Genomic DNA, 144,179 nt, shown 5'->3' with positions numbered 1-144,179 from the left:
TGAACATTTATGTGTCAGCACCAGCCAAGATACTGATGGTACAACGTTAAACAAAACACACAAAATCCCTGCTGTCATGGACCCTGCATTCTAATGGGTCAGAGGAACAATCCTATCTAATAAAGAGGGAATATGCTAATTGACTGTCACACCCTCACAAGATGGCAGTGCCCACAGCTACAAGATTGTGGCACCCAGTCCCCTCAGCCCCGCCTCATCCAGCCGGAGTCCCCCAGTCCCCTCAGCCCCGCCTCATCCAGGTGGAGTCCTCCAGTCCCCGCAGCCCGCAGGGGAAGGCAGTTGGGAATGATCATGCCAGCAGGGGAGCCATTAGGTGTCAATCAGCCTGGCAGGCAGAGTGGTTAGGGGCAATCAGGCAGGCAGGCAGGTGAGTGGTTAGGAGCCAGCAGTCCCAGATTGTGAGAGGGATGTCTGACTGCTGGTTTAGGTCCGATCCACAGGTCCCAGATTGGAGAGGGTGCAGGCTGGGCTGAGGAACACCCCTTCCCCCCTACCCTTGTGCACAAATTTTGTGCATCAGGCCTCTAGTAAACAAATAAAATACATATGTCAGATGGTGATTTATCATGCAATTTGAACTTTCCAAACCCTTTCCCTTTTGAGCATGTTTTTTATAATTACTCTGGACAACAGGTATAAAGTAGGACTTTCCTGAGCAAAAGTGGACATCTGGTCACCCTAGACATGAAGAAAAATAAAGCTAATAATGTCATGGAGTATGGTGACAATAAGCAAAACCAGGGAACCTAGATTCCTTTATATATAGTTTTATTAAAGTCAGAGAGGAAGGGAGAGGGAGAGACAGATAGAAACATCAATGATGAGAATCATTGATCAGCTGCCTCCTGCATGCCCCCTACTGGGGATCGAGTGCCCTGACTGGGATCAAACCATGACCTCTTGGTTCATAGGTCAACACTCAACCACTGAGCCACACCAGCAGGGTGGGGACCTGGATTCTTAATCTAAATTGTCCTTGGAATACCCACATTACCTTTGCTTGGTCAGTTCAGTTTCTGTGGGCCATTTTTCTCCAGCCTTGAGATAGTTATCAGCAAATCATTGGGAAAATTCAAGATTCCTATCTGCAAAGCACATTGCCTCACAGAGGAATTATTCATAGCCTAGGAACCTGGATTCCACTCTTGTCTCTTCTAGAAAGTAGCTATGTGTCCTTGGGGAGTTTATCCTTGTGACTTCGTTTCATTCTCTTCACACTTCACCTTTTCATTCAACATTAACTGAGCAGCTACTACATCCTCCCAACAGGAATATGTTTCCTCATTTCTGTAGGATGGGAATAATAACACTTCCTCTACCTGCTTTTTTCATTTACTGGGGGGTAAAAACCACAGCTCTTAATGCTGAAGGATCACATGAGATATTTGATCCAGCATGGGCTTTTGGGGAGGGCAGGGGGTGGGTGGGTAGGATGGGGAGAAGTTAAAATAGTATTTCTTACATTTTAGAAATGAGGTCAAAGGCCCAGGAGTGAGAAAGGGCACATACCTCTGGGTGGCAGTGCTAAGCTTTGCCCGCTATTCCAAAACCAGGTGCAGTCGGAGGAATGCTTCCATAAATGAATAGCATGACTTAAATGAAGCCATTGTATTACTCCTTTCTCCCAGAGCTTAGGGTTGCCTTTCCCTTTCCAGGTTGGAAAAGACGAATATAGTCACCAATCTTAAGTGTAAAAATCTCTAAGGACTGGGGAAGAGGTTTTGTCTCCCTCCTGGCTGCCTCCTTTTTAAAACATGAAAACCACCGAGTTCCCTCTTCTGGTATATCTTCACTAAATCCCAAAGGCACCTGGGTCACCACACAGTCAGTGCAAAGGCAGGAAGGCATTTGCACAGCAGGAAAGGGCTCCATGCAAACGAACTGGGACTGGGAGGTGAGTCCTCCAGTGTGTACATGGTCTGCTCTCCAGGTCGGGGCCAAGCTTGCTGACCCAGCCTTCCCCTGAGGTCCTGTTTACCCAACAGGTTGATATTTTTCTCAGTTCTTGGGAGGTGATAATGTGTTCCACATATGAAATTCATAGCATTTGTGTTTGGCCTCCTTTGCCATTCGAAGGGTTGCGAGGGGCACCATTTTAAAATTAATTTGCTGGGTGTTCTGTCTATCTGTTCGGAACAGGAGGAAGCCAGCCTGGTCCGAGTATTTATCAGACACATGCCGCCCATCTGCCAGAGCTAGGTCGAGGAGGATTTGCTGTTAATCCTTCAGACCCATCTGTAGGGGTTTCAAAATGCTGACTAGGAAGCTAGACAAGATGAGGTTTATTTAATTAGAAAAACGGCTCTGGAGGTTACTGGAAAGCACACTGAAGAAGGAAGGGCTTGGAGCGCATCACTCCTGCAGGGGTGGACGTGGGCTCAGCCCGGTGGGGAGAGAGCGGAGATGGTTTTGTGTTGGGCTGGGGGTGCTTTGTTTTGATGTTAAAGTTATGTGGTCTGGACAGGGCAGCCAGCTTCCTCTCCAGTCATGCACGAGGCACACCGACCTCAGCTTGGACCATTCCGCAGGAAGTTCCTAGGTGGGATGTGATGCTGAGCCAAAGAAGACCAGCATTTGTTCTGCAGGTTTGGGTGCAGACTGCAAATGACCAAAGAGCTTGATGAGGCCAGGGCAGGGCTAGACGAGCAGCTGAACTCCTGGCACTTAGAGGCTGAGAGCAGCTTGGGGCCAACACTGTTACCTACGCTTTCGCCCTCAAAATTCGCTGGGAGATGCTTGTAACTGGGGCTTATTACCATTTGAGATACATTTTTGAGGAAAGGGAAACAACAAAATTGCATTTAAATTTCCCCCAATGGAAAAAAATGACATCTGTTCAAAACAAAATAACCAGCAATCGCACATTTTCTTTTTAGTATGAAAATATTATTAGCATAATTGGTTTCTGCAGGGCTGCCATTTGGGACAACCGGGCAGGGGAAATTGTGTGCCTTCCCCCAGCTTCTGATTGTTATTTCACGGCAATAGAAAGCATGACAATTTTCATTGAAGTGGGTCGAGATAAACGGTCCCCTCTCTGCCTGGGGCTTTTTGAAATGGTGTCCCTGTTGCTACCCAGATTCCTGGACACCAGTTTCCCAAGGATTACTTTTTGGAGGCTGCGATTTTTTTTAGGGTTATCATTCAGGGACCAGGGACCTCAAGCTCACCTGGGAGTAGGTGTCCAATCAAAGCAATTGTTTGCTGGAAAGAACAAAAACATGTACAGGGTGGGGAACAGGAGGTTTACAGCTGTTTGTATGGAAAACAATATAATAATTAATAATAATAAAGAATAAACTCTGTTTCGAATACTCATACCTGTAAACCTACTTTTTCCCCTGATTGTCCTCCGTTCAGGGGGAGCATGGAGCTCTGGCCTGCTCTCCAAGTGTGTCTGCTTCTTTCTCAGGGTGGGGGATGCAAGGTTGTCCCAGCAGAGTTGCCCCAGGGCAGTCAATCTTTCCATTTCACCTTCTGCCTTAGAATTTCCCAGAAACCCTTTCTTCTTCCCCTCTGGAAACTATGGCAGATAAGGGATGCCAGGAATCCTGGGAAGGTTAGGAGTCAAAGTCCCCTCAGCTGTCCAAACTCAATAACATCAAGATGTCCAGATTCTGGCCCAGCCAATGTGGCTCAGTAGTTGAGTGTCGACCCAGGAACCGGAAGGTCGCAGTTAGATTCCTGGTCAGGGCACATACCTGGGTTGCAGGCTCAATCCCCAGTAGGGAGCGTGCAGAAGGCAGTCAAGCAATTATTTTCTCTCATCATTGATGTTTCTATGCCTCTCTCCCTCTCCCTTCCGCTCTCTGAAATTAATAAAAACATTAAAAAAAAAGATGTCCAGAGCCTGACTGAGAGGAAAGAGGAGCCGAACAGCATTCACTGGAGGGGGAGTTTCCGAGAGTTCATTCCTCTGTAAGCAGAACTATCCCAGGCGCACTGCACCCAAGCATCTCTGTGGTTTGAGAGGGTGGACTGAACTGTCATTTCAGTGGAAAAACAGCCAGTCCAGTTTTCAGGGCCACATAGAACCCATGGCCATTTCATTGCTTGCATGTCCCACCATGCAACTGGTTCTACTGGAATGTTAAAAAAAAAAAAAAAAAGGCAGCAAAATCCAAAGATGACTCTGATTACTGAAAATAAAATGTAATTATGCTGCAAAAGAGAAACTCTTTCGTGTCAGCCTTCTACTTTTGCTATTGAAATATACTTCATTCTTTTCAGATACATAAGAAGAGATCTTATATTGGTGAACAGAAATAAAAAAGAATATTTCATCCCTAGTTGTTGATGACTTGTTTTATCTTTTAAGTAAGAACCCCAAGTGCCTTTGAACAGCTGATTTCAGGAAATGCAATATTCAGCATCAGGTGACTGCATGTTGGAAACATGATGGCTTAAACTTAATTTTTTAGATTATCATCTAAAATTATCTATCTTCTTTCATACAAGTTGAATACAGCAACTTGAGTGTGTGAAATATTTAGTACGGGCAATCCCTTGCAGAAGTAAAGACCTTGGAAGATGGATTATACCTTTTTTTTTTCAACCAGAAATTTTCTTCTGCATAGATTTTTTATTGAATACTGGACAATTCTATGCAATTCTGTTTTCTGGAGTCATTTCAAAATTTCCCTACCATTGTAATTGGGTTGAAGATGTCACCAGTAAGGTGAGAAATATCAACTCAGGCACTTCACTTGGGGCTGGCTTTAAAGATGATTAAGGAATGATCTTTTTTAACGTGTCAATTGAATCAAGAGTCTCGCAAGCTCACAAAAATCACCTGAGCTGACTTCTCTTTTTGTTCTCAGATCTGCAAGGCTTTACACTGAGCTCTCTTTACTTTGTGAAAACCTGGAGCTTAAGGCCAACACATTCTAATGCGCCTGGAGAAAGTGTGGTTTTCAAACCAGGGCTACCAGAAGGGTGGCTTTCCCTTCTCCCCCAGACTCGAGGGGTCTTGTCTCACTGCAGGGGGCGTCTGGCTCTCAGTGGGTATGGATTGGCAGGAGGGCTCCTCTTGGCATCATTTCCCTCAAATACTAATTAGTGAGCTTGGTGGGTGCCCTGAGATTGGATTTGACCTGGAGGGCTCTTAACCTGAACCCACCAGGCTTCAGAAGGTCCCAGACCCCTAGAAATGTTAACACTTGTGTGTGTTTTTCAAGAGAAGGATCACAGTTTTTACCAGATTCCCACAGTATTCCCCCCAAATTGAAACAATGACTTTTAAAGCAAGGGTGATGCTTACACCATCCCCTTATGCAAAAGACCATGAGAAAACCAGGTGTGGCCTTCCCGGCAGAGGCAGCAAGACCTTGTTTTATCTTCCCGGCCCTTATCATTCATTGCCTGTATTCCCACATTCTTTTTCTTCTAAACACATTCTTTTTCTTCACTGTCTTGTCTCTCAAGAACCTTTCACAAAGGTAATATCTTTGTATTTCCTGCCCTTGCTTAATTTTTGTTTTGCTGTTGATAACATTCAAACCTTTTGTTAACGGGTCATTCATTCATTCATTCATTCATCTAGAGTTCCCATTCGTCCTTTCTAGAGCTCTGGAATCGGGCTGTTTATGTGCGCATTTAGATCTGCCCGTTACTGGCAGTATGCCTTTGAGAAAATTAACTTTCCTAAACCTCTTCTGAAAACTGAGATGATAATTGTACTTACCTCATAGATTTATGGTGAGAATTATGAGCACACATGCAAAGAACTTAGTTCAGTGCTGAGAATATTGTACATTATCAATAAATGCTTAAACATATGTACTCATCCTGCTGGGGAGCACAAGAGACTTGGTTGGAAAGTTGTAAGGGGGAACACTCTGATAAAAGGGAAGTGTGTGGAAGGCCACCTATTGGGAGATTTACGGGAGTGTCGAAGGCGGCGCCCCTAATTATTTCTTGAACCTTTCCAAACAAGTCGGTGTATGTGCAGACCCCCAGGTGTTTACTGGAATCCTTGTGCTTAGTCCCTGGATGCCTTGCCTAGAGGACAATGCAAACACACATGTCCTCTCAAGATTACTCACCCTATTGATTGTATCTAAAGATGAAAATTCCAATAAAGGCCTAAGGAGGCAGGCAATAGAGGCTGCCCTGGCCACTAGAGCCCGGGGCCCCTGAGCCCTCTATGCACAGTCAAACTGTGAGTAGTCTGTTCATCTGTTGTTCAGGAGCTGTGGTCAGCTCTGGAATCCTCCCACAATATTTAAGGACCCACTGGTGCCAGGCACTGTGCTAGTTAAAATCAATGCTGATGAGTAGCAGGCTGAGTGCTTTGTTCTCCTGGGGCTCATGGTCTTCCCAGTAATTACCTGGTGTCCTTGGCAGGACAATAGAAAGACCATTTGCAGCATTTAATCAACACCTCTTTGCCTCTGCCCTGGTCACTCCTACCAACAACAATAGTATAACAGCCAAAAATGGCAGCAAATACATATGCAGGGTGTTCCCAAAAAATGTATACTAGTACATACTTTAACAGTTGATAGCTCAATTTTGAAAATAAAATGTATTTTAATAAACACTGCCTTTGTAATTATTCAAAGGGTGTGTATACAGTTTGTTGGGACACCCTATATAGTATTATTACATGCCAAGTACCAATCTAAGTACTTTCCACATGTGGACTGGTTCAGTCTTCACAAAGTCCCTTTGAGGTAGTTTTTCTCTTCATTTTATGGGTGAGGAAATTGAGACACAGAGAGGGAAAGTAACTTGTCCAAGATCACACAGCAATGAGGCTCTAGAGATGGTGACCAGGCTGCAACATTCTGACTAAGAATAATACTGAATAATGAATCAGAATGTGACCCTCTCCCCTTTCAGTCCTGCCTCCTTTATTTTTTTTTTTTTAATATATTTTATTGGTTTTTTTTTTACAGAGAGAAAGGAAGCGGGATAGAGAGTTAGACACATCGATGAGAGAGAAACATCGATCAGCTGCCTCCTGCACACCCCCTACTGGGGATGTGCCTGCAACCAAGGTACATGCCCTTGACCGGAATCGAACCTGGGACCTTTCAGTCCGCAGGCCGACGCTCTATCCACTGAGCCAAGCCGGTTAGGGCCCTGCCTCCTTTAAAACCTGTCTCAAAACTCTCTTCTTCCGCAAAGCCTTACCTGACATCATTTGTACCATGATTTTGCAACTGCTGATCCCTTCATTATTCTTTGTACAGCCCTGATTTATCCCCTCAATATGTTGTTTGCAAGTGCTCAACTCAAGTTCCTCAAAAGCAGAGAGAGTATCTCTTCCTTAACTGGAGAACTTCATGGTGCCTACTTGAGGACTTTGCCCTTGGGGAGAATCCAAACATTCTTGGTGACACATAGTTATTTTGGGCCTTATTTATTCAGTGAGCGTTTATATACCAGGGCCAGGCTGGCCTAGCACTGTGGATACAGCCATGGAAAAAGACAATTATGGTGCTCGGGACACCGAGAGCAGCTGGGGAAGGGGAACATGTCAACAGGCCCCAAGCAAGTGCTCCAAAGAAGGGCTCACAGTTTAGGGTGGTCTACATGGGATGGAATTTGACTCCATGGAGAAGGTCAGGGAAGGCTTCCTAGGGGAGGGGGCACTTTAGCTGAGACCTGAGGGATGAGTAGCACTGACCCAACAAGGACTGTGTTAGGAGGAGAAGCTGGGTGTGAGAAACAGGAGTGTTCTTGGCACACCAGGAACATGGTGTGAGATGAAGTGGCAGTGGGGCCGTTTTGATCAGGTCAGAGTTTGTGTTTATCCAAAAAGGAAGGGAGATTTTTAAAAGGTTTTAAGATGATGGTACCTTGGACTACGATGGTGATGTCAAAGGAGAGAAGTGAGTGTATTTGATGGATATTTGGAAATAAATGCAGAAGTACTCAGTGATTGATTTGTGGGGAGTTGGGAAGAACCATTTTTTATCAAACACTTTATGTTCCTCACACTATTCTTAGTGCTTTACAGATTGAGATTCATTCAAGGCACACCTTAGCGGTAAATATGTTATCCTCAGTTTATAATGAGAAAACAGAGGCATAGGTCAGTAAATGGCAGAGCTGGGAGTTGGGCCCAGGCAGCTGGGGTCTGAGCCCTTCCTCTTGACCACTGTGCTCAAGTGCTCTCCATGTCCAGCTGGCTCCACGGATGAAGGGTGGCTTCAGTCAGCGAGATGGAAACAGTAGTAGAGAGCCTGCTGCAGGGGTGGACAGGGAGACTGGGGGGTCATACTTGGTCATGTTGAATTTGAGTTCAACTACATTGTGAAAACCAAATTCATGGGATAGTCGCTTATACCTTCCTCTCCCTCAGGTCTTTGCTTAAATCAGGGTTGGGGAACCTTTTCTCTGCCAAGGGCCATTTGGATATTTATAACATCATTCGAGGGCCAATCAGAATTATCAACTTAAAAATTAGCCTGCCATATTTGGTCAAACATTTAATTAACTCATCCCTAATGCCTTGGCAGGGCCAGACCAAATGATTTCATGGGCCTTATAAGGCCCACAGGCCGGACCTTCCCCACCCCTGGCTTAAATGTTACCTTCTCAACAAGATTTACCCTGACCACTCTGTTTATTTTATTTAAAAAATATTTAATTTTTTTATTTTTAAAATCTTTATTGTTGAAAGTATTACATATGTCCCCCCTTTAAAAATATATATATATTTTATTGTTGTTGTTTTTTTTGTGTGTGTTTTTTACAGAGAGGACGGGAGAGGGATAGAGGGTTAGAAACATCGATCAGCTGCCTCCTGCACACCTCCTACTGGGGATGTGCCCACAACCAAGGTACATGCCCTTGACTGGAACCGAACCTGGGACTTTTCAGTCCAGAAGCCGACGCTCTATCCACTGAGCCAAACCAGTTAGGGCACATATGTCCCTTTTTAAAAAAAAAATATTCTGTATTGATTTCAGAGAGGATGGGAGAGAGAGAGAGAAACATCAATGATAAAAGAGAATCATTGATCTGCTGCCTCCTGCACACCCCCTACTGGGGATGGAGCCTGCAACCCTGCCCTGACTGAGAATGGAGCAGTGACCTCCTGGAGCAACACCACGGAACAACACTGGCTGGGCTGACCACTCTGTTTAAAATTGCAACCTGCCCTGTCACATTAACCCCCTTGCCCCAACTCCTCTTATCCTTGCTTCCCCCCAACACACAACATTTATCACCTCTTAGTATATTTTATATTTTACTTATTTGTCAAGTGTATTGTCATTGTCTGTCTCCTCTTTGAGAATGTAAGCTGCTATCAGGGAGGGGTCTGTGTTTTGTTCACTGATGTAACCCAAGAGCCTAGAACAGTGTCTGGCACGTAGTGGACACTAACTCACGCTTCCTGAGTAGATAATTAAAATTTATTTTTCAGCAGGACTGGCTATAGAATCTCAGATTTGTCTAGAAGACTAGAATTCATGTTTACATGTCAAAATCCTGGCACTGGCCAGGACCGGTTTGGCTCAGTGGATGGAGCGTCGGCCTGTGGACTGAAGGGTCCCGGGTTCGATTCCGGTCAAGGGCATGTACCTGGGTTGCGGGCACATTCCCAGTGGGAGATGTGCAAGAGGCAGCTGATCGATGTTTCTCTCTCATCGATGTTTCTAGCTCTCTATCTCTCTCCCTTCCTCTCTGTAAAAAATCAATAAAAATAAAAAAAAATCAAAAAAAAAAAATCCTGGCACTGACTAACTGGAATCACTCCATGAGCAACTTTTACTGATTTATATGTCATCTTAGTGACTACTATTACGTAAATTAGTGGATTAGATCCATAACGACCCTTTGCTTCCTAGTTTTAAAAGGAATGACTCCTGTTTTATGACAGGCAGTATTTGTCGACCTTGTAAGATGGAATAATGTGTTGTGTTTTCTCTTTTGCTCCCTGTTTATTTTTCCTTACTGGCATTGTGTTGATGTACTAACATCCTTAATACATTCAGCTAAATGAGCAAGGCAGAGCTGGTCCGTGGTGTATTTCCTTGTTCCCCTTGTATCTAAAGGCTACAGCACATGGCTCGCAGTTTAACTACCTCGACCCTCACATATTGTCACGAATATGCACTTATTGGAGGCTTCTGTCATGAATTGGCAGTATTCAACACCAGCCAGAGAATTTAGAGGGACAGCAAAAGGCATGCCTCTTACCCATTCTTCGGGATCCTCTACGTTCTCTCACTTTATTAATAGAAATCAGGAGAAAGCAAATACTTAGTACCACATTATCTCGGCTGCACTCTCTCCTCCAAAGCTGTAATTTAGCTGGGAGCATTATGACCGAAGGTGTGTAGGGGTGGGCGGAGGAGTCCTTTCTGAATATGTAAAGCCCTAGCAGAAGGTGCTATCCCGTTACCCAACGTACTATACTCAAGACATAACTTCATGCATTTCTCCTGGAAATGAGTTCCCAGAAAAGAATTTCTCTTTAGTCAAATGCTTGTGCGTGTGTGCGCGTGTGTGTGTGCGTGTGTGTGTGTGTGTGCACGCGCGCGCTCACGTGTATGCATTTGGTGAGGAAGGGCACCATGTAACCTAACACACTTTGCTACTTGCCGTAGTTACCTAGAGACTTAAAGCTAAAATCAATGCTCGGCAACACTAATTAACTCTAGAGAGTTCCTGGAAGACCCATTTCCCCGCTTCCCCAGGAGGCCTGTTCTTTTTCCATCTTTAATTGTGCTGTTTGCTATGATTTTTCATTTTGGAAGTCACCCGAAGCCTCTTTTGGAAGAGGTGAGAGAGAATCTGAATTGTGGTCAGCTCCCCTGGCCCAGGCTCACATTTCCTGGTGGGAATTTGAGACTCTCTGGCAGGAATGCTGACAGTAAAGGTGGACTTTTACTTTCTGGCTCTGGAAGGTAAAGTGCTAAACACTTTCACTCCTCCACAACAGCCCCGATTTTCTGCACATAATTAGCTGCTCACAGCAAGTAAATGCAAAGTCAGGATTCTAAGTGCAGCGGCCGGATTCCGGAGCCGGTGTCCCTTAGGACGGGGCCGGGGAGTTCGCCTGCTTCCCCTGTTCCCCAGCTTCTCTGGCTCAGGAAGGGGGGGGCCCAGGTTCTGGGTCCGGCCGGACCCTTCATAGCACCTTTCTCAGTCCCCAGTGACTCCACCTCACTCGGCCAAACACCAAGTGGTGGACAAGATGACACGACTCTGAGGCCAAGATTCAACACGGATCCTCCATTGGCCCCCTACTCTGGTCTCCTCCCCCATGTCCCCATGAAATGAAAAAATAACCCTCCCTTTCAGGTTTAGGTAAAAGACTTTTCCCATGACAACTGTCTCGCAGGCTAGGGCCAGCACAGGGATTCGCCCCTCTCTCTCCAGCCTTGCTGGGTCCCAGGGGACATGACAGTTACTATAACCATGACTCTTGCGGGTAGGGTGGGGGTTTCACTTTGAGATTTTCTATCCCCCATCTCCAAACCCTCTCCTTGTCCTCTGTGAATTACAAAAAGCACATTTCCAGGAGAGCAGGCCCTGGTTCTGGTCTCCATTCTCCTCCTGCCCTGCCCTTCCTCCCCCACAATCATCTCGTCTCCCTACTTGGTTTGAATTTTCCTCCCCCTGGATTTTAAATCTCAAGCTCCAGCCCTCCCTCACCCCCTTTATTTTTCTGTTTTCTTTTTATTTCATTTTTTTTAATTCCCCTGAATAGCACGGTATCATGTCATGCCTTCCGTCCCGTCCTTCAGCTATTAAGTTGTTGGCTGTATTGCACAGTGGATTTTGATTTGGATCAGTTAGAGCTAATAGCAATTTTCAGTAAAATATTAACCAAACACTCACAAAAATCACTCGTGTGGCTCCATCCTCTCCTTCAATAGGATTAATCAAGATAGCTATTTACTCTTTCCACCACTCCAGTGTTTTCCCACCTTCCACTCCAAACAAGAAAATGACGCTAAATTCATTTAATACAAATTTATATTATTGTCTGAGGCATTTTAAGCAATGCTTAATTTAATTTCCTTGTTTGGAATGTGGTATTGGAGAGCAGGACCAGTGTAATGTAAAAATAGGATTCGCCCCTCCACCGGGCACCCAGCTATATTCTCCAGTGATTCACAGGAGCTCTGTTGACATTCCATTGCAATTCAAATGCGCCAAATCATCTCTCTGTCCTGCAGCAAAAAAAAAAAAAGTCGGCCTCTGAAAGCAGATCATCCCACCCCCGGCGGGCTTGACCCTCCGGATGTGGTACAAGTCCTCTTATTTGATTAGATTGCTGACAGGTCAGATATGTTGACTGTGCATGTTCTCTTGGCCTGGTAATCAGTTAGCTAGAGTGCTCGTCTTTTCTGCTTTGGGAAATGGAAATAACCTTTATTGAGCATCTATAATATTGAGCACCTATAAAGCTGGTTAGAAACAAAACAAAAACAAAATAACATCAGCGTCTCATTTTTAATTCTACTCAAAAGTCCCCTGAGTAAATGGGATAACGTTCCTATTTTACATCTAAGAACAGTGAGAAGCAGAGAGGACACATAATCTGTCCGAGGCCACATGGCCAGTTGGTGGTTGCGGTGCAGAGAACCAGGTGCCCCACGGCGCTGGACTCCGCGTTATCTCTCAGGCCTAAGTGCACAGGGTCACTCCACTGTGGGACAGTTTCTCAGCCAAGGGCTGTGAATGGCGAGCCTCAGCCAGGACAGGAAGTCCCTGAAATGGTACGTGTGCCTTTTGGAGGAGGGGGCCCATAGCTTTCTTCAGTTCCGAAAAGGCTCCTTGACTTAAAAAAATAATAATAATTACTGGTACCTTTGTGAGGACCGGTGACAGGACACACATGCTCCCTATTCCACACTTGCACTTGGCCAGATTCTGGAGTAACATGAACACATCAACAGCTACCGTTTGTGGAGGACCTACTATGTGCCAGCTCTGCTGAGTCCTCTCAGCCATTGGAAGGGCCGGCGAAGGGCAGCAGCATTCCTCTTAGAAGCCTTCAAGCCAGCCTGGTAGTAATAAGAACAGAGTTGCCTGTAGCTGCTGAACATGGCAAGTCTCCAGGCAACTTAGATTTCTGAAGTGATGCTCTCCCTCCTCTTCCACCCAGGGTTCCTGACTAGTGTTCCCCCATCTGAGCTTACTGGTTCCACTGCACGCAGATCAGGGAGTAAGAGATGACTCCTTGCTCCTCTTCTGCCATCAGCTCCAAATGGCTTAAGCAGAATACCCTACTTACTATAATATAGCCACCTCTGAAATGCAATCAATACCTACCTCCTTCTTCCACTCTTAGTAAATCAGCAAATCAAAACAAAAACAAACTTAGGAAATATGTGGGTGTTACTTATGAAGATTATGAAGCTAATAAGGTCCTGATCATTTAATGCAATGCTAATCTATTTCATTGACATCTTGGAATACTGGTTTCCAAGCAGTGGTAAAATAATGAAGACACAGTCCCTGGCCTCAGGGAGATTAATATCCAGCATGTATAGAAAGGCAGGTATACAAAATAGCTGCTGGGAAAACAGAGTACACATTACAAGAAAGCTATAAATTACTTGCTGTGGGATGTCAGAAGAGGGAAACTTATCTTGCTGGGGGGATGAGATTGGGGAGGGCATCATGTAGAGGTGGGATTTGAAGTCCTGAAATAACGGAACAGGCAGAGAATGTTTCTGAAGGTGTGAGCAGCAAAGGCTATGATAAAGGGCATGCGAAGTCTGGGATTTGTTTGGACACTCATGAGCAGCCAAGGTTGCCTGGATGGTAGCCCTGCTCGGCCAGCAGAAGGTAGACTGCTAGGCTGGAGTGAGAGCCAGCTGAATTCATATGTCACCCATAGAGAGTCTGACTTAAAGGCCTCTACTGAAGTTTGGACTTTGGAATTTTTTAAATAATTGTCTCCCCCCAGTGATTCTAACTTGCAGCCAAGGTTGAGAACTACTAGGCTAGATGGTCTTCAAGGTTCCCTTCAGCCTTGGAGAGAAGAACTGTGCCCTTTTTAGAAGGAACTTGGTTTGAGAATGTGGGTGGCTGGTTATAATTGCTGAAAAGCTGGTTGAAAGCTCTTCCTCCTCAGGCAATGGGTCCCTGATAACACTGGAGGGCGATTCTAGAAAGGAGGTCCAAAGCCCACACACAGGGAGTGCAGTGGGCTTGGTAGGGGCAGGCAACCCAGTAGTCCTGCTTCATCAGAGGGGACAGCCTCTACTCAGCTCTTGCCAATCACTGCAAAGTGGGAATGTGAGCCTCGGGTTGCCAAGTCTTCGGACTTTTCAAGAGAAATGAGGAATCTGGTAAAATATACTGATTTTATTATGTTAGTAAAAAAAATTCAAATGTTTGATAAAACACTACACAAGCCAAATAAAACCCAATGGCCAGCTGGATTCACTGAGCATGTCTTTAGTTTGATACTTATAATTTAGAGTTTTGATTATTAAAAAGAATTGGGGAGAGGAGGGAGGGAGCTGGAGCTGGAAGAGGGTATGGGGGGATAAATTGTGATGGGGAAAAAATAAAATCAAATAAATAATTGGTTTTTCTTTTTATTAACCAGTTGCTACCTGACATGTAATCTTTAGAGAGACAATGTTTATGTTGACTCTGTGGTTTCCTTTTTTTTTTTTTTTTACTGTAATATCTGGTTGAGGAGATATAAAAAAAACCCCTCCCATATATGTTTATCCACTAATGGCTAGTAGGGTTTGCCTATACTCTCACTCCCATATTGTTTTGAAGCAAATCTCAGATATTATCTCATCCTCTCCATAAATATTTCAACATAACCACAATACAACAATCACATCTAAAAATGAATAAACATTTCTTAATAATATCCAAAGTTTAATTTCCAGTCATCTCAAAATTTCAACATTTAAAAAGAAAATTAGTTTGTTTGACTCAGAATCCAGATTCAGTCCACACATTACAATTGGTTGACATGCTTATGTTTCCTTTTGATATTGTTGTTCGCACATTGATTTTGCTGAATTGGCTATTATGAATATGTTTGTATGTAACCCTCCACTAAAGGATTTGTAAAAATGTACTGAAGGTTTGCAAGGTCAAGGTCTGTGATTATATTAGAAGTTCGCTTGATAAAGTCCGTCTTATAAACAGCTAAATTCTGTCAAAGAAAAATCCATTTTTAATGCATGATTGAATATTGATAATTAATGGGAACTATGAGGAAGTCATATGCAAAGATTAATTACCAGCTGAGCTCTGAGAATGCTTTTCTTCCTTTGTAATCTCACCTCCTGAGAGAAGTAGTCTATATTGGTCCTAGAGCGAATTGACAGATATATCCAGAAAGAAAAGCTACAGACTTTAATCTTTATTGGTCATGCTTAATTGGATGTACTATTATTTTTTATTTGCAGAGAGAATATTTGTTAGTTAATTCTTTCTGTAATGCTGGATGGGGAGGCGGGGTCCTGAGGCCTTTTCACTGTACTGGATGGCTGAGGCTATGAGTTCTGTGATGCTAAATATTTCTCCTTATTGGACATGTTTGAAATCAACTCCTTACAATAGAAAATCAAATTGTCTGAATCCAGATCATCCTCTACAGCAAGCATGTCAAACTCAAAGGCTAACACGGACCAAATAAGCAAGGTTTAAGTTTATGTGGGCCGCATAGAAACGTAGGTTTATTTCAATAGAGACATGCTGAATACAAAGGGCTGAAATAAATGAGTAATCATTAACATAAAATAATAGAACACTTTGATAAAAATTAATATTATTTCTTGAACATTAACTTACCAGACACTGAATAACTGCACAAATTAATAAGCGTAATGCAAATAAACCTATTTTTCTTGTTCTCTGAAAGTGAAGTATTTCCTGTTGTACACACCAAACAAGTCAGTACAAGACTAATGATGTGGCAATCAGCTGCTAAAATATTCACTGCTAGTATTAGTGGAGAGAAATGGTGCGCCTGTGTGTAAGGCATAAAGGGAAATGAATGCAACATGATTATAGTAATCAGGCATTAGCGAGCATTGTGGTTCGTTATTAATAACTAGGGGTCTGGTGCATGAAATTCGTGCACTGGGGGAGGGGGTGGTCCCTCAGCCCAGCCTGCCCCCTCTCACATACTGCGAGCCCTCAGGGGATGTCCTACTGACGGCTTAGGCCTGCTCCCTGCTCCCCTTGGGGAGTGAGCCTAAGCCGCAGTCTGGCTTCCCTTTGTGGGAGGCGACCAGGCTGATCAGGGGAAGGCACCAGCCCCATCACCCTGCTGCTGCAGCTACTGCCAGTCACCGCAGCCAGCAAGGTGTTTTCATCAACACGGACTCCAGTCCCTTCACCATGAAAAAATGACAACTTTCTTTAGGCATTTTCAAGATGTGTCTTTCATAGGATATGACATTTCTTTATTATTTTTTCTAATCCTTACCTGAGGATATGTTTCCATTGATTTTTAGAGAATGTGGAAGAGAAAGGGAAAGACAGAGAGAAACATCAAAGTGAGAGGAACACTTTGATTGGTTGCCTCCTGCATGAGCCCTGACCTGGGCCCCAGCCAGGGAAGAGCCTGCAACCTAGGTACATGCCCTTGGTCAGAATTGAACCCAGACCCTGTGGTGGGCAGGCCGAGGCATTATCTGCTGAGCCAAACCGGCTAGGGAAGGATATGATATTTCTTAGCCTCTCCAGCAGCAGACCTTCATTTTTTTCTCCAGGAGTGAGGTGGAAAAACCCTACATCACCTTCTTGGATTCTTATTACCCAAGTTACTAAGAATATTACCAGTGGCATACAGGGAGCTTAGCCAATGAGCAGTCAGAAAAGGTGTTTCCTCTGTAGTTCACACCGATTCCTGGTTCAGCCCCTGCCCAGGCCTCAGGCCTCTGGCTGGGGCATTAGGCCTGGGCAGGGGACCCCCAGCCCGCTCAGATGGCTCCACCCCTTCCCAGGCCTCAGGCTTCTGGAAGGGCATTAGGCCTGGGCAGGGGACCCCCAGCCCTGGGTGATTGTCGGCTCTGCCCCTACCCAGGCCTCAGGCCTCTGGCCATGGCATTAGGCTTGAGCAGGGGACCCCCAGCCCACTCCAAAGGCCCACTCCGCTCCTGCCCAGGCCTCAGGCCTCTGGCTGGGGCATTAGTCTTAGGCAGGGGACCCCCAGCCCTGCGCGATCGCCGGCTCCACCCCTGCCAAGGCCTCAGGCTTCTGGCCAGGGCAATCGCTGGCTCCACCTCCCCGGGTGGTGTCTGGTGCTGCCCCCCCCACCTACAGCATACAAATTTAACAGCCATCTTTGTTGGGTTAATTTGCATACTCTTCTGATTGGCTGGTGGGTGTAGCAAAGGTATGGTCAATTAGCATCTTTGTCTTTTATTAGTGTAGATTATGTATAACAGGATATTGTAAAAATTAAGTTATAAAATTTTTATTAAAACGTTTCTTACATACCGTTATATTGGCTGGGCTGCAAAAATATTTGTTGTGGGCTGCATGTAGCCTGCGGGCTGCGAGTTTGACATGCTTGCTCTACTGGCCAACTGTCTTCATGGCTGTTGCTAAACTCTGACAAGAAGTGACGCCCTCCCTGCTTCCTGCTTACTTGAGTGAAATTGACCTCAGAATGAGGAAAACTACAAGGTGTCCCCCAAAAATGGATACATACTTTGAATGATTATAGTCAGTGTTTATTAACATACAGTTCATTTTCAAAATTTAAAAAAAATCTACAAAAATCATTTTTTTTGTCAATGCCTGTTTTTCATGCTGATGATCATTCTGGTCCAGGCACTGCTGATAATGTGAAGCGAAGGAATCACAAACATCAAGAATCATTTCCTTTGGTATTTGTGCGCCCTCAAGTCATCAACTGTTGCCAATTTTGTACCATAAACTTTATCTTTTATTGTTATTTTTAAAATATATTTTTATTGATTTCAGAAAGGGAGGGAGAGGGAGAGAGATACAGAAACATCAATGAGAGAGAATCATTGATCAGCTGCCTCCTGCACACCGGACAGCAACCCAGGCATGTGCCCTGACTGGGAATCAAACCATGACCTCCCAGTTCATAGAGAGATGCTCAACCACTGAGCCACGCCAGCTGGGCAAAACTTTTATCTTTTATGCATCCCCATAATAAAAAGCCTAGTGGCACTTCAGGATAAATTTTCTTTGTTCAAAGCTTAGTCTGGCTTCACCAATTATTTCAAATCAGTTAAAGCTGAAAAAGAGTGAAAATTGAGTTATCGGCTATTAAAGTGTGTATACATTTTTTGGGGGGGAGACACCCTGTATTGTGAATCCATCAAATAAGAAGCCAGACAGGCACGGCTGTTTGCACCTCTTGGCACGCATTGCATTTGCACACCTGCCTGGGCTTCTGAGAGACATCCGCAGGCCAGTCTGTGACCGGCAGCAGCTCCGAGTCCGTGTGCAAAGGTGGCTGGTGGCTAATTACACGTTTGATGCACTTGTTGTTAAGACAATGCCGCATGTGTCCTCCCTCAGCTGCAAATTGCCAGGTTACTGGAGAGTTTCCTGTATGGCTACCAATTACACCTAATTTGGTCCTGAGATTGCCGCATTTGCTTTTCTGTCACCAAGTTTGTGATTACGAGTCGCTCGTGTTGATCGGGAGTGGGCCTAAATTTCTGATGGTTGACACATGTAAGAAAGCCATTCAGGAAACCAGCAGTGTTTAGTCATCTTTACCAGACAGAACATCCACGGGTGTTTGCATCCCTGAGGAAAGTTTGCTTTCTCTAGGTATTTGTTTTCACAAGGAATTCGTACCTGAAAAACATAGACAGGCTTCCAAATGGGCCGCTGTGCGGAAGGGACAGCCACATGCTACCTGGGCAGGGACAGCCATCACATTCCTGAGGGGTGTGTATTCAACCCACACAGGTGGGGGTTGGGTGGGGAGAATGAGACAACCTCAGTCCCCAGAGGGGGTGCTGGGTAGGTGTCACCCCTGCCTGGAGAAGAGGGCTTTCCTTGATTACGGGAATGGCAGGCAGCCCCTTGACATTAGCAGCTTCCTTAACCAGGGGGTTCTCTGGGCAGGAGCCCCAGTGCTGGCCAGGCTCCTGACTGTGGATGAAAGGAACACAGTAAGAGCTGAGGCCCTCGGTGGGGCTGGGGCCCTCTTGCTCCTCTTCACATTTGCCTAAAGGTTTTTGCAAGGAGCCTGATTAAGACACCAATTCTCTCACATATTCTCCTAAGATTCCTCTAACACTTCTTCCCTCTTCCCCTCCCCCTCTAAAAAAAGAGCCTGGGGAGGATCCCTGTATCCCTGCTGCTGCCCAGAGAAGACAGGGCCTGGTTGGAAGCCTGAGGCCAAGAATGGTGTGTGGTGAAGGAGGTGAGGGAGGGAGGGAGGTGAGCAAGCAGAAGGAGAGGGCAGAAGCGAAGATGGATGTCTGTGCTGGTGGGGCTTTGGGGACAGGGAACAGGTGGACATGAGGTGAGGAGGTCCTGCTGGAGCTGGCTGGCTGTGGGGCGTGTGACAGATTTGAGCAGGTTCTGCAGTCTCACCCAGGGAGAAAGCGGGCAGTTGAGGGCTGCTCCATCTGAGTCCAGGGGCCGGATCTCTTGCTTTGCCCTTGCCAGGTCTCTGAGCTGGGCCTGGGGTCTGCGGTGTTGACCCAGCTTTAATGCACTGCAAGCATCTGGAAACAGAGCCACGGACTGGAGATCTACCTCTGAGAGGAGCCTTGTGTGCTACCTTCCCATCAACTGAACCCCTACGTGCTTTTCGAGATACTTTTAATCAGTAAAGGACTAACTGTTAAGTTGCTCTGAACTGGTTTTGTTGGACTTATGGGGTGGTCTGCTCACCCAGGAGATGGAGGTCGCCTCTGGGGCTCTGTCAAAAAAGCCTTCCATGTGACTACAAAAATCCGAAATGAGAGGGGTTTAAGGCTTCCCTGTGTGAGCATAACCAGAAAAGACAGCTCATTTGCTCTATAGAGGTAGTCTCTCTTCCAATACATGCTCATAGATCCATACAGAGCAACCAAAAGCATCCATGTGACCCTAGAAATGAGAAAACCATTTCTGTTCATGAAGAACCCAGAGAAGGTCAACATCCTACTAAGATTAGTAGGCCAAGTGGCTACTCACAAAACCATGGAGAAAAGCAAAGATAACCTTGTTTTCCCTTAAGAATGGGAAGGGCCAGGTGACTTTAAGGTCTGTAATTGTGTCCCTCTCAGGCCCTTGTCTGACACCACTAGGGTTAAGTATAAATCATATCAACATCACACAAGTTCAAGCCACAGTGGCCTTCTCAACCACTGGGCTGGAAACTCCATAAGGACAGAGACTTGTTTTGTTTACCATTATAACTTTAATAGAGGCCCGGTGCATGAAATTCATGCAAGGCTCGGCCCTCACAGCCCAGGCTTCATCCAGAAGGTTGTTCGGCTGTCCGGTCTAATTAGCATGTTATGCTTTTATTATTATAGATTGCCTGGAACAGTGCCTAGTAAAGAGTAGGTGCTCAATAAAATTATGCATCGATGAAATGGATGATGTGCTGAAAAAACAGTAAGGGTTAGTGATGCCAGTACTTACAAGTTACTTGACTTTGTACAGGTTTTATTATTTCTCTTAGCCTAAGTTTTTTAAACTACAAAATGGAAATCTATTCCACGGCTTGTGAGAATTAAAATTAAATGGGATATTTTGTAAAGCCTTTGGTCTATAATGGATATGCAAGAAAAGTTCCTCGCTACATGCCCTCCACTTTGATCCTACGAGAGTCAAGGCAGAGTTCCAACTCTGATCTTAGTGATTCAAACTAGTTTCCAGCCTGGTGGTTCCAGCTAGCTTCCTATGGAGGAAAAAGTTGTAAATGTCAGAGAATGAGCAGAGAATGAGTTTTCACGGTAAGAACTGCATTTCATAAAATGCTTTGACAATACAAAATAACAAGATTACTCAGGACAACCTCAGAAAAGAACTATTTAACATTTTCTAAATGAGAATTTAAGACATAGTAGACTTTAAAAATATTTGAATGGATAAATGAATAAATGAATGGACGGTGTGATAAATTTAGCCTAAAAGCCTTTACTAAATCTTGCCTTGATTATCAGTAAATTTCATTTTAATCAAAGCAGCCTATCCTGTTTTCAAGGGCTGTCATTTCGTCAGCAGGCTTCCTTTGATCAAGCTGAAATGCAAAATTTCTGCATGGAAAAAAAATCCCGTTCTAAATTTCTTTAATTTTCCCAGCAAACATGTTAAGTCCTTAGTAACTATACATGAGGTTTAAGCACTTTAAACATCCTTCATTCTCTCTCGTGTGTGTGTGTGTGTGTGTGTGTGTGTGCGCGCGCGCGCGTGTGTGTGTGTGCTTTTATTGTACAGAAGGTGTTTCTCTCTACTTGCAAGATTCTCACTAATGCCCAGGGAAGTTCTGGGCATGGAATAAGTAAAAGGAAATGATGCCAAGGGAAGGTTGTGCTGTTTGCCATCGATGAGAGAATAACAGCGTGCTCAAGGGAGGCTGCCGGAGAGGCTTCCCAAGGCTCAATTCCAGAAGGAAAAGTTGAAGACTTCTTGGAAAAGCTGTTTTTGGCACAAGAAAGGTTGGGGGTGAGTGGGTAGGGCTCTACTTTGAGATTACTTTCCTGGGGCAAATTGCCTAGTTGACTGTGATGCAGAATCTGTCGAAAGGGGGGAAAAGAAAAAGGAAAGCTTCTCCGTGGCTTGAGACGTCCCATGCCAAATATCTGCCTGCAGCACATTTCCACGGCACAGCCAGGAGACGATGAACCTAAGGCTGTGCTGTTGAAAATGGCAGCCCATGGAATATAGCACTACAAAAGCAGCTTCGACTGGGAGAGGATGGGAGGTTATCCAGATGCTGTGCCCACCTTGACCATTCTCCCTCCAACCCCACCGCCCTTCACCTGCACCCCATGCATACTTATCCCTGTCCACACCTAAGTCTTCCAGTCTGCTCTTCATCCAGGCTCTCCAGGAAAGATGGTAACCTGCTCCCCGAGAACCACTGCAGCTGCGGGCCTTGCCTCTTTCACTCAGGAGAACTTGAAAACGCCTGGAAATGGAGAGACAACAGTAATATTGTCTTTAAGGAGCACCCATTTTTACAGGCAATGCGCTTGATTCTCTCTTCTGCAGTAGCACAAGGAACCAGGGCATCTCTGAGACTTGTCAATGGGCAGCACCAATCTGAGTGTCTCCCCAAGGGGTCTCCTGGGAAGCAGGGCTAGAGCATTCTGCCCAGCTCATTCACTAAATTCCGGTGGCCTCTGCTTTATTATACAGTGGGGCCTTGACTTAGGAGCTCCTTAAGGAGCTCGTTAAGGAGCTCGTTAACTCAAATCACTCTATCAACTCAATGCAAAAAATCGGCCGAGAGATAGCTGGTATCTCAAAAAACTCGTTAGTCGGGACACTCGTAAATCAAGGCTCCACTGTACTCTTTACCATGTAATCTGCACAAGTCTCTGAGGCAAGAATGCACTTTTACCTGGATTAGGAAATCAAAGGCATAGAGACTTTTGGATGCTTGTCCCAGGTCAAATAGCTAGTAAGTGTTAGAAGATCTGGACTCAAAACACGATGCCCAATTCAGGCTCCCAGCACATATTCTGGGCCATAAGGTAGGTTTTTCTCTCCCTATCGAGCAGATGAGGAAACAACAGAGGAAGCCTTGCTAGATCACCCAGTAACCCCTGCGCCCTCCGCCCCACCAGATGAATTAAATCCAAAGGAAAACACAACAGCAACTTTGAGTCATACTTTTTTTTAAAATTCTCACTTGAGGATATTTTGTTTTTCATTGATTTTTAGAGAGAATGGAAGAGAGGGAGGAGGGGGCAAGAGATAGAGAAAAGAAAGAGAGACATGAGAGAGAGAGAGATAGAGAGAGAGAGAGAGAGAGAGAGAGATTTGATTGTTTGCCTCCCACAGTATGTGCCCTTGACCACGAATCTAACCAGCCACCCTTCAATCCCCACGCTGATGCTCTAACCACTGAACACAAGGCCAGGGCTGGGTGGTGCTTTTTAAAGAAAGCAAACTTGATCCTTGCTGATTTAATTCCAATTCCAAGATAAGTGGTTGTTCTCAGCAACATTAACCTGGAGAAAACGCATGGCACCATAGAGCCCTGACGTTGGGCAGAGCTGAGGAGATGAAGAAAAATAAAGCAGGGTGAAGGGATGGAGGATGAGGGGGAGGTGGCGGTCACTCTCAGAGCCAGGCATCTCCAGCCGAGGGCACTGCGTTACCAATCTCTTTCTTGGACGAGAAGAGGGAGAATGTGTGGGAGTGCCTGTGGGCACACACATGGGCGCCTGCCCTGCGTGGAAGGAAGGCTGTATGAAGCCGGAGAAGAACTGTGTCTGTTGAAATAGACGTCTCATGGTTAAACGGGCCCAAATTCGTAACCAGAGTCTAGCGCTGGTGCTGCCGGAGGCCTCTTCATGAAAAGCACAGACGAAGCTTTCGACCTCCTCCTGTACTGTGCATGCTCCTGCCTTCTGAGTCCACCACTGTAAGGGAGTTCACGGTTTTGTGTTTCAGTCAATGGACTGAGAGCTGCCCCTCCAATCAGAACTGCCTAACTGTACCCTCATTTGCATTTATACTGACCAATCAGAATGCATGATGGCCACCAATCAGGACTGCGTGATTTGGATCAATTAGAACTGTCATTTGCATTAAGTGGACCTAATTGCAAACCTGGGCAGGAACTTTCTCTATAAAAGGCAGCCTCCCCCCGCCCCCCCACTCGCTCTGTCTTGGTGGAGTGTACTTGCCGTTTCTGCCAGAAGTGTTGCTTTTCTCTGGTTTGCAATCTCTTTCGCCTGAAGGAAGTCCCTCTGTTTTCTAATATTCTTTGGGGGAATTTCTGTTGACAGCTGGGAGTGAGGGCGGTGAAGAGTGGGGAGGAACAAGGGGATTAAGCAAAATTTGCAACGAGTTGTTCCTTGGGCTTCCCTTTCTGTTTTCTTTCAACTCTTTAATGATCTCCCAGCGCACCCCGTCTTTCTCGTCCGCACCTGTGACCTCTGCTGCATCCTCTGCTCCCTGCAATCTTGCTGTGAAGACGAGTCATTACCTCTTTCCCCATCAACTCCTCCGATGTCACATTTCCCAGAGACCTTGCATGTCGCCTTCATAATGTACACAGCCTGTGTTCCAGTCCTCCAGGGCCCTTGAAGTGACCAGATAGCTATTTTTTTCTGTACCCACTTAGCTCATTTTGCATTTGAATTACACTTTGATAGGCGGCAAATATGCCTCATGTTGAAGTGCCCCAGGACCTCTCCTTATCGTTACCCTGACTTCCTTGGTGCTCTCATCCAGTTTCAAGGCTTTAAATACACCTATAATTTGATGACTCTCTGATTTATATTCCATGCAGACCGCTCTCTCTACCTATCTGACTTTTCCACTGGGAAGTCTAATATATCTACCTAAACGAAGACGGTGTGACCAAATCCTGGCTCCGTCCGCAGCCTCCTCCATTGAGTAAATGGCACTTTATTTTTCCAGCTGCTCAGGATAACATATTTGGGGGCATCCTTTACTCTCACACCCTGCAAGGACTAGTTCACCTTCAAATAAACCCAGAATTCAACCTGTTCGCACACCTCTGCTCACACTTTGGCCTGGCCCGTGGTCAGCAAGCCACGGCTCGCGAGCCACATGCGGCTCTTTGGCCCATTGAGTGTGGCTCTTCCACAAAATACCACGTGCGGGCGCGCACGTACAGTGCGATTGAAACTTCGTGGCCCATGCGCAGAAGTCGGTATTTTGTGGAAGAGCCACACGGAAGGGGCCAAAGAGCCGCAGTTTGCCGACCCCTGGCCTAGACCACCACCGTGTCTTGCTTTGGCTCTTCCAACAGCCTCCTAACCGTTTCTTCTTGGGCCGCTCTTAGCTCAGCAGCCAGACTGATGTTGTTAAAAGGCAGTTCAGGACGCCTGGCTCCTGGCTGACACCTGCCAGTGGCTCTCACCTCACTCTGAGGAGTCAAGCTGCAAACTGCTCTCTGCCCCTCTGCTTCTTTGGAAAAACAAACAAACAAACAAACAAACACAAAGCCAGCCCGCTCTACCCCCTTTCCGTTTGCTCTCCCTCCTTCTCTTGTGGAGTGTCAGGGCCACACCTCGGCTGTAGACTTCTCATGTGCCAGTCAGCCAGTCACTTTAAAGCTGGTCAAGGTTAGATGTGCCCAGAAATGTTCTCCCCCTGATCTGAGAACTCTCCCCAGAAGCTCTGGAAGAAAAGACCTTCAAGGGCCCTTATCCAAGGAAAGACTGTCCCTTGTGTCCCCACCCATACAGGAATCACCATTCTGTCACCAGCTCAGAGCCCACACCTCTGGGGAAACGCCTGTTTCCAGTAACATTTTTTTAAAATATATTTTTTTATTGATTTTTTTTACAGAGAGGAAGGGAGAGGGATAGAGAGTTAGAAACATCAACCAGCTGCCTCCTGCACACCCCCCACTGGGGATGTGCCCGAAACCAAGGTACATGCCCTTGACCGGAATCGAACCCGGGACCCTTCAGTCCGCAGGCTGACGCTCTATCCACTGAGCCAAACCGGTTAGGGCTCCAGTAACATTTAACCCAGCAGCTTTCTTCTACCTGGGCCTTCAACTACTTCTCTCTCTCTTTTTCCCTTTAAGAAAACCAAGTCTGTTTTAATTTTATGGGCTTGACAGAACTAGGACAATAGGACAATGTTTGCTGGGATCAAATTTTTTTGTGCAAATTTTTTCTGGCAGAATCAGTGTTTGCAAGAAGCAGATAAAACTTGACTGTGGGAGAACCTCGCTGGAGCAGGCAGCTGCCTGCCAGCAAATCTCCGGTTAGCAACAGAGCCGGAGTCATTGTTAGCCAGGTAGGAGAGACGGGAGGGAAGAGAAAACCCCAGCGCTTCCTTGTTAGGCTTGAAATGAAATGAATCGCCGCTCAGCAATTACTGTAAGACAGCAGACCTGGTACATGACTCTCTGAAGATAACATCTCAACTTGGTTTACCTTCCTTCCACAGCACAGGTGCATATGCATCAAGGAAGCCCCACAGCCCCGGGATATTTTATTCACCTCACACTCGGAGGAGTTCACTGACTGGAATTCAATAGAAATGGTTCTCTGTGTGAAAGTAATTTCAGAAAGTAATCTAGTTTATGGAAATGAAAGGCATCAAAACACAAAAAAACACTGTTTCTCTACAAGTGCTTTGCCTCAAATATTTGACATGGAAATTTGTATAATCCCTCTGGGGGCACGTGGGTTTCACCAGTGTTAACATCTTTTGAAATGAATTTCACAAATGTTTATTTGCCGCACCAGGCTGACAAATAATTTAGAATATCGAGGCAGCTTACCGGAATCAAACTTAATGATATGGATCTCAGAAGATTGTGGAGGTTAAGTGTGAATTTTAATTGGGTGTTGGGGGGGTGACTTCACTTTCAAATACTGCCTCTGGAGAGCAAAGGTGTCACTTAGCTGCTCTGGGCCCCCCCAAATCGCCTTGCTATGTAATGCACCACAGAAATGACAGCAGATGCCTACTGCCACATCCACTTCATTTCTCACATGGGAAACAGGGCTTACTGCACCTGCCTAGAGGGAGAGGGGGAGGGGAAGGAGAGGGCAATGAAGCAATGAGCAGGCTCAGGTGGGATGTGAGCACCTAGTGAAATGGGGTGTCTGGCTTCTCACCAGTCCTTAAGGCAGTGGTTCTCAACCTGTGGGTCGCGACCCCTTTGGCGTTCGAACGACCCTTTCACAGGGGTCACCTAAGACCATCCTGCATATCAGATATTTATATTACGATTCATAACAGTAGCAACATTACAGTTATGAAGTAGCAACGAAAATAATTTTATGGTTGGGTCACAACATGAGGAACTGTATTTAAAGGGCCAGAAGGTTGAGAACCACTGGCTTAAGAGAAGAGTAGGCACAACATAAGCCCTTACAAAGACAGGCTTTAGGTCAGAGTAGAATCAAGGAAGAGCGAGAGGGGGAAGCTTATGTCTTCCATCATCTGAATGTGAGTGCTCATGGAACCCCTCTTTTCTTCCTGGAGGGGGCTGCTTTAGAGAATCCCTGTGGTCTGTGGGAACACTTTCCCCCCATGCAGGAGGACCCTCATGATGAGGGTCCTTCCCTGGGGCCATGATCGCCAATGAAAGAGTTAGAGTTAGCACAATCCTTAGGGCTCATCCAGTCCTCTTCAAACATCCTGTTTTACACAGGCCAGCAGTTTGGATGAGTCTGCCTGGGGAGTGAGGAGCAGAGCCAGTTGCAGACCAGGGTGTGCTGCTCCTTGGTCCAACATCCTCCCTGCCCCTCAATCACCCTTTTTGGCCTCAATGATCACTAAATGCTGGTGGCTGTACCCAGGCCAGAGGGAGGTCTTCTGGAGCAGGGAGCCATGAACCTTATATATGACCTAAAGTGGGGATACTCAGACCCTGCAGATTGGTGGAAACCATGGGTGGGATAGTGAGCTTTTCAACACCCCCATCCCATCGCCTGTCTTCTGAGTGTGCCCTGACCGCCATCCTGCTGTCTGTGAGACGCCTCCATCTGGAAGCCTCAGGAGCACCTCAAACTCTTCAGCTTCCACCCAAGCCTGTTCCCCTTCCTGGATTTCCTCTGCTATTTATGATGCCAGTCATCAAATCTAGAAACCACCCTAACCGGTTTGGCTCAGTGGATAGAGCATCGGCCTGCGGACTGAAAGGTCCCAGGTTTGATTCCGGTCAGGGGCATATACCTTGGTTGTGGGCACATCCCCAGTAGGGGGGGTGCAGGAGGCAGCTGATTGAGGTTTCTCTCTCTTTGATGTTTCTCATTCTCTATCCCTCTTCCTTCCACTCTGTAAAAAAAAATCAATAAAATATATTTTTTTAAAAAATCTAGAAACCTTTTATCTCCCTTTTTGCTCATCCTCCATGCAATCACTTGCTGGGTTCTATTGTGGAGTCTTCTATCTACTAGGACTATTCAACAGGGCATAACAGATAGGACAGTTCTTCATTGTGTGGGACTGTCCTATGCATTGCAGGTTATTTCACATTCCTGACCCCTGCCCACCAAATGCCAGTAATGCCCTCCAGGCACTGTGACAATCAGAAACAGCTCTAGACATCCCCAAATGTCCCCCGAGCTCAGTGTCATCCCCGTGGAGAAACACAGGAACTTTTCTTCTGGTTTTCTGTCACTCGCCTGGATTCTGACAATTTACTTTTCATCTGAGATGTTGAATTTGGGATCATTAAATTGGCCTTCTCACCCCTAATCTCGCCTTCCTCCAATCCACTTTGCACAAAGCTGTTCAATGATGTTTTTAAAGCACAGCTCCGATTGCGTTACTCCCTGTTCAAAAAACTCAGTGGCTCTCTACTGCCTCTAGTAAAATCTCACTCCTTAGCCTTGAATTCAAGACTTTGCAAATTGACTTAATATTCAAATCAGTGACTTTCCTGCTTCGAAGACTTTACTGCTTCCTTTTCTTTTGTCCCCAAAGGAATGATGAGAGGATGTTTGGCCTGTGTGCTGGTGTCTTCCTACAAATGGAACCAACAGCAGGGCGCCTGGTTAACTAATGCTGCAACATAAACCACTCAAAACTTAGTGGCTGAAAACATCAACAATTTTTTTTAATCCCCATCTGAGTATATATTTTTTTAAAAATTTATTTGAGAGAGGGGGAGAGAGAGAGAGAGAGAGAGAGAAGGGAGAAAGAAAAACATCTGTTGGTTGGTTGCCTCCTGTACACACCCAGACTGGGAATCAAACCTGTAACCTTCTGGTGCACGGATCACCGCTCCAACCAATTGGGCCACCGGGCCAGGGCCAACCATTTTCATGTTTATTATAAATCCTTGGGTCAGGTATTTGGGCAGGGCTCCACTGGGAGGTTCTTTTGTTCCATGTGGTGTCAGCTGGGGTACCTGGTGTATCAGCCGGTGCCTAGAATGGCCTGGAGGACCCAAGGCGACTTTACCTGCATGTCCTGCACCTCAGCGCAAACAGTTGGCAGGTTGGGCTCCGCGGGTTTCCTTTCCTTGGTGTGGTCTCCAGGCTTCCCCAGGAAGGGAGTGGGAGTTCTTTCATGATGGCTCAAGGCTCTGGAAGAAGGAAGCAGAAATGGCCAATCTTCCTAATGCTGGGCCTGGAAGTGGCGGAGCAGTCACAGAGCTGCCCACCTTCTGCTCAAGGGCATGGGGGACACAGACCTCCTGGTGACAGCTGATTCTAATCTCCACAACAGCGCAGATTCAACTGTGAGGGTGATATAATAGTGTGGCCATGGATCTGCTGCTTCTACCTGTACAATTCTATGAGTTTCTGTCAGACATAGCCCGAAGTGGAAAACAACATCACTTCTGCCCTTACTTTACCTCTGTCCTCTACCTAGTCTCCCTTAGTCTGAGCTACTCTCACCTTCTGCTTCGGAAAATCTTTAATCAATGGGTCATCGTGGCCACACCCAGGACCAGCGCTAGACAACGGGGTCTAGAGCGGCTCCCTCTAATAGAAACATAGTAAGCCACAGGAGTTACTCGGCATTTCCTTGTTACATGAGAAAGTAAAAAGAAACAGGTGAAACCAGTAATAGATCTTATTTAACCCCATGGATGAAGAAGCTGTCATTTCAATATATAGTCAATAAACAATGTTATTGAGATACTTTACATGTTTTCATGTGACGTCTTCAAAATGCCATGTGTAACTTACACGTGCAGCCTGTCTCAGTCAGCCCAGCCTCCTCTCCAGTGCTCAGCAGCCACACGTGACTGTGGCCACTGCCCTGGACGTTCTGGTCTAAAGCTGTTCCTGTCACTCCCCACCCCTCTGCCACCCAAATGAAAACCTGCTCTACAAGTGGACTTGTGCTAGAATAATCACGCAGGCATCCTCGGGGGGGACAAGCCACCAAGAACGTACCAGTGAAGCGAATACCCCCTGTCATTTGGGTGGGTGTGGAGTAGATCGAGGTGCCTGGTACATTTCTAAAGCTGCAGACTCCCCACCCTCTTCCTCAGTGACTGTCTTTCCAAGTCCGAACCCTCAGTCTCTCCACCAGGAGAAAAGCTCTCTCTGAAAATGCGGCGTTGCGAAGGAGCTAAGTGACATTCAGTTTAAGTTAAGAGTCTGCTTCACCAAAGGGTGCGCTTCAGCATTGCTGGAGCCAGAGCATTTCTCTGGCGTGTTTCAAAGACATCCATTTATTTTTTAAAGATTTCATCACATTTTACAAACACCTATTGAGTGAATAAATTATCCCTGAAAGTTGAGTTTTGGGGATGAGCATGAGCACAGAGAGGAAATACTGGTAGGAGGCTAGGATTGTAAGAAAACGTTGAGCTCACAGAATCTAGGCCAGGGATGGCAAATGCAGGCACCTGCACCATCGCGCCTCATGGCAGACCGTGTGGTGGCCTGCCCCCAAGGCGGTCCAGTGTGGCCCCAGACATCTCCACACTCCACTGAGGCAGCTGCTTCCAAAACACCTGCAGCAGCGAGATGGAATCTGCTATCCCTGTTCTTACAACATGCAGGGCAGCTGGGGGAGTATCTGCTGCCCCCACCCCCAAATATTCTGAAATTCGCCCAGGCCCCCATCCAGGGCTGGTTGGTATAAAGTTGGTACCTGACCTAATTGAGCCAGGGAGGCCCTTTCCAAGCGTTGGCATTTGGGAGACCAAGAGCATGTCCGACTGCGAGTCTCCCTGGTGGCTGAAGCTTAAGATGGAAAATGCAGGAGCTGTAGGTTCTGTTTTACCATCAGGACAGGTCTGAGGGAAAGGACGGAGCTGCTACCCTGAGGAGAGCAGAGATGAGAGAACAGAGCCGGAGGCATCTCTTGGGCCCTCGGGTTTTCAACTCTCCCTTGGTTTCCTCGATACCACAGTGACTGTTCACTAAATTATCTTCAACATAAAGAGTGTGGCTTGGCTTCTCTCGTTTGTAAACCTAGAGTCCTGAGTAATATACAGGGCAGACTCCCAGGCGGGGACCTGGCCCTTCACACAGGGCCGGTGCTCAGAGAGGCATTGGGCTTGGTCTGAGGCTCTGCTGCTGCCATCATGAAATTCTTAATTTTTCAGGAAGGGGCCCTGCATTTTCACCTTGTTTGGGGCCCTAAAATGTATGTCTTTGATCCTGCAGACCCACCTCTCCTAAGGAGGCAACAGACCGAGATGAAGTCAATAATTCATTTAAGGTTGCAGAGCTGGGTACGGAATCCATTTTCAGCTGAGTCCCGCTTGGGACCGAGAAACTGACATAAACAAGTGAAAAGGAGGAGGGGATAGTTTTGTTTCTCTTGCTTCTTCATCTACACAGGAGCTCCTGAGCCCTCGACCTTAATGGCCATTGTTTTGCTTCTCCATTTTTCTGTGAATAAACAGGAGAAAGGGCGAGTCGGAAAGGGCTGGCTGGTGCCACAGAGCAATTGTTCTGAGAGAAGGAAACACTTGCCAAGTAGCCAAAGCCGACCTCATTTCCCATTTTCCCAAAGACCCAATTTCCCCAGCTGCTTTGTTGACATAGCAACAGTGAATTCTGAAAGGGTTGTTATAATATTAATATGTATTTCATGGTGGGCTGGCCCTGTGTTTGTCTCTAACCGTGATCCAGGTTTGAAAAGAGGTGCTTTTGGCATCTGGCCACTGGAAATAAGAAACCCAAGGTCCAGTTCTCCCAGTGGGATGAGAAGCAAGGAGCAGGTGCCTCCATCAGCACGTTCAGACAATCAGTGGAAAGGTGGGATACCCCAGTCCCCCGGCTTCTCAGCCTTCCCCAGAGGAAAGGGGTTGCCACTGTGGATATTTTCAGTACAGACTGAACCTTGGGAAACATTTCCATCCTCCTCCTACTCAGGGTGTTAAATGTAGCACCTGTGAGCTATTGCGTGGAAAACCAATTATATCTTGGGGCCAGTGATAAGAATTCATCCCCCCCTGAGCTCAATTTTCAAAAGGCTTCAAAAGGCTTCCCACCTCTTTCCCTTTTTCCAATGCAAATGAGCAACACTCAGGAAATTTGCATGCCAGATTCCAACAAGGGTTTCAAGCGAGTAAATGGTCATATTTGTTAGTAATAGCGGTAGTGGATGCATAAGAGGTATTTAATAAATGTGTGTTGAGTGTGTAGCGTTTCTATAGCACTTAACAGTTTTTGAAGCTTCTCCCTGCCCCGTACTTCATCTATTTTATTTTTTATATTGAATTTATTAGGGTGACATTGGTTAATTAAATTATATAGGTTTCAGGTATACAATTCTGTAATACATCGTCTGTATACTGTATTGTACGTTCACTACCCCAAGTCAAGTCTCCTTCCATCATCATTTATCCCCCTTTGACCTTTGTACCTCCCCTCACCCCCTCTTTTCCTCTGGTAATCAACATGCTGTTTGTCTGTGTCTTGTGAAGTTTTTGTTTTGTTTTTGCTTAATCCTTGTACCTTGTTCACCCAGCCTCCCAACTTCCCTCTCCTCTGACAGCTGTCAGTATGTTCTCTGTGTCTGAGTCTGTTTCTATTTTGATTGTTAGTTTATTTTGTTCATTCTATTCTACATATTAGTGAAATCTTATGATACTTGTCTTTCTCTGACTGGCTTATTTCACTGAGCATAAATAATAATCGCCAGGTCCACTCAGGCTGTCGCAAAAGGTAAGATTTCCTTCTTCTTTACGGCCAAGTAGTATTCTATTATGTAAATATACCACAGCTTTTTTATTCACTCATCTACAGATGGACTCTTGGGCTGCTTCCAGATCTTGATGATTGTAAATAGCATTGCAATGAATATAAGCATTCATAGATTCTTTCAGATTAGAGTTGTCGGTGCCTTCGTATATATTCCCAGAAGTGGAATCACTGGGTCCTAAGGCGGTTCCATTTTGAATTTTTTTAAACAAAATATGTTTATTGATTTCAGAGAGGAAGGGAGAGGGAGAGAGAAACATCAATGATGAGAGAGAATCATTGATTGAGAGCCTCCTGCATGCAAGCCCGCAACCTGGGCATGTGCCCTGACTGGGAATCAAACCATGACCTCCTGGTTCATAGATCCATGGTTAACCACTGAGCCGGGTGTTTATAATTTTTTGAGGCAATTCCATACTACTTTCCACAGTGGCTGCACCTATCTGTGTTTCCACCAACAGTATATGAAGGTTCCCTTTTCCCCACATCCTCACCAGCACTCCTTGTTATTGATTTATTAATGATAGCCATTCTGATAGGTGTGAGGATACCTCATTGTGATTTTAATTTGCATTTCTCTGATAAGTGACCTTGATCATCTTTTCATATGTCTATTGGCCATCTGTATGTCCTCTCTGGAGAAGAGTCTATTCAGGTCCTTTTCCATATTTTAATTGGCTTTGTTTTTTGGTGTTGAGTTTTATAAGATTCTTTATAAATTTTGAATCTGAACCCCTTATCAGATTATCATTGGCTAATATGTTCTCTTATTCACTGGGTTGCCTTTTCACTTTGTTGATGGGTTCCTTTGCTGTGAAAAACCTTTTTAATTTGATGTAGTCCAATTTCTTTATTTTTTTTATTTTAATTCCCTTGCCTGAGGAGATATATCAGGAAGAATATTGCTACTTGAAATGTTTGAGAGTTTACTGCTTATGTTTTCTAGGATTTTTATGGTTCTGAGTCTAACATTTAAGCCTTTAATCCATTTTAGTTTATTCTTGTGAATGGTGTAAGAAGGTTGTCTAGTTTAATTTTAATTTTTAGAGAATAAGAAAGAGGGAGAAAGAGAGAGAAACATCAATTGGGGCTGCCTCCTGCACACCCTATACCAGGGATTGAGACCACAACCTGAGCATGTGCCCTGATTGGTAATGGAGCCTACAAACTTTCAGTACACAGGATGGTGCCCAACCAACTGAGCCACACTGGCCAGAGCTGATCTAGCTTCATTTTTCCTTTTTTGTATGTATCTGTCCAATTTTCTCAGCACCGTTTATTGACTAGACTATCTTTACTCCACTGTATGTTCTTGCTTCCTTTGTTAAATATTATTTGACCATAAAGGTATGGGTTTATTTCTGGGCTCTCTATTCTGTTCCATTTATGCCAGTACCATGCTATTTTGATCAATATGGCCATGCAATGTAGTTTCATAATCAGGTAGCATGATTCCTCCAACTTTGTTCTTCTTTCTCAAGGTTGCTGTGGTTATTCTGGGTCTTTTGTGGTTCCATATAAACTTAAGAAGCTACAAGTAAGTGGAAGCATATACCGTGTTCATGGATAGGAATAATTAACATCATTAAAATGTCTAAATTTCCCAAAGTAATCTGTAGATTCTACACAATTATCATGAAGATATCAATTGCTTATTTCACAGAACTAGAACAAATATCCCAAACATGTAAATTTGATTTTTAAACAAGCACACAAACAAACCCAAAGCCCTATGATGAGGACACAGGGGAATGGTAATATTCTCATTTCCCTGATGAACAAAGTAAGTTTTGAGAACGATTTTTATCTTGCCCAATGTCATAGCTGATTCAGTAAGTGTCAGGTCTGATGAGAACTTGAGTGTGACTCCAGCAAGCACTGCCTTTCTGCTGTAACACATTACCTCATGGTATTTCAGAAGGGACAGAGAACAAAACAGAAATGGTATTAAGTCATTGCAAGAAAATGCAATCAATAATAGTTACAATACATTAAAGGCTTACTCTGTGTCTGTCATCGATATCAACTCATTTTATGTTTTAATTAAATTTTTGGTTTGAGATAAATATCTACTAGTATTCACATGCAATCTTCCTAGCTAATAAAAGAGTAATATGCAAATTAACCACCACTCCGCCACAAAGATGGTGGCGCCCAGTCCCCTCAGCCCTGCCGCTGAAGTGTCCAGGCCTGTTAGCCAGGCAGGTGGTAGGGGAGGCAGAGCAGAGGCCGAGGAGCGGAGCTGGCTATCAGAGGGGGCAGGGGCAGAGCCAGCTCCAAGGGGAGCAGGGAACAGGCCTTAGCCATCAGTAGGACAGTCCCTGAGGGCTCCCAGTATGTGAGAGGGGGCAGGCTGGGCTGAGGGACCCCCCCCCCCCAGTGCACGAATTTCGTGCATAAGGCCCCTAGTTGTAGAAAATAAGAGGAGAGAGTCAGTATCCTTTACCCAGTTTCTCCCAGTGGTAACATCTTGCAGACGTATAGAACAATGTCAGAGCCAGGATAGTGACAGTTGCTGCCAAGAAACACATCCCCCCAGGATCCCTCATGTTGTCCTTTTATAGACACACAGGCTTTCCTCTCACCTCCACCCTTTCTTAAGCCCTGGCAACCACTAGTCTGTTTCCTATTTCTATAAATTTGTCATTTCAAGAATGTTATATAAATGGAATTATACAGCATGTAATCTTTAGTGTTTTTTTCCCATGTAGCATAATTGTCTGGAGATTCATTCAGGTTGCTTCATGCATCAGTAGTCCATTCCTCTTCATTGCTGAGTAGTATTCCATGGTATGGATGTTCCACAATCGTTGTAAGATTCACCTGATGGAGGACATCTGCCTTGTTTCCAGTTTTTGACTATCATAACTAAAGCTTCTATAAACATTCATGTACCGGTCTGAGTGTGAATATAAGCTCATTTCTCTGGGGTAAATGTCCAGGCATGTAATTATTGGGTTGTACGATAGTTGCATGTTTAGTTTCTTAAGCAATGGCCAGACCTCTTACATTCCCACCAGCAATAGATGAGCAATCCAGTTTCTCCGCACGCTCACCAGCTTTTAGTGTTATCAACAATCTTTTATTTTAGTCTTTTAATAGATGTGTACTGATAATTCATTGTAGTTTTATTTTATATTTCCCTAATGATGTTGAACATCTTTTCACGTGCTTATCATTTGTATATCCTTTTGGATAAAATATCTCTTCATGTCTTTTGCCCATTTTCTATTGGATTATTGTTGTTCATTTTTTCTACTATTGTTTTATGTATTCTAGATTCTAGCCTTTTATCTTAACAGGGTATTTTGCAGAATAAACCTTTTAATTTTGATGAAGTGTAATTTATCAATTTTTCTTTTATGGATTATGCTTTTGGTGTCAAGTAAAGAATTCCTTGCCTAAACTTAGATCCAAAGATTTCCTATGTTTGTTCCTAACAGTTTTATAGTTTTCCATATTCCATGTAAGACTAAGAGCCATTTTGAGTTAATTTTTATATAAGACTAGAGGCCTGATGCACAAAATTCATGCAAGAGTAGGCCTTCCTTCCCCTGGCTGCCAGCACCGGCTTCCCTCTGGCACCCGGGACCCGGGCTTCCCTCCGGCCCCAGCTTCGTCCAGAAGGCTGTCCGGAATGACATCTGGTCTGATTAGTATATTACCCTTTTATTATTATAGATGTGAGACTGAGATCTTTCCTCCCCCTCACAGCCCTCCCCCATCTATATAGTAATTGCTCCCGCTTCAGCAACCTGGGGAAGGCTATTTTCCTCTATTGATTTTTTTTACACCTTTGCTAAAATTCAGTTGGGCATATTGTGTGGGCCTATCTCTAGGTTCTCGGTTCTGTCTTAATTTAATTTTTAACAGCCCTTTTCGAGAGATGCTATTGCTATCTCCCCTTTACAGAGGAGTAAACTGAGTGCAGAGAGAGGAGGTAATGTTCTATGATTCAATATTTGCTACTGTAAGGGGCATACCATGAACAGTAGCCAACACTTCTGCTTATGAGAGGATATATTCAAGATGGGCTCAATTACACTAAAATTTATTCTATCAAGAATCAAATCAGAAAGAAGCATTTATGCTTCCTTTAGAGACATCCTCACTCTTTAATTTTTTAAAACTTGTTTTTATTTATTGATTTGAAAGAGGGAGGGAGAAAGAGAGAGAGAGAGACATCGACTTGTTGTTCCACTTACTTATGCATTCATTGGTTGATTCTTCTATTTGTTATATGTGCCCTCACCAGGGATCTAACCAACTGAGCTATCCCGCCAGGGCCCATCCTTAAGACAGCCTCATCCAGCTTATCAGAAAAGCATCAAGAAACAAAATAACTAATCTTGGACACAGTAAAGTGACTGCAAAGTGGATTTATTCTTTTATTAGGCTCAATAAACATCACTTTGTTGCCCTAATGACCTACTGAGGACTAATGTTGGTTAGATAAACTAACCATCAGGTGAAGAAAAAGCTGTCAACAGGGGGTCCTTTACCGGTTGGGTTGACAGACAGCTGTGAGGTGGAACCTAGAGGCACACCCTGGTTATTTGAGAGGCTCTTTTTAAAATGCAGATTCCCAAGCCACATTCTAGGGCTACTCAAGCCAAATCTCCAGACTTAAACTGCTTCTACTGATAGTGACTTATTTACCTTTTGTTTGTTTGTGCATGGTTTTAAAAGTCTCTGGGAAATTTTGATGCACTTTGGGTCACTGGATGGGCTAAAGGACTGAAAGGGGCTTTTTAAAATGGTAGAGGCTACTACTTTTCAGAGAAGAATTCAAGTCCCCTTTTGAGGAATTGCAAGGACACGAGGAGCCCTTTCATAGGACCCTGTGTTTGGTTCTTTAGGAAAAAAGAGCTTCTAAAAGTTTGCCCATCAGCTTTATCCTCACATCCAGGACTGAGTGTGATTGCTAAGGATTTAATCAAGTTTTAATTTAATAGAGATTGCTCTGCGGGGTCAAAAAGATTTTATGGACCCTCAAATATTCCATTCTGATGAGCCAAGGAACCCTGATATTGTTGAAAACATCCATACCTCCAAACTCAAATTGTTTAGGCAGAGGGACTTCTCAGGTAGAGGGCAATGGTGTGTTTAAGTAAGATTCTAACCCACGTAACTGGAATTGTCCTTCTCCTCCTTTTCTCCTTTAGTTGATCAAATAAAAAAACTGCATCATCAATGCATGTGCAATCCCAAATGAGCTGCTCTTTGATTTGTGTCATCTTCCAAGAATCTCAAAGGTTTACATTTGTTGTCTTTCTAACTTTCAAACAACCTGCAGGGTTTTATGGTTTACTCCCCAACATCCATCCCACCTTAGATGACCTAATCTTATTCCACTGCTCTCCTCCCACTGGCCTGGCCAGTGAATGGTCAGACTGAGCACCGTTGGGGAGACCTCCCAGTGTTTCCCATATCCGGTTCCACTATGCTTCCCTGGGACATAGAAAGATTACACTTCCCCCTCCAGTTGCAATTGGATGGAGGCCATATGACTAATGTCCATAAAGTGACAAGTATCATCACTACGGGATTCAGCATCAGATTGTTGCACAAGACCCTCCATCACTCTCTTCCTCTGCCACAGTGATTGTGGAAGGATGTTTGGAGGTGCAAGTGCCCACAAGATTTCCCAGCCTGCTCACGGAGATCTCCACTCTAGAAAGGTTCAGGGCTCACATCAGGCTTTGCATAAAGCAAGAATTACACCTTTGTTGTGTGAGACCATTGAAATAGAAGGTCAGTTCTCACAGAGCTTTAATTTAGCTTGAGCTATGACCCTGTTCTAGAATGAGCTGTGAGATAAAGTCTGATGGAGGGCTTCGGGGAAATGTTTCCTCTCAAAAGAAACCACAGAAAAAGGTAGGCTCTCCTTTTCCTCTGGTTTTGGGTCTGAGAGTGAGGCCTGGGACTGACTGCTACCCCCACCCAAGGGTGAGGCTGACACTGAAGGTGGCAGAGTAGGAGAACTTGGGTCCTTGATGGCATCTTTGAGCTGCCGAATCAACACGCTCTGGAATTCACCGTAACTATTTCTGTTATGTGAGATGATAAATTGCTCAGACTGGTGTGCTTTGAGGTTTTCATAACTTGCAACCAAAAGCATCCTAATGATAAATCATGGCTGTTAGCAAAGCGAGATGAAACTTACTTCAGTTCTCTGAAACGACTGCTCTTATAGCAGAGACACTGCTGAGCTCCTCATTTAATTAAATGGGAAACTAAACTTAAAATAAGCAGATGTACACACTTGCAATTATTCCCCAAATGCTTTACAGTAACTAAAGCCAGTGAGAGAGTGTGTCTTCCAGCTGCAGGGACGACACGGATGTGCTAGGCCTTTCTGGCTGCACAGGGGGGCTCAGTCATTGCGGCTACATTCTCCCATTGAGGCCCTGCCTCCCGGCCTTCTGGGATCAGCATCTCCCTGAATAGAATGTGCAGATTTCAGAGAAAAATCTTACAGCTACACATAATGTTTTAGACAGAAGATAGGAAACCTGAACAGGGCTTGTTGGCACCCTGGGATGCCTTTTAAAATGAGTTTCTATTCTTGATGCCAGTTTCCCAAGATGGCTTGATTTTGTATTATTGGGAGTCCAGATAAAATATGTGCATCACTCCAGTCCTGAGTGGTTCTAAACCTTTATAGAAAGGACCTGATCCTAGAGCAATCCCCGAAGGAACGTCTATAGGATCCCAATGAAACTTAAAGGATCAACCTTGGAAAGCAGAAGAAAGGGACTAAGATGGGATCAGCTACTCAGTAGCCAGAGCAAGAGAGGAGCCCCATTACAAGGGTGCATGCAACAACGAAAGTGTGTTGTTGTTGTTTTTTATGTGGGAGGCATTATCCATTAGAGATTTTCTTTGTTTCCCTAAAATTTAACTTAAATTTTTTTTTTTAATTTTATTTTGGGGCTGAAATGGGCTTTAGGTAAATAGTGAACTAGGATATGTGATATGGGGCAGCCATGATTCTCTTGTATTCATTCATTCATTCATTCATCCATCAAAAATATGCTTAGTACCTGTTGCATGGCAGACACTGTGCTAGGCACACCGATACAGAAAGAGAGATACTGACCCTGAATTCAGTATAAAGGAGAGACAAACAAATAGGCAGGTCCTGATGACCTCATATGACAAAGCCATTGGAGATTATGCCTTGGCAGCTATGGGGGCTCAAAGGAAGAACTCTGTCCCAACATATATTCACAGACCAGGAATCCCACCCGTGGAGATGTACCGGTGGGGCCTTCTAAATTCTCTGTTGAAAAAGATGTCTTACCTTGGCTTCTCCTCAAAAGAAGAGCCTGGGATAAGGGCCTAGTGCAGGTAGTTTATTTTGAGAAGTGAACTGGAGTGGGGAAACCAGGGCGAATGAAACGAGGAAGGGAAAGCCAATCCAGGGGTGCCTTAGGGAGCTGGTTGCCACTGTGGGAAAGTGGAATCCATCCCCGGGGTGGGAGGAGGGGGCAGTTTCTGAGGAACAATGTGACAGAGAGGGGCAAGGGGAACTTGACCCATTGGCTCTTATCTCCACTGGTCAGAGTTTGCTCTGGGAGTGCTGACTACCTCGCTCCTGCAGGTTTGTGCCTGGGTGTGTGAGCAGGGCTGAGCTGGCTGCCGCAGGCAGTGCTAGGACAGACGCCCTGTGCAGAAAGCTGTGGGAAGGAAGCACAGCCAAGGAAAGGGCTACACCTGGGCACGGGTGTTGTCACAGTAACAGCTGGAGCTCAAGGTGGCCTAGGTCCCTGTGAGAAAGGGCACCAAAGCCGTCTGGCACCAAGGAAATGTTATCTGAGGGAGAATGTCACTGTTCCATTAGGCTAACGCCAATCACTGGTACGTACACTGAATTCTGATCAAGCTTTTCTGAGCTTTCTCCTCCAGTGCCAGGTGGCCTCCTCGGTGTCCTTCTGAGGAAATGGAGCAGAAGACAGGTACATTGTGATAAGTCAGTGGGAGGTGAACAGTTTGGGGGCAGTGACTGGCAGGAGGGGGGTGGGAGAGGGAAGTCCCACGAGGGCCTATTCAAGGCACCCACTGCCTGAGGACAAGATGGAAAGAAGTCTGGGGTCCCCTGTGAAAAGGAGGAGAAAAGCACCCAGGCACGTCTCTCCAACTTGACTCAGGAGGACTCCCTCCAGGGCGAGTTCAAATGAAGGCTCCTAAAGACGGGAGGACATTCAGGACAGCACGGAGAGGCAGCTGGCGAGTGTGTGAGCAGTCGGAAACGTCTGAGTCTTAGCATAGTTTCTGAACCAACTCCACGTTGCTTGAAACGTAAGACATGTTTCCCCAGAGGCGAGGCCAGATTCTTTAAAGATTGGTCATGATGAATAGCCTTCTCATGGCTTCACCAAACTTGGGTTTCATTGGAATTGAGTTACACTTTGCTGCTTTGAGCATACAATACGCCCCACCCCCCACTGGGAGTGAGCAACTCCCCCTGCCCCCACCCATGGCCATAACTCTGCACTGTAATAGAATAACTGTCAGAACCACTAGGCATCAGTTCCGACTCCTCTTTCCTTGTTAGAGTTGGACAATACCTTAGACGTGTTTAAAAAGGAATGCCCTGGTGTTCTATTCCAGAAGCCACACTTAGCAACCTGGGCCCTCACAGACCCCACTCGGCTTACTTTACTTTTTTGCATGTGCAAACCTACATGATGCATGGGCTGCAATTCCCAAGCCAGGAGAGGAGAACAGGAAAAACGATCCAGTGTTTCACATCTCCAAGGTCGGCTATTACCTGCAGGCTTACTATGTGCCAGACGGCCTGTACATCACGCAGCGGCCTCATGTAATCTTCCCAACAGCAGAAAGTAGGTGTCGGCTTCCCCGTTTTACAATCAAGGACCTTTGATTATGTAACCTGCCTGAGATCACACAGCTGGAAGAGGAAGAGCCTGGACTCACACTTAGGTCTCATTCTGAAGCTTTGCACACAGAGTGGCGAAAAAGTATTTATAAACAAGAATAAAAAATATCGCCCTTGAAAGCATGTCTCAGAAAGGATAAGACTTGAGACATTGCTAACAATTTGCCGTAACTGCTCCGGGCTCTTGGCTTGACGAGCAGAGACGTTATCCTTTCCCTTCCTAGCTTGTCCCTCTGCAAAACCAGGCCACCCAGCCACCCTCCTCCCTGCAAGTCACAGCCAATCAATCCTACACACGCCTGTTCCTCACACTCAGTTTTTCAGGCCCTTTAGGAGGCAGAAGAGTAGTGGGACCAGTTGGCCATAAAATATATTTTTTGGGGGGGAGAGGAGGAATTCTATTAACTTTATTTTATTTTTTACTAGAGGCCCAATGCATGAAATTTGTGCAAGGTGCTCGGCCCTTGCAGCCACAGCGGGCTTCATCTGGAAGGTCGTCCAGAAGGATGTCCGGGAGGTCATTTGGCTGTCCGGCCTAATTAGCATATTACGCTTTTATTATTATAGATTGGTATTGTAGCTATTACATTTTATTTTATCTATTTTTAATATACTTTTTGTTGTTGATAGTATTACAGATATCTCCCCCTTTCCCTCCTTAACCCCTCTCCTCCCAGCCCCTATCCCCTCCCCGCCCCCCCGCCATGTCTTCACTACCCTCCTGCCCGTGTCCATGGGCTATGCCTCTAAGTATCTAAGTTCTTTGGTTTATCCGTTCTCATCCCCAATCCCCACACCTAAGTATGTCAGTCTGTTCCATGCCTCCATGCTTCGGGTTTTATTTTGTTGGTCAATTCATTCTGTTCATTAGATCACACAAATAAGTGAGATCCTGTGCCATTTGTTTCTCAGATTGGAAAATATTATGCTAAGAGAAATAAAATATCTTTCTCCCATGGATATTCCTCTGGGGCGGTAGACTTCTTGGCTGCCCAGAGCTGGGAGCCCAGTAATGCCCGCGAGCTGAGCAGACAGCCAGAGAGCCTTTCTTCCTGCCCGACTCTAAAGGAAGTTTGATTGCATCCCGTGGAGCTGAAAGGGGAACGGACTCTGCAGATTAGTTGTCAGTTTTGACTCTGGCCTCTGGTTCGGCGGTGGGATGATTGATTTGCCTCCCTATCACGGAGACTTCCTCCTTCTCACATGCAGATGCCTACGGGACCCTTCAGAGGCCGCTTGTCAAATAAATGAGGCCCTTGAAAACAACCGAATGAACAACCTCCCTCTCTTTACAATTTTAATCGATTCTTCCATTTTGCCCTCGCTCTTGGCGGGTGACTTGGCATTTTAAATGCACACCTTCCTCTATGGTGCCCTCTTACCTGCTCCCGGCGCCTTCCACCTGCTCCTGGAGCAGAATCAATACTCTGTTATTCTCTGTCATTTGGATGTTACTTTGTGCAAACAGTAGCTTAAAAAAAAAATAATTCTGCCAGGAGCTCTGCTGTCTACACAAATCAACAACCACGGGAACCAAGAAGTGGATTACTACCAAAATCCTTTTTGTTCTAAATTGTAATCAACTATATTGGATGCGAGGTTTGTCCATTTAAAAAATTTAATAATGGGTTCTGGTCCTCCTGCTTCTATAAAAAGGGCATTTATAAATATTAATATGGAATACCAGGGAAAGAACAATACATAACAATAATGAGAATCACGAAATCCCATCACATTTGACACTGTCATATCAACAGCTTAAGGATTAGCAGGTTAACCTTAGAGTTAAAAATATTGCTTCATGATTAAAAGAAAAACCTCAGAATAATAATAATAATAAAAAAGCTCCTTGTTGCATTATATATTCTTTTGGGCTTCCTCATTTTTCTTCAGGTTATGGGATCACTGCTTCTATTAACATTTTGGGGGAGAGTGGGCTGAAGGGAAGGCGGTGGGTTGACTTATCTGCATTCTTTCTTGCCCAAGTCGTGCTGAGCTTGGCTTTTGTCTAATTCTAACCCCTGACATTGCTTGAGTCAAAGGCCTCGTGACTAATACCCCCATTTTAGCTGTGTTATTTTCCTTAAATTATTATTATTTAATTCACCCGAAGCTCCATTTTCAATGATAAAGTTACCCAAGGTGTCAGTTTTCACCAGAATTTCTAAATACATCTAGTAAAAATACAGCAATTTCATAGAAAATCCAAGCTATTGAGATCTAATCACTGCGTAAGCTGTGGCTTTATTCAAATCTGGATCACCAATATGGCTTAAGATGTAAATGAAGTGCACACAGTAATAAGGCAAGAAAATCTCCGATGGCCTTTCTCTCTGCTATTTGATGCCTGGGCCCTTATCAGTCAATTAATGCCGCTAAACTTCAGTGGCAGCATCCGAGTAAAAGGCCAATGGTGGCTGTCCTCCTCCAGCCTCAGCCAAACAAAACACACTTTCAGGAGCCTTAATATGAAGCGGAAAAAAGGTCAAAATAGACGGGCTTTGCCAAATAAATCCCGAAGATCCATTCTCATTTCCACCCGTGGATCTTTTAAGTCCTCCCGGATGCTCTTTATGATATGTTGATCCACACTTAGTTTCATTAAAACTTTGTGACTTGGTATTTTCCCCCCTGATAGCTTCGCTAAACTAGTTCTCAGAGTGCTCGCTAAGCCGCTCGGCATAAAACTACTTTGCTGTCATGGTGGCTTCTAATATCACCTCAATGCAGGCAGCGGCCGTTCTGGAAATGAACCTGATCTACATGCATTCCATCTGAGCTTGGAAGTACTTTGCCTTTGCTTTTACTGGGTATCTCGGGAGGGAGAGGTGCTGTCCTCCGCAGCCCCTGCTCTAAGCCCTCCTGAAACCCAATGCTAAATGATCTACCCCCGTATTTGTTCTGGAAGCAATCTACACAGAATGAGACTGTTATCTTGCTTAGGTTTCCAACTGGGATTAACAGATGCAAAAACATCTGGGAGGAGGGAGAGAAGGAGGGGCCCAGAGAAGAGAAAAGAACTAAAATGAAGGTCTCTTCCAACAATGGTATGGCAAATACACAGGAGAGTCAAACTAAGCTAAAGAAGCAAGAGGATTCCCAGAGGGGCACACCAAGAACCTGGCTTTACTGATGTAGATTTTAAAGTGGTAAATGGGGGGAAAAAGCCACTCTGGGCTCCTGGCTGGGCCCGCCTCCGTGCAGGAGCTCCCAGTGTGTCCCTCCCCCCAGGATCTGACAGAAGCCTTTATTTCTTTATCAATCGCTGTGGTCAGTATGTGCTCCTGTAGTCAACAGAGCTACTGGCAAGGGTTTCCAAAGAGGTGGAGATCGTTTTTCTAGGGGAAAGGGGACTAAACATAAAATTAATAAATAAACCAGCAAGGCATAATAACCAGTTTTGAGTCCCAGCTGAGTCTGCAGATGCCATGAGTCCCCAAAAGTTCCACCCATCATGACAGGTGGACAGCCTTGGTTAGCGTCCACTTTCTGGGGTACAGCGTTGGAAACCGGGCCTTACTTTAGCTGACCTTGCCTTTCTCTGTAAGCTTTGTGTCAGGTGTGGGAGGTGTTGGAGGTGTTGGCTAAGACCTGACCAGGCCTGCATATCTATACTAATAAAAGGGTAATATGCTAATTAGACCGGGAGACCTTCCGAACATCCTTCCAGACAAAGCCATGGTAGTGGGGTGGAGGCAGAGGCAGTTAGGGGTGATCAGGCCAGGAGGGGAGGGCAGTTGGGGATGAGCAGGCTGGAAGGCAGAGTGGTTAGGGTTGGTCAGGCAGGCAGGCAGGTGAGCAGTTGGGAGCCAGCGGTCCCAGATTGTGAGAGGGATGTCCGACTGCCGGTCGGCCATCCCCCTGAGGGGTCTCAGATTGGAGAGGGTGCAGGCTGGGCTGAGGGACACCCTTCTCCTTCCCCCCTCCCCCCCTGCATGAATTTTGTGCCCCAGGCCACTAGTATATTTATAACCAGTCAGGCTTTGCCATCAAATCAACCTGGATTGGAAACCTGGCTCTTTTGGGGACTGGCTGTGTGACTTTTGGTACCTTCTCTGAGTCTCAGTTTCTCCATTTATAAATGCAGATGATAACACAGCTCTCTGTGAGAGTTGATAACTTATGTGGAGCACTATCAAGCATGCCTGGCACATACTTGATGCTTAATACATGACAGTTAATATAATGAAACTTATTGTTGTCTTATGACTCTGCAGATACAGAGAGCTGGGCTGTTCACGACTGTTCACTGGGTCTACTGAACAGAACAAGATGCATCCTGAAGCGTGAACCTCCACTTTGTCGTTGAACTGGAACCAAACTGCACCTGGACGCCCCATTAGTTGGAAATCACTCTCCACTCCCATCCCTCACCAGATTGTATGTTGTAGAAAGATATGACAACCAGAGGCAGGCTCGAGTTCCCAGGAATGCTGGGGGAAGGGGCAAAGGCCTTTAGGAGAACTCAGAATGGCACAGTGGGCTCTGCTTGGGGACTGTAACTCCACCTGCCTTACCCTCTTTGTCCTCCCCAGGACACTCCAGCCACCCAACAGCTATGGAGCATGCTCAGTTCTGCTTTCCTTATTGAGAATCAGTAACCTCTGGGAACCTGGTTCAGAAAAGTGAAGCCTTGTGATGAAAAATTGATGGGTGCCAAGGTCAGAAGGTTGGAGGAGGAATCAACCATAGGGTGTGTCCTATAATATGGAATAATCAGGTGTTGAGGTGTGGCTTCACCAGGGAAGCGTGCTGGCCACCCAAGCATGAGAAATTACTTAGTCACCTCCTTGTGGGTTGCATCAAAGTATCTGATATCTGGGGTGCTAGGAGAGGCCTCCTTCAGAGTCTGAGGTGGAGAGAGCATTGGGCAGAGAGGTGGGGACCCCTGTCCTTGCTCTGCCACAGAAGGGCCGACTTCACTTTCTGAAGGAGCCAGCATCTTGAAAATGAGGTGGTTGACCCTAGTGATGGATTATCTCTGAAGCGTGAGATTCTGGGGAGAGCTTCCACTCCCTGCTTTGAACACCTCAACCTGTTTAAAAAAATTATTTTTAACAACATAGAATCCTTGTACTATTTTTACAGTATAAACCTTGTATTGAAAATGACGCTAAAGAGCTAGGACTAAATATTCTATAACATCCAAAGAAAATGGCGGGTCTGGGTTATAGAGGCAGCCGGGAAAAGACAGCATTTGGGACAGGCCGGGAAGTCTCTGAGCTCTTGCCATGACCAAGGCAAAGTGGGACCTGGAATATTATCACCATGAGCATCAGATGAAATTGGGCCTATAAAACCCAGATCCTACTGAGACCTGCTTCTCACAAACCAGATGGTCTTATGACCCATCCCGCTCCCTCCCCTAACTCTGCCGGTCCTTTCATACATCTCTGGCCACCATGAGATGGCTTTCTTGGGAGGAAGGGGAGCTGCCCTGCAGTCTCTCTTGGCTTGGAGAGTGGGCCCTATTGCTCAGGCGAGGGGTATAGATGATCCTTCAAGGTCACTCTTTGTACTTTGCAAAGAGTGACCCTGCCTCCTAGCAGTTTTAGTCTATAATTGAGGCCATGGGTCCAGCCTTTTCTGGACCGAGGTGATCCCCCCCAGGGTACCCAAGCCCTTCTCCCCACTTCATGCCCATGTCCTTTCACCAAAAGGTCACCAAATGGTTTTGATCACTAGTCTGCATATCAAACCCAGCTGCATATCAGAAGCACTTGGGTAGAGAGTTAACACAGATTCCTGAGTCCCATCCTAGGCAGTTCTGGTTGAATAGGTCTGGGTGAGACCCAGACACCCTCATTTATCATGAAGCGCTCCAGGTATTTCTGATGCCACCAGGCCACTGATACCTACTGTGACACATTGCCAGATGATTTCTTTAGGGCTTCCCAGGTGCAGTGGTCTGGATAAGGAGAGGTGAACTTAAACCACTAACCCCAACCTGCCAATGCACCACGCACAGGTGGGTATCAGCGATGAGAACTCCACACGAGGCTTCGGGTGTTTTGACAATGCTGAGGGTGCCTCCCACCTACCCTACCCACAATGCACCTCTTCCCCCCTGCCCTCTCCCCTCCACCCAATGGCAAGTTAATGCACAGATGGAACAAACCTCCCAAAGCAAGAAAAGCTCTGCATGAAGCATTCTTGGCTTCCGGAGAACGCAGTCCAATTTGCCACCAATATCCAGGCTGGCTTTTGATTATGTTGATGATTAGGACTGTAAACAAAACAGCCTTTCTCTACTAATTAATTCCCTTCGAAGAACTCTGAAGGTCTTTAATTACACAGTTTGAAAAGCAGCGGTTACCCGATCGGCCGATGGGCCTGTGCGCTCCTCTCTCTGCCCACCTGACGCAGTATTTTCTTGTTTCCCCTGCTTCACACACCTAGGATGGGCTGCAGCAAATCCTGTCAACTAAACGCCTGACAAAAGTGCTCTGATGTCAGGTATAAAGAATACCACCTCCAGCTTAATGTCTGAAAAAAACTCGGAGGGCTGCGAACAATGAAGGTTTTTGTCTTCTTAATGCCCAGCATGCAATCGAGTGGAAATGCTACTTCCATCTGTAATCTACGAATGAAATTAAAGTTGTTGAAAGACACAGAGTGAACCAGAAGCTTTTGTTTCTTTGCAGAACAGGAAAAATCTAAACCATTAAATGTTTTAGCAGATTTACTAAAATTCCAATTAAATCATGAAATCTATTATTGCAGAACTCTGAGAGAACAGTGTCTCCTCTCTCTCTCTCTCTCTCTCTCTCTCTCTCTCTCTCTCTCTCTCTTTCCCTATCCACCCTCCTTTCCTCATGCCCCTCCCCAACACACACATGATATCAGCAAACCAAAGTCTGCCCCTCCCATATTTAGCCTCATTCTGGTCCACCTGTGGGAAAATCAAGGCGCAGAGAGGGGACACACAAGCTTGACGGGGAATGAGGCCAGCTCAGCAGTGGTTTTGCAGCATGGCCTCGGCCAGCCCTTGGAAAAACAAACAAACAAACAAACATGGCAATTTGCCCCATGTGAGGGTTCCAGGGCCCCCAGTGGGAGGAGGCAGCCCGGCTGGAGCAGGAAAGCATCCGGAGCTCATTCGTGGGGAGGGAGTCAGATCTGCTATACAAGAGCACCCTCTGTCAGCTGTCACAGAGGGCCGGCTGGAGAGGCCTGAGGCCCCGAGTCAGAGAAAGGACCCGGGAGCCTGGGTACAAAGCCGATGGGGCTGGGGGCCAGGCAGGAGGGAGATTCTATCTTCAAAACTAGACAGAACACTCACCTCTGGAACAATAGGCAGTGCAGGCAGGGGCGATGCTGATTTTCCAAGGGCTCTCCATGCTAATCCGTCCCACCAAATCCAGCCACTAGGAGCCTGAATGGTCCTCCAGACACCCATTCAGTAGAAAATGACGGGTGATTTTTGCCCTTGTCTCCGGAGATCTCCGGTGAGCACCGCTCCTCTGGCTGACATGTGTTTGTAAAGATAAAGCACCAGGCTACTTTGGGGGCCCTCCCAGGCTATTACAAAGAGCAAGTGGTGCCAACTCGGGCTCTGCATGGCTTTTTAGACTTGAGCTGTTAATTTTTTTCATATACGCACCTCTTTCTGCAAAGGATTTGAAGCAACTTGCTGTAAAGGCAAACACAATACATTTATTCAACTAAAATTAGAAAAGCAAAGCCATGAAAAGAGGGAAGACACAGGCCCTGACTGTGACGTGTAATAGTTACTGTGATTTAGCATCATATTAGGTTTGAGCTTCCCGGCAGCCACAGCAAAAAGGATACCCAGTTAGATGGTCCACATACCCTGCTAGAAGGAAGTGGAACAAGTAAGAGACATATACATTTTTTTCTGGCATTAAAGTTTTTTTTTTGGAGACTTCATCTGGATACACTGAAAACATCATACACTGGGTTTAACAATCATTTTATATACAAATACAGAGGCCATTCTGATACAGCTATTTCTTGCTATAATCCTTGGTGTTTGGCATACATCAATCACAACTCAATGGTAAATTTTAATGAAAGAAAACAGCAAGGGATGAGGAGTAGCTAGACAAATGTGATCCAGATTTTAGCTCTTCGGTATTTCAATCGTTTCTTTGGTACATTAGGTGGTTAGGTACCTACTAAATGTCAGGTTCTAGATGTGGGGGTTAGAGCAGTGAACAAGCTGGCAGAGTCCTACTCTTGAGGTCTGATGCAGCATGATAACTATGAAAGAACTTAGCATCCTCAGGGGGGTGGGCAGATAGCAGGCAAGCTTCCTTTAGCTTAGTTGCTGAATAAGGACAGGTGCAATAGATAGGATGCTTTCAGACGTAAGACTCAGAAATACCACCTCATGTTGCCTTAAACAATAAGGAAATGTAGTGCCTTTGATTAGCAGCTCGACAATGCTTTGTCCACCTTCACTGTGGGCTCCGTCCTCGGGCCTATAGCAGTGTGGCTGAGGTAGCTCTGGGAGTCACACAGACATGGCGACCTTCAGAGCAGGGCAGGAGACCACTGCTTCCTGTGGTTCTCACTTGGGATGGAGGGAGTATTTCCCAGCTCCTGTCCCCACCCCACTCAGCAGACTTCCCCTTTTGTCTCATCGCCCAGAATCAGCCCACATGCCCATTCCTGAGCCAGTCCTGGCAAGGAGGCTGGGGTCACCCTTAGACCAATCAGGCCACCCCTGGAGCTGGGGCTGGAGTTGGCCTCCCTTATACTTGGCCAGGTGAAGAAGGAGGATACTTGAGCAAAATTGGGGTTATGTTAGGCAGGAAAAAGGGAACTTGTGAAATAAAGGAATGCTGGATAGGTAGCTATCACTGCCTTTTTTCATCTCTAATGCCACCTCCCCGGAATGTCAAGGTCAGTGTAGGCGAACAGTCATCAAGGGTTGGAACATCTGTCTGCTTGGCTTTCTCAGAAAAAGAACATTCATACTATTGCCTTCTTTTTTGAGTTAGACTTATCATTTATTTCTTTAAAATATATTTTTATTGGTTTCAGAAAGGAAGGGAGAGGGAGAGAGAAATAGAAACATCAATAATAAGAGATAATCACTGATTGACTGGCTCCTGACTGCCCCCTACTGGGAATTGAGCCCGCAACCTGGGCATGTGCCCTGACTGGGAGTCAAACCATGACTCCCATAAGACGATGCTTAATCACAGGCTAGATTTATCATTTCTCATACCTTCTGCCACTTCCTCAGTTTAGGTCTTTACTTCCATTTGTACACATTAAAAATAAATTCTCCTACCTCCAGTTTTACTCAAATCTAATCCATCTTCCACCTTGTTAGTACAATCTTCTTAATAAAGCAATTATACGACATTACTCCTTTGCTTAGCAACTTCTTTGATTTCCTGTTGCCTACAATATAACATTAACAATCTTTGCATTAGCACACAAAAATGAAATGTTTAGGTATATACTTAACAAATATGTATAAGCTCTACATGAGGAAAATAAAAAATACTCTGATGAGAGAAATCAAAGAAGATCTAAAAAATGAAGAGATGTTCATGATTATGGATACTTAATACAAAATACTTAGGATGTCAGTTCTTCCCAACTGGATCTATAGACTTGATGTAATCTCAATCAATATCCTATCAAGTTATTTTGAGAATACAAACAAATTGATTAGAAAGTTTATATGGAAAGGCAAAAGGCCCAGAAGAGTCAGCACAATATTGAAGAAGAATAAATTTGGAGGACTGATACTACCTGACTTTAAGACCTACAATAAATTGCGATAGTGTGCTTTGGTGAAAGAACCGACAAATAGACCAATGAAACAGTATAGACCCTCCAAAAACCCCAGACGCATACAAATATAGTTAACTGATCTTTGACAAAGGAGTGTAGGTAATGCAATGGAAAAAGAACAGTTTTTCAAATAAATGGTGCTGGAACAACTGGGCATTCACATGCAAAAAATAAATAAAAAATGAATCTAGACACAGACTTTACACCTTCATAAAGATGAACTGAAAATGGATCATTGACCTAAATGTAAAATGCAAAACTGTGAAACTTTTAGAAGATAACATAGGAGAAAATCTAGGTGACCTTGGATTGGGTGATGATGTTAAATATAACAGCAAAAGCACAATCCATGAAAAAATGGATAAGTTGAAATTTATTAGAATTAAAAAATTCTTCTCTGCAAAAGCTACTGTTAAAAGAATGAAGAGACAAGCCATGCATAGCTGATAAAGGACTTGTATCCAAAATATACAAAGAGTTCTTAAAATTCAACATTAAGAAAACAAACAGCCCAATTAAAAAGTGGGTGGAAGATCTGAACAGATATCCCACCAAAGAAGATATGCATATGAAAAGATGATCTAAACCTTAGGCTTTAGGGCAATGCAAATTAAAATGAGATACCACTACACACCTGTTAGAGTGGCCCAAATCGGGAACACTGATAACACCAAATGCTAGCAAGGACATGCAACAACAGGAGTTATCATTCGTCACTGATAACGATGCAACCATGGTACAGCTGCTTCGGGAGACAGTTTTGCAGTTTCATGCAAAGCTAAACAGTCTTACTGTATGATCCAGCAGTTGAGCTCTTTGGTATTTTACCCAAATGATTTAAAAACTTATGTCCATGCAAAACCCTGCCTTTTTCGTAATTGCTGAAAACTTGGAAATAATCAAAATATCCTTCAATAGGTGGAATAAACAGAGGCACATCCATTGTTATTCTGCAATGAAGCCACAAGAAGACATTGGAGGGGTGTGTGTGCCCTTAAATACACATTACTATGTGATGGAAGCCAGTCTGAAAAGGCTACATGCTCTATGATTCCAACTATATGACATTCTGGAACAGGCAAAACTATAGAAATAGTAACAAGCTCAGTGATTGCCAGAGGTTTCAGGGGAGGTGGGGAAAGAAGAATAGGTGGAACACGGAAGATTTTTAGGGAAGTGAAGCTATTTTGTACGAGACAGTAATGGTGGGTACATGACATCATGTATTTGTCAAAACCCATCCAACATACAACACCAAGATTGAACCTAATGTAAACTATGGCCTTTAGACACTATTACTGTGTCAGTTCATCAGTTGTAACAAATGCACCACACTAATGCAAGATGTTAATAGTAGGGGGAGCAGTGTGCACTGGGGGAGAGTGGGGAAAGGAGGCAGTATGAGGAACTCTACTTTTTCCCCTGAAAACCTAACATTGCTCCAAAATCCAGTCTTTAGCATGATATGAAGATCCCGTGCTGTCAGGAAGTACCATTTCTTCCCAGCTTTGCTTCACAATTTCTCTTCATACAGCCTTTGCATTTTTAACTTACTGTTCTTCAGCATGCTATGCCATTTTGTGTATGTCTAACATGTACTAATGTACTTTTCTTAGAATACTGTTTGTTTGTTTGTTTTTATTCACTGACTGGAAAACTCCTATCCATTTAAGTAAACATTGCTTGTAGGCCTACTATGTGCCAGACCTGTCAAAGTCCCCATCTTAGAGAAGTCCACAGTCTATTGGAAAGACAACTCAGACAACCACTACAGCTATTTTACTGAAGTGTTCAGGTTCATTTGCTCCTGCTGATTATCTACCGTGTCAGAATTAGCCTCATGGTTCTAAGATGGCTTCTGAAAGCTTCCATGTTTCTTCAGATGGTAATATCACTGCCCAAGGGTAGAAAGATAAATTACATGTTGGAGTATCAACCACCACGTGTATTACCAATGTATATATTTCCAGGTAAGTGTGTGCCCATCCTTCAGGGTAGCAAGTGAGGCGGAGGGCAGCTCAGGAATTTGGGTGATGTTGCTCAACTGGAAGAACAGAGACCTGGCTCCATGACCTGGGAATAGTCAAGCTGTCTGTAGGCCCTGAAAGTGAGGCAAGTTCACGGTGGCACACAAACTGAGTCTGAATCAGAGCTTGAGCCAGAAAAGGAGACAGACCAGCTAAGAATAAGGGAAGGAAGGGAAGAAGAGTTAGAGGAGAGCCACTGCCAAACTTTGGGTCGTGTGTGTAGCAGCAATGGGTTGTGAACGGGCGCTGAACGAGGGGCCAGGTCGCATTTATGACATCCTGTTATTCTTCAAACCTCTGTGGGGTGAATATCATTGCCTGCATTCTACAGATGAAGAAACAGCAGCTCAGAAAGGTTAGGTAACTGGTCCAAGACACCCCTCCTCACCCAGGGCTAGTGCTCCTGGAAGAGGGTGCCCCAAGACACAAACCCACAAGGCTGGGGCAGCAGGCTCAGGTCCATCTTGAGAATCAGGGAAATATGCTATCATCTCAAGAAAGCAAACAGGCCTGGCAGTGAAATGTAAAGGCGTGTTAGGTAACAGACTTAGCGGGGAATGTTTGCAGGCTCACGTGGTTCACTGACCTCCCCTAGAAACATCTCAGTTTACAATAACATCACACGTTTCGCTCTAAATGTGTAAATAGGAAGCTGTGTGGGACGCTTGCTGCCAATCTCTGAAAGCAAAGAAACGGGGCTGTGGCCAGAAAGCAGTACTGGAGGGAGTGTTCCTAAGTGGGGGCCCGGGGACTGCGGGAGGCTGGCAGTGCCCTGCTTCTGGCCAGCAGATGAGAGGGAAGAAGGCTGTATCCGATGTCGCAAGCACAGGGCCAGGGCACGAAGGATCCGGGGGCTGTGGGGCAACGCTCTGAACCTCCGGCACCCCTGCACTGAGCTGAGAGAGGAAGGGCAGCAGCGTGTGAACGATGCTGCAGAGGAAACAGTATCGCGATGCTAAGGCCTCCTCTTTCCTGGTGTTTATTAATTCCATTCAGAACACACAGAGTGATGTGAGAGGTGACCCTGTGGTGGGGACTGCTAATTACCACCAGCCTCTGAGGGCACCAAAGGCTCCGAAGCGATCCTGTGGGTTTCTCTACTGAGCACCCCAAGGCTCCTACAGATGGTATCTGCAAGCACTTGGGAAAGATGGAGGAAGAGGAAATGTTTTTCATGCCTCCAAATCGGGGACAAATCAAAGATCAAGTGGAAGATCAAGCCGAAGTTAACAGGCCTGAAAGAATAGTTCACTCCTTGGCTGCGAAAGGCAGGAATGAAGAGGGTCTTGAAGGTGTTGATGCAGCCCTTCCCCCGCATGGGAGTCACTGCCCAGTGTCCTGGGAGGTGGTCGGGACAGAGAATTGGGGATAGTCTGGGAATGGGAACCTGCTAAGTCACCTCAAAGACCACACTTTCAGGTCTGAGCGGAGGCATCCTAACCGGGAAAACGGGCTGTAGAATGGCCCGAGCCTCTCACTAGACCAGCCGTGGGCAAACTACGGCCCGCGGGCCGGATTCGGCCCGTTTGAAATGAATAAAACTAAAAAAAAAAAAAAAAAAGACCGTACCCTTTTATGTAATGATGTTTACTTTGAATTTATATTAGCTCACACAAACACTCCATCCATGCTTTTGTTCCGGCCCTCCCGTCCAGTTGAAGAACCCACTGTGGCCCTCAAGTCAAAAAGTTTGCCCACCCCTGCAGACGCTTAGCACTTGGCTGCTATTTGTGCTCCTGTCTCCTTCTGTGTCCTCTTCTCTTCTTATGAGGACACCGGTCATTGAATTTAGGGCCTGCCTTCTTCCCACATGACCTCATCTTAATTGATTATATCTACAAAGACTCTGTGATCAAATAAGGTCACATCCTGACATTCTGGGTGGACATGACTTGGGGGGCGGGTGTGGGGAGAGAGACACTATTCCATCCAGTACAGATGGTAAACCTTTTACAGAAAAATGGAGCAGTTTTTGCACAGGCCCTCCAGGTAGGAAAGAGGTTGGAGGTTTAAGACCAGGAATAGAACAGAATCAGGGGATCGTGGAGAGAGAAGCAAAGCCAGATCATGGAGGGGAGAGGGAGAGGAATGAGACACCAATGATGCAGACACGAAGAGGCTGGGAGGAGCAGAGACCTTGAGGAGGTGGCCAGTGTTGGCTTCCAGAGTTGGCTTGTGAAGGGGGAGGGTTCTGAGCTGGAGAAGGGGAACATGGGCACAGAAGCAGGTTGGTCTGATGCAAGGAAGAGAGAAGACATGCTTTCCAATGGCTTCTATTTTCTCAACTAAATAGGAGATTGTGAAGAGGTGGGGGAACAGGAGAGAAGAAAGCTTGTGGTGGCCCCAGGGAGTAGAGATGATGCTAACCAGGAGTGCCAGGCAGTGTCAGGAGCCCTTCCGAGGTGGGAGGGTCACTAGAATATGCCCATTCTGCTTCCTTCCCACTGTATTTACCTGGCTCAGACCACATCCCCACCTCTATGTGACTGCAGCCGCCTCGGATTGGTTCCCTTCTCCCTGCCTTGCTCCTGCTCCTGCTCTACTCTCCACATTGTGGTCCCCCTAGTCATTCTACATTCACAGGGCATCACACCCCAGTTCAAACACTTCCCATAGTTTCCCACGGCCGCCAAGGTGCACCCACGCTCTTTATTAAAGTTTATTTTTAAATTACAGTTGGCATGCAATATTGTACTAGTTTCAGGTATAATCACCCAAAAACTCTTTCATGTGGCCCTGAAGATCCTGAAGGAGCTGATCTGTGCTTGCTTTGCAGTTGCATTTCTTGCCACTTTCACTTCAAATTCGGCCTTTCAACTACCCAGCATACCTGTAAGTTCCTTGAGTGTGCTGTACTCTCTCTCTACTCCAAGGCTTGGTACTTGGGGTTCCCTCTTCCCAAAATAGTTTCTCCTCCTGCTCCTGCCTCTTGCTCTGTCTGTCCTTCTCCTCTCCCCCCTCTCATCCTGGTCTCCAACCCCCCCCCCCCCCCCCCCAGTTTGTTGTGACATTCCTCCACTTTGAGTCTGGGTAGGTCTCCTCTATGCTTCTCTCGTTAGAGCAGTCACTACATTATAATGGAAGCACATCTTTATTTTGATTTGGGCCTCATAAAATTAAAATCCCCTAAAATACCATACCTATCTGTAAGTACTTTTTAAAAATCTGTTAGCTTTATTTTTTCAATAAGTGAAAAGATTGGAACAGTGCATGTCTGCGTTGAAGGTAATTCAAAGCTGTAGAGCAGTGGACTCAGCTTGCCCTCAAGGCCCAATGCGACTGAACCTTATACTGGTGACTGTGTGGCCTTCGGGACTCAGCTACCATTTCAGCTCGGGCTCTCGGCTGGACTCCTGACTTTCCCCTGGGGGCTGATGAGCCTCTGTGAGGGCTCCCCTCAGGATAATTGCCACTGCCTTTAGCTCCTGCCCACCTCCTGTCTCTTTAGCATCCGTGCTCTCTGTTATGTTCTTCTTTACAAACGGTCTTCCGGAGCAATGCACGTGTGTAGTCTCTTGGGTCACTTGACTTTGAATTTCCAGAAATTCTTGTTTTAGCTTCTCTTTAGCATAAACAGCTTGGCCCCAGGTCTGACACTTGAGTGGCACGACTTGCTCTGCCTTCCAGCGGGGTCCCCAGGAAACACTCCACCGACGCCCAGGTTGTCCTAGGATGGTTCTCAAATGCCAGTGGGAAAAGGGCAGATGTGTTTTGTCTCCTTCCTATTGGCAGGCCCTCTGATTGTTGTGGAAGCCCGTCGATTCTATGGCTCATGCAGACCCAGGTCCTACAGACCGACCAGATATTCCTTCCTCAGTTCCAGCCTTCACAGCAGGGAGCTCCCACCAGCTTCCGTGTTCTTAGAGGCTAAATTCAGCTTCCTTTTGCCCTTCTGCGCCACGTTCTAGTCATGTATTGATTACCATGCGCTAGACATAACAAAGCAGGCACAATGCATTGGCCTTTGCTAGCTCATCTACTGCTGAAATGAAGGAAATCCTTCCCATCCCCCGCTTTTGTGCGTGTCAACCTCAGGTCCTATAAATTCTTGTTGGGACAATCCTGCATGACTGATTCATCCATTTCTGAATGCACTCTTATTTTGTGGTTCAAAAGAAACTATTGGCTCTTTTTCCCTCCCCCAAAATGCAGTTTTCGTCTCTGCAATCTGAAGTGTCGTAGATGGCGTATGGATGTTGACCATTTCCTCCAGCAGCCTCCGTGCAGCCATTCACTCCAGGGCTCTGGACGTGAGCATGGGTGGGCCGCTCAGATGCACTCGTGGGAGCTGAAGGCGGCAGCGAGACACAGCCTCCGCCTCTGTGTGTTCTGCTGGCAAGCACCATCACGACGCACATTTAGTTTCACTGTGTCTGATCACTAGCTTCGTGTGTGTTGAAAGCCGTAATGGGTCAGCCATTTGCTGGTGTGGATTCCAGTGGGCACGTGGGTGGCTTCCTGCAGGTGCCAGTGGTGTCGTGGTTCTGGAGTTGGGGGCAGGGCAGTAGCTTGGCTCTAGCCCGGGGCTGCTTGGTTGCAGAAGGCGCAGCTCTGTGGGTGACTGGGTTCTGCAGAGCAGGATTGGGGGCATCCTGAGAAGGTTAAACTTAGAGCTTGTCTCTTCAACCCCCCCAGTAATTCTGGGAACCCTTTCATGCCTTGTAATAAGTCCCTTTCTGCTGAAAGGAGCTGGAATAAATTCTGTTCATGGCAACAGGACCCTGGCTGATGTGCCAGGAGAGTAGTTATTTGCAATATTAAATATAGCTTCTGATTACAAAGATTTTTAAGGCAAGAGAATCTGTAGGGGGGCACGGGACTTGGTTGGAATGTCTGTAAAGAGGATTCTCCGAAAGGTCGGGGGCCCCTGAGGGGACTTTGCCGAAGGCGGCAGCCCCTACCTTGACTTTTCCAAACCAGTCTGATCCTCAGGGTGTTTTGCTAGAATCTCTATGTTTAGTCTTTTAGACCCAACCTGTAGAAGCATATACTTTCTCAAGGATGCTTACCTTGCTGATTGTATCTAGAGGTTAATTCTAGCTCAAGCTGTTATGACAATAAAAGCCAAAGGAGGCAGGCGAACAGGGCTACTTGGTGGCGATAGCCAAGTGGTGCCTCAGCCCTCTCTCACAGAAACGTGTGTTAGAGCAATCATTCATCCATTGCTCAGGGTCTGCCGGTCAGCCCCGGCAAGCATCAGCTATGTAAGACGGGAGGAGGATTTGTGCTTTTTATTGGTAGCTGCAGCTAAAGCCTGCCTCTTGCCATTTTGGGTGCATACACAACCTTCTGTGACAAACCACCAACAGGGTTTTTGAGGGGTGGGTGGGAGGCAGAGCTTTGGAGACCTTAACTTTCTCATGAAACTTGAACTCAGCCTTCAAGTTCATCCCCTAAAACTCAACTCTTAAATGTCTACGCCTGCAGGTGGGATTCTCCTGCCACGCCCACTGATGGTGAACGTGGAATAAATTCCACTCTCCCCATTCTCCCTGTTGTCTCCCCCTCCTTTCCCTCCTGCAGGAGACCTTCAGGACCACCCCTCCTCACTCACCACACACACGAGGGAGGAGTCCACCTGTAAAGAAACAGCACAATATAAACAGCTAACGTTTCCAAGGAGCAACGCTGACACGACCTTCAGTAGAGAAGGGTCCCTATTTTTAGTTGAAAAGTACTGGAGGGAGAAAGCGATGCCCTTGGCGGGGAGAGGGGTTGACCAGGGCAGGTCCCGGAATGGGTGAGCCACTCTTTATTGATTGGCGAGGATTCCATTTCTCTACAATTTTAACATCAGGAAATACTTGCTCATGGTACAAAAGTCAAAGCTAAAAAGGGGACACAGGGATCCTCCTGCCTCCCCTGAGCCCACCTGCCTGGCTCCCCACCCAGAGGCCAGCTCACTTTCCCAGAGGGTGTCTCTGACCCTGGGACTGTGTGGGAGGCTCCACGATGGTGGGAAGAGCTAGGAAGAGTCTGTGGTGGGGGCGGGGGCAGGACGACAGGGAGTCCAGACCCACCTGGCTGGTGCCTGGCTGAGGGCCTGATCACGCAGCGTGGACAGGACAGCGTGCCTGCCCACTCCTGGCCACTTGGTGCTTAGGAAATGGCCGATTCTCTGGCAGGAAGTAGGCCTGTGGCTTTTCCTTTAGCACTATTTTCTGTTGGGCTCTATGATGTGATAGTTTACTCCCACAGCCTTCCCTGCAGCTGCAAACAAGCGTGCTTACAGACGAAGGTGTGTTTGTATCTGTCATGTTTCTGTCTTTTAGGATCCAAATGTGTGCACTGGGGACAGGGGACTGTTTGTTTTTTAAACTAAGTGGAACTGCCAAACATCCTTTACCTAGACCGTGGAAAGTTTACACAAGAGAAATCTGTGCCAGAGAGAGAGAGAGAGAGAACCTGAATAATCCTTTGGCAATTCCGGGTGTGACACAAGATTCTCTTCTTTCTTAGCATTTCTGCGCCTTATTCCTGATCATTTCAGGGCCTGCTATGTTTCTTGCTATGAGAATTACCATCAGCAGCTTTCAAGATGACTTAGCGGTTAACCCCCTCCAGAAATCTTAAGACACTATTCTTTTCTTCTCCAAATTTCCCATCTCTAAGCCTTCTAATTCTCTTTCAAATATCCATCTGTAAAGTTAATACGATCCAATAAGAAAATAACGTGCTCTTGAGACGCTGACATGCTCAGAGCCATTTTATCCTGCCTTAAAGCCCGGAAAGTTTGAATTTTCCTTAGGCTAAGAAGAGGGAAGAAATAATAGAATAATTCACTGTTCTGTAACAATTAAATCCAGCAATTTAGCATTGCGCATTGGTAAACATAATGCTCCCAACAACCAAGAGTCTCCCATGTATTGACAGACAAAACCGAAGTTATAAATCTAAACCTCCTATTCTGAACCACATTCCTAAATGTAAATAAGCATCCAAGCATGCTGCTACATATCTTTGCAGAGGCAATTACAAACAAGCCTTATCAGTCTCCAAGTCACCGACGCACACAACGCTTATCTGCTGTGCCCTCTACTGGATAGAGTACACAAGGCAAGCCGCATTCTTCCCAATTAATTTTTGGCATCATCATTCCGCATCTGCTTCAGGAATGCAAGGCGTGAAATTCATAGTAGCAGGTTTAATATTCCATCCGGCCAAAATTATTTTGCTACCAGGGCTTACCTTTGGTGGAGTATTTCAGATTGGCGGGGTTTTTGTTTGTTTGTTTGTTTGTTTTTTAAATACGTAGATTGCTTTGCTCCTTCTTGCAATCCACCGTCCAGACTCTCAAGCTGTCACCAAACTCAGTACGCGGCAGGAATAATTTCCTGCTGAGTAAAATGTGTTTAACTTCACATCCTCTAAAAAAGAATTACTTAGCATAATGCCACTTAAAATGTATTTCTATCTGCAAATGCTAATGAAGCTACAAAACATGAATCATCTTGGGAAAGAATGAGGGTATTATGGGTGCTTCGCCTTCACTCCCTCTTCTTCTGTAGTGACTGCCTGAAGAGAGAAACTCAACCACAGGCATAATCTGAGACAGATCCTGCTGGTGTCCGACGGGGTGTGAGTCCAAGGATTTTGTGGGGAATTTAACCCCACAGGCCTCTCCTGAGCCTCCCCAAGATGGGAAACCGAGCCTTGGGCTCCCTGGAGGTGCCCGTCCGCACCCAGGACCCACTGGACAGCCACTAGGAGGGGCTCAGTCCCAGGGCCAAGGAGGACCACCTACCCTCCCACAGCGCCGGTGGCAGGCCTGTGGCCTTTGGCCTGAAGAGCTGTCTCTTTGATCATTGGTGCGCCCAAGTAATAAAGACCACTGTTCTACTGCTCGTCTTGAGGAGTAAAGCAGTCAACAAAGAATGACAAAGAGTGAGAGGGAAAGGAGTGCTTTGCCTTAAAAACATTTTCTTTGTAAAAAAACAACACACCAAACCTTTCTTTTTGAAATAATTTTAGAATTACAGAAAAGTGGTAAAAATAGTTGAGTTCCTATATACGTTTTCCCCAACTTCCCCTTATTGAATGTCTTACATGATACAGTGCAATGATCAAAACCAATACTATTGCCCTAACTAGTTTGGCTCAGTGGATAGAGCATCAGCCTGCGGACTCCAGGGCATGTACCTTGGTTTCGGGCACATGCCCAGTAGGGGGTGTGCAGGAGGCAGCTGATCGATGTTTCTCTCTCATCGATGTTTCTAACTCTCTATCCCTCTCCCTTCCTCTCTGTAAAAAAATCAATAAAATACATTTTTTTAAAAACACACAATACTATTAACTACACGACGGACTTTAACTCAGAGCTCACCGTGTCTCCACCAGCATCTCTCTTCTGTCCTAAGACACAATCCCGGATCCCACGTTGCCCTCGGTTGTCACGTGTCCTCAGTCTCCTTCAGTCGGGGACGCTCTGCCTTCCCCCGTCTCCCATGGCTTTGACACTTTTCAGTTTGGGTTTCAGGCTAAATTGAGGTTATGCATTTTTGGCCAGAATACTACAGAAGCGTTGATTCCTTCCCATTGCTTTGTGCCAATGGGACCTGCTTTTTCAGCAACATTCAGCAAGGTGTGAGCTGAGGGCCTGAAAGAGTAAGTCCCCCTCTGGGAACCTGAGTGGTGGGTCTCAGTCAGGCACTGAGCCCAAGCATACACATATGCTTCTCATTCTCTCTCTCTCTCCTCTCTCTCTCTCTCTCTCTCTCTCTCTCTCTCTCTCTCTCTCTCTGTTAATCCTCACCCAGGGATATTTTTTCCATTGATTTTTAGAGAGAGTGGAAGAGAGAGGGAAAGACAGAGACAAATATTGATGAGAGAAACACATCGATTGGTTGCCTCTGGCATGCACCTCGACAACGACCTGGGCCGGGGAGGAGCCTGCCACCAAGGTACATGCCCAGGATTGGAATCGAACCGAGGCCCCTTTGGCCTGCAGGCTGATGTTCTAACCACTGAGCCAAACCAGCCAGGGCATACATAGGTTTCTCTTATGTGTCTCCTCCTCCCTCTGTTCCTACAGGTGGCGATGGGAGAAGTGAGAGCCTTTCTTTGCTATAGGTAGGCAATGACAAGTGCTTTTCATTTTTAATCCAGTGCTACTGAGATCCGCAGGCCAAGGCAGAGGGTTGTGGATGTTGGGTGGGAGAAGGGGTGTGGGAGAGGGGGACCAAAATGGAAGTGTGGGTAGAGTGACCGTTCTGTGGTCCAGCACAGCCGTCTGTGGATTTAGGAGGCTCTAGATAACTTAAGAATGAGATGCAGACATCGCCGTGGATGGGAGACTTGTTAGTTGTGCTGAGGGGTGGTGTAGACCTTTCTCAGTCAGCACCTGGAACACGAGAAGCAGGTTTGATCGCCTCCATAGCGGCGCTGAAGGAGAAGCCTTGGGCAGATGCAAGACTTGCATGTTGGCTTCTTTCCCCTCTGGACTCTGGCAGCTCTTTAGGGGACAGGCCCTTGTCTGTCTGGGTCCCCTGTCCCTCCGAAAACCTAGCACCTGGGCCTGGCACATTGTAGGAGCTCAAAAAAAATGTGTATTGATTAAATGAATAAAAGAAATGTGAGAGAATGGGGTAGTCATGTATAAAACATCTTGGTGGGCACTGTACTCCTGCCCACGGAAATCTCTGACCCCGGCCCCAGTGGTTGTGAAAGCCCAGCAGTGGCCCTGAGTGCAGGACCCCAAGCTTCCTGTCCTGTGTCTGTCCTCCAGGTGCCTAGAGAAGCTGTGCTGGGAGAAGACTATTTTTTAAGAAGTCTCTGGAACCAATGGAATCTACACTGATTAATAAAGGATAGAATCGTATCACATGTATAGATGGCAAAATGTAAGTTTGGGTAAAGGAGGCGAATGGTCATGTTGAAGCCTCCTTCCGGGTGGGCCATGGTGGGTGGAAGGGGTGGAAAGAGGGAAGGGCGGTCTTGCTAATGGGCCCGCCTTTGTGTGGGTGTGTGCATGCACCTGCAGGCTGACAGGTGTCTACCTGATGGATGGGACTGACTTCTTCATCTGCTCAGTGCTTCTTCCTGCTTTCCCTCCTTCCTTCTTTCCTGCTTCCTTTCCTTCCTTCCTTCTAATATATATATTTTTTATTGATTTCAGAGAGGAAGGGGGAGAGAGAGGGAGAGTAGAAACATCAATGATGAGAGAAAATCGGTTCATAGGTCAGTGCTCAACCACCGAGCCACGCCACACCAGCTAGGCGCTTTCTTTTTTTTAAAAAAAAAAAATCTATTTTTATTGATTTCAGAGAGGAAAGGAGAGGAAGAGAGAGATGGAAACGTCAATGATGAGAGAGAATCATTGATTGGCTGCTTCCTCCATGGCCCTACTGGGGATCAAGCCCTCAACCTGGGTTTATGCACTGACCAGAAATCAAACCACTGAGCCACGCCTGCCAGGCCTTGTTGCTTTCCTGTAATTGCCAGTTTTTCATATAATTTAAATAACCTGATTGCAATTACCATTGTAATTTAAATTGATTTATATAGGTTTTCCAGGTATCTGTTTGGTGAGGACTTTTTAAACATACAAGAGAGAAGCAAAGCAGCAGGAGGCTCTGAAGACTTCTTTTACTTGGGTGTATAAAGCAGATGGAAATGGTTTCATGGGCAGATTATGAGCAGTTGGCCTGCACCAAGCACTCTTCAGTGCACTTGCTATGTACCAACTCGTTTCAGCCTTACAGACACACCGTGACCTAAGTCCCTTTGTCATATCCCCATTCTACAGAAAAGGAAATTGAGGCCCAGAGACACTTGCTTCAAGTCAGCAGCTAGTAGGTGGCCGAGCTGGGAGTCTGGCACTAACCACTATACTGAACAGTGCTTTTGGTACGGTCTAGAAAAGAGAGGCCTATGCTTTCCAACATAGCCTGTACTCTGGGAATGGGAATGCAAGAGGTGGGAAGGACTAGGTTTCTGCTCTTGGCTCTTCGAGGCACAAACATGAGTCCACCAGGCACCCATCCTGAGTGTGCCTCTGCAGGGAGGCGGTGGGAACGACAGTCGTCCTCCCTCACTGGCAGGTCCTATTGAGTCCTGCAGGAGCGTGCACACTGTTAGGAGAGATTTCAGGATGAATTGAAGGTGTCGGTTAAGGTGTTTATTTATTCTGCCAGCACAATAATAAAAAAGGAACACAGACTATATCTCATCAAAATGTCAAGCAGTCACCCGTTTTACATGACGGCCATTGTGGAATCTCATGGCATTGCTTTAAAACAAAGTTCTAATGCATAACCCATGGACACAGACAATAGTGTGGTGAAGGCCTGGAGAGGGGCGGTTGTGGGATGCAGGGGGGTCACTGGGGGAGAAGGGACATCTGTAATACTTTCAATACTAAATGTTTAAAATATAAAATAAAACAAAGTTCCAGTTTTGTTTGATTCTTGTATAGGTTCATACATTTACCTTGTACAACTAGCTCATGGTGTTCAACAGGTTTAGGCTCCGCGGATCAGCTGCTACTTCACTGTTCACAAGGGGACGTGCAAAAGGAGAGCAGAAAAGTATCTTCACAAAGACGCTCACCCTGGGACATGGGTCATCTCCAACAGATGCGCAGAATGCGGGCAGCGTGGTTTGTGTAGTCACATCAGGAGTCGTTGTCTCACATGGGACACCAAATTCAGTTGTCTCCCAAAGACGAAAGGCCAAATGCCTTCCAAGGCTGACAGCAAATGCAGGTAATTTAAGGTGACTTCAGACCATTGAAGCCATTCAGTAGATAGTGAGTGGGTTTAGTTGTTACAACAACAGTAATTGCGATTATTATGTATTTTACAAACCATACATACGACTCAAGAGCCAAATTTGGAAGAAATGGTCACCTACACACTGAATGGGTAAGGCTGGCTCATGATTAGAAAGCCAGACTTCTAAGTCTTCAGAGGCCTCTGCCCTCTGGACATTGTTAAAGTTTTTAATAGAGTGGCTGAAGCTAACAGAACCGTCATGAACAGTGGCTCTCGATGGTCTTGGATTCTGGCAGAAAAAGTCAAATTCCCAATTCAATGAACATTCCAGTGGAGCTGGGACATATTCCCTTCTGCCAAGTAGAAATACTAGTATGTTTTGAGTCCTGCTCGGGAGGGGAAGGAAAACATGAATGAGCATGACATTTATTTATTTGTTCATTTATTTATTTACTTATTTATTTTCAGTTACAGTTGACATATAATATTATATTGGTTTCAAGAAGTGCAACATTTTCCAAATGGAATTTTTGGTAGTTCATGCAGCTAGACTGCAATTTATGCTGCTAAATCACTAGCTTTCAAAGTGACTTTTTCTTATCACACTAAAACCTTTTAATTTGGATATATATTCCGAAGTCCAGAATGGGTAGGAAAATTCTCTGTCCAAAGATAGAGACGTGCCCTAGCCGGTCTGGCTCAGTGGAGAGTCAGCTTGCAGACTGAAGGGTCTCAGGTTCGATTCTGGTCAAGGGTAAAGAGCATGTACCTTGGTTGTAGCCCCGGCCCTGGTAGGGATGTGTGCGGGAGGCAACCAATCTATGTGTCTCTCTCACATCAATGTTTTGCTCCCTCTGTCTCTCCCCGTCCCTTCCACTCTCTCTAAAAATCAGTGGAAAAGATATCCTTGGGTGAGAATCAACAACAAAAAAAAGCTAGAGATGTAACTGGCCCTGCCGAAAACAAAGGGAAAAAGTGAAATTGCATTCCAGAGATTTGAGGAAAGAGAAAAGTTTGGTGCATGGATTGTAAACAATTTCCTATGACATAGTTCCTGATTTCACACACCATTTACCTCTAGAAAAGTTTATCATAATTTTAACATGTCCGTGTTATTTGGGGACTCTAAGTGACAACGTTGGTAGAAGTAGCTGGTTTCATTTAACTGTGACAGAAGAGGGGAAAGTATGCAGACTGAGCTAAAAATCGTGTGTTCTGGGACCAGCTCTGCACTGCCTGGCTGTGTGACATTAATCAGGGTGCTTACTCAGTACAGGGCTGTTTCTTCATTCATTAAACTAGATTAGTCATGCTAGTTATACTAGGTGAACCCTTACCAGCCTTTTTGGCATTAACATTCAATAAAATTGGATTAAGTTCTCCTAGGCCAACATATGTATGTGTGTAGTATACACATGTAATACATACAATCACACACACATATACACATATGAAATGAGTTTCATGAAGCAATATGTACCCTTGTTACCTCAGAGGCATTATTTTATTATTTTAGTTCACTAAGAAAACCTGTTCAAGTTCCACTAAATTGAACCCATTTGACAGTCACCACAGCCAGGCACAATCCTGCACTTTGAGGACCTGCTGCCAAGTGAGTGCAGGTGATTGCATAGGTTAATGGTCAAAATTCTGATCACTGAGAAAAGTTATAAAAACGGTATAGATACTAGTCCACATATTGAAGAAATATGCTATAATTTTAGAGAAAAATTATGATGCATTAAATAAAAATAACCTCTAAGTATAAGTACTCTCCAATCAAAGGAACCCCAGTGTTCTGCTAAGTGGATTATCTTCTGTTTATAAACAACCCATTTTAAAGTTTCTGTAGTTTTAGTTAGAGTATTTCAAAAGTCCTTGACTTTTTAAATATTAACTTTTAAAAGCACCGTCAATAATACAATTTATTAATTACACATGTATCATTAATACAAAATTATATAATGTTTCCTTCCTCTCTCTATTTTGATGGAAGATATTGTAAGAAGACTGTAGTCCTCGAATCCCTCACTCTGCCCTCAAATCCTCGATGGGCCCTCTGTGGCACTTCTTGAGTTAAGTCTCGGCGTGCCATTTACTGGTGTTACTGGGACCTCTTGTGTCTTAGATGAGACTCAAGGGCAGCGATTCTCAACCTGCGGGTCGCGACCCCTTTGGCGGTCGAACGACCCTTTCACAGGGGTCGCCTAAGACCATCCTGCATATCAGATATTTACATGACGATTCATAACAGTAGCAACATTACAGTTATGAAGTAGCAACGAAAATAATTTTATGGTTGGGTCACAACATGAGGAACTGTATTTAAAGGGCCAGAAGGTTGAGAACCACTGCTCCAGGGCCTAAGGTAATAGGTGCTTCTCTTAGGTCCCATCATACCATAATCCAAGGATGAGAAAGCTGGGTCTGATTTCCCAAGCAGTGTTCCCTTTCTGTAATCACACACACTTTTGTATATAAGCAACAGCCACAAGGGTTAGGGATATTTTCAATGGTTCAACCATTGGGACTATTTCATGTAGATGAGAGAAATCTCAAAATATCTTCTTTAAAAGGTTACATTACAAAATAACCCCTTTCCCAATAATACTTCTAAGTAGAAAATAGTTGTGGTTTGTGTGTATATTTTAAAAAACAGGACATAATCTTCATTTATTAGTTTATAATATTTAATAAGCTTAACAATATAAAGATTGTACTCCATCAATCATACTTCTCCCTCCAATACTATTTATACAGATTTGTAAGAAATTCTAGCCCTGGCCAGGTGGCTCAGTTGCTTGGAGCATCATCCCATACACCAAAAAGTTTGTGAGTTTGATTCCTGGTCAAGGCACATACCTAAGTTGCTGGTTTGAGTCGGGGAGCATATGGGAGGCAGCTGATCAATGTTTTTCTCTCTCACATCTCTCTCTCTCTCTCTCTCTCAAATCAATAAACATATCCTTGGGTGAGGATTTTTAAAAATCTAAACAAAATTATTAAATCTTAAATCTGGCTTATTTCTGCTTATTTTTCATTAGACCTTATTTAACATTATTCTCATCTAATGACAGCGATGTACAAAAAGACGTGGTATCACTTGGGTGCTCTATGAAGTTGGGCCATTGGGATGGGAACGTGGGGCAATTATTTGCCTGTGTGTTTTTTATCTGTATCTTGAAACTTTCTCAACCTTACCAACTTGACGATATTTATATTACCGAAAAGCCTCACCAGTAATACGTAGGATTGCGGAAAAGACCCGGATAACTGCGTATAGAAAGGTCAATAATTGTGGGTTTCATGGTTACAGTTTTGGAACTTCTACCCATCCTCCCCACCTTTCTGTTTGTTTCCTATATGACATAAGCTAATCTTTCCTGGACATACAATTTCCATCAAATATATGTTACATCGTTGAAAAGCAATCAGGTTTTTTTTTTTCAGAAAAATCCCTTTCTCAAGCTATAGTCCTACTTGTTTACTTTCCTATATCCAGGTAAGCACAGTGCTCTTCCCAAGGCCTTTTTACACCACCCATGCTGATCCAAACCAAACAGACCTTTAGACGGTACTGACAATGACGTCTTCATCGAATATGACTGCTGCTCAAAGCTTCAGCTCCCTGTTTGCTCTGCAATGCTGTGCCAAGATCCTGGCCTTTAGATGTTCCCAGAATCCCTGGAAACATTCCTTATTTGTTTGCGAGTAGAAGTCTTAGAATGGTTTTGCCTTCACAACAAAATATGAGAATGAATAAAAGCAGTGTGATCTCTTATGCGTGGGAATATTTTCTTTACCTACCATACAACTTGGAACCAGTTAGAACAGAATTTTAAGTAATAACCCACCTTGGTGCATTTGTATAATACACCAGAATTAAAACAGAGGAAAAGGATTTACTGTAACAGGTTCCATTCCCCCTCCCCCATCTTTGGCATTGTCTTCCTTAGTATTAAAAGTACTAACATTTTTTAAAGTCTGAGAAATACTGGTGGGAACTATGATTAAGGACTCACATTATTTAACCTTTAAAATATAAATTAAGAAAACCACTCCTTATACCCTATCATTAAGGTATCAAACATACCCTGGCACTCAAAATGGGCTGTATTTAATTATCATAAAGGCTAAACATCATGGTTCTATCACCAGAAAATACTAAGAATATGGACAGAAATAGCACTTTCTCATTTCTATTTGAGGATTTCAAGAGTACACTAGTAATTGATTCCCTTCTATCTTGGCTGCATTGTAATAGAACAAAAGCATTTTGTAAAAAAAAAAAAAAAAAAAAAAAAAATGGGTCCTTTAATAAGGAACCAAAGTCAACAGCAAGAACCATTCACAGCTCCCATCAGCAGGCACAGGGCAGGGGAGGAGGTTTGTTGGACACGGGCCGCACAGCCCCTTCTCCACTCGCCCTGGTGTGTGCCAGCCCCGGGCCGGGCAGCAGGGCACAGCAGCATGTGGACAGGCAGACAGTTTTGCTGGCTCCCACTGGCTCCTCAGGCCAAAGTCCAGGCAGAAGTTGGCCTTGTGGGGTTCCTGTCGCCCTGCCAAACCCTGGCACTCCGGGGACACTGCTAGGAAAATGCTGGCCAAATCCGCATGAGAAGTCACCTCTTCACATTGTCTTCCACGTCGGGGGTTGGACTGAAGGAAACCCCTTCTGTCAGATGTTATGGTGTTTGTGCACCAGCCAAGGAAAGTGAGAGAGAAAAAGCAAGCAACTTGTTTAACCTCACGCAATGGAGAGAAAGGATTCTCCAAGGTAGTTGGTCTGGGAATGAGGCCCAACAGGCCCAAATCTCAGCTCAGCTTTCTATTTTTTCACTTACTGATGGTTTTCCAAAATTTAAAGAATTATGATCCTATCTATGTTGGGCCATCATATCATTGCTTTCTCAAAGAGGGAGTGGTCCAAAGTCATTGTTGGACAAATACAGAAAAATCTGCGCACCATTTGACAATGGTCAATACACAAAGCACAGTCAGATATACATATATGTATATATCTAGATATACATACCTAGCGTCTAGACAAATTGAAAAAGCAGATATGCTCAAAAAGGAAAATGTCTTCATTGGCCATTCTTAAGTCTCTAAGTAGGAAATACTACTTTTAATAAGGTTCCTTCAATACCACATGTATGTATAGATGCTCAAGGATTTACATCCATGTACATATAGATGTTTAGAAACAGACATCATCTCATGTATGCAATCTCTTTTCTGAACCAATAAAGGCAATGCATTTCTAGGGAACGTTTATGATTTTTATTATACTTGATTTTAGAAAAGTGGAAATCATACTCTTACATACTTTCTTTCAAATGGGTAAACTCAGACAATTTGCCAACGCTTCCTTAAATTTTCACACCACGCTGAACTCCAACAGGTTTTTGTTTTAAGGTAAACCAGGTTTTCGGTTCCTCCCTGTGGAGAAGTTACTTTCAAGTCAGTGAAAGTTCTTGGCCCATGATTAAAAGTCTTTGCCAATTAGTACTCAACAACTTCAATTCATTTTTTTCTGGTTCAAGATGAGTAGGAGCCTAATAAGGCTGTGATAAAAGGGCAAAAGGCACTGAGAGCCAAAAGCGGATTAATGAGCTCCTCCATTTATTTGTCTTCCTAACAGCTGAACTGTTACAACTATTGACACTCTTCAAAAGGTTCCGCTCTGAACCCTGTCCAGGCACTGCAGGCTCCAATGGACATCTTCAAATCCAGAGAATGGAGGGGCAAGAGCTTCCCCTGTGTGGTGCCAAAACCAACAAAGCCCCATGGATCAGGTAATGAAACTTCAGCTTTTCCCCCTTTGAGATTTATTTACTGGCAGCTGACAAGGGGCAAATTCAGCTCGAATTGTGCAGTCAAGGCCCTGTCAAGCTTTTAGAGGCACCCTTGTCTTGAAGCACCTTCATGACTGGCATTTCACTCAAAAGCCCTCGGCGCTGGTCCTTAACAGCTTATGACATCACAAAGGACACTCCAGACAGATGCCTACATGGCATCCTGCAGCATTTTAAAAGAGAATTAGTGGTTTTAATTATGGTCGTAGTATGAAAGGGAACCATGCAAGCTCCACGGGAGACCTTTGATCAGACCCTTTTGCTAGTACAATGCCACGGAACTGTGACTATTCCTGGTAAGGGGCCTTTTCTTGCTGAATGACTCACCAGTGATCTTTGAATGCAGACAAGCTTCTAGCCCTCCCTCTTCATTAGTGAGCATTTCTATACAGGGGCCTATATAGTGCTCAGAGTCTCGGAGCTATACAATCGGGGGGAAAAGAATCCCTACGGATTCGGGCCTCTACTTAGGAAGTGCTGAAGGACTCTGAGTGACTTTATTCATTAAAACAGGTTGCTATTAATTAACTGTCATAATAAAATAAAGAACCATTATTTGCATTTCTTACTATGTTCTCTTTAGTAATATGTATAAAAGATCCTTGTAACAAAAATGAATTTATTGAACCATTTCCCCATCCTCCCCCTCAAATCCCTGCCTTTTTTTTTTGCATTTTGGCAGCAGGAGCCTACTAATTATTGGGCCCAGATTTATGAGCACAAACAGAAGCAAAACATAAATATAAAATTAATTAAGGAATTAAAAAATTCTTTTTACTGGCCAACCAGTTTACACGACTGGAAAAAAGCAAACAATGAATTAGCTTTATTTTTCAGTGCTTTCAGAGAATTGCCTAAGACAATAAAACCCAAACTTTTTTCAAAATATCATCGGTTGGCGTTTAGCTTGAAACAGGAGTTTATGTAACAACCACATAATAAAAAATAAAAAATAAAAGAATTCTGACTTGCAGCAAAACAAGATTCACTTTTTTTGTGGTTTTTTTTTAAAGCCACTTTTGGGAAACAGAAAATGTCTTTGATATGGTATTAATGTTTGAAGAATTTAAGCTTCAAAACTGATTCCAATAAGCAGGGCCCTTAAAAGATGCACAGTCAATATTTTAAGGATATGAACAGAGTCCATTCTCTTTTAGAATCTAATGGAGCAACATCATTAGGTGAAAAGTTGCGAAAGTGGGAAGGATGTTCGGAAGATTCTCCCTGAAATGCTAACTTGGGGACAGGGGATAAACAGATTTTGTATAAACAGCACAATTCAGTCACAACCACCCCACCCCCAACCCTCCCAATTACTTCTATCTGGGAAGTGACTTAAGTCTTCAATTTTTTATCAGTTTCTTTTCTCTGAAGAAAAAGTTTTGGACCTCAAAAATTTGGAAGCAGGATGACAAGCAGGTTTTCCACATTTTGCTGTCTCAGGCATTTTTCCTATTTCTCAGACTCTGCAGTTCTTTTCTTAGGTGCTTTAGGGCAGCTGAAATATCAGCCAGCTGCGGGTCATTCTGTGCTCTCTGAGTGTAGAGGCGGAAATGTCTGATGGTTTCCGATAACAAGACTTCAGGGTCTGCGCCTCCTTCCTGAAGGTGCAGCATCCGCTCGCAGGCGATGGCATAGTTCTTATGCCAATTCACTGGGTGTTCCTTTTGTAAATAGACAATCTCCTTATAAAGCTGGAAGACAGAAAAATGATGGTATTTCGTTCTTATCCCTTTACTTTTCCCCCCCAAAACACCAGAAAACACAGAAGAATTAATAACACAAGAAAAAAAAAAAAATCCAAGCAGCCTGCGGTAGAAATCTAATCGTTGCCAGGCCATGCAGAAAATGCAAGGATGCTACTGTAATTACTGCAGTGGCAGGAGGCAAATGTGCTCCGTCTAGAACTGCTTCTGGGGCTTTCAGATGTTGCAGAGGAAGCCTAGGACACACTGCGTCAGGACAAATGCTCTTCCCGCAGAAAGATGTTCCGGGAAAGAGATTTAGCTCTAATTCATGGAAAGCTATTTACTCACTAGGCAGAGAGGTTGAAACTCTAAATTTAGCTGTTGGAGAAAAAAATATAGCTTTCTTTAGAAAACTGCATGGGAAAAGAACTTGGAGGAATTTAAATTTTGTCCCTCATTTTTACATAAATAGCTCTCTACATTTAAAACAACAGTAATAACAATAGCAATATTAAAACAAACCCAGCATCGAACAGGCCAAGCATAATAGACTTTAAGAGGTATCTTTAGAATGAAACATTAAAAATCTTCATAGTATCCTATAATTACAATTTTGATAGTGAAAAATTTGCCCACAGGAATTAGAAATTTCATTTCTCAACACCAGAGGTAGTATTAATTAAACAGAGCTGGAACTTTTTTGGATACAGTTTTCTGGTGGAAAACCATGGAAATTTAACAAAAGTAGATATATATATCTGCAAAATGGAAGATTACACTTGTTGCATGGGAATTTCAGCCTTCCTGGGATTGTCAAGTTGGAGTGGGACCCATAGGAACTTGAGTTTACAGAAGACTCCATGAGAGCACAGAACAGCAACCATGTTTTCTCTAGGGACAAGTGCTTTCTGAATTACGACTGTATTCGCCATATCACTTGAAAGGAACCCAATATATTATCTATTTCCCCAATGCCTACCCTAGACAGACAAATGCATTTCTAATTTATTTTTAAATAGCATCCACATGAAAAGTTCCACAATCCATGCATGATATGCCATTCTGACATTTTATAATCTTCAGTGTTTAAGTTGCTTTTTAAAGCAATTTCCCCTGAAGTTTCCTTCACTTCACAAAACAGGAAAGTCATCCTGCACTTTCATGAATATACTTTCAAATTCACCAAAGGTAAGTAGGAAGTTAACCCCTACTCTTTTTTTTAAAAAAAATTTAAATTGTTTAATTTATTGATTTGAGAGAGATTTGTTGTTCCACTTATTTATAAATTCATTGGTTGATTCTTGTATGTGCTGTGACTAGAGATTAAACCTGCAACCTTGGTACACCGGGACAACTCTCTAACCAACTGAGCTACCCAGCCAGGGCCTGCCCTCCACCCTTTCATTCGCTTGGCATTGTTTTCTAGCTTTCCCCATAGTCTTTTTCCTCTTCCTACTCTCCTCCTGATCCTCCCTCTGATGAGGGACACGTGGAAAGGGCGGGGCACACTCCCCAGCACAGAGCAAGCGCTCAGGAACTGTTCCTGTTCTTTAGTTCATCAAGTTTCCAAAATTCTACTAAGACCCTTAGTGTGGTTGGGTCTCAACGTTTGTTTGGCTTCCTGGGACCACAGTCAGAAGACAAAGCTATGCTCTTCCCCTTCATCTTTCTCATGAAATCTCCACCAGCCATGGCCTGTCGTTTTAAGTGTCGCAGGGTCATGACTCCTGCAATAGAGGGCGGCCTGTCGGAACTTCTTTTCTAAATAAAGTTAGTTTCCCATTACTATGGTAACAAATCACCACAATACAGTGGCATAAAACAATATGAATTTATCATTTTACACTTCTGGAGGTCAAAAGTCATAAAATCAAGGGAACTGTAAAATCAGCAGGCTCTAGAACCCGTTTCTTTGCCTTTTCCAGCGTCCAGAGGCTGCCTGTACTCCCTAATTGTGGTCCCTTCCTCATCTCCCAGGCCACCTGCATAGCATCTTCAGTTCTTCCTCTTTGGCCTCTGCCTGCACTGTCACATCTCCTTCCCAGACTCTGACCCTCCTGCCTCCCTCTTCATGAGGACCCTTGTGAGGACACTGGGCCACCTGGATATGACCCAGGATAATCTCCCACCTCCAGATCCTCAACCACCTCTGCCACGTCCCCGCCACCACGTAAGGCACAGGTTCTGGACATCTTCAGGGGGACCATTATTTTTCCAATGACAGCCATTTACTTTAGTATTATTTGTGATACATGAGTATTTTTTCCATTTACACTGCTTTATAATGGCAAATAAAGCTGGAAACTAAAAAGTAAAAACTCTGTGACACACCCTCTCTCCATCCCAACAACTCCCACCCTCCCACCAAATCTATAATAATAAAAGCATAATATGCTAATTAGACCAGACAGCCAAACAACCTTCTGGACGAAACCGGGGCTTTGAGGGCTGAGGCAGCCGCCACGGCTGCAAGGGCTGAGCCCCTTGCATGAATTTCATGCATTGGGCCTCTAGTCCTATATAATAAAAGGGTAATATGCAAATCGACCAAATGGCGGAACGACCGGTTGCTATGACACGCACTGACCACCGGGGGCAGCTCCTGCATTGAGCATCTGCCCCCTGATGGTCAATGCGCTCCCACAGGGGGGCGCCACTCAGCCAAAAGCCAGGTTGATGGCTGGCGAGCGCAGCAACAGTGGCAGGAGACTCTCCCACCTCTGCGGCAGGGCTAAGGATGTTTAACTGATGGCTTAGGCCTGCTCCCCATGGGCTCCCGGACTGCGAGAGGGCGCAGGCTAGACTGAGGGACCCTCCCCACTACCCTGAGTGCACAAATTTTGTGCACCGGGCCTCTAATATACTGATATATGTAGAAGTATACCATACATTATATGCGTGAGTGTAGAGTTGAGCTTTCACATTTGAAGGCACATTTACAGTTTCTGCCAGGTTAAAAATGAAGAACGGTGTTTTCATCCTGGAAGGGTAAAGGGAAAACCCTTCATTAAAATCATGCTGTCAATTTCAAATTTATCTGCCAGACTTTTCCACTGATAGATAACACACAAAACCCTTTATTGCATCATTTTTACTTCTCTCAGATTCAAACGTTTACTCTGCACCAACAGTAACCCCTTCTTCCCCCAAATGCCAAGACACTGCTTTCACACTGATTGCCAGATCTTTTAGAAAAAAGCTATGTTCATCATCACTATTATACATCATTTCCCCCCAAGATGTGCACTATTGTTATGCAAGAGAAGCAGGGAGAGGGGACTTGCTGAGTTTGGTGCCCGTTGCAATGGCTCAGGCCGTGTGTGACCAGCTCCTCAAAGGTGGCTGCACGCTTTGACCATGTGAACTCATCCAAATTGTATTCAGCACACCAATTAAATCAACACCCACCCGAATAATAACCTGCTTTTTTCTTTTATGTGACTGCTCCTCCAGCTTTCCTGCATTCATTCATAGAGAAGAATTGTGCAAACATATGGTATATCTTTGTTCAGTTCTTCAAAGTATTTGTCTTTATAACTAGGCTGATAACTTGAAATATGCCGTTTTCTGATATTTTCATAAACACTATTGCATAAACTATAGTATATCTATTTTTAAAATTGTTAATTTGGAGCTGGATTTCTTGACAATTTTTTTTAAACTTCTTTAAACTTATAAGTAAACCCTTTATACACCGTAAGTCAAGCCTCAGTGCAAAGCACAGTCCCTGGCCCGGAGTGAGCTTCCTGCCTTTGCAGCAGGAAGTACGTCCTATGTACATGGACACCCATCTGTATCATTTAGAACTTTTACATTAATATTTAGGCCAAAGTCTGTTAGCATTAGGGATTTTGAATTATTTTTAAATGACAGGAACCAAGAGAATCAATAGCATCACCATGAAGCGTTCCATACAGAAGAACAGAAATGTATAGCATGGAGCACATTCATATTCAGATCTCTTTTAACGTATCTGATTGCTCCACAGTCTGAGCGGCTCGAGGGTAGGGACTGTGTCGTATTCACGTGTGCAGTCTCTGTGCCTGGCACAATGCCTGGCTTCTAGGAAGTATGCAATACGTGCCTAAGTAATTAACTAGAACATTACACGTGGGCACGGTCATTATCAACTTCTCCTCCATCACACTCACTCTGGCTTAGCTGAGGCGGGAGAGGACAGGTCCGCATCAGATCGGCACTAGCAGCTAAGTGGCCTTGAACAAGCACCCTCTCCACCTCCAGTGTGGTCTTTTGTAAAATGGAGATAATAATAACTTTCAGATAGGTTGTTGTGAGGATGAAATGAGGGTACTCATCATAATGACTAGTACACTGCCTCAAACAAAATGATTGCCCATAAATGTCATTTTTATTGTCACCACCCACCCCTGTTTCCTCAATGAAAAGTGCCACAGGCTACTTCTCTGCCATGTTAACAACAGGCCACAAACACAGACGTGCAGATTAGTCACCTTGCTTGCCACATCTCCTCATTGGCCACAGATTCCCAAGAAGATGGATCAAACCTGTAGTTACAAGAAAACAGTGACGTTTTTCTGCCAACCACATTTATTGCTATGGACATGTAATCTTTTATAATCTTATAAGGCAAATGAAATAGACTGGATCTTGCCCTGGATGGGTTTACTCAGTGGTTTAGAGTGTCGGCCCGTGGCCCAAAGGGTCTCGGGTTGGATTCCCAGTCAAGGCACGTATCTTGGTTGCAGCTTTGCACCCCACCCCCAACAGGGGTTCGTGCAGGAGGCAATCAGTAGGTGTCTCTCTCTCTCCCCTCCTCCTCCCTCCCTTTCACTCTCTCTAAAAAAATCAATGGAAAAAATATCCTCGGGGGAGGATAAAAAAATAAAATATAGACTGGATCTTGATGTACCAATAGAGACTGAAATAAAAAACCCTATTCTCCTAGAAAAGGTGGATTGTTAGCAATTTGAAGTTTTGGTAAATGTGTTCTTAATCTGCATAATGGGCCCCAGTGCCTCATGGGAGCAAACAAAGGATTGGTGGGAAGAGGCTGGAGGCATTTAGGGAGCCAGCTGTTCTAAGAACTGTCACTGTCAGCCAGGCAAAGGGGCAGGGCTAAGGCCTCAGCCACTCTATGGACACAGCTAAGAGCCAATGAGCAGAAGCAAGGAGACAGGCCTGAAGAGAAGGGCCTCCTGGCTTTGCTACATCACTGCTGGAGCTAGATGCTGCTCAAGGAACACTGGCTAAACTATTTACTGATTTTCTTTCTTTCTCTTAATTAAACGTTCTCTTATGTATCCATTTTGACTGAACGAAGATGATTTATGCCGTGTCCTTGTACTCCACTGTCATCAGCTGTTTACAGAAGAGGTTATTTTCTATCTTCTCCCCACGGTGGTCTCAGAGTGCTCTGATGGAGACCTACCTACCCACCTCTGGTTCATGCACAGCAATGTGGTCCGTTTGCTCGATTTGATTAAAAAATCCTTTAGAGCATTTTTCATATGATCTTGCCTGTTGTCCTGGAACTATAAGCAATAATTATCTAATCTTTAAATAATTCATATTTTAAACATAGGCAATAGAGGCACCTTTCTTTAGATGGTGACTCAGTTTCTATATGGGAGAAAGTTGCTTCAAGGAAGAGTAGCCATGCCCAAAACAACATAAACAATTGTGAAGAAAATTTCAAGTCCCAGTCTTCCCTATAGAGAAGTTAGCTGCCACTCTAGAAGAAAGAAAAATATGACCAGTGTATGATGTGGAAACTATCACATGCTACAGAGTGACTTTCTTTTTGTTAATCCTCACCCGAGAATATTTTTCCCATTTTTTTTAGAGAGAGTGGAAGGGAGGGAGGGAGGGAGGGAGGGAGGGAGAGAGGAAGGGAGGGAGGGAGGGAAGGAGGGAGGGAGGGAGAGAGAATAGAGAAAAATAGAGAATAGAGAAAAGGAGGGAGAAACATTAATGTAAGAAACACACATCAATTGGTTGCCTTTTGCACCCACCCCGACCAGGGCTAGGAATTGAACCTGCAACCCGGGTACATGCCGTTGACTGGGAATGGAACCCACAACCAGAGACGGCCAACTCTATAACCATTGAGCAACACTGACTAGGACCCAGAGTGGCTTTTAAAACTCAGCTGTAGTTAATGAATCTCTTCCACCTTAAGGATATGAGATACAGGCTGGCAGACAATATGCATTACAGGAGTTCCATGCATCTAACTATTATGTCCACTCAACCACAGCCTCCCTTTCCCTTCCATTGTCCCATTGTTCTTCAAACATGAGGACAAGAAATACATATTCTCTTTCTCTATTATGATACTCCATGGGCAGCAAATGACTATATTAATAACTAATAAAAATAGAAAATATCCAAAAAATTTAAAGGCATCTCAAAAGAGTGTTTTTTTAGGCACACAAATTGCTATACTCTGATAAAAAATATTACTCTATTGATACCGTCCATATTCTTCAGTCCAGTTATAGATATTTCTTGTAAGTTTAATCCACTCCTCAGGGTTGAATACGATCTCTGAAGGAACCAATTTGTCACAAGAGCCCCATGGCCAAAGTGAATAGTTCTTTTGCCAGGTTGGGTCACCTTCATGAATTCCTATGCAAACAAACGTTTCTTTTCTATAGAAAACAGAAAAAAAAAAGATATATTTTTACCTTAAAGTTCTAAATGTTAAATAAATGTAACTCATGATGGGTCATTTTTGACTCCCTAAACCTTAGTCACCAATAAGCCAGTTGCAACCATTTCGGTTTATTTAAATCTTTCCCAAACAGACTGTTTGAAATTTACATTAGTGTGAAAAAGCTGTTTGGGGGGCTGGGGAGAAGTAAACAGACATACATGATAAAACCTATCTGTTTGTAACATTATAAGAAACCACCTGTGGAGCAAAAACATTCATATCATCAAATTCTAAAAGAGAAAAATGTTTAAAAAATAATGTCTGAAAAGCTCCCAAATTTTGGAAAAGACACACCTTACTGATTCAAGAAACTGGACTTGTATGCATGCATTTAAGCCTAACCAATGGACACAGACAACAGGGGGGTGAGGGCATACGTGGGGGGGGGGGGGTGGGCAATGGAGGTGATAAGGACACATATATAATACCTTAATCAATAAAGAAATTAAAATAAAATAAAATTGGAAAAAAAAAGAAACTCAATGAACCCCAAACAAGTTAAATTCTAAGAAATCTATGGCCATGTATACCATCATCAAACTCCTGAAAACTAAAGACAAATAATCTTGAAAGCAAACAAGGAAAACAACACATTTCATCACACAAGGAAGCAATGATTTGAATGACTCTGGATTTCTCAACAGAAACCATGCAGGTCAAAAGTATGTAAAATAACATTTTTAAAATGTTGGTGGCCCAGCCGGCGTGGCACAGTGGTTGAGCACTGACCTATGAACCAGGAGATCATGGTTTGATTCCAGTCAGGGCACAGGCCCCAGTTTCAGGCTCAATCCCCAATAGGAGGCATGCAGGAGGCAACGGATTGATGATTATCTGTCATCACTGATGTTTCTATGTCTCTCTCCCTTCCTCTCAGAAATCAATAAAAAAATAAATAAATAAAGTGCTGGAGGTGGGGAGAAGAATTATCAACCCATTATTCCGTATCTAGAAATATACATCAAAAGTAAAGGTGAAATACATTTTCTGATAAAGGAGAACTAAGAAAATTCATTGCATAATAGTCTTGATGTAAAAGAAATGTTAAAGGAATATCTTCAGATGCGAGAGCAATAATTAATACAAGAGGGAAACTCGGAATATCAGGAATGAAGGGAGAGCAACAGAACTGGTAAATATATGTATTAATATTTTAGACAATTTTTCATCTTAAATTTTAAGTATATATGTACCAGAGGACCGATGCATGAAATTCGTGCAAGAGTAGGCCTTCCTTCCCCCGGCTGCCAGCACCAGCTTCCCTCTGGCACCTGGGACCCGGGCTTCCCTCGCAGCCCTGGTTTTGTCTGGAAGGTTGTCCAGGAGAACGTCCAGGAGAACGTCCAGTCTAACTAGCATATTATGCTTTTATTATTATAGATGACAGTTGAAAATGATCACATGTTGATATAATACATATGACAACACAATCAAAGTGGGATGGTTAAAGGGACTTATGTAGCAGTAAGTTTTCTATATTCCACTTGAAGTACTAAAATATGATCCTAAGTAGACTGTGAAAAGTAAAGTATGTATACTGTAATCCCAAGAGCAACCACTAAAAATAATTTACCAAAAGACATGGTAAAAATCCCAATAAAGAATTTAGAATGGAATACTAGAAAAATCAAATTATCTAAAAGAAGGCAGGAAAGGGCAAACAGTGGGATAAAAAAGAGGGAACAAACAAAAAGCAAATAATAAATGGAAGACATACATCTGAACATATCAATATTTACACTAAATGCAAAAGGTCTAAATACACCAATGAAAAGTAGATAAATGAAAAGTAAATATTGTCAGAATGAATAATAAAACATGATCCCACGTATATTTTATCTAGAAGGAACCACATGAAAATACTATTTAAAAAAAACCCAGAAGGATTTTTTTTTTTAAAAAATACACAGAAAGGTACAAAGGCAATTCAGTGAAGAAAGGATAATGTTTTCAACAAATAATATTTGGACAATTTGACATTCATATGCAAAAACACTCAGAATGTTCGTCACCATGCCGTATTACAATAGCAAAAGTCTAGAAACAACAACAATATCCAACAATACTTGGTAAGTTATCATGAATCTATGTGAGAATACTATATAGCTCCAAAAATGATGTTAATGAAGACCATTTATTGAGTGCGTGGGGGAATGCTCATAATAAGATATTAGGTGAAAAACTGACAGGAAACTCGGTATTACCCCAGCTATGTAAAATATATTATACAAGTGTATGTATGTGTGCATATAAATAAGTAATTCGTTAAAAATAAATGGAATCCCAAAAAGCTTCCTAACGTGTTAACGTGATTGGCCTTGAAAGACAGATGATATTGATCTTCTTTATACTTGTTTGTATTGTCTATAGTTTCCACAAGGAGCACGAGATATTTCCATAATGAGGAAAGGCCTCATCCATGCCTACAGAATAAATCCCTTCATGACCAGGGCCCCACCATCCCTCGACACTCATCCCCTCAGCTGGCACTCTAAGCCTTGAGCTCTGATCTCACTGGGCCACCCCCGTGTCCCTGGAGCTCAGCAGGTCCTTTCCATGACTCTGCACATGCAACTCCCTTGAGTCAGCCTTCTCCCACCCACTTGACAAATTCCTACTTAGCCTTTAGGTCTCCAACATTCTGCACATACTAACATTATCACACTTAGCAGATGATACTATAATTTATCTGTTTCATAGTTAAGATAGCACCTGTAAGCGTATTGGAAAACACTGTAATTGCAGGGATATCCATGCAGCTGTGGCTAGTATAGTTATTTGGACACATTGGACACCCAATATTTATTAAATAAATGTTGAACGAATGCCCCAAGGCAGAATTCATTGCTTCCTCAAGCATGCTCCTAGAACACTTGGCTTATACTGTCAGTTAAATCATCCATTCAGGAGACACATACTGAACACTTACTGGGTCTCACACTTGACAAAGCTTTGCTAGAATAGAGCTTATCCTATCATATTATGGCCAGTTGTATTTGTACCCATGTTTATATACAACTGGGTTGTGGTCTACTTAAATTTGGAACTGGTCTCATTATAATGCCAGGGCCTAATATAAGCTAGAACAAGGCATATTCAATAAATGTTCAATAAACACAACACACACACACACACACACACACACACACACACACACACACACACACACACGCCTATTTGGTGATGCTAATGGTACTTAGAATTTTAATCCAAAATAGAACAATTAAATGTTACTGTCACAGCACGTTTATATCCATTACCTTCATATTACTTCATGAGGCACAGTAAACTCCAGGTTCTGAACACCAAAAGTATATTATTATGTTCTTAGTAAGGGATAATTTAACTTTGCAATTTACAAAGTATTTCTGAAGTCCCCTTTAGAAGAGAATAGAAATTACGTAATAAGTTTTTCTTCTTCACACTCTGGACAATTGCATGCATTTCACAGACAGGAGAAATATTCAACACCATACTGTTGGAGGAGTTATTTATTCTTGACCTTAACAATGAATAATTTTATGTTCTCAAGTATGGAATTCACAATTCTCATGTTATCTTAGCCAACATAACTGTAGGTGTTTTTCTTATTTATAAAAATGCCTTATCCTTTATAAGAAATCCTTAAGCTATTTTTATGTCGTGATTATTCCTGGAAGCCATTTCCTTTACACTTAAAAGGGGGCCATGGTGTTGATCAGAGGGAAACTATAATTGCTTGCGATTCACCTGCAATGATTTCAAGTAGGAGGCACATCTCCAACTTCTCTGAATTGTACTAAGATCTTATTTGCTATTCTTGCTAATCTGTCTTTATTTTTCCTTTACCCAGAACAATAACATTTATTTCTGCCTGGTCTCATTTATGCACAGATATTCAATTTAATTACAAAGATAATCTCACCGGTGACAGGAAAATAGGTATAGAAAATTGGTCTTTTGGATGAAGCACAGCTGCTACATAAACAATTTTAGAACAGCTTAAGATTTTAGAAAAGCTATTATATTAAAAGAATGCTTACTGTTTATTTATTTCAAGAAAATGATAAAGATTAAATGTGACCATTCCACTGGGTAATACTCCTTCCACAGGATTCCACCGGTTCCCGGGAAAGTTGACACCTGGTAAATGCTTTGCCATCTTGGGTAAATACCACTCATAAGTCATCATCTGCCAGAAAAATAACATATGATGTCATGCTTTTATTTATACCTCTTTAAGAAAAATCAAATTTAGCAAGTACAAAAAAAGTTCTAAAATGTGGGTATATGCTCATCGAATATAAACATAATGGGCCTGGCTAGTGTGGATCAGTGGTTGAGCATTGACTCATGAACCAGGTCATGGATCAATTCCCAGTCAGGGCACATGACCACGTTTCAAGCTCAATCCCCAGTAGGGGGCATGGAAGAGGCAGCCGATGGATGATTCTCATCATTGATGTTTCTATCTCTGTCCTTTTCCCTTCCTCTCTCTGAAATCAATGTAAAAAAAAATCTTTAAAAAAATACACATAATTGAAAAATACATACAAGCACAACCCAGGTATGTGGCATTGACCACTCTTGTAATGACTTAAAACTAGGATTTCATGCCGAAACCAGTTTGGCTCAGTGGATAGAGCGTCGGCCTGCGGACTGAAGGGTCCCAGGCTCGATTCCGGTCAAGGGCATGTACCTGGGTTGCGGGCACATCCCCAGTGGGGGGTGTGCAGGAGGCAGGTGATCGATGTTTCTCTCTCATCGATGTTTCTAGCTCTCTATCTCTCTCCCTTCCTCTCTGTAAAAAAAAAAATCAATAAAATATATTTAAAAAAAAAACCAAAAAAACAACAACTAGGATTTCATGTCTTAAGTTATGACTCTCATGGGTAAGGTTAGCATCTAGTTTCATTTTGCTTTTGTGCATTTGAGGTACTATCCAGAATGACCTTCCCCCATTCTGGAGACTGTGTACTCAACTTTCAAAACCAGCTTACATATCACTTCCTTTAGGATACCCTCCCCAATTTCCACAGCAGAATGATATGCTACCGCAGCACTTGCACCTACCTCTAGTATAGCTTTTAGACTATTCCTCGCTAGACTGTATCCTCTCTTCTTTGTGCTTCTGCACCTAGCACACTGCCTGGCATAGAACAGTTCTCAAATTATGTTTGCTGAAGTTGCAATGTCTTTGATGGCCAGACTAGATAATCTAGGCAAAATAAAGATGTGCCATTACTCCGTTCTTTCATCCATTCTAAAAAAATATATTGTTCACCTATAAAGAAGAAGCTATAATCCCTGCCTGGGAGAAGCTTAATCATATAATAATCTAGGCTTCAAAGATAAAAACCTTTTGGCTAAATTATCTGAATTTATTAGTATCTCCAAATTAATTACATATGCTGACATTTAAAATAAATCATTAATATCAGAAAAGTCATTTTTCTTAATTCTATAGTTAATATATACTTAGCTATACTTTTATTTGTACAGATTTTCTTTTTTTTTTTTTTAAAGAAAATACTCCTAGTCCAGCCAGACTAATTTTAATGTAAGTGTATATGGCAAATATTCACAGAATACTTATTTTTTATTGATTTCAGAGAGGAAGGGAGAGGGGAGAGAGAGATAGAAACATCAATGATGAAAGAGAATCATTGATTGGCTGCTTCATGCATGCCCCCTACTGGGATTGAGCTGGCAACCACAGGCATGTGCCCTTGACTGGAATTGAACCTGGGACCCTTCAGTCCACAGGCTGACGCTCTATCCACTGAACCAAACTAGCTAAGGCACAAAATACTTAATGAATTTGATTTTATTACCTAATAGTTTGTTCTTGGGATATTAACATTAATTAAATACCCACGGTGTGCTATGACATCGTTTCTCATTTAATTCTCATAACAACCTTATATGTGAGAACAATTGTATCTGACTAGAGGCCTAGTGCACAAATTCGTGCGCTGGTGGAATCTGGCTGGCCCACCCCGATTGGGGCCAATCGGGCTGGCCGGCCACAGGCAGTTGGCCAGCCGGCCCCACCCCCTGGTCAAACTCCTGGTTGAACTCCCAGTCAAGGGGACAATTTACATATTAGCCTTTTATTATATAGGACACTGTGAATGCTCACTGAACAGCTAGTACCTTCTTCTTTCTCACGAACACAATCCTGACTTTGATCAGTAACCACGGCAGCAATATGCTTGGGTCTAGTCATTCCCCTTTGTTGGTGCTAGGTTAGGAGTGGGCATATGACAATTTTGGTTAGTGTGGCCCAAATGGAGGTCCGCTTGGGGCTTCTGGGACACGTTACTCCCAATAGAGAAAGGGGATGGGGCAGGCCCTAGAAGAAGTCTGTGGCTAGGTTTCATGATGTGATGTTTGGAAGAGGGCACCCATCAGGTCAAGGTACCTGCAGAGAAGCTGCCCCAGTACACAGACATCACTGAATTGCTTATAGTAACCTAAAACCAACTATCTCCAGACTACTTGTCATGTGAGATTAAAAACCCCATAAAAACTACCTTAATCAGGTATTTTGCTTCTTGCATTCAAAAACATTCTATGTTTATATGATGGCCATTTCCGTTTTATAAATAAGGAAACAGGCTCTGAGAGAGAAAAAAATCATTAGTTCCATGTCACATATTCAAGAAGTGATGAGGACTTGAATTTTGGTCTAGTTAACATTGAAATCCATGCTTCTCAACTACGTATAGTAGTTGCCAACTCAAACAGTATTTAAAACCATACTGTGATACCATATTATCAACAAATAACCTAGCTTTTGTCAGAAGCTAGATTGAAGATAAAATTAATCAGTGTACTAGGTATAGATGTAAACTGCTTATAAAAATGTATCATTTGTAAGTTTCTCTATATTTGCAAATCTGTTTATAAAGGTTTCTCCAAAAAAGTTTTAGTTATTCACTAACTCAACAAAATTTGTTAAATAAGTAATGCATCTAATAATTTTCTCAACCAAACTAATCATAGTATATTTTTTAAGATTAAGAATTTCTCTTTTCCTATGACTGCTCTAAAAATAGATATATTTGTTCCCTTTTAAGTATTTATGATTTAAATAATAAATCTTATAGTTTAAATATATTTCTTCAGTTCTAGAAGATTCACTTCTAGGACTTTTCACAAGTCCTTTCTGACCATATATTTTGCATATGATCAATAAAGTTCACACAAAATTCTGTAGCAGAATCATGGTTAATAATTTCTATTTTGAGTGAAATGTTTACTTACCTGCAGTATGACTTATTTCATATTCAACCTAATTTATTCTAATCCCTGGGCCAGTGGGCAGTGTTAATTTGTATATAAAAGAACAATTTAAAAATAGATTTATAATAAAATATTCCCATGGTTTGTCATGTGAACAAGAGACCTAGTATATTATTTGAATCTAACATGAAACACATTCTTAAAATGTGTTTTAACATTAAACACTCAGTTTAAATAATGCAGAGGCAACTCATAGGACTTACACCATTAGTTAAGAAATAAACAAAAGAATATGATATATATTCTAAGAGTGATCATGATAACTGTACCCATACACTGTTAAAATAGTTTTTTTTTTTAAAAAAAACAAACATGTTTTTAAATGATTACAATTACTATATTCTCAGTATATTTTCCATATACTCACTTCCTGATCCACTAATGAAATGTCTGGCCTCAGTCCTTCACAATAATGCATATAACGGAGAGAATTTCCTGGCAAATCTCCTCTGAGTAGGATAATTGCATCATGAGGCATAGAGGCTAGAAGGTTCTTCGCAAATTTATCAATCACATAGTTGGTCTTTTGGTCACAAATGCTAAATAAAAGAATAAAAAAACATTAAAATAGCAGCATATTGCTTCAGATTTAATAAGACTGGGCTTATTTTCTGCCTCATTCCTTTCCCATCACATAATCTATGTTTAGTGCTTCAAAGTATTCAAATTTATATTTTCCAACAACATGCTTATATTTGAAAGTGAACACTATCATCTGAATAAAAAGGAACTAATTGTGCACTTGAGAAAAAAATCAATGTATTTTTTCAATTCTGGAATTATAATCATTTTCATAAAAAGAGAATCAGTTTGGGCTCAAAAATAAGACCTTTTACTTTTCCTAAAAGTGTATCCAATTTAACTAAAAAGAAGTAAGGTTTCTGATTCCACCTGGAATTTAAGGTAATTTCATGTTAATTCCACTTAGTGCAAAGGAATATCCAAAAATGCAGAAAGAAATCTGCCAGTTTGTACATAAATTGGGATGCCCTTTGTCTGACTCTTGCATGCCAGATTGATCCTTTGCACCACTTCCTGAGCTACAGGTTCCCTGTGTTTCTCTCTCCCTTCCAGACTAAGAAATCATTAGAGAATGGGGCCAATGAGAAGAGAGGGAGGAAGAGAGGGAGGAAGAGAGGGAGGAAGAGAGGGTTGAGTTGTTACTTCTCTCCAGGCATTATAACAAAAGCAGTGCAATTCCCTTCAATGATGAAGTGAAGGTTCTAACTTCAAAGAAAAACTGGCATGAATTCTGAGCACTTCCCATAAAATAAGAAAAAGATTACAAAAGCAAAAGCATCAAAAAACTGAGCAAGCAATGTCCTTCCTGGTCTCCTCAGGTCTATTACATTTAATGATACTGAAAAACACAGCCGAAACTTGAATCGGTAGGCTAGTCTCACAAAGCAAATAAGCCCTTCCAGGAACAAAATATTATCCTTGCCTTTGTAACCGATGCAACTCTTTCCTCCTATGATCCCCTACATTGCAGGATGATGCTTCACATTTACCACCCAGCAGTGTTGCTATCTATTCCATTCACCTGGGGCAAATAAAAGAATCAAAACAAAATAAAGCCACCCAGCCTGTGCCGACATCCCTGGTGTTGAACCTGCATTGCCAAAAGATCCGAGCCAGAAGACTGGGATAAAAACAAGGTTGGGTAAACACACACTGTGGGCTTGGCAAACCCTTCTGAGCTAGCTATGGAGTTGGGTCTGGAATCCCACCAGGTGTCTGCTGATGCAGCCTTCCTAACACGGGCTCTTCCCAGGTATTCTAAAGAACATCAGTTCTTAAAGCTAAGTTGACAGAGGAAATTTAACCTTGTAAAATACCAATCAAATCTTATTACAAAACTCCCATGGACTCTTCCACTTCTGTAATGTTTACTCAATACTGCTGGAAATAAAAAAATTATCATCTAAAACTTGGACATCTTTTAAGTTAGACCGAGATTTTCATTAGCATGATTATTTAAAAAATTTTGAAAAATACATACAATACTAATAATGCCTAAGGGTTAAAGAAGCTTTTAGACCAAGCATGTCAAACTCAAAGGCTAACTCGGGCCAAATAAATAAGGTTTAAGTTTATGTGGGCCGCAAAAAAACAAAAGCTTCAATTGTCATAGAAATGTAGGTTTATTTCAATAGAGACACACTGAATACAAAGGGCTGAAATAAATGAGTAATCGTTAACATAAAGTAATAGAACATTTTAATAAAAATTAATTAATATTTTTTTCTTGAACATTAAGTTACCAGACACAGAATAAATGCACAAATAAGCATAACACAAATAAACCTATTTTTCTTGTTCTCTGAGAACGAAATATTTTTTGTTGTGCACACCAAACAAGTCAGTCCAAGATTAATGACGTGGCAGTTGGCTGCTAAAATATTCACTGCTAGTATTAGTGGAGAGAAATGGTGCACCTGCGCATAAGGCACGTAAGGGAAATGAATGCAACACAATTATAGTAATCAGTCATTAGTGAATGTTGTAGCTCGTTATTAATAATTATGTATAACAATATTGTAAAAATTAAGTTATGAAATTTTTACTAAAACGTTTCTTACATACTGTTATATTGGCTGGGCCACAAAAATATTCATTGTGGGCCACATGAGGCCCGTGGATCGTGAGTTTGACATGCCTGTTTTAGACCTTTACTTTAAAACTAGAGGCCCAATGTACGAAAACCATGCAAGAGTAGGCCTTCCTGCCCTCAGCTGCTGGCACCAGCTTCCCTCTGGCACCCAGGACCTGGGCTTCCCTCACAGCCCCAGCTTCATCCAGAAGGTCATCGGATCTAATTAGCATATTATGCTTTTATTATTATAGATGATTAATATTCACTTCTACAGTATGAACTAGGTTAGGACCAGGTACTACTCAAAAGATGAAATCTTTGAAGCCTACAGTGAATTACTTTAGGGCATACGACAATGCCCAAATATCTTTACTCTCTATCTAAGTGGTCTTTTACATCATGGAATTTTACACATACTGCAGACTCTACAAACTCTCTCCAGAGTTCCTTAGAGGAAAACACACAAATGGTTTACATGCACCACCCTGTTCGCAATGCCCTGAACTACATATCACTCATGCTGAGATTCTGGCTCAAAAGTTTAAGGACCACAGCATTCAGACCAAGCTGTCTCACTCTGAAAAATGGTGGAAGGCGAAGATGAAATAAAGTTCTAGAATCTAAATATCCAAACATCTCTGGCTTGAGTGCTACCTTTCATAAAAATAACCACTTCCTACCTGTAATTAGAATATATTTGGTAAATTACAAAAAGAGCTGCTGAAAGCCACTCCAGATACTGAAAGCCTTTGATGTTCAGCACTCGGTTACTCTCAGAAACCAGTGTGGCCAGCCCGATGCCAGCGAGGACTGCCACCACAGCATTGCTCTGCATCCAGAATCGCTCCACCTGCGAAGAGACAAGCAAGGTGACTGATCTGCAATCAATCTGGTACTTACATATCTTACAAATATACTGCTTACACCTAGTTGCTTATGCCTGCTGTCATTCAGGTCTTGCTTACTGACTTCCCCAATCCAACTCCATGTTACTTTAGTTTACAATTTTCAAACATTCCTTCCTCCCAGTTTGATATGTGAAGCTCCCTTTTGGGACCCACACATCCTTTTCGGTACTATGGACTTGGCGTTGAACTCCTGCAATATGTAAAGTGGGAGAGGTGGAGAAAGGCGTTTGCCTCACTCCTGATGTTCCCGTCCATGTGCAGAAGTGCTGTTAGTTTAACACTCGCTGCCCTATCACTTATTTCTTCCTGCAGGACCGTATGGACTGAGGTTACTGGGCAAGTTGGGAGCTGGGGCTGGACCTGCATTGCCCAGTGGCAGACTCTGTCCCTGTGGCACCAGTGGGATGGAGTGGGGTACAGAAGGCCTGGCCTGTGCAACACTACCTGTGACTGGTGGGTAGGTTGCCTACTAGTATTGTGGATGCAGAATGAGGAAGCCCCCTCGCTCACAGACATAAACCACATTCTCCAACATGAGCATCATCAGTGATAAAGGTAATTCTACTACTTGTTATCTTGTTTCTCAACTGATTCTGAACTCAGGTGATTAAACAGGATACTATCTACTGGGCCATTTGAACACATAAAAAATTGTTTCAGCTGTTAAGAAAGAGTTGTCTACATTTACAGAGTTTCTACTACGGAGAATCTCAGAAATGGTAGCCAGTTAAAAACAGAAATGTGGTTGCTCTTTTGCATAGGCCTGGACAAGTGAGGTAAGAAATAATAAACTGTGTTGATAAGAGCCCCCAATTACAACTCATATTTCTTTGCTATTTACAAAAAATTCAGGAAAAATACAGTAGTACCTATATCTATTACACACATAAAATGCCTAACTTAAATCTACCTTACATTTATTTTTCTATTTAACTATTGTGTTAACTAAACAATGCATTTTTACCGAAAGAGGCCTTTGCCTTACTAGTTCAATAATTTAATTTTTGATTATTATAATGCACATATAATTTTAACTATTTCTGAGATAATCTGCTTTTCTACAAGATTCATGAGAGACAAACTGATATATCTTTTGATCAGAAAGTTTGTGAAGAATATATCTAAATAAAACTTACCACACCCATGAAAAGTGGTTTTGAAATATCTAAATTTGCCCTCCAAGCAAAGAACAATGAATAAATGCAAAACATTCCAGTAAAAAGCCACACTAATGATGGGTTCTGTCTGTCCCTATAAAAAATTAAAATAAGTCCAAAATTATTTGTGTACAAGAATACCAATACTACTATTACATAGTTTTAAACTATAGGAAAATATTTGGAACTCTAAAACTTTCCATTTTTAAGTAGGACTAAAGAAGGATCTCAGTGTTTCAAATCTGAATTGGAATAGATAACCAAAACATAGTCATAAAATACACTGTCTCTATATTCTAGATAGCTAGGAAATATGCAGCAACAGATACAAAGTTAAAATTTGCAGAAGAAATACAAATTATTAATCTTGTTAAATTAAAATGTAATTAGCAAATGCAAAACAAAAGGATAATTTCATGCACCAAAATAATAAAATGACAAATCTCAATAGTATTGGCGAGAATGCGGTTGCATAAGAATGTATATTGGTACAGTCTTTAAGAAAAGTTAATTTGATAATATATATCAAGAGCCTTAAAAATATTCACATTTTGACCCAATAATGTGACATGTAGGCATAAATCTTTAAACAATAACCAGAAATGTGGATAGAGATTAATCTCTAAAAATGCTTTGGTATCACTTATAATAGTGGACAAACTGGAAGCTATCTGAAGATCCTGAAATAGGAGGATATTTAATTATAAAGACATTTAAATGACTTTAAATATTCTTATGGTATAGGGAAATGCTCACAATATAATGTTAGGTATTAAGGAAACAAAACTATAAATATATATAGTATAAATATATATATATATATATATATATATATAAATATATATATATGATGGGCTAAAAATTAACGAAGGCTAAGAGTGATTTTTTTTAGTTTGTTTGTTTTTTTATCATTGGAGGTTACTTTTATCTTTAGAGGAATTCAAATAGTTGTTTGCTTCTTTTGTAAAGCAATAATAATTGGCTATGGGCAGAGTAATGGATCAAACCGAAGTTTAAGACATTAAATGACTCGCCTAGTTAGACTGTAATATACTGCTCAATCTTTCAAAATCACTAATTTATAATCAGAACAAAAACTATCAAGAAAATAATACATATTTGCCTTCATAGAAGTGGTTAAATTTATTTGAAATATAAAATACTAGTGGCCGTGTTCTACAATGACATATTGAAAATATGAATTTAATTAATAAACATGGGAAAAATAACAGGAAATATTATATTACTCACCTTCTTACTAAACATATATTAGCCCAAACTGCAAGGGCTTGGATGTTGAAGGAGAGTTCAGTCCTCATGTTTGTTATTTGAGAACTGTAAAAGACAATTGAACTTATTGTTGACAGGAAACAAATTTGGTTAATTCCAAATAAAACATTCTTTGTAAAATACATCAGATTATGTACTGAATAATTTTTTTAAATATTTGGAACTCTAAAACTTTCCATTTTTAAGTAGGACTAAAGAAGGATCTCAGTGTTTCAAATCTGAATTGGAATAGATAACCAAAACATAGTCATAAAATACACTGTCTCTATATTCTAGATAGCTAGGATATATAGCTATCTAGCTATATATATATAAAATATATTTTATTTTATATATAAAATAAAATATATTTTAATGATTTTTTACAGAGAGGAAGGGAGAGAGATAGAGAGTTAGAAACATCGATGAGAGAGAAAGATCAATCAGCTGCCTCCTGCACACCCACTATTGGGGACGTGCCCACAATCAAGGTACATGTCCTTGACTGGAATCGAACCTTGGGCCTTTCAGTCCGCAGGCCAACGCTCTATCCACTGAGCCAAACCAGTCAGGGCTGTACTGAATAATTTTAAGGGATGAAGTCAGATTGAAAATTATTTTTTCTTCTTTCAAATTTGGGAGATAAAGTACTTCAAGAAAGAGTTAAACAGTTCTAAGATATTTTCCAATTGTAACATTTGATTATCAATTTATATAATTTGGGATAGCATCAGAACAAATAATTTTTCAGTGTTTGTGATACTAGTATACTGTATTGATATGATAAAACAATTTGCATTCCTGATTGGCTTGATAAGAAGTCATCTGAAATGGGTTTCTGAACTTCTTCCTGGCCTCCAGTGATTAGCAATTAAAAACAAAATTAATTCAAAGCATTTTTTGGAGATCCAATCATGAATTTAAAAAAGGACAAGAGAAATGATCTCCAGCCATTCATTTCTGGGTTACCTTTTTTCTTAAAAAGGTTTCCTTGTTTTCTATATTTGGTTCAAAAAATGTTCAAGGAATCTCTGAGAAATGCATCATTTTTCCTTATAATTACACTAAATTCTTCCATTGGCTTCATAAAACTAATTAACAAGCATTTTCCAAGTGGTATCTGATCTCTAGCAGTCTCCATTTTTTGAAAAATAAATGATTCGATATACCATCTAAAAGAACTTTCTTCTCCCTACTGGCAATTTTACTGGAGAAAATGTGATGCCATAATTATGGAAACCATACAATGTGTATTTTACTAATGGAGACTCATCAACTACGGGAAGACATCCTTACTCATTTTCAAATACACTTAAAAAATTGATTCCAGCATGAGGCCCATTTCAAGCCATTCTTCAAAAGGAACGAAGTCAGCCTCAAAATTAATTCTTGGAGATATGTTGCTTAAATGTAAGCTCTAAAACATGGTCACTGCCTAGGGTTAGATTCAATAATTTCCTTGTACAGGATTGCAATTTAGAGATACGCGTGGGGAAAGAATTTAATTTACTCGACTGGCAAAGGGTTGATGATTAGGTTCCATCATTTTGAAGGATTTTCTAGTAAGTTAATTATGAGTTCCCTTTCTCAACACTCTTGTCCACCTGAAACAATTAAACACTAGAAATTCTCTTAATCAGAGAGTATAAGGATTATGCCTCCATTTTTACATTATAATCTTGTCCAAACAAATAGTGTAAGTGGTCATCGTTTTTGTCAGGTCTTTTTTCTGGGTGTATAGCCAAACTGCTATTATTTCAATGTAAAGGGGGCCTACAATTACCTAATAGATGACTTTTATGTGCAACTTATAAAAGTTAGATATCTAGTCTAGGGTTGCTCTTGAGAGTTCTTTGGAGTCCATGTGGGATTTGTTAAAGCAAATACACCAGTAATCCTGAGTGTGATAGCAACCCCGAAAGGTAGGTAAAAAAAGAGCAGGCAGTGGGTCTTTGACACGGAGCAAAGAAGGAGAAAGTAAAAGCCCCGAGACACTGGCAAAGCTGTCTTTAGCTTTAAAAGGGAAACTGAGCTTCTTTGCTGTCTCCCCAGCAAAACAGGAAAGTGGGCTGTAAAAGTCTTAGACATAAACAGAAATATTTAAAATCAGCTGTGAGAACCATCAAAGGTTATATACAAATAATTGGTGGTAGGAAAATGTTTTCAAAATAGAGTATAAAATGAAAAACAGAAGGCTAATAAATCAGTATGTACAGAGGTGGACAAAAGTAGGTTTATAGCTATTAGTATGTAAAAGTTTATTCTTGTATTATTATTTTTCCATATAAAAAACTGTAAGTCTACTTTTGCCTACCCCTGTATATTATGAGCCTATTAAAAAAACAAATATATTAAAAATATTGGAAGAACAGATAAAAACATTAATGGATTAATAACAGTGATTACCTTTACATGCTGGAATTATAATAATTTTCATTTTGTATTTTTGCTTAACTGTATTTTCTGAACTTTTCATAATAATTTTGTATCCTTTTTTTAAAAAAGAAAAGGATGAAAGAAAAACAAGCTAGCAAGCAAGATAGAAATTCTGAGAACCTATGAAGTGATTTATATATAGAGTTGAAATATTCTCGATAATTTACATAAAAAATTTTAAGTTGATTTTTAGAGAGAGGGAAGTAGGGGGGGGAGAGAGAGAGAAACACTGATAGGAGAAACATTGATCAGTTGCCTCCCGCACGTACCCTGACCAGGGATCAAACCCACAACCTACATATGTGCCCTGATCCAGAATTGAACCCCTCACCTTTTGATGTATGAGATGATGCTCCAACCAAGTAAGCCACACTGGCTATAACCTGCCCATATTTTTTAAATGGTTTTCAAATTAATAATTAGAATCCAAAATTAATTATTATAGATAACCTGAGTGTTATAGAAAACTATTCTTCCCTAATTTCATATTGAAAATATTAAAAAAATATTACAGGATTGGTATGGATATTTTCCAAGTTGTCTTAATTTGTGTAGATTTTAAAGCAAATATTAATCCACTTTTTCAAAAAAAAGCTAATAGATAATATAGATAAAATATATTTGCTTGAGCTGGCTTTAATAAGATTGAATGTTAAAAAATGTATGTCAACATAGAGCTTAAGGACAGTCTACAGGAAAAGTCTTAAGAGACATCAAATAAACTAAGCTCTAAAGAATTAAAAAAGCATAGCTCACTTCAAGATAACAAGAAAATAATTGTTCATATTGATAAATACTATGTTATAAAATGTCTGTGGAAGAAAGAAGATAGTCGAAATCAGAACAAAGCATGAACTTTATTAATAAAGGAACACTACATTTGAAGCATTTTACTTTTATAGGTTCTATGTAGTCTCCTAATAGCCCCATTCATTGTTGGATTTATTGCTCATTTTCAGTTTTCTCTTATTGAAGGAGATAGTAGAATACTTGACAATATGCAAAACAACTGCCAATTATGTGGCTGAAAACTACTCACAGACATACCACTTTACAAAAAGAGAAACTCAGAAATACCTCAAACCATTCAAAGGAACAAATAGAGAATTCATTTTCAAATAGTTCCAAATATTACATACTCACAGTAAAATTTCAGACATACTGGATCCTATTTCAGATTTAGCCTAAACATAAATGAGAAAAGTTTATTTGCATAAGCATTAAACTAAAACTCTGCTAAGCTATCGTATTTAACTATCTCCATTTAAAACATACAGGCTTTAAATATACAATGCAACATTTCTCTTCATTCCAACTCTTTACTTCAGAGCCTTACTGAATTTTTATAGCAAAGTCAGTGAAACTAAACATGAACATTGTTTAGGAAGAAATTCAGAAATAATAATTGGCTAAAAATCAAACTATTCCAGCAGAAATGTCTAGCACATTAATGAATTAATAGTCTTTACTCTTAGAATCTCTTTAGGCTCTTTTTGGGGGCACTCTGATTAGAGCTCAGTATCACTTGTTAGTCTATAATTTCACAATTGTGTGTGAATTATACAAATTTCAAATCTGAAATGGTCCTCAAACAATACTTTAATGGAATGACCAATATAAGTAAACCAGATGTGTTAAATTCTTAAGTAAAAAAATAATTATGCTTTTATTAACCTATTTCATTATTAAACTAGAGCCCCAGTGCACGAAAATTCGTGCACTCGGGGGGGTGGGGGGTGTCTCTCAGCCCAGCCTGCACACTCTCACAATCTGGGACCCCTCGGGTAGGGTCCAGTTCCATCACGACATGGCTGTGGTTCCCTGGTCCTGTGCGGGGGGGGGGGGGGGGGGGAAGGGGGCGGTAAGGGGGAGGAGAGACTAAGAGGCCAGTCCAATCGCAGCATGGCTCCAGTTCCCCGGAGCCTGCGGGAAGGGGGAGGGACCAAGATTCCTAGATCGCAGCATGGCTCTGGTTCCCCAGAGCCTGTGGGCAGGGGGAGGGACCAAGAGGCCAGTCCGACTGCAGCATAGCTCCGTCTCCGGAGCCTGTAGGCTGGGGGTAGGGAATAAGAGGCCAGTCCGATGGCAGCATGGCTCCGTTCCCACAGCTCCCTCCTGCTACCACGCAGCAATCGGCCAGGGCCCATAGCTCCCTCCCACCGCCATGCCACGGGCAGACAGGACCCAGGACTGACTCCCACCGCGGGTGGCAAGGACCCAGGGCTGACTTCCACCGCTGGTGGCTGGGACCCAGGATTAACTTCCGCCGTGTGGGTCGGGACCCTAGCCTGTGTTCGGTTGTCCTTCTGGATGTTTAGGTTGTAACAGACCCTTGCTCTTTATATATTAGGATATCTTTAACATACAAACAACATATCAATATACATAAAAGCCAAAGCGACCGACCGACTGGTGGGCTGGTTGCTATGACGCACACTGACCACCAGGGAACAGACACTCAACACAGGAGCTGCCTCCTGGTGGTCAGTGCACTCCCACATCCAACCTCCTGTGGCCAGCCAATCTCCCGCGGTCCCTCCCCCTGGTCAGCCGGCCCCTATCGGCCCCAATTGGAACTGGGCAAGATGGCTCCGATTGGCCCCAATCACTGGCCAGGCCGAGGGACTCTACCCATGCACGAATTTGTGCACTGGGCCTCTAGTATAATGTATATTTAAGTGATAGTTTTGAAAAATCTATAGATCTACCATTCATTTAAGAAACAGAACTACATGAATACATAAGGTATCTCACACAGCCTGGCCTTCCTCATCTCCCATAAATTTTCTAAAATATGTAGGTTTACTACTTTTGTATATATCCTTGAGAAATAGATTGTTTAATTTTTGCATGGCTTAGAATTTTGTATAAATGGTGTCATATAATATGTATTCTTTTGAGATTTGCCTTCTTAAGACACAAAAAGCACAAACCATGAAAGTCTGATACAACTGTCTATATTAAAATAAAAACCCATCTGATTATCTTTTTATTTTTCAGATAACCTATACGGTAACCACTTTAGTGTTTTCCCCTAATATGTTTTAAGAAAAACAAGCCCTTTTGATCTTCTTTAGGACATAGTAAATTTTACACACTTAGTGAAATTATATTTTATAAAGCCTTTACACATAGGCATTACACTAAATACTAACATGAACACTATTCATCATATATATAAAAAGAACGTCTTGGTCAAAGTAAATTAAAAATCGAGTTTTCTTTTTCTTAATCTTTCCAGATATTTTAAATTACAGACCAAGAGCCCAAAGTGACCCCCAGCACTATGGAAATGCTTCCAAGTGCTGGCAGCAGAGCCTTTTGAATGCTTGTTACCCTAAAATACATTCAGGATATATAACGGTATAACGTCAGGTTAAGGGATCCCATTTTTTTTTTCTTACATATATTAAAGGTCACATTTCAATGGGCAAATTTGTTCCATAAATAACTGAAATAAAAATTCTCCATACTGCCATTGACAAACATTGTTTTTTTCTTTCTTTCAATCGAGGTCCAGGCAGAACACGGAAGTTTTGCCACTTATTCCTTAAAAGAGCTTTAAGTATAAATTTACCAGATTGAATGTTCCATATTCTTCCCTGAGAAAATGAGTCAAAAATCCCAGCACCGTTGTCTGGTCTCCCCAGGTCCAGCGGGCTTGATTGAGGTAGGATGAGATAGGAAGATAGATGTAGGGCAGCAAACCAGCAGAGAAGCACAGACTCAGCTTCAACACAGAGCCCCGGGAGAGTTCCTGCATCAGAGCACAGGGTGTTGTGTGACAATGTCTATCCTAGTAGATTCTTCCTGGAACTTCAAGAACACATCGAGGAAAACATCAACCATGTTTACTCAGCGCTGATCTCTCAACTTATATGAAGTCGCCACAGAATGCTAGGTTAAACCTTCTGACTGCCAGGGATTACTAGAAAAGTGCTCAGCCTGAACTCCTTTGCATGGCAGGTGAAATCTGAGTGAAGCAAATAATTTTAGCGAAGACCCTTAAGTACCATTTTTATTGCATCTTTTAAAATTAAAACCATGTCATGACATGCAGCATTGCAGGGATAACCCAATTGGCAGTGATTACGCTGTTCAGTTGATTTTGAATATGCCCCCAAATATTGTCCTAATGCAAACTGATTTCATCACCTTCATCAGGAGTAGACTTTAGCTATATGCTCTATTATGATTATACATTATAATATGAATCTTTCTACAAGATTTTGGGTCATATCATGGAAATATTTGGCACAAATGAAGCTAATTTTTAAATAACCTCCCAGCTCACCCAAATGCTCTTTATCCTCAATTTACATATAGAATGAAGTACTAAAGGAAAAGTGTTGTTCTATATACAAAGTTGCCTCTATAGAGACTATATTTCTCATTTGCACACCTCTAAAATGAAGGATAATATTGACAAAATCTTATAAAGATTAAGTCCAAAAGAATTCTGGTGTACTACTACAAAGATTCAAATAGTGTTCGCTGTAGTAATCGGGAAAGGGGGTCTCTTATAAATATCATCATTGGAAATTGCCAATTTTTTCTTTACAAAAAAGGGAAATTCATATGTGACAATGGATATAAGAATCAAGATTCACATTCACCAGACATACAACAAGCAGCTGACTTATATCAATATTTTCAAATAAACATTCTTAATTGATTATGGAGTGTTTTTATTATAGTACTGATTTGCTATTCCTAAAGTGGTAATGAGATACATAAAAAATGACAGCATGAAAAGAGTGTAAGAAATAACTAACTGAACAACATGCCTTTGCTATTCTTAAAAGCAGTCTTAAAGAAAGTGAATGCTTGCATTTTGGCAGTTTCTGCATATTACAGAATGGCAAGATGCAACTGCTGCAGAATTGTGCAGGAAAGAAACAGGAAACAGTTACATGAAAGCTATCCACAGGGCCCAGGAGAGTGGTTCCATGTCCTAGCTGCGCATACACTAGAATCACCTGGAGAGCTTGTAAATAATATCAGTGTCTAAGCCTCACCCTGTATACACACACACACATAAATATATATGCGTAAACACACAGATACATACATTAATATACAGGGTGTCCCAAAAAATGTATATACACTTTAACAGCTGATAGCTCAATTCTGAAAATGAAATGTATTTTAATAAACATGCTTTATAATTATTCAGTGTGTGTATGCATTTTTGGGACACCCTATATGTACACACATATAAAAACACATTCACTCTTTCAAAACTTCCCAGATCATTCAAGTGAGCAGCCAGAATTGCAACCAACTAACTGACTCAGGACTTCTTCCTCTGCCTCAAATCCAACTACCCTGTCTCTCCATGGGTAGACCTTATTTTCTAGCCTCTGTTATTTAAATAATGGAAATGACAGGTCCTTTGAAGAGTCTTTCTTCCCAAAATTTCATCCTTCATCAGTAGCTGGCCTCAGCACAGGGCCAACAGGCTCTCAAACCAGCCTCCTAACTTGCCAGCTCTGAGTCCTGCATGTTTTACACAAAGCATGGCCTCCCCTCTCAACCATCTAACACTTGGTTGTCAGGTTCTTGCCAGAGGACGCACCTCTCAGACATCTCAATGTACCTTCTCGGACGTCAGACAGCTGGCTAAGAGTGACACCATTAAGTTGGTAACATAGATCATTCCTGACTTCAGTCTCCTCACAAAAAGACCAACCAGCAGCTATCCATAGACAAAACACCATTGTGCAAGTGCCCGAATCCAGGCTGAGGCCGAAGCCTGTCCCTGGAACACAGAGACTGAGGACTGCGTTGGAAGCGACTGCACCACCCCTCCGGTGGGGCCAGCACAGCACTGCAGAAGAGGACGCCCTGGGGCTACGGCTTCCCAGTGGACATCCAGCTCCTCCTGCATTGCAGGACGCTTTCTAGGAAGCCTCCTCGAGTCTCACCTCATGGGGACCACTGGGGGCATTTGCAGGGCTCAGCTGCTGAGGATCAGACAGAGATGGAGAAGGGAAGCCGGGCTGACAAAGCAACCAGTGCTCAGATCTTGGGAAACTGCATTCCTGCTGCCTGAGCAGAGATCCCAGCCATTCATAATCCATAAGAAAATTACAAAATAGGCCAGATGCCACTGTAATCAATACAGCAGAATTTTTGTCAAAAATCTTATTTTTTCAATGTTGTTAGGACCTAAGGTAATTTAAACAATATATAAAACTGAAAATAAAAAGTAAATTCCATGGTGACATATGTTGTATTGGGCCTAAATAAAATATTATGAACTTCCATTTTTACAAAATTCAAAACCTACCTTCTCTTTGCAAAGTCGAAAGAGAACCCATGGTATTATGCACAAAACATAGAGTACTATTGTGTGCTGATTACATAAGCTAAGGCCACAGCAGAAAGCACCAATTTTAGCTATCTGAAAATAAAGTAAAAATAAAAAACAAGTTAAATATTCACCTAAAACTCTAAGTAAGCACAATAGTAAAAAACTATTCTGTATATTAAAACTAGGCATACCACAGGTCAGATTAAAAATCAATTGCTTAGACACAAGCAGTCAATTTTTACCAGTCACTAATATTTATCACCACTATTTTTATTAATATTTTTCATTCTTATCAAAGTATTTCAGTTTGACCTTAAATAATTGTCTTCAAACTAAATTTCAGAAAGTCCTGTATGAGGACTAGATAAGTCCTAACACTAATAGGATGTCATATAATTCTTATTTGAGTAAAATCTATAACTAAAATTCAACAATATTTGCTTTACTTTTTCTCCCAATAAATTAAATAAATGAAATATAACACTATTTATTTAAAACCTGGTTATCAATGGGTGGTGTTTTTACTTTTTTTTTTGAACATGCATTATTTTCAGAATCAGAAAAAAGTTTATTTTAAACAACAAAAAAACTCTAATAGTATCACAGATGTGTTACGGAAGCCACAGATAACCACAATGGTTTTTTTGGTTCTATATTCCCTAACAACACAATGCTGCCTATACAGAGATGATTTGACATTTTCCAATGTGTAGACTGTAAGCTCTTAGGAGACAGGCTTCCTTCCAGCTTCAAATTATCTTGACGATAGTGCCTATCATAGAATTCATTGTAATCTCTTCTGAACTACTTCATTCTTACATTTGGTTCTCTCCTCTTAAAAAGTACAAATTTGGGGAGAGGTCAACAGGGAAAAAAGGAGATATATGTAATAGTTTCAACAGTAAAGAATTTAAATTTTTTTCAAAAAGTACAAATTTGATCATTTTTTTGGAATTGGGTAATAAGTCACTCTACCAGAATTGTATATAATTTAAAGTGGTAATTTAAAGTGGTCAATCTAGAGCTTGGCATATTACGATCTTTCTCTCTCTTGCGCGTGCACACGCACACGCACACACACACACACACACACTGGTGGAATTAACCAAGCCTATCTTTCCCATAGGAATCAAAGGGGATTTCAGAATTCCCTCCTTCTCCAAAAAACTTTTGAACTCCAAGGGGGGGAAAATCCCATGTTTTATAAAGTCTCTCATGGTCCACAATAAAAGACCTGAGAATATTTTCTCTCTCAATATGCCTACATTACCTTGACAGTAATCAGAACAGATAAACAATATCTAAACCAAAGTTTAAAAGAAACACGCATCTATCTAAAAATAAAAACACAAAGTGATTTCACTGTGCTCAAAATAGGTTACCTTTGATCTTTCTTTTGCGGTTGCTGCCTCCTCGAAATGTACAGTAAGAGCCATAAGCAGCCCCACAAACAGATTGTTTAAGCTAAAAACCTCCGCTGCGATGGACCACTGCCATGTTAGACGAGAAAATGAAAACACCCCCGCAGCAAGGATTCCTCCCGCATGTGAGCCAGAAAGCCTGCAAATATAGATAACATGAAATCTTCTTTCCCAACAAAAAGAACCGACTTTATTCTCCTTTTTATAACTGTAGCAGTGGAAATTATGACAGTCACCCAGCACTATCCCAACACACTACATGGTTAATACATTCCTCCACGTAATAATATTCTCCAACAGATTTTAATTAGAAGTCCATATGTTAACCTACTAACATAAATGAACAAGCCTGCTTGGTATCCTGTGGATGACATGAGGTTTAGTTCTCAGACGTAACCTCTAGGGTTCAAGCCAGTTCAGAAAGCCTGAAGAGTTAGTAGCTAGAGCAGTGGTTCTCAACCTTCCTAATGCGCGACCCTTTAATATAGTTCCTCATGTTGTGGTGACCCCCAACCATAAAATTATTTTCATTGCTACTTCATAACTATAATTTTGCTGCTGTTATGAATCGTAATGTAAACATCTGATATGCAGGATGTATTTTCATTGTTACAAATTGAACATAATTAAAGCATAGTGATTAATCACAAAAACAATATGTAATCATATATGTGTTTTCTGATGGTCTCAGGCGACCCCGGTGAAAGGGTCGTTCGACCCCCAAAGGGGTCACGACCCACAGGTTGAGAACCGCTGAGCTAGAGAGATAACCTGTGTCATTTTTCTTCCTATATCCACAAAGCATGATGGTCTGGTTAAGACTGAAATATGCTTAATTGTAAAAATTAAGAAAATGGCAAAATATCTGTTCAGGAACCCTCATTCTCACTCCCCGGGAATGTTTGGATCCAGGTACTTTCTATACTCATCTCCCAACATATGGCGAAGCATCTCTTGGTCACAATATTTGGTGATTTTAAGGTCTTGCTAGCTAAGTGCTTAGTTTCTCATGATTTCTTCTTTACACAGAGTTGAAGTTAAAAACAATATATTTTTAAAGAGAGGAACAGGTATGGGAATTTGAATAATGCAGAAAGAACCAAATGCTGCACTTAGAAACAAATTCCTCATCCCCCAAATGCCAACAAGAGCCATACATTTCAAATCAGTCAGGAATCTGGATGTCAATTCAGACATGATTCAAGACTGGTAATATGGTTGAATATACTAGTGTATATCAAACCAAAACAACTTCCTATTTCACTGTAAGTCTAAAGCTATGAAAATTAAAGCTATTGTAAATATGTCTAGCAAGTGTTATAAAATTCAGCAGGCACTTCTGTTCTAATAATTTTGATTTATATGACCCCACATCATTACTTTTTAATTGTATTGTTTTGTATAAAAAATTATGTAGTAATTCTATGGTTCATAATCAACCATTATAGGGGAAAACAGTTACTAATAGTCTAACCGTATCTCCCTTTACACAGACTAATTACAAAGGGAAAAGTGGTAACGCTACAGTGGCAGACCCCATCTTACCCACATGATCAAGGTTAACAGCCCAGTAATGGGACAAACACAGTATATCTATGATATTCCTACAAAAAATTCCTTACCTAAGTCTAAACATGAGGGAACAAACTCAAATTGAAGAACATTCTACAAAATAACTGGCCAGTATGTATGAAAAAATTTTAAGGTCTTAAAAGACCAAAAAAGCCACGAGGAACTTTTTAAGGAATTAAGGAGAATGAAGGGATATGACAGTAGAATAAAAGGCACAATCTGGGATTTTCTTCTGCTATAAAGGGCATTATTGGGACAACTGGCAAAATCTGAATCAAATCTATAGATTAGACAATAATGTTGTATCAGTGATAATTTCCTGATTTTGAGAACTGCACTGTGAATACATTAAAAAATGTTCTTGGTTTTAAGAACCACACTCTGAAATAATTAAGGGTGAAAGGGTGCAGTGACTGCAACTTACTCTTTAAAGGTTAAAAACAAAATGATACACACAGAAACAAGGACAAAGCAAATGTGGTAAAATATTAACGTTTGGGGAACTTGGGTGGAGGTTATACAAAGACTGGGCTATTCCTGCCACTTCTCTATAAATCTGAAATTATGTCCAAAAAAAGTTAAAAAATAAATCAATAAACTCCAGAAATAATTTGCTGACATTTATTGAGTTTTTTGCCTGCCATGTACCAGGTATTGTTCTAAGTGCTTACCTTATATAAATTCATTTAAATAGATACTATTTATTTCTTTTCAAAGAAAGAAACTGAGGCCAAGAGAAGCAAAGTGATTTTTCCAAGGCCAATGGCAATTAAGCAGCAGAACCGGAATCCAAACAGTTCGTCTAGCTATTTAGTGCCATTACATTATGGAGTAAAAGGTGGTTATTTTAGTTTTAATGCCAAATAATTCATTCTATATTAATGATATAATGTACTTTATTGGTTAAATATGTACTCCCCTGGAGTGAAGAATAGAATAAAAATTTTATCAGTTATTAGAATTGTGTTTATTTCTCTTTCATCAAAACAACACACTATCAGCTTGAATGGTGTTCAACATCTCTCAAGACTGGTTTTAACACTCCACCTCACACACACACACACACCCGAAAGGGCAATTAGTCAAAGTTTAAAACCGTCAGTTAATTAAAGAGAACTGAAGAGATGACAGTCCTGATATGTCTGCATCCTCAGGAAGAAATCTCAAGAGTCATTAATCTATTATGATTTTTAACACGTTATTATGCTCAGGAAGACATCCTAAAGTGTTTGAATTGTTGACATTAATTATTGGAATAACTGTCTTTTCACATATTTGATAAGGTTTTAAAAATTGAAGAGTAAGATAAAATGATAAACTTCAGTGAAAAAATTTATCCAGTTACCTTAGACTATTACAATTACTTATATACATTAGCATTTTATTGAAGACTAATTGTACATCAACAAGTTCTATAATCTGAATTGCCAACTCCCCATGCCAAGGTCAGGATGGTTTTGCAAAGAATAATCCATAGATTCTTAACACCCAATTTTCCTTGGTATCAGAGAAATGATTTATTAGACTACTGAGTATGGTTATAGAAGAGAGGTAACATCATAAAACCAGTAATGGAAATCAAACCTATAATCTTGATCTTTTTAGTATTTCAAATGAGCTTGCTTAGAAATCAAATTAAGTCTTACCAGAATTTGGGTTGTAGTCCTAATATAAAATGAAAACAAAGGGGTAATCTAAAATCCCTTTCTATGCTTGAGGGATTCCCAGCTAATGAGGCATAGCCCTCTCCTATTATACATGCTGAGAATACAAAATACTTTTCCAGCCTCCCTTGCAGCTAGAGCATGGGTGTATGACTTGGGCTCTGCCTATCAGAAGCACCCATTCCATTCTTTGACTTGGAAACTGGTGAGGCGAAGAAGCAGGGATGGGGACAAAATACATTCAGGCATGGCTGGTGGCATTTCTCCGTAATTTCCATAGAAAATGACGGCAGCACCTTCAGGGGCAATGTTCAGAATCCAGGTCAGCTGGTAGTGTGAGCTGGGGTGTCTGGTGCCCAGAGAGGACAGCTAATGGTGTTTTCACCAGTGACTAGAAGACCATACCTGCCTAGGACTCTGGATGTTTCAGGCTCAGAGCCTGGTAATCCAGCCTGGCCAGAAATTCCCTGGGCTCTCCAACTTCCTTTTCTTTTCTTTTTTTTCAATTCTAGATTTGAGTAGTTCCTTTTGTAAAAAATAGCTTTATAGAGATAATCCATTTAAAGTGACAATAAAAGGTTTTTAGTATATGTTATAAATCAAACTGTGACTGTCCCTTAAAATACACACACTTGAACACACTGCCTTTAAAAGTTTGCTTTATGCGATTGAGGAGAAACCAAGATGGCGGCATAGGTTAACGCCGGAGATTGCTGCCTCGAACAACCAATTCAAGGGTACACCTAAAAGACGGAACGAACATCATCCAGAACCACAGGAAGGCTGGCTGAGTGGAAATTCTATAACTAGGAGGAAAGAGAATATCATACCCAGGCTCAGAGGAGGCGCAGTGCTGAAGTGAAATACTCAGGTTCGGAGTGCGCACGGAGCGGGCTGGCGGCGGAGGGCGCGGTTGTTGTTTTCAATCGGGAGGGAGTTTCAGACTCTGAGCTCCAGATCCGGGCGAGTCTCTAGGGACCCAGACTCAAACAGGAGAAGCGGGACTGTCTGGCTTCGGTCGGAACTCGAAGGCAGCTTTCTCTCCGAGCTTTGCAGCGGTTGCTGGGACTCTGTGAGGCAGAGCCCCTAGGAACTGAACTGAGAGCAGCCATAACTGCTCGATCCAGCCCGCCATGTAGATCCCCAGGGACCCACCCTGCCCAAGCCCTGCGCAGAGCCATTTGCCAGATAGCCTCAGGCAAACGCTAGATTAGCACCGCCCTAGAGATCCAGCACAGAAGCTCTCCCACTGCAGACACAGCTGGCTCTCATAGCCAGTTAGCCTGGAGGTCAAATCACCCCCGGTATTGCCGACAACAATCAAGGCTTAACTAGAACAAGACTGCACACAAAGACCACTAGGGGGTGCACCAAGAAAAGATAAAAAAATGCGGAGACAAAGAAACAGGACGCAAATGTCAGAAATGGAAGATATAGAGCTCAAAACCACACTTTTAAGGTCTCTCAAGAACTGTCTAGAAGCTGCCAATAAACTTAGTAAGGCCCTCGAAAAGACTGGTGAGACCGCCGATAAATGTAGTGAGATCCTCAAGAAATCTAATGAGACCCTCGATATTGTGATAAAGAACCAACTAGAAATTAAGCATACACTGACTGAAATAAAGAATATTGTACAGACACCCAACAGCAGACCAGAGGAGCACAAGAATCAAGTCAAAGATTCGAAATGCAAAGAAGCAAAAAATACCCAATTGGAAAAGCAAAATGAAAAAAGAATCCGAAAATACGAAGATAGTGTAAGGAGCCTCTGGGACAGCTTCAAGCGTACCAACATCAGAATTATAGGGGTGCCAGAAGATGAGAGAGAGCAAGATATTGAAAACCTATTTGAAGAAATAATGACAGAAAACTTCCCCCACCTGGTGAAAGAAATAGACTTACAGGTCCAGGAAGCGCAGAGAACCCCAAACAAAAGGAATCCAAAGAGGACCACACCAAGACACATCATAATTAAAATGCCAAGAGCAAAAGACAAAGAGAAAATCCTAAAAGCAGCAAGAAAAAGAAACTCAGTTACCTACAAGGGAATACCCATACGACTGTCAGCTGATTTCTCAACAGAAACTTTGCAGGCCAGAAGGGAATGGCAAGAAATATTCAAAGTGATGAATACCAAGAACCTACAACCAAGATTACTTTATCCAGCAAAGCTATCATTCAGAACTGAAGGTCAGATAAAGAGCTTCACAGATAAGGAAAAGCTAAAGGAGTTCATCACCACCAAACCAGTATTATATGAAATGCTGAAAGGTATCCTTTAAGAAGAGGAAGAAGAAGAAAAAGGTAAAGATACAAATTATGAACAACAAACATGCATCTATCAACAAGTGAATCGAAGAATCAAGTGAACAAATAATCTGGTGATCATAATAGAATCAGGGACATAGAAAGGGAATGGACTGACTATTCTTGGGGGAGAAAGGGGTGTGGGAGATGCGGGAAGAGACTGGACAAAAATCGTGCACCTATGGATGAGGACAGTGGGTGGGGAGTGAGGGCGGAGGGTGGGGCGGGAACTGGGAGGAGGGGAGTTATGGGGGGAAAAAAGAGGAACAAATGTAATAATCTGAACAATAAAGATTTAATTAAAAAATAATAAAAATAAAAAAAATAAAAGTTTGCTTTATGCTTAGATTCAAAATCTGTTGACACCTACTGACCACATAACATGTACAGATGAGTGGGTCAGGAAAATAGAGATACTTTACAAGCTGCAGAGGGATATATAATGAGGACTCGTTGGTAGCACTCTACGCTCAGCAGCGGCTAGAGACTGCAGACTGTGGATGTGGAATGGCAGCATCAGTCTGCATGGCTGCAGCCTGAGCCAGGGTGAGGGGCTTCACTAGGTAGGTAAGTCAGAATGGCAAGACGGAAAGAGAGTTAAAGGAATGAACCATGGGCCTGCATTAGATAGGGAAGTAAAGCCACAGGTGGCAGGTGGAGGAGACAAAAAGGATGAGCACAGGGTTCTCAGTCTCAGTTCAATGGGAGGCAAGTGGAGGGGCATCAAGGAAATGAGCGGCCTGACAGCTGAAGTCCTGCAGGGAGTGAAAAGTAGGTTGGAGAAGGAGACATCAAATTGTTGAAGGATGCAACCGCCTGTTAAATAAAACTGGACTCTAATGGAAGTTCAATGTGAAGCTGTTCTCAAAATCTTAAAATTTTCATTAGAACTAAGTATTGGTCCTGAAGACAAGCCACACATGAGTAAATCTGCAGGGCGATGCAGTGTGGGAAGACAGGTGTGAGCCCAGCGCCACAGCATCGCATGCGTGCTAACAAGGGGCTGGAACGCCCATGTCAGTGCACAGCAAGCTGAGTCTGTGCCTTGCTGACAAATCAGTGATGTCAGCAACGGTAAGAATGAGGACTTTCTGAAGACTTTGGAGAAGGTCTTCAATTTATTCACTGACTCTATAAGTAGGCAGTCTCCTTATATTGTTCAAGGCATATTGCATTATCTGAGCATGCTTCCTTTCACCTTCCTGGTCAGAGATAACCTCAGGATGCTCTCATAAAGGGAAGTTTCAGGGCCATAGCTAAGCACAGTGTTAGCCTCACAGGGTCCACATCTGCAGCCTCTACCCTCCATTCTCACCCTACCCCTCTATGGACATTGCTCTCGCCAAGGTCCCCAGTGACGACCATCTAACTGCCTCATAGGCTTTTGGGACCTCTCTGCTGTCTTGATTACTCCCCCAGCCACACTCTACTGAGCTGACATCTGGGACCTCACATCCCTCTGGTTTTCCTTCTATAGCTTTGATCTGCCTCCTGTGTTTTCTCTGAATAGCTCCTATTCTTGCATGAACTCCTTTAAAGTCAGTGTTCCCCAAGATTTCATTACCAGGCAATTGTTCTTCTCACTCTACTTACTCTGCCTGGGTGGCTTTATCTACGCTCTTGATGTCAACTGCCAGCTACAAACTGGACAGACCAAACCTCTAGCACTGCCTCTCCCTTAATTTAGGACATACATATCTCTGACTGACTGCTGGACACCTCACCACAAAGCCACTCCGACTCTGGATGTCCTGGAGAATTTCAATGTCAACACGTGCAAAACTAATTTCTCATCCTCTTTCCTAAAACGGCTCCTGCTCTGAGGTTCTTTTAGTGATTTTCATTATCTACCTAGTTATCTAAACTAAGAAACCTAGGAGTCACCATCAAAGCTCCCTTCCCTCTCTCCCTGTTGAACACATCACACGCTGCCAATTTTACTTCATAAACATTTTTAAAAACTCATCCTCTTGTCTCCGTCCATATCACCACTGCCCTATTTCAGCTATTACCATCACCTCAGGCTCACACCAATGCAACAGCTTTGTATACTGTCTGCCTCCAGTCCTAGGCCCACCATTGCCACCAGAGCAAGGGATCTAAAACATCTCATCTTGTACTTTTCTGCCTCCAACCGTTTAATAAGTCTTCTTTGATTATAAAACACTACAAGCTCCTCATCATGATACACAAGACCTTTTATGATCGGATCTCAGCTCACCCATAGCTTAATTTTTTGATATAGCCCATCTCACACTTTGTGTTTCAGCAACACTAAATGACTTGTAAGTCTCTGTACTTATGAGCTATCTCTATCCATCTCTGGGTTTCTTTGCACATGAGGTTCCCTGTATCTGGAATAGTTTTGGGCCACTTACACCAGAATAGCCATGTCAGCATATTAGTGCATTTTTAAAATTAAAAGTATGACTGAAATAAATATATAAATGTGGGATATGTGTGTGTGCTAGGAAAGCCATTTGATATGTTTATGCTTTTCCTTTAATTTTCAACGCTCTTTAAATAGCAAGAATTTCTATTTACTTCAACCTAAGTCAATTCATTTCTAAATAATGCTTTATAAAATTACTTCTGCCATTATCTAGAAATTCAACTTTTTTTAATTGTAAAAAGTGGAAAGGAAAAGGAAAGACGTTATGGTATTGGGGTAAATTTTGTTTCTTTTAAGAGCTACATCCTGTATCATTGCTATCCTTTACTGTTATAAAAGTGGTGTCTTAGTAACAAAATTAGGGGGAAATTGAAGGATTCATTTTTATTTTTTTCTTAAATTTTTTTAATGAAGTGACTTCCATATGGATATATCTTACAGATGCTAAGGAATAATCATTTCAGCATTCTGTACTTTAATTCAAGTGTTTAAATATTCTTTCAGCAAGAGTATAGAAATTACAATTTACTTACAAAGCATTTTTTCATATTGCGATTTATTCCTTGTCTATAACATAAATATTTCAAAGGGAATGATAAATAAAATACAGAAGGTTCACATTACTCCTATTGCCTTTCACATACTGCTATGTAAAGGAAGCCTTTACATTTTCTCAAATTTTTATGTTAAACAAAATACCTCAGAATTTCCATCTTATACCTTATTGAACCAAATATCAATGAACCTTCCCTATCGGTAAGCCATGTGAATTTGAGACAGAAGAAGATATTAAATGTACAGTAAAAATGATGCTAAGTGATGCTGTAAAAATCACTTTGATGAAAATGTCTAAGACTAATCTAGTCTTAAACTTGTTGAGCAAATGAGGTGATGAAATAAGCACTTCTGTTATCTATTTATTTATGAGTTTTTAAAAAAAGGTATAAATCCTATGAATCTACAGGATTCCTAGGGCCAACAATTAATCCATTACCTGTATTGATTGCTGGGGCCTTTGTTATCCTAGGAGCCAATTAGAATCCCTCTCAGTGAAGGGTGCCCTGGAGTGAATGATTAAAGAAGTTAGCTGTAATCTAACTCTTTGGGGCAATAATTCTAACCAGAACACACACTCTATAGAATTTTTATTTTCCTGAAAAGGCTACAACAATATATTTACAACATTCTTTGGGAAAGTTAAATTGTGTACGTAGAGTGAAATACTATTCATAAACCTGACTGCATATCTTACTGTTAGTTGGTAGTACAAATTTCTGGTTAAGTAATTTTTTTTAGAAATATATAGAAGAAATGTCCAATCTCACATTATTATTTAAACACTAGAGGCCCGGTGCATGGATTTGTGCATGGGTGGGGTCCCTTGGTCTGGCCAGCAATCGAGGCCTATGGGGGGCTGCCAGCCAGCAGGGGGGAGGGACCGCAGGAGGTTGGCCAGTGCCCCCCCCCCCCCCCCCCCCCGCATCAGAGCCGAATGGGGGAGGGGGGCAGGTAGAGGAGGGGCCGCGGGAGTTTGGCTGTGGGAGCACACTGACCACCAGGGGGCAGCTCCTGCATTAAGCGTCTGCCCCCTGGTGGTCAGTGCATGACATAGCGACTGGTTGACCGGTTGTTCCAGTCATTCTGGTTGTTCTGGTCATTCGTTTGTAACAGTCGCTTAGGCTTTTATATATATAGATGAATTTTAAATAAAATTGCTGTTCTGAGGCCACAAAATGAGCTGTTTGGTATCATCCATAAAGTCAAATGTACAGACAGACTATACATGTAAGTGTTCCTCAAATAAGACAATTGTGATCTACCCAGAGACTAAATCTGATGTTGCTTTTTTCAATTAAAAATGACATAATCAGAAGCATCTTTGTGTTTTCACTTGGCAATCCAGGAGCCCTACTTCCAATGTTCCTTTTATTGTTTTAAATAAATATGCTCAGTAGTTATTTTTTAAGAGACAACCAAGAAATAAATAAGTTTATTTATCTACACTTAGTGTGTAGAGTGGCATCTTAAAATTAAAAGACACACATTTTTCTACTGAAATTGATGAAATACTTCAACAAAACTAATAGTAAGCTGGAGAACGAAAAAAAATTCAAATGAGATTGTGAATAAAAAGAAGTCTTTTCACCAGAACTCACCTCTAAATTGCCAAATAGTCTAAACTATTTTCCATGTTAACTTAAGAACACCTTATGATAAATTAGATATAAGATGAGAAAAAATGTTTTCTATTCTCAACCTAATTCTCATAGAGCCTCACAGAAGAAGCTCAAGGGAGACATTTCTTCAAACGAAATACATATTTTTAGAATCTAACCTGACTTATAGAGATAACATCTAATGAAGTTATATGAAGATCACCTTCAAACACCATTACTATGATTATTTTAGTAATGCAATATTGTATTGTAAAAGACACATCAGCCGAAACCGGTTTGGCTCAGTGGATAGAGCGTCGGCCTGCGGACTGAAAGGTCCCGGGTTCGATTCCGGTCTAGGGCATGTACTTGGGTTGCGGGCACATCCCCAGTAGGAGATGTGCAAGAGGCAGCTGATCGATGTTTCTCTCTCATCGATGTTTCTAACTCTCTATCTCTCTCCCTTCCTCTCTGTAAAAAATCAATAAAATTATAAATAAAAAAAAAAGACACATCAATACTAACAATGAAAAGCAAATTTTTACATTGTTACAGAGGTATGATCAATTTTCAAGGTCTCATGCTAACAGAGTATATCAATTATATGGATGATTCAAAATAGCAAATAATCCAAAATGTACTGAAGTATCTTTTCTTTTATATAAATAAATTTTGTTACATATTTATTTTTTAAATATAAAATCTATTTTGCAGTATATGTGCAGTAAATGCATCTACCTAATTGCTTTTTACTTGGGTTGACACTAAAATCATGCAGCTCACGTTCTAAGACAGCAACTGGGTAGTCAATGAGGAAAGATACACCAAGAGTATGATAGTTGTATGGGAAGGGTGATCAAGTTTTTAAAATTTCACCCAGATAATGCAAATGACAGAGATTCTCCACTGGGGGGCGGAGATGGAGTAAGAACATGGGATGCTATTAAGAGCATCCTAACAAATGCGAAGCTCAGAATTCCATGGTTAAAACATAACTGCCTTCTCTTCAGTCCACAAAATCCATGAGGCCTACATAAGATGCCTTAGAGAGGTAATGATTGTGCAATAGTTTTCTCACTGATGGAAAACTATTCATCTGTTGACACAGTGGATAAATCAGGAGGTTACAACTTACACCACTGACACAGGTTGCTATTGATGATAAGTATATTTTTCTTTCCACTACCTGGCATTTGATTTTCATGTATTGTCACATGTTTGTCTAACCCTCCATCAAAAGGCAAATAACAGAAACCTGAGATTCTTTCAGAACACATATTTGACGTGCTTCATTAAATCCACGAATGTATTTGTCTTCAGTGTTACTTGCATTCAAAGAATCCAACATGGAGAGTATACTACCTTCCTTCTACATAGAAAACTCCTTGAAGTAAGTGGAGTCGAGTAGAAAGGCCACAATGTAGCATCTGGGCACTACTGGTAAGTAAATTACTCTTAGTGTCAACTCGTACCGATGACTAAAAAAATGTATTGGATTACAGTGTGGTAAAACAAGATACAATTAATAGCAAATCTACCACCTCCATCCTCCCAAGTTCTTATCTTTCTGGGCCTTATTCATGAAAGTTATATGTTACCTTCTGGCTCATTCACATAATCAACACCCATATATTTATCTCTTCATTGTACCTGGAGAATGGTCGGAGTGGGAAGCTAAGCTACTGAAAAAGAGGTGCACTGCTGAACCTTTCTCCGTCTGTGGCAGTTAACTCAGCACCCAACAAATACACACTGAGCATCGACTATGCGCCAGGTAGTCTGCAGGCAAATTATAGTCAGTGGCCATTTAGAGAGCAGTAGAATCTAAATTTTTTCCTTTCATTTTCAAGTTTAGATTTAATGAACATAAATCAATAATTTAGGACATGGTGTATTAAAGCTATATCTATCTCCGAAGCCACCACCACGGCACCTAAAAAATGCCAAACATTTCCATCTTTAAAATAAATTTGCAAATAAGTCCTTTTTTCCACATTTTATAAAAATTTACTTTCACTCGAGATAAAAATCCTACCAAGGTTTGTTTTATTTCATGAGACTTAATCAAAAGGAAAAGAATTGTTCTACCCTGAATTTTCAGCTACATGAATATCAAACACCAGTGCACAAAAAGGAAAAGTACGAAGTATTAGTCCTGATTTTAAACCAGAGTAAAATTGGAGGTAAAAATGTAAAAGCGTTCAAAAAAGAGGAAAAAGCACCACTGAAATGGAGGGAATAAGATTATGAATAGCTTCCATAAATAAAATGCAATCACACAATTTCCATTACAAGTAAGATTTATGCATTAACCAAATAAATGAGAAAGCTATTCACAGCTTAGAACAATTCACTTTATTATATCCCATCAACTTATACCTGAATATCTAAAAGAAAAATCCTGGACTGGGCTTTATAGAAATCACCATCATTTACTTTGCATTTTACTAAGTGTTCATGGTATGCCAAATAACCTGCACAACGGGAGGCATTATCTTCTTAAGCACAACCTAGTTTAAAATAACTCCCAAATTACAGATTTTCGTCAATATTGTTTGAAATGTTTAAAAACACACAAGACCTCAATATTAGCTTGTTACTCAATTTTGATAGTGTATTTTGTATTCAGTAGCAAAATCGAAATTGGTTGAAAGTATATTCCAGCATATTAGTCTCAAAGGCATGGGCCAACGCATCATAGTAAGTTATTTTTAACTCAAAACTTAGAAAATGCTGCATAATTTTTAAAGTGTTAAGATCCTAAAGGTGTATGAATAAACTTAAAAGATAGAAATAATAAAAATCAACAAAATGAGGGTATTAAACTACTTTCACTAGCAACCCTAACCAACTTAATAAACAATAGAAAATTAGTATTCAATAGCCTTGTTCTGCAAAGTTAAGAAGTATGTCTTAACATTTGAAACCATCGAGCCTGTTTCCTATTGCTATGGCTTTGAAAAGCAGCAAATCTATAGGAGTGATGATCTGTAATTTTATTTGTAGTTTTAAGAAATATATGCATTTATTATTATAGCCATAATGACTGATGACTAGTTCCAGTGGCAAAATCTCGGCAGGAAACAGATTTAGCAATTTAAATGTTTTATAAGTTTTTGTAATTGAGGAAACTTTTCATAATCTGACATTTGTTAAAACCACTTATTAGAAATTATGCAGCACAGTAGCTGTGGAAATATGAGCTAGCTTCACAATTATAAAGTCAGCCTATGTAGCCCTTTCCTATTGTATATAGTGGCATAAACCCCACGGCGGCCTATCAGCTAACTGGCAGGCAGGGGGCTGCTCTATTCAAAGTGAGAGATACAAGCTGCAGGGCAAAAACCTGGCAGCTCCCATCTGACCCCACAATCCCCTACTGGTGACAGCTCCAAGCTCCATGGCAAATTAGGCCTTCTCATATTACAATTGGAGAAGACAGATTCCATTAGCAGTATCTGAAATTGAGTGGAGAGCTGCACTGTTATCAGGCTTGACTCATAAGCACTGCTATTAATCAGAGCTATGATAGCATTTATATATTTCAAGCTATCTGCTGCCGCTGTGATATTCTGCTACAAAGGGTTGATGGGACTTAGGAAAGTGAACAATAGAGCTTTCTGGGAAAAGCAGAGTAAATCAAGAAAGTCTATGACTTCCGTACATTCTGAAGGGATTGTGGTTTACATAAATTTTCTCCCAATTGGAGATTGAGCTCTTCCTCATCTTACACATGGGATTTAGTTGTCACTCAATGGTAACAGCTGTGAAAAGGTGAAGCAGCCCACCGCTCAGAATATTGCCTTCGCTTTTAAAGCAATTAACCCATGAACAGGAGGATACCTGGTGATATCAAAGGGATTAGGCCAGGCGGTGCATTATTAACATTTCCTTGAACTAATTCTAACTCTGACTAGCTGTCAGAAAAGACTCTACAGTCTTAAAAAAGAGTTTTTGCCCTGCTTTTTTCCCTTCAAAATGAAGTGCTGCTATTTGAGCCTAATATGTCCCTCTACTTATAAGAAAATGCAAATGAACCAAGCTCTTAATATGCTTACCCAGCCTGAGTCAATGCAATTTCAATACAAGTATGAGAGAAATGTATGATCAATTAACCAGGGATCAAGACAGATAGTCTCCTGAATGGAAATTAATGCTCCAGTACTTTCCATTCTTCTTCAACTACAAAAACTTGGTGACTACTTGTTACTTATGCATAGTTACCTCTGAAATTAGGCAGAGCTTCACATTATTCTCTACCGCAATCATCTAGAATACTCTTTGATTTGGAAAATCCAAACGTCCCTTAAGCAGAAGATTCTACATTCTCTAAGGTATGCCATTTTTCTATTCTTTATTGAATGGAATCTTAGCTGAAGCTCTAAGAATAGCAGGCAGAGTGCTCAGAATCAAGTGTTCCTTTTCCTAATCAAATTAATTTTTAGCAGCAGCATAATGTTTAGAAACATACAACTTATAAAAAATTAAATACCCCATAAATAAAGTAATGGCACAAAACAATTTGCCAACAGATATTTAAATATTACTGAAGTTGGTTGCAGGTTCTTTGTAGTAAACAGGCAGTTTCCATACACCTTTAATTATTATTAATATTCATATATTCTAGGTAACCTGCTTGACATTAAAAGATCTGATTTCTTACTGTGCAATATTAATGGTCTCAAAGTTTTTTTATGCAAGTTTCCTGAAACAGTGCCTTTTAGAGAAAATATTTTAAAAACTGCCTGTTTAAAGGTTGGTAATTTTGTCTTTCTTTAAAATAAGCACTGAATTTTGATTATAAAAACTAAAACAAGTTTACTTTCGACTGACCTGGGTGCTCAACAAATATTGCTGAATCAGTCCTTCTATAGCTCCTTTTGGCCCCTAACAGTTTGAAAAGGATGTGCTGACTCTCAAACCTGTTGAGATTAATTCCCTGCCTTGCAGCAACCAAAGTAAATGATACAAGATATGCCCTCATCTGAGATCATAAACTATTTAAATTTTTCCTGAGGTAAAGAATTTTTATGCAATGCTATCCATTCTCTTTTAGTGATACCAGGATATATGAAATGTAAGCACATTGATGTTTAATGATAGTGATTTCACTATTCCTTCCTTATTAGTATATAGGACCTAGTCTGATGTTTCTTAGGAAATAAGTTTGAAATTCAAGTACAAGGCAATGCTAAGTGGTGTTCATGTTAGTGCTTTACATTTTCTATAACTTTTTTTATGTTGTATTAATGGGACTTGTGAATTTCAAATGTAACACTTTAAATATCATACAATCAAACTCAAAAATCATTTACTTTAATGGCCTTAAAAAAAGAGAAAATCCCAGTTCCTATAAAACGCTAATGTATTACAGTCTTAAATGCACAGATGCACACATTAATAAAATGAATACTATGTAATATAAATTGAATGTATTACATTAAACTCCCTTAACATAATGCATGCTTAAAAGTACCCCTGAAGGGGACAATATATAAATACATACAGAAACAACTGGCACAATCTTACTATTTTTAATTCAATAAACTACAGTGACACAGATAGCTTTCAATGTGCTGTTTTACTCATATGCTTTCCACATTAGGGCAAAGCAAATATATAAATGAGTTCTTGCCAACCACTAGAAAAGATTGACAAAAAAATGCAGTGTTAATGACATCTTACTGCTTTTAAAAGCAAGAGAAAGATGGAAGAAAGGCAAAAATTACATAGTAATTGGAAACAACGAATAAATCCGTCTCTCAATCAAGTCATGTTTACTGAAAAAAATGGAGCTTTTTACATCAACACATTTAAACAGAAATTTGCTTTTGAAATACAATCTTTGTTTAAAAGGTACAGAAGGTCTTTATGTCCACCCAAGAGCTAAATATAGTGAATGCTATGTGAACAATTACCTGAAAAAAAAAACCCAAACCTGTTAAAAGAATTAATTTACTGCACACCAGTCAGCATTAATCCCATATGTACAGTAATGTTCTCTTAAGTGACAGGAAAAAAAGAATAAAACAGCTTCCTGGATCAAAACCCCTCAATATGTAACAACAAAATACAATGATGATTTGGTGTGTCAATGAATAAAGTAGTGAAATGTCTCCTCAACGAAGTCTGATAAAGGAGTCAACCTGCAAAGGAATACATTTACTGTATGGTGGGACTGGAAAAAAAGCCGTCACTGTAATGGCTGTACAAAAACTGCATCCTGCTGTTGGGTTTATATTCACAGAAGAAAGGTTTTAAAGGTTAAGTTCAGGTCATACAACAAATGAAATTGTAACAAGCCAGCTGACATTGTATAATGTCTTCTTCCACTCAATCAATAGGCTACTGTTAGTCCTATTACCATAGAGATGGCTTGCTCTTTCCTGAAGGGTGTCTATTGTTTGACAAAACAGATTTGCCACTTGAACTAGGTTGCTCCCAAAGGACGTGTACCTTGTCAATTATTTGTATTCAAAATAATGAAGTATTTTCATATTAAAATGCATGTAAGAGATAATATTGTTAGATCCCTTTTCTGAAAGAAAGCAACTTTTTCAAAGTACTATATTACTAAAACAACTTAAATATCCAGTTTATCATATTAAGAGTTTTTGGTTTAAAACATGTAACAGCAAGTACATAAATTTATCATTAAGACTACATATTAAAAGAAAAGGGTTACAGGCTAGTGTGCTAATCCAAAACCCATTAGAGTCAAGCATAATAATTAATAAAAGCTATTTTAAAATCTAGAAAACTCAAAGGGAAATTATTGTCCAGAAGTATTTGGATTCTATAAAGATAAAGATTTTTACATATGATTTTTATAGTGGTTTCCATGTAGAATAGCATCAGCAATTCATATACTGAAAAATATGGAAAAGTTTTAGAAAGAAAAGCTCTTTATTTGTATAAAAGCTATTTATATCCACACAGCATTTAAACATATGTATATGTTATAGAAATGGTCTTCTAAAATACAGATGAACTTCCTAAATACAAGTATTAACTTTCTTTACATGTCTGTCTTAAATGTCTTGTGAAAATTAATAACTCACACATTCAATATAGAACAGGTAAGTCTAAATTTCAACCTGAACACTTAAAAATAAAAAAAGATCAGTCTTCCTATCAACAGAAATAATGATAGATTCTTAATTATAAAAGACTCAGAAGGAGCAATCTAAAAAGATTATTCTAATTATTTAAAATAAGAAAACATTAATAACATTCATAATACAAATAAATCCAAGCAGAGATGCTACTTTAAACATTTCATGCTTAAAAAATTGGCTATCACTGAAAACCTGTAAGACTGAAATAGAAACAAATTAAATAATATAGATAAAAATTTAGTGAATGATCAACTATTATAACATCTGAATCTGAAAGCTTTCTACAAATAGATTTAAAAGCATAAAGTCATAATTATGTTAACTTTTACCTTACTATAAATAATTAAAAGAGAATTTAGAAAATATTTAGCTGAGGGGCAATATTATGACTAACTAAAATAAAAACATTCATCTCCAAAATGACATTTAAAATTATGTCTGTTCAAATTCTACTATATTTACATACAAAAGTTATTTGTTTTATAATCAAAACTACAATAGTTTTTGAAAGAAGTGTTTTAATTTGGCATTCCCTTTGCAGGAAGTATAATTTGTATTTTTCACTCTAATCCTCTTAGGCATAGGTTAGACTGAGTTAAGAATGAAGGAAACAGAAATAGCAAAGACAAATGAGTTCACCAATATCCTTAAACTAATGACCCATTTTTTAAAAGCAGCGCTGTAGCCTTCAAAACTAAGAAAGCCTTCCATCAATGAAATAAGTGGCGTCTAATTTGCCTATTTTCCCTACAGCTATAATGGAACAAAGTGAAACCTTACTAAAACCACATCCCAAATGATTTCTTTCGTTAATAGCCTCATTTCAAAAGGTATACAACATGTTCATATTTAAATACAATAGAATTCGGTATTAGCTCTGAACCTGATGGGCAGCTGCCCATCAGCAATACTGTGAGTAATTAGAGGACATTTATCATTTACCCAAAGATGAACTTCATATGGTTGGGTTAAACTGGCCCATCTGCATTTTCATAAAATGACGAACCTTATTAGCTCTGCCTAACCAGAGAACTGTGATAATGAACTGGTGATACTTTCATGCCATTGTATGAAGCAGAATTAACTGTGTAATCATTTAGGGGTCAAATGCATATGAAATTACTGTAAATTAAGAAAATGAAACCGCATGGGTTATATTGGAAAACCATTCAAACAATAACAAAAATCATTTTTTAATGTATGTATTTGGGCAATAAGAAAATTACATCTCCAGTTAGTCCAAGTGGATTTTAACTAATCAACTACTTTACCTGAAAACGGTGAAAAAAAGTAATGATGCAGCTGCTGCTCCAAATAAGCCACACAGAAAATTGACTCGATAGGCAACGGAGCCAAAAGGAAATAGTATAATGGCCAGTTTAGCCATCAGAGTGAACAAAGGATAGCCAGGAGGATGGGCAACCTGCGGAAAAATTCACAAGTTAGAAGGTTCTCATCTAGTAAACGAAGGGTCACACTGGCTTTAATTAACAAGTAGCCCTCTCCTCAGGCAAGTATAAGATTAAGAGCCAATGACTAACTGTTTGAATAGGGGCTTTCTATTGTAATCCTTTTGTGCCAATACAAATAAATATTTTCTTTAGTGGATTTGGCAGCGTCTATCACATGGTATGTCACCTAGAGAAAGGGTGACATATTTCATTGTCAATTCTTAAGCAGTTTGTTCTCTGGGTTCATAGTACATTAGGGTCATTTTAAAAGGCTACTGAAAAAAAGAAGCAGGTTCTGAAATATTGTATTGGTGAGAAAGTGGAAAGACCACACTGCTATCGGATTACCACCATGCTGACAGGCCTAAGGTCTTGCCTAAAGGGATCATGCACCATAATAAAGTTTATTAAATAATAAACTTATTAGAACTGTTAACCCGATTTATTTTATTCTCCACAGCTTATACAAAATTTAGGGTGATAATAAGCCGGCTACTGTACATATAGTAAAGACTTTGCTTTATAATTTAGTTTAATTGGATTTAAAACTTAAAGTAAATTGTCACGTACTGTACTTATAAGTTACTAAAAACTGGGGTTTAAAAATAAATTAATCTACTTTATTCCATGCTTAATTAAACTTTCTTAATTCCTAAAACTGTTAATGAGAGCATTGATTAAACAATAAAACGAATACTTACTCCAAGCTCATGTGCGGCTGTGATCAGTTCCCCTGTGAAAAAATAATGTAAAACCAATAATGACTATTAGAAAATGACACTCCTCCAAAGTTTTCAAAATCCAAATGCTTGCATTGGGGTTTTGCATTAATTTGACTGGATAAAACTAAATCTGCAGAGATTTAACAGCGTGAATAGTCTAAGAATATTTTCCACCTTAGGTCTTACTGAATAAACTATCTTTGGTAGCTTTTAGTAACTGGTCAGTAAAAAAAGGCGAATTCTATTTTTACGAAAATGCTTATTTTCCCTCCCGAAAGTTGTACACACTTGCAAATATATTTTTTAAAACTCTTAGAGAGCATTAATGTAATACGCTATATTATCCCTCAAGAATTTAGTACAGAACTGTCTATAAAGATGTAACCGTATGAAATGTAGAATGTGCAGACATCTGAGGTTTGGACACTCCAAAGAGTGTGCCATCCTGCCCTACATCTGACATCTGAATACCTTCTCTACATTAATTAGGTGGATACCTTTAAACAATTTCCAAGTGTTAATTTGCTCCAGATTATTTTGGTAAACTTCGATTACTGTAATATATTTTTTCAAACTATTCAATCCTTATACTATTTACCTAGCCCTCTATAGTTCCTTGCCATTAGTAATTATTTTTCAAATTATAATGCATTCATTCAATGCCCGTTTTGTTAATATTGCTTTTTGGCAGAATTTTATGATTTTATTAACACAAATACAATGTGTACACCATCTGTCTATTCATTTTCTTCGCTGCGCAGCCTGGCCTTGGGATTGGTGACTCTGAGGGCCAGCCGGGCTGCTCTCTCCACAATGGCTTTGCGGTTCTTTGAGGAGACATTCTGAGCAACCTCAGCACAGTGAGACCCGTTGCACATCAGCAGCACTTCAAGCTCCTTGACGTTATGGGCCAGAAACTTCCGAAAGCCACTGGGCAGCATGCGCTTTGTTTTCTTGTTGCTCCCATAACCAATGTTGGGCATCAAGAGCTGGCCCTTGAATCTTCTACGCACCCTATTGTCAATGCCTCTGGGCTTCCGCCAGTTCCCTTAACTTTGACATATCGGTCTGACTGGTGCCGGGTGAACTTCTTGGTCCTCTCTTTGACAATCTTGGGTTTCACAAGGGGTCTGAGGGCAGCGATGGTGCCCAGTAGGAGATGGTTGCCACCTCCATAGGCAACACAGAGGAAGAGACTGTTTTGTTAATATTTTAAGTATCCAGAGCATGGGACTATTTTTGACTCATACTGTAATACAGTACAACGTAAGAAATCAAGCAATATTAATTGATGATTCATGAAAGTTTTATTACCTATTAGGAAATGTATTCATGTCCATTTTCTATCCTTCAATGAATATCAATATTCTTAATCTTTACTGACTGCCCTAGCCACAGTGTAGACCTTTACCTTCTCTGGCTTGGACTACAAAAGCACTGACCAATCTTCTATTTCAATTCCTCTTCATACTGAAATCACTTATTAAATGCCACCCCCCAACTTACTCCCCCAAACCGCAAAAGGCTAGGTCATATCCCTCATCTAAAATTTCTCAATGGCTGCTCTCTGCTTACTCAATGAAGTTCAGATTCCTCAGCGTGACATGCAAGCTCTCTATGGCTTCAAGTTCCCTTTACAAACCTACGCTCATCTCAGTCAAATCTGATTACCCACTGTTCCTCTGGAATGGTCCTCTTTCGTGCCTCTTATCACTCATTTCCTCACCTGCTATTCTCTTCTAAATCCTTCAAGGCCAAGTTCAATTGCCACCTTCTCAGTGACATGTCTCCTTACATATACCCGCTCTGCAGCTAACTCCCCCATCAGAACTGATCACTGCTTCCTTATAGAACCTGCCTGAACCTCTCTATTTAGCATTTATTTAGATTGCCTTTTATTCTGGTTAGTTGCTTTCATTTCTGTCTTTTCCATAAGTTACAAATATTATCCTAATCAGTTCTGGATCTTGTCAAGACATCACCACCTCTTCCTCTTCTGGCCACACACAAAGACTCTCTAGTTCAGGGGTGGGCAAACTTTTTGACTCGAGGGCCACAATGGGTTCTTAAACTGGACCGGAGGGCCGGAACAAAAGCATGGATGGAGTGTTTGTGTGAACTAATATAAATTCAAAGTAAACATCATTACATAAAAGGGTACTGTCTTTTTTTTTTTTTTTTTTTTTTTTTAGTTTTATTCATTTCAAACGGGCCGTATCCCGCCCGCGGGCCGTAGTTTGCCCAGGGCTGCTCTAATTCAAGCTCCGGACATAGAGGTTGACTGACACCTATCACACTGTCATCCTTGCTCCTCAGACACCCCTCTTAGGTAAATGACTGCTTACATCATGGAACTCCCATAAAAGCACCTAAAGACCGATATTGCTTATTTAAGTCAATTACTTACGGGCATATTTTAAGTTTTCTGAAGATATTCAAGAAAACCTTAGAAACCAAAGGTAATTTTTGTATCTCACATACTTTTCAAAGAAATGGTTTATGATCTAAAAATGTCTAGAATAACTGTTCCCTTTGTAACTATTGTCCAGCATATAGTTTTGTTCTAGAATAGGATAGTTCTAATGTCTTTAGTCCAAAACTATTTTAACCAAATTTTTTGTTCTTCCCCTTCTGTAGGTGTAATGAAGTACAGTGCAGTTCAAAATGTCAAGGCCACTAGTCATTCTCTTCCATTTAAAATGTTAACATTAACAAAAATAGCCCATTTTCTCTATTTATCAGTAGAAAGTCAATATGCTGTTATTCTTCACTGGTGTTCTGTTAGTATAAGGATAATTCTGGAATATGACAAACTTCCATCAACTCTTATCAAATGTTAAACTAAAATCTATACAGAGAAGATGCTACCATTCAAAGCAAAGCCTATAACTGTATCTGTGATAAAGAGCTAAAGGGAAATATTACTCTTTTTTGTTAATCCTCATCAGAGGATATTTTTCCTTGATTTTTAGAGAGAGTGGGAGAGGGAAGAGACAGAGAGAAACATCAATGTGAGAGACACATGGATTGATTGCCTCCTGCAAGCACCCCGACCAGGGCTGGGGAACCTGCAACCAAGGTATGTGCCCTTGACCAGAATCGAACCTGGACCCTTCAGTATGCAGGCTGGTGCTCTATCCACATTGCCAAACTGGCTAGGGTGGGAAATATTACTCTTAAAATTACGTATGATAAAGAAAAGAAAGGACATGAACAGTCAAAAACAACAAAGAGCCTCCTGGGTCCTTGCTTCCTCCCAACCTTTCACCCTACTGAAATGTAAGTCCTACTACCACCTGCAATCAGAATTATCTGGGTGCTTTATAAAAATGACGATTTCTTGATCATACCCCAAATCTACCTACACTAAGACCCTCTGGCATTGGGGCCGAATTTTCCCAGGCAATTCTGAAGTATATTCAAGTTTGAGAACCACAGCTTTTTGTCTTTCGTGATGTCCTCCTTCATGCTTTTTATCACTTGTCTGGGACACAAATGGTAGCAAGCTTAGAATTGTCAGCAGATGCCTAATCATTAAAAATGAGTTCCTTTACATTATAATTCTTATAGTAATTATATTGTCAAATATCAAGTCTGTTAAAGATGGTTTTCAAATGTGAATTCATTTTCCCCAAGAATAACAAACTGACGTGAAGGCTAGATTCTCACCCTCTCCTCCGAAGGACTGAGCACTCCTACCCATAAATCAACTATGTGTATCAAGTGTTACAAAAGATTGGCAAGGCCACACAATAGGATGGATTGATGGAGTATAGTTTAAGACTTATCAGGAAGAATAATACATGCTTTTTATTGGTTTTGAGATGGGTTGTTTATTGATATAAAATATTTTTCATAAACACAAATATTCAAGGAGAACAGCCCATTCAACATAAAATTATCAAAGATATGATTATACAATTTATCATTCCCCGAAATGAACAAAAATACTAGAAGTGACTACTATTTAGTGTCAAACTAAACAAATAAGAGCACCTAAAAAGTTTCTTGGTAACTCAGTGAATAGATAACTTTATTCTTTTGGGAAAAATTAAAACAGCATTAATAAAGACAAGGCAACAATCACAGATTTCAAACACTCTAAATATCACTATATATGTGATGACGGATTTAACAAACAATTTATGAAATTCTTTGACAGAGAGTAAAGGTTAAGAGAGCATGTTTTAAAGTCAATCTTTTTGGATTCTTTCCTTGACTGCCCCTACTTTCTAGTTGGGTGACTCTGGACATCGCTTAGCTTTAGTTTTCTCATTTATAAAGATATTTATTTTTTCCATTGATGTCTAGAGAGGGAAGTGGGGAGAGAGAGAAACATCTACATGAGACACATGAATTGGTTGCCTCCTCTACCCACCACAACTGGGGCTGGGAACCTGCAACCGAGGTAAGTGCCCTTGACCAGGAATCAAACCTGAGACCTTTCCGTCCACCAGGTGATGCTCTAACCACTGAGCAACCTGCCAGGGCTATACAGATATTGATAGTAACTACCTTATAGTTATTGAAAGTAACTACCATATTGGTAGCTGGGAGGACTAAAACAACAATCCATGTAAAGCACTTAGAATTGTACCTGCACATAGCAAGTGCTCAGTCAAGTATTAGTTATTATTATTCATCACACCCCCCATACTCAGTTTCAATCAACTATCGTAAGTCCTGTCAGTGGTTTTCTTTTGGAAAAGGTACAGAACCACCCAACCCCTGACTAATGCTCTCCAATGTCAAAATCCTCACAAAAATAAAGTTATTTCTCTTATCCTATCTAATAATAGACAAACATGGTAATTGACTGTACCTCTGCTATGCCTCCCATTGGCTAATTAGTGCGATATGCAAATTAACTGCCAACAAAGATGGCGGCTAATTTGCATACTGCAGGCAGGGCGGGACAGTGCCATCCCGCCTGCTCCACCGCCATCCAGGCCTGCTATCTGCAACCCGGGGTGGTGGGCATCCCGTGTGCGACCCGACCCAGGGTGGCGGGGCGGGACAGCATGGCTCCTCTGTCACCCCAGCTTCCTCATCACAGCTCCTTTGGGGGCCTAAGCCTTTGTCGGACATCCCCCGAGGGCTCCCTGGCTGCCAGAAGGATGTCTGACTACAAGCTTAGGCCTGATCCCCTGGGGAGTGGGCCTAAGTCAACAAGTGGACATCCCCCAAGGGGTCCTGGACTGCAAATGGGTGCAGGCCGGGCTGAGGACCCCTCCTCTCCCCCCAGTGCACAAATTTTTGTGCCCTGGGCCTCTAGTTTAATATAAGCCTTGGAAGCATGGTAACTCCATTCCCCGCTATACTCATGAAACAATCCTCCTACATGTTGAACAGGACCTGAAAGAATAAAGGTAATGACTTGAAAATGGAACATCAAGGATCCTCAAGTGTGGCAGGTGGCCCTGAGGATGACTCCTAAGGACCTCCAACTCCTGGTATTCTCACTGTATAACCCTCCCCCAGAGAGCGGGCTTGAGTTATGGACTAACTGGACTAACTTCCGTGATCAAAATAGGGCAGTGGTATATCACTTCCAAGATTAAGTTACAAAATGATGAAGGGGCCATCTCTTCCTCCCGGCAGAGGTTAGCTCACCCGGACCCACTTGGCAAAGAACTGGATTGAGCTTAGAAGCGAGTCCTCCCAGAGCTGAGCCTGGAGAGGACTGCAGCCCAGCCAAAACCATGACTGCAACCTTGTCCTGAGGAAGAGCACCCAGATTCCTGCTAAACATAAAATATGAGCTAAAAAATATTCGTTGCTTTAAGCAAGTATCTTGTTATGCAGCGAAGGTAACTACAGATTCACTATCTGAATATAGGGCACTGACAAAACTACTGGCCATTAGTGGACATTATTGCATGATCACTCAAGTTGGCAGCAAGACAAAACCTATTTCTTATTTCTTCTGGGGCCAAATACAAAACAAGAATTCTCATGATTTAAATGGCACACGAGTCATGGATTTCTTTTTAATAGAAGTAGTTTGCTTTAAACTACAACCTGACTTCCACTATTTTAAGTATTCTAAGTATTCTCCCCCAAATATTCTGCAATACTGGTTCCTATTCAATAAAATACCACCTCTTCTGTGGCCTTTCCTGACTGGCCATTCAGAAGGAGCCACCAGATTTAAAAAAAGAAAGAAAGAAAAAGCAAAAGCTGTGTGTAGTACATTTACCCAGTGGAAGACTACTACCCCGTGGTAAACAAAAGGAGGCCATCTTACTACCCTTTGCAACAGCCTGGACGGATCTGGAGAGCATTATGCTACGTGAAATAAGCCAGAGAAAGAGACACACATGATCTCACTCCTGTGTGCAACATGATGAACAAAATAAAACTAACAAACAAAACAGAAACAGACTCAGAGGGAACAGGCTGACAGCTGTCGGAGGGGAGGGGACTTGAGGGGCTGGGTGAAAAGGTGAAGGGAATCAGTGGTTCTCAACCTTCTGGCCCTTTAAATACAGTTCCTCATGTTGTGACCCAACCATAAAATTATTTTCGTTGCTACTTCATCACTGTAATGTTGCTACTGTTATGAATCATCATGTGAATATCTGATATGCAGGATGGTCTTAGGCGACCCCTGTGAAAGGGTCGTTGGACCGCCAAAGGGCTCGCGACCCACAGGTTGAGAACCGCTGGATTAAACAAACGAAAACTCCTGGACAAGGACCACGGTATGTGATTACTGAGGGAAAGGGGTGGTGTGTGTGTGTGTGTGTGTGTGGAGGTGGGGGAGGTAGAGAGGTAGAAGAGGATAAAGAGGTGATAGGCGGTGATGGAAGCAGGCGTGCCTTGGGATGGTGAATACCAGTACAACATACAGACGATGTGTTATAGCATTGTACACCTGAAACCTATGTCACTTTATTAGCCTATGTCACCCCAGTAAACTCAATCGAAAGAGAATTTTAAAAAAAAAAAAAAAGAGCTACTAGCCATCCCTTGCAATCACACCCCCGTCACTGTCCACACTGACTTATCGCCCCCTCGCCCGTCTCCCGGCACCAGAGTCCTCCCCGCGAGACCGTTCACCTGTCACCTCTGCCGTTAATGCCTCGGCCCGGGCACAACTCGCAGCGGAAGACGTGTGCACTGAATGGGAATGTAAAGCAAAAGGGTCCAGAGCAGCGGTTCTCAACCTGTGGGCCCCGACCCCTGTGGCGGTCCAACGACCCTTTCGCAGGGGTCGCCTAAGACCATCCTGCATATCAGATATTTACATGACGATTCATAACAGTAGCAACATTACAGTTATGAAGTAGCAACGAAAATCATTTTATGGTTGGGACGCAACATGAGGAACTGTATTTAAAGGGCCAGAAGGTTGAGAACCGCTGGTCCAGAGAAATGCCCTGGGGACGTGGAGAGTGCGGTCCGTCCCAGCAGAGGAGACCGACAAGCCGGGTCTCAGAAGCCGGAGGACTAACGAAATCACAGGCGGGAGGAGGGGGGCGCGAAAGCCCAGGCCTGGCGGGACGGGTGTCGACCCGGGGAGAGGGGCAGGAGGGGCGGCCCTGAGAGTACTTTACCCGCGTCTCCCCCGGGCACGGAGGGGGGCAGCGTGAGGGTGAACACTGCGGCCACGGCGGCGAACACGGCGAGCCCGCCGCACAGGCCCGCGGAGCTCCGTGGCCCCGCTCGGGCTGCCCGCCCCGGGGCCGGGCCCCTGCCGTCGCTGTGAAGGCCCATAGGCCGGTGGGGACCCAGGACGGGGGACCCAGGAGGAGAAGCGGCGAGCCCACGGACTCCGGGCAGCACAGCTCTCAACTTCCCGCAGCGGGGAGAGCGCCGTGCGCGCGGCGGCGGCGACTTCCGGGTCGGCCCTCCGCAGGCCGGGCCGTACCTCTCTCTGCCGGAGCGGGGGGGGGGAAGGAAAATGCTGGGCCTCGCAAGGCCAGGCCCTGGGAGTGTTCTCACGCACTGGGGTTTACACAATTATAATATGTTTTTTTAAGATCTCATAATATGGAACATATTTCTCTTGAGAAGGCAATCCTGAGCATAAGTCGGCAGTCTCCATGGCCATCCCCCCTTTCTCACTGACTTGGTAGGGTCTGACAGAGACAGAAGCTGGCGGGAAACCGGAGTGAGGAAAGGCTGCTTCTGCCCCATCTGGTGTGGGGTGGAACTGCACATGAGGACCGAGATGAGGAGCCCAGAGCCCAGTGTTACATGCTTACAGCATGTGCAAGTAAATCGATAACTAATTTGATCGCTTGTGTTTACTACGATTGACTATAAGCCCGTGTGCTAATTATTAAATCGCTGAGTAATTTTCAGAGAGATTAAAATAAGTCAATTGGTCTTTTTTTTTTTTTCTTATGGCAAGAGGAAAACTCAGCAGATGAGCTGAGAAACTTGAGTTTCTGTGTTAATGCAAATAGTAATTCATATCCAAATAGTGTTGTCTCCTACTTTTTAAGGAAGAGGGGTATTTGGATGGAGTTTTGACCACCAAGTGAGAAGGAAACACTGTCCTTCCCGACTAGCAGCAATGCACAAAGGGGGATTCTTGCACAACCACATAGCACACTCTTAGTAAGATTCTTAAGCTTACATTTGACATTATTATCGCAGTTCTTCTGGAATGGGAGGGGAGGAGGGCAGCCTCTGTGAAATGTATCTCAAAGTACAGTGCAGATCGGTGACCACCTAAAACTCGTTACAAGCAATCTGACAGGAACGCAGTGACTCCGCTGTAGAGTCACGTACATCTGCACTGATAGGCAGTCACTGAGTCAGCACACCTTAGTCTTGCTCAGGCACCTACACAATGCGTTCTCACCTAGACTGGGAGTCCCTGGAGGGCAGGAGCTGTGTGATAGGCTGCTCCTAAAGTGGCTTCCAATGATCCCTGACTCCTGGTATTCTCTCCTTTGTGTCATCCTCTTCCACTGTATGTGGGCTGGATCTAGTGACTCCCCGCTAGCAATAGAATAAGACAACAGTGGTGGCTGTCACTTTAGGCCAGTGATGGCGAACCTTTTGAGCTCGGTGTGTCAGCATTTTGAAAAACCCTAACTTAACTCTGGTGCCGTGTCACATATAGAAATTTTTTGATCTTTGCAACCATAGTAAAACAAAGATTTATATTTTTGATATTTATTTTATATATTTAAATGCCATTTAACAAAGAAAAATCAACCAAAAAAAATGAGTTCGCGTGTCACCTCTGACACGCGTGTCATAGGTTCGCCATCACTGCTTTAGGCTGACTTTCATCTGGCTTGCATGTTCTCTGGTGGTCACTACCTCTCTTGCTGACTCTAATGAAGTCATCTACTGTGCTGTGAGCTGCTTGAGGTCCACATAGCAAGGAATTGAGGGTCATCTCCAACCCTCCAAGCCAGCAAGGATCTCAAGCCCTCAGTTCACCAACCTGTAAGGAACTAAATCTGGCCAATGCCATTTGAAGGAGGCAGGAAACGGATCCTTTCCCAAATGAGCCTTGAGATGATGACAACTCCGCCCCAGGCCTGGATTGCAGCAGGTGAGAATCCCGGATGCAGAGGACCTGGTTGGGCCTCACACAGATTGCTGTCCTACAGAGACTGGGAGATTGGCACTGTTGTCGTTTTAGTCCACTAAAGTGTGGGGTAACTTGTTATTCAGCAACAGATCCCTAAGACAGGCTGCATTCTGTGGTTTTTTTTCCCCTACAAAAATATGCCAATGAATAATACTGTCTGAGCCAAGTATATATTTCTTTCCTTTTTGATCCATTTCATCTTTTTCTTGTTTATGAGCTTTCTAAAATGATAAATGTTTATCATGGCAAATTACTTTCAAAAAGGCATAATTATTTGCCTGTGTTTGGGAGGCAGAGAGCCGTGCTGGAAGTATGAATTTGGGAATTATTCCTGTAGGGTGATATGAATGAATAATTTCACAGAGGCTTAGGGTCGAGAGAACAAGGTTGAGGCCAAATGTTAGCCCATATCTTCATTTAGCGAATGGTGAGAGAAGAGACGCATGGAAGAGAGGAATGTGCCAGAAGAAGCTAAGGAGGAAATAATGTCCGTGAAATATATGTTGTCATGGAGAGGTGAAGGATGATGAGGAGGGACAACACATCTGGGTTTTGTGGGGCTTGAGTTTATACAATTTGGAGAGTCATCTAAGCAAAAGAATATAAAACTGCAGATACAAAATTAGGGACAGGCATTGGAAGGAGCCTGTGCGAGTGACCATCTGTGAAACTTAAGCTTCATTAGTTTCACAGGTAATTTCCTTTGTGGGCGAAGAGTGGCCGGTTCTGTCTAGCTCTGCCTCTCAGTAGGCCTCTCAGTAAGCTCCTCCCTGAGAGCTTCCTCCTCCAGCTTCAATGACAGCATGCTCCTTTGGCCCCCTCTCCCCCGCCTCTCCACCCTGGCTCTGCTTGTCAGACCTCCAGTTAGAAAGTGCACCAGGGCTGAGCTATAGGCTTATTATCTCTCTTTCCGCTTCCTTTCCCACAAGGGTTTCACCAAAACTGCAATTAGTAACCACAGGGTGATCACTCTGAAAGCTACATACCACCAACCTCTCCTTTAAGCGACAACTTTTTTTAAAAAAACCAACTGCTTGTGATTTCTCCATTTCCATGTCTAAACATCATGTCAAACCCGGAAGACCCTGTCTATCTTATTTCTACGGGATACCTGTGCCAAAAGTGGCACCTGGAACAAAATGGTACTTAACAAATATTTATGTAATGAATGAATAAAATAACAATAATAGACCATCAGTGTATCCATTAGGGATCGCATTTAGGAACTGGTAACAGAGACCCTGCTGCTACCATAAAATTTGGCCTAAATTGTCAGTAAACATATGAAAATGTGTTCAACTTTATTAGTAATCAGAGAAATGCAAATGGAAACCACAGTGGGATATTACATACCTACCAGGTTAGCAAAAATGAGAGTCTACATGTAATGTGGACAACTGTGGGGAACAATGGAAATGTTAGCAGGAATATAAATTGGTAAAACCATTTTGGAAACAGACATTTTTCTAGTAAAGACAAAGATGTGCAGAGCCTATAACTCAGCAATTCCCCTTCGGGTTTGTACCTGGGGAAGCCAGAAGCCAGATATAAGATGTTCATAGCAGTATTGTTCATAACAGTGCCAAATAGAAACACCCTCAAACACCCATCCACAATGGAATAGAGAGTATGCCATTCCTGGTATATCTATACAGTGAAACCCAACAAAGAGAATGAACAAACTACAGCTAACTACCACAGAATAATATGGGCGACTCTCGCTCAAAAATTCTAGCACTTAAAGTTGAAGGACTTTATTGTAAAACTAAACTATATTGTGTAGAGCTATATCCATAGAGTTTAAAACTATAAAGAAAATCAGAAAACCAATATTATGGATGTTGGGATAATGGTAGTTACCTCTAGGGCTGAGTGGGGGCAGTGACTGGGGAGGGATACATGTGAGTTTTAGGGTGTTGTCAGTGTTTCTGTTCTTAACCTGGGCTGTGGCTACATGGATATTTCCTTTATAATTGATCTTTAAACTATTTCTAAATCTTTTATGCATTCTTCTATCTGTATAATATGCTACAAAAGTATTTCACTAAAAATAGTAGACAGGAAGGAAGGAAGATTACGCAACAGTTATCTAGTATCTAATGGACATATTTATATTGAATGATAACCAGAATATTACCCTTAGTTAGCATGAGACAGCTCATGAGTTTTCCTTCATCTTTTTAGTTCATATAAGATCCAGACATTGCCTTTGACTCATATGTCTCTGAAGTCTGTTTTAATCAATAACATTTCTCCCTCCAGAATGTGGGGAATTCTACGGGACAGAAAAGAAATTGGATTATTCATTCTAAAAGGGTTTTCCATATTCTGTTTTTTGTTATCGTGTTCATGTGATATCACTTAAACACTTATGCACCAGTCATCTATTGCTTCAATAATGTTATGAGCCCTAGCCGGTTTGGCTCAGTGGCTAGAGCATTGGCCTGTGGACTCAAAAGTCCAGGGTTCAATTCTGGCCAAGGGCACATACCCGGGTTGTGGGCTCGATCCCCTGTAGGGGGTGTGCAGGAGTCAGCCAATCAGTGATTCTCTCTCATCATTGATGTTTTTATCTCTCTCTCTCCCTCTCCCTTCCTCTCTGATATCAATAAAATATATATTAAAAATTAATAAGGCTGTGAAACAAAACACTCAGTGGCATATAACAATAGGGCTTATTAGTGCTCATGCATCTGGGGAAATTGTCGTGGTGACTCTGCTGGTCTTGGCTGGCCTTGCTCACATGTCTGAGGATGGGCTGGCTGCTAGCTGGTCTAGGGCATCCTTGATTGGGAGGATGTAACTCTCCATGTGTCTCCCATCTTCCATCAAGCTAACACAGTCATGTTCTTCTCATGGTGATGGCAGAAGAACAAAAAGATGGTGATGGTAAAGGAAGGCCTCACAAAAGAGCTCTTAGGAGTAGACTGAGTCGGAGGGAACTGGCTAAATAGACAGGTAGTAAGGTGGAGTCTTAGAGAACAGTAGGGAGTACAGCTACAATTGGACTATAAGATAAAGGACTAGTCCCAATGTATAAAATAAGAGCCCAGATTTGGGGCCCTAAATATAAACTGAGTCAGAATCAGGATAGACACGGATTTTCTTTAAATGAATATTTGAGAAACTTCTGTGTGCCAGGCACTTCATCAAGGAAGTTACGAAAATTATGGAGTAGTAGCCGGGTTGGAGCCCTTCCCCCAACGGTGAAAGGTGTTAATTCCTGCACAATGCTTAAAACACTGCTTGCTGCATCAATAAACACTCAGAAAAACGTTACATGTGATCTCATTTTACATCCCCAGCAGCCCTGGGAGCTGGAAAACATTTTCATTCCCATTTTACAGATGAGGAAAGGGAGCGCTGGAGAAGTCAGGTAACTTGTCCAGGTCACACAGCCAGTGAGGGGTAGTGTAGGAGTTCAGATCCGTGCATTTCATCCCACTCGTGAAGCACGATGGGCATCAAGGGTACAGCTGTCTCGTCTGGACCCCTTGATGTTTCACTGAGGCCCTGAGTTAGCTTTGGAAGTGCCCTTGTCTTGGGCTAGGGTGGGCCCAGAGCCTGAGTGTGGACGTGTAGGTGGGGGTGGGTGGGAGGGACTGGGTTCAGTCTGAGAAGTGTCTTCACTTGTGGGGATCAGTGAGCCCTGGGGGCAGGAACCCAAGCAGTCGGAACAGAATGGGACGACCACGGAGAAGCAGAGGTGTGTTCCTAAGGCCACAGATGCACGGGCGCATGCTGTGAAGTCTCTCAGCAAGGCGCGGAAGGTGATGCAAGAGACCAGAGGTGGATGTGAGAGAGATTTTGTTTTTTAGAGTGAGTAAAGAGGCATCTTAAAGAAAGACCAAATCTGGCCATTGTCTAAGGTGCTATTTCCTGAACCTGGAAATACCAGCCAGATTATCAGAAACAGTTGGCAGACTTTTTTAAAATTGTGGATTCCTGGGCCCACCCTTGGAGATTCTAATGAGTAGATCCAGGTAGATCCTGGATCACTGCACCTTTTCAAAGCTTCCCAGGTGATCCTGTTGATGAGCTTGCTCTGGGGCCCACTGATCTAAATCTAAAGTTACAGCCCTTCATTGTGCAGATGAGGAAGCAGATACCAGGGAGGTTACGTGTCTCACGGAGCCACCCAGCTGGTTGATGGCAGAACTGGAACTTGGCTTCAGTCCAATGCTCTTGCTTTTTTTTAAAAAAAAAAATATTTTTTTACTCATTTCAGAGAGAAAGGGAGAGGAAGAGAAAGGTAGAAACATCAATGATGAGAGAGAATTATTGATTGGCTGCCTTCTGCAAGCCCCCCACTGGGGATCGAGACTGCAACCCAGGCATGTGCCCTTGACTAGAATTGAACCCAGGACCCTTCAGTCCGCAGGCTGACGCTCTATCCACTGAGCCAAACTAGCTAGGGCGAATGCTCTTTCCATACTATTCTATATTCCTGTCACTATATTGGATGGGAAAGCTGCTTCAGGGGGAAATACTCCCAAGTTTATATGCTGGCATGAGATTATCAAATAGTGTTCACACCATAAACTGTGAGTAACTGTAATTATGCACAATAAATTCTATCCCTGACCAGTGTGCCAAGTGGTTAGAGCGTTGGCCCTCACACCCAAAGGTCCTGGGTTTGATTCCCAGTCAAGGGCACATACCTGGGTTGTAGGCTCCGTCCCTGGCCCCCTCGGGGTGCTTTTGGGAGGCAACCAATAGATGTGTGTCTCTCACCTCCATGCTTCTCTCTCTTTCTCCCTTTCTCTCTCTCTCTCTCTCTCTCTCTCTCTCTCTCTCTCTCTCTCTCTCTTTCTCTCTCTCTCTCCCTCCATTCCTCCCTTCCACTCGCTCTGAAAAAAAATCAATGGAAAAAATACCCTCAGGTGAGGATTAACAACAACAAAAAATTCTGTGTAACAATCTCCGTTGACAGTGCCTACGTATGGATTCTCTTCCCAGGAGGGGGGATGGGAGTGGCTCAGAAGTAGGAACCATATATATCTTTTCATTTTTTCTGTCTCCACCTTCTCCCACAGTACACACTTCTAAATGACAGTGAAATAACTGCAATGAATTTTAAAAGCCCACGGATTACAGAAGATGCTTAGTGGTGAAAAGTCAATATTGTGGTAGGAAAACATTTATTTGTGTCGATCTCAGACATTTTTTTTCTTTTCAAGTCTGTCAAACCTCTGTTGCTCTGAAATGACAGCTTGCTTGGTAAATAATATCAGCCCAAGATGAAGCAACACACTAGTTCCGTCTCGAAGGCAGCTGTGACGATGGGGCTGAGTCGGCCCCTGCAGGCGGACGGATCAGTGAGCGTGAGCCCAGGGGCCTGAGAGCTGCCCCCTGAGAGCACCGATTCTCCCTTTTGGGGAAGCAGGACGGTTCTCACATCACCTCTCTGTGTAAAAGAGGAAACCGAGGCCCAGAAAATCTGAGTAAACCTCCCTGATGACGCAGCGGAGAGCTGAGGAACTGGGGGCCTGTGCTCCTCCCGGGGCCACACTGCCGGAGGGCTATGTTGTGCTTTGGTTTTGCTCTGCAAAGAGCATCTGCAAATCACACCCGCACAGACGCTGAAGGACCGTCCGAGCAAGAGGAGAGCCGGGCTCAGCTTGGGGGCTTGGCCATCACAAACACCTCTATGGGGTGCTCAGGGCCTCTCGGGTGCCTCAGAACCTGGCATTCTCGGGGCCCCTCGTCCTGACAATCCCGGAACCGGGAGGAGGACGGGCAGATGGTGCTCATTTGCCCCAGGAGGCGCCGAGTCCGGCAGCGCGGCTCCCCGGAAGGGGCGCTGCAGATGAACCTGGGCTCACGGGTCCCTGCTGGTGGGGCTCTGCTTGGAAGCTGGAGGGGCCACTCATCACATCACTCGGCTTAAAGCTGTGCTTACATCGCAAAGGCACTGCTTTTATTTAGATTCTGCTTTATATGAGGTGGCTTTGGAGGGGCTGGGTGGAGATTATTAGGGGGGGAGGGGGGGTCCTGAAATCTCCCGAGCTGCCTCCTCCTGTCTCCACGGTCTGCTGCAGGGTGGCCCCTAGGACAGGACCTGAGCTGGGCCTCCATCCTGCCTCCAGGCGGCTATGCACTTCTGTGAACGCGCTCTGGGGGTACCTCCTGGGCCCCGGAGGTGATGGTCTCCGAGCCCTGAGCGGACAGAGGGTTTTAGAGATTTGGGGAGACCAGGAAGTCCAGCCCCAAGGACCTTGGTTCAGACTTTGCTGGAGCAACTGTGACTCATACCCAGAGAAGGAAGTTACATTCCACCTGAAGCTGTTTAAAGGCCCGAGAGCAGAAGGGTCCTGGGTCACTGGAGGTACCAGGGGCCTGAGGGGCCACAGTGCCTGGAGAGAGGCTCGGCGGCCTGCTTATTTCTGGGGAGGAGTGCCTAAACGCAGTGCTCTGTTTCAATGGGCTGACGGAGGAGGTGCTAGAATCGCACTGCTGAGCTCAGTGCCGCCAGCAAGACCAGCCTCCAATGCTGATGCCGGACCTTGCTCTCCTCACTACCCACATCCACGATTGCGGAGGGGTCTTCTGCCGGGGGCTTGAGATAAGGAATAGATACTCAAGGAGTTACTTCTTCCCAAGTCACCCCACATTCATGCACTGGGCCACAGTGACACTAATTTTATAAGTGAAAGAGTTATTGCCTGAAAACATAGCTCACGAGTGGAGGGGAAGTACTATTTCTTAGCAGCCCGTTAGAGCTAAGTGGGGCGAATTCAACTACGAATATGAAACTCATCCCAAACATTATCCAGTGTTAGTACTGAAGGTAAAGCCATGAACAAAATCCAGTCTTACCAAGACACTTAAAGGGACACATATTAGATGGAAAGACGTTTTTCTAGGTATTTCATCCATCTCCTTCGCCAACCAGCTGCAGAAACTCCGAATCTCATGGCACTAGAGCACACTCTAGTGGTGGTGAGGCAAAGCGCACACTTGTGTGGGCGAAAGGTTAGGCAGGCTTGCCTCAAAACAGCAAACTAAATTAATAGAATATTATATGACGACTCCAAGCCTATAATTCTCTAAGAATAAGGCAATTTGTTTTGTTCAATGCTCAATGCCAAGGGCAAACAAGCAAGAATTATTAAACATCTCAAAACAATCTAAAATAACAACCAACCCAGTGAGAGTTTAGGAAAGCTTTTGTTTTCTGTTTTCTTCTTAAATCCGAGCTACATTCAGACTTCCTCCTTGGAGACTGGGTTTAAAGAAGGGAGAGGAAGCCGATAATAGATATAATACCTAAAACAAACTCCCTTCAGCCATGACGGTGTTATCACAAACTTGAGTGAGTACCATTCCTGCAGATAAATAAAAACAACGGACCAAAACCAATTTTGCATAAGGAAATAGCGTGCAATGTGTTGCAAGCCTTGGTGAAGGCTTTTCTCTGCTCTATCAAGTGATGCTTAATGTACACAAGAAACTTATCTTTGGGTACAGATAGCAAGGGCTCTTATAAAAGCACACATAGATGTTTAACCAAGTAGCAACGTTGCACAGACTGTTTTGTGTGTGTGTGTCTAGAGTAAAGGAAACATATTCACTTGGTTCGACATGTAAATTATACTCTTAAAATCAAACTAACACAAACTGGGGGAAAAATTCAACAACACACATTAAAAAAACTTTTTTTTTTAAAGCCAGAAGCTTTGTGTTCTATTGTGTTTAGACTTAAAATATAGAACTATTTAGAAAGAATTAAAGAGATTATGTTTATTTGATTTCAAGTTATCCCAGCAAGAAACACATTTTTCATACCTCTTTGGAAGAACAGCAGGTCAAATGACACATTTGTGAGTGACTGTGTGAAATATTTCAGCCACGCCGCAGGGTCCACCTGACCTGAGCGCCACAGATTGAGGGAACAAAGGCTTGTGTTTTAAATGTTCCTTTAAGAGCCTTTCTGGGGAGTGGATGGGACGCAGGAAGCTCTCACAGGCCTCCCTTTTTATTTTTATCCTATGACACTCATCAGTTTAATTCTATTTCTGACCCATGACTTAGGCTCATAATTAATTTTCCCAAAGGCAAACATTATATAGCATAATTCTGCCACTTTGCAAGAATAATACAGTTTGTTTCAAAGTCACCCACATTCAACGCCCAAGCGTTTCCCCACAGGTGCACATTTATTCCTCGAGTAGGTTTTGTTTTAGAATCTGCTCAATAACCAAGGTAGGGCTTTATTTTTAATGCTAAAATGAGGAGCAGAACAGGCTTGGTAAACAGGAGATCCAGGATCTAAGAAGTCATTTATTTTATCACTTGGCTAAGTGAAAATGATACATTTATGTGAGCTTAGTTCCCTTATTAAAGGAAACAATTAATAGAGCACGTGTCTGAAGATCATGCTCAGAGGATTTCACTGAGCGTTTCTGAGAGTAATTATTCCAAACAGCAGAACGTAACCCCTGTTCAGGGTGTAACTCAATATAAAGACTTGTGAGTCAAATTCTGAGCCCTTTAAAACTACACACCTTTGTCTGCGGCCTTATTAAAGATATCCTCCCATCTCCATGTAAAGAGATAGATTGCCAAGGCCTGAATAAAACGCCAGAACCGAAAACGGTCTGACCTCACTGCTGCACCTGATACTTCCAATACCGATTCCCTGTTCCCCTTTCTTCACCTCCTTTGCCCCAGGCTTTCCTAAGCCAGAGAGATAAAAACGAATTTCACTTCCCAAATGCTAAGATTGCTGGTGCAGAACGGAAGTAAATACCAGCAGCTGTGCCAGGGCACCTGGGGCCATATAAGAAAACTGACAAAAGGCTTCGTTATGAGCAAGACCTGGTTCTCTGCTCATCTTGGTTTCCTGTGCTTTCAGAGCGGCAGGGAGAACTGCAACGGTGCTCTAAAAGAAAGGACGAAAAATTACGTGTATGGGAGAAATTCATAGGAAAAAGAGAATAAAACAGATGTTCTTAAAGCCACACAATGGGACGAGTAATGCCAAGGATACTGCTCATGGCCACGGCTTCCAAACTCTACTGTGTGAATGTACCTGGTGGGGATCGTTTAAGATGCCGATTCTGAATCGCAGGTCTGCGGTGGAGCCTAAGGTTCTAACAAGCACCACGGGATGTTGGTGCAGTTGGTCTGAGGACCACGTTTTAAATAATTAGGGCTCGGGCCATTCACTGCCTTTCAAATAATTTGCCCTCCCTCCCCCCATATTACTATTCCAAAGTAGTTTCTTTTGTTTTGTTTTTCTGCAGCAGGTTTGTGATGACAGTGTTTAATAAATAAAACAATACATGTGTTTTATCAAGCATTTAGGTATATGCAGCGATTGTCTCAACAAAATTAATGTGGTTCCTGCCTTCCTGTGACCCCCGTTTTCTCCCTGTAGTTTGCAATACTTGATTGAAAATGGTTTCCCCTGGCTCTGTTAAACAGATAGTCATGTCACACTACCAAAACCAATCTATGGTAATAAGAAAAATACATTTTATATTACTGAAAGTCCTATTAATATTTTTATTGTTAAATGTTTTTTATTTTAACTTTTTTATTGATTAAGGTATTACATATGTGTCCTTATCCCCCCATCCCCACCCCCTGCTCATGCCCTCACCCCCCTGTTGTTTGTGTCCATTGGTTATGCTTATATGCATGCATACAAGTCCTTAAGTAGTCTCGTTTAATATTGCTGTGTTTCTCTGCTATATCCCTTAGCTCCTTGTGTGGCCTTGTTGTAAAAACTAGAAAGAAGTAAGTGCTACCCTAACCAGTTTGGCTCAGTGGATAGAGCGTCAGCCTGCGGATTCAGGGGTCCCGGGGTTCGATTCCGGTCAAGGGCATGTACCTTGGTTGCAGGCACATCCCCAGTGGGGAGTGTGTGGGAGGCAGCTGATCGATGTTTCTCTCTCATCGATGTTTCTAACTCTCTATCCCTCTCCCTTCCTCTCTGTAAAAAATCAATAAAATATATATTTTTTAAAAAAAGAAGTAAGTGCTAACAGTAACAGGGGCAAACCCTTTTCAGAGGTCATGGCAGCACACCTGTGAGGAAGACGACTCGGGTTCAAGGACAAGCACATGGTATTGGCAGAAAAGGTGTCAGAAAGCCTTTACAGTCTGTCCTGAAGAGAGTTTGGGAAGGTCATCTCTGTCTCTTTCTATCTGCCAGTTAGTTCAGTGTGTGAAATGCTGGGGCCCTCCTCGTCCTCCCAGAGGCAGCTTACAGCAGTAAGGATTGGGCCTGGGGGCAGCCCACAGGGTAGAGTAGAAAACTAGTCTACCCAGTAGACTCTGTGACCTTGATTTAGCTTTTAGGCTTAGTTTACTCACATCTCAAAGTGGGCTGAGCACACCCACCTGCAAGCTGATTTTAAGGAGTTGAAAGGACTCATATAAAGCACCCAGCACACTGCCTGTAGTTGCTCACAAAATATTAGGTGCAATCAACTCTGCCTCAGGGCTTGCTCTAACCCAGGTGTTTCAACCTTGGCAGCTGCACATTAGACTCACCTGAGGAAGCTTTTAAACATCCTGACTCCCCCTCCCAGGTCACACCCAGATCAATTAAATGATAATCTGAGGAGGTGAGGGGCCACTTTTAAAGCCCCCCGGTGGTTCCGAGTTCAGCCATTAGTGTACATGTAGCTCAGGAGCAGTGCTTCTTAGGGGCCTAGTAATAGGACCAGCTCATTAGCCTGCCCCAGGGGTGGTGGGGAGGGAAGGAGAGGGGGAGAGGCTCCCCAGCCCCATGCACACCCCAAGGCGGCCTTCCCCTTTCTCACCCCTGCTGGGCGGCAATCTGCCCCTCTCAGTGCTCACCAGTTTCTTCCTAGTTACTGATCTGCCCCAGGGGACATCAGCACAAGCCCATCCCTTCAGATATTCGAGCTTGGACTACTTTGTCTGTGTTCTCCTTAACCGATGGAAGTATTTTATTATTGTCACACATGTTTTCTGCGGCTTCACCAACAGTAAAATCAAATAGGGTCACATGAATAAAATAGCCACCAGAAAAACTCACCCCGATATTTAGCCCCTGGAGAGCTCAGCCCACAGTGTGTCTGAAGTTCCCGGGGAGTGGGGGTGCCTCGCGTGTGTGCTTGAACAAATGCAGTCAGCTACCATCCTGGTTCTGTCACATCGTATCTGTGAGGTCAAATGACCTCAAAGGACTGTGACTAGTAAATAAATAACATACGTAATGTCCATTAGCCCAGTGCTCAGAACGAGGTGTATTTTCAATAATGTTAGGGTTTTTACAATTAATAGGTGGCACCTGCCCAGCTTGGCTACCTCTACCAGGCACCATTTTCCTTTCTCAATGCTGAATTTTTAAAGTAATTATCATTATTATTATTTTTTACCGGCAGATTGCCCTCTCATGGTGCTTCTCCCATGGTCTGAAGACTGCACAGGAATTTGTGGCAAAGTTGGGCGGAGTCCCAGTCTTTTGGGAGACACGTTCTGTTTCCAGGTATTATGCAGGGCAGCTTGGGCCCCAAAGTCTCACTAAGCTTTTACTTCCTTTCCTCCCTCTGCCCCAGGCATAGTCCCCACCTTGTACTTCAGCAGCTTTCTGCCCTTTATTCCTGAAATGTTGCTACCAGGTCAGGTTCCCAGGCCAGATTTTCCCTTTCCCTCCTCTGGTTGGGCCAGCTGCATTGGTTTATTAGATATACCAACCAATCAGAACTGCTTCATAATGACCAATCAGAATGCAAAATACTGACCAATCAGAGCCACATGGTCACTGACCAATTAAAACTGTTCCAATCCGGAAACTTAATTTGCATAGAATTAGACCAATTGGGAACCTGGACAAGGACTTTCTCTATAAAAGGGATCCTCCCCGTGGTCTCTGTGGAGCCAATTTTCAGTTTCTGCTGGAGGCTGAGGTTATGTTTCCCAGTTTGCAAACTGTTCACCTGAAGATCTCCTTTTCTCTCCTGTCTATTCATCTGAAGAAACTCTCTTTCCTCTCTTTTCTCCAGTGCCTGGCACATTCCAGGTTTCATTGAAATGGGGCTAATTCAGAGGACTTTCAATGACTATAAGAAGTCCCAGAAGAAACAGATCCTGGGAGTCAGCTTGACATGAGCTAGCCAGAAAGACTGCCAATAGGAGTCTAAGCAAATGTACACAGAGTACAAGGGGGTAGGCTCATGAACGTGGTCAGCTGGGTGTGTAGGCAGAATGGAGAGAGTTAAAAAAATCCGCTTAAAGTAGTCCCCTCTTTATTGCCAGCAGCAATTCTAGACAAGAAAAGACTATCCTTGCTTGCCTTAGTAATTCTTACATAGTGCTATCAGCTGGGTACTTTATATTTATTCTCAGAAATCAGTCTTTTCGTCTCGTGTTTGACCTCTTCCTTCCTTCTGTCAAATAAGTTAAGATTTGTGTTTTTAATTTTCCACTTGATACCATTCAAGGAGTCTGGTACTTTTGGGGTCCTTTCTGGAAAGTATAGTGTTTAGTGAAAGTCAGTTTATT

The 144,179-nt window shown here is 42.3% G+C and overlaps 1 protein-coding gene and 1 pseudogene across 7 annotated transcripts; both read right to left on the bottom strand.

Moving 5' to 3' along the window:
* Nucleotides 1–70,382: 70,382 nt before the first annotated feature.
* TMEM260 (transmembrane protein 260) lies at nucleotides 70,383–129,974 on the bottom strand. Of its 7 annotated transcripts, none has more exons than XM_036308291.1 (16): nucleotides 129,697–129,974; nucleotides 122,117–122,148; nucleotides 121,236–121,387; nucleotides 102,717–102,894; nucleotides 101,311–101,424; nucleotides 98,596–98,775; nucleotides 96,162–96,202; nucleotides 92,565–92,648; nucleotides 91,293–91,407; nucleotides 89,929–90,098; nucleotides 87,020–87,191; nucleotides 83,388–83,536; nucleotides 79,124–79,300; nucleotides 77,141–77,194; nucleotides 75,558–75,648; nucleotides 70,383–72,674 (listed from the first exon to the last, which is right to left on the bottom strand). In XM_036308291.1, the coding sequence occupies exons 1-16, from the start codon at nucleotides 129,854–129,856 to the stop codon at nucleotides 72,420–72,422; spliced, it is 2,124 nt and encodes a 707-aa protein (XP_036164184.1). In that variant the 5' UTR covers nucleotides 129,857–129,974; the 3' UTR covers nucleotides 70,383–72,419. The 7 variants fall into 7 exon arrangements, 5 of the variants coding, with proteins under 5 accessions (XP_036164184.1, XP_036164206.1, XP_036164195.1 ...); XM_036308313.1 differs by lacking the exon at nucleotides 129,697–129,974 and adding an exon at nucleotides 123,151–123,263; XM_036308302.1 differs by lacking the exon at nucleotides 77,141–77,194.
* LOC118676930 lies at nucleotides 122,175–123,922 on the bottom strand (annotated as a pseudogene).
* Nucleotides 129,975–144,179: the final 14,205 nt, after the last annotated feature.

This window comes from Myotis myotis, unplaced genomic scaffold, assembly GCF_014108235.1.
Source record: "Myotis myotis isolate mMyoMyo1 unplaced genomic scaffold, mMyoMyo1.p scaffold_m19_p_1, whole genome shotgun sequence".
Classification (NCBI taxonomy): domain Eukaryota; kingdom Metazoa; phylum Chordata; class Mammalia; order Chiroptera; family Vespertilionidae; genus Myotis; species Myotis myotis.
The sequence above is the reverse complement of the archived record's forward strand: the minus strand, read 5'-3'. Positions and strand labels throughout refer to the sequence as shown.

Coding starts and splice junctions, on each gene's coding strand:
- TMEM260 (XM_036308291.1), bottom strand. CDS start 129,856: ATGGGCCTTCACAGCGACGGCAGGGGCCCGGCCCCGGGGCGGGCAGCC. Junction 79,301..83,387: donor TTTCTTGAAATAAATAAACA/GTAAGCATTCTT, acceptor TGTTTTCTATAG/AAAAGAAACGTTTGTTTGCA. Junction 77,195..79,123: donor TGGACTGAAGAATATGGACG/GTATCAATAGAG, acceptor TTGTAACTACAG/GTTTGATCCATCTTCTTGGG.